Source organism: Gobio gobio (genome assembly GCF_949357685.1).
Source record: "Gobio gobio genome assembly, chromosome: 13".
In the NCBI taxonomy this organism is placed as follows: Eukaryota; Metazoa; Chordata; class Actinopteri; order Cypriniformes; family Gobionidae; genus Gobio; species Gobio gobio.
The window spans coordinates 7,835,877-7,980,055 of record NC_137106.1 but is presented as its reverse complement, the minus strand read 5'-3'; the positions used below and the strand labels follow the sequence as shown (position 1 = coordinate 7,980,055).

Below are 144,179 nucleotides of genomic sequence, written 5' to 3'. Positions count from 1 at the left end.
CAGAGCCTTTTCTGGATTCACGAGTCTCTCGTACTCTTCTGAGAGCTCCTTACTGACCTTCAGTCAAAGACGACGCTAGTCAGTTAGTGCCAAAGCAATGCCAGTAAAAGCTATATGTAGGTATTGAAGCTGGAGATATCTCACCTGCAGCATGTAGCTGTGGTAATCTTTAATGCGGACCTGCCAGAAGCGCTGGAGCGCTAGGACGCTGCCAATGCCCACTTCATGAAAGACCTGTTCCACCACATCAGGGAAGGGTGAAGAGCCCCGGCAGGCCTCCCTATCAACAGCCACACGCAGCAACTTGGTGAGCCGCAGGTAGTGTTCGTGAACCATATCGGTCAAAGTCTCCAATACACTCTCATTCGCAGACTCGAATCCAGCGTGAGCGAGCACTGTGGCGACCGACTGGTACAGAAGCTGACGGCAGGACAGCCAGCTCAACTCAGTGACCGGCTCACCTTTGCCTCTAAAGTTGGGAAAACAGGTGAAAGATAGAGAAGAAAAGACATCTAATTAGGAAGTGTTCACGATTTTTCAATACAAACTAGTTCGGAATTTTAATTCTTAGAAATGTTTGTTGTATTCATGTTGGTTTCCTATGCGTTTGGTAAACAGTAAAAAAAAAAAGTTTAATTTTTAGTCTAAAAATTCTCATTTTTAGTCTTGCCAAGTGATAAATGCGAGTAAAAAACGGTGTTGGCAAGTATATGAAGCGGTGTCACTCGCCAGTTGGCCGGTAACATTTATGAGTTCTAACAATGCATGAACGTGAACAAACGTGAACGATGCTCGGGAAAGTTGACGGGCAGACGCTGCATCGTTATGAAAGTTTAAGCCTTGACAAAATTCAAGATGACGCGAAAGGAAGCGTCTGAATACTAAACTGAGCTCTGTTTCATGTCTTCTTGCGCTTGAGCGGACAAATTCACACAAAATGATGTCTAGATATAGTGAATGTAAACAGTTGAGAAAGTAAATGCATGTGTATCAGTATATTGGATCCGTGCATTCACTCTTAAAGTGACAGCAGCCTAATAATCCTGATGCTGTCTGTTTTTAATGCTAATCAAACAACGAAGAAAAGATCACTCACTGCTCTTGACTGAACAACTTTTGTAACTTTAATAAGGAATGAACAAGGATGTTTTATTTACACAATGAAGACTTTATTAAACTTTATTCAATTCCTGTACCTGAAGATTACTGTCAGACCTACCTGAAAAACCTGAAAAGCACGGTTTATTTTATTTGTATCCATTTTGTTATATTGTATTCATTTGTGCTTTTGCTTGTTTTTATTTTATTACTGACCGTTTACTTGTCTTTAATGTTTTGAATTTATATTAGGTAGGCTAGTAGTTTAAGTTAGTTTTAGGCGTAACCATCAAGTACAACATAAAACATAACAATTAATCTGAATTAAGGGTGTGCAATATCACGATTGATGAATAATAAAAATCTGCTTTTGAAGAAATATTGCAGTATCATGCAACAGTGCACATTCATCAGCTGCGCCACAGTCCCAAAATCCTGTACAACTCCACATACACTCACATCACGTTTAGCAACGCAGTAGTATAAGGTTACGCTCCCATGACATCCAGCATCATGAACGTTAATTATTTTCATGTGTTTTTAAAGCCTTGCCGGTCAAACTTTTTATTCACACAGTTTGTTGTTTTTTCGTTTTTTTTGCGTGCGTGCCAGTAGCTAGATTCTCTTTTGCGTCTTATTGTGCTTAAATTGTCAAATTAGGGCTGGACGATTAATCAAAAGGTAATCGAAAACGAAATTCAGAACCTCTAACCAACGTAATTTTCCCATGTCGGTTATTTGGCATTTTCCCATGTCGGTCACGTGACTCCGCCCCGTCCAGTCACATCAGGTGCAGTTTGCAAGCACAGTTATCTTTGTTTATACAATCTAGATGCTCAGAATTACTATGGTAATTGCATGTTTTACAGTTTATACAGGTAAGTTAATCGCCGTTCTTATATGCGCTGATACACACACAGACGGCGCGCGCAAGACTTGAAGCCAGATAACTTTCACTTGCGTCCTCATGAAGTTTGTCAGTTAAATGCGTTTAAAGGCTTGCCAATTTGAACATTCAAGCGATTTTACACTATTCAAGAACAACATGGCAAACATCTCCGTTCAGTGCTCATGAGCTGTTTTCTGTAACACAGAGAGTCGAGTTGTGTCGTGTCTCTGACAGTGCGCGCCAGATCACTTTCACTTGCGTCCTCATGAAGTTTGTCAATTGTATGTGTTTTACGGCCTGCCTGTTTGAACACTGAAGCGATTTTAGACCATCAGATGTGTATTATTTTGAACTAATGCACTGATATATTGTGACACACGAACACTCAGACAGTAGCTCGCACATCACCTGAAGATTGCACGCAGAGAGCAGCGCAGAAACTCATTGTCAACGCTGTCCTGTGATTCATCACTACATTATCTTAGAAACTCAACCGTTAGATCTTAGATTTGTCTGACTTTGAAGTAACTACAAACCACAGCTTCATAATTAATAGAGACGGTATGAGTAATTCACACACACACACACACAATCATTCTCTCATTAATGCATTCATATAAATGTAATGTAGGCGTACTGTGTTAATTTATCTGTATCTTATGTACAACAAACAAAAATGTTACAAACCATAGACAATAACTGCTGAAAGTGAGCTGTTTCCTTTAAGTATTTTAAAATCTCAAAGAAATGCACTTTTTCATTAGAAAAAAAAACTCCCACCTTTAATAGTTGAGCATATTCATAGTACAAACCTTATCAGTGAACTATGAGGGCAAAAAAAGGAAAGCAAAAAAAAAGGGCAAAATAATCGTTCATTAATCGTAATCGAGGTAAAATGTTCAATTAATCGAGATTTAGATTTTAGGTCAAATTGTTCCAGCTCTATGTCAAATACATAGCCTGGATGCCAGCCGAATTCAGCCTCGCCCACAACATTTGAGGTCGGGAAGTTCGGTCTGGACTTAATCCGTTGTGGAGCAACTATGAGCTGTTCGGACCAATCAAGTCATCAGGACGGGCTTTATACGATGATGGACAGATGATCAACAGTAACGTCATCATCCACGTCACCAAAGAGCGCTTGGGTTGAACTCGTTCACTAAACGGAGAACTTGTTGGTTATGCATTCACCTTTACTATTTCTCTCAAACATGATGATGTTGTTGTTGGTAAGTACTCTGTGTATCCTTAAATTATTTTTACAACACCGGCAAAGATCGTTAACACTCATCTTCTTCTTCTTCTACTTCTTCCAGCGTTTAATATATATTATTTTTTATTGTATTTCTGTGAATTGCAAGCTAGTCTTAAAAAACCAACACACAAAATAATTGTGATAGAATTGTGACTTGTGATCCTGTCTGAAAAAAATATGATATATTGTGACATGATATGTTTTGCCATATCGCACAATATGCAAGGTAAAGGGTTTTTAACAACATTATGAATGACTATTTAACTCTAAATACATAGATTAATATACGTTTTTGGGGAGTTGCATCACATGGCATTTTGCAAGCTGAACTAACCTTCCCTTATCCTTAAAAGGTACAATTAACTGATATTTTAAGAGACTTATTGACCTGGACACTCTCAATGAAATCATTTTCTGTTTTGCTACAAATTTAGTTTTCTAATAAATAATAAAAGGTTCTCTTTTAATGAATTTCATTCTTTCAATGAGGCAATGACAGCTACATCACCATAACATGTTTACTTTTTCAATGAAATTTGAATGCATTATGCATTAATACACATTTTAATGCAGATGTGTTCACCCTAGAAGAGTTATTGTATGTATGAGTTTCAATTTAATGGACCTTTAACATATTTTCAGAACAAACAATGGCCGATATAGATGATGATCTACTGACGTACTTGTAGAAGTCGCTCTCTGGGTCACTGTGGCGTAGCTGGAACGGCTGTCGAGGAGCTTTACTATCCAGAGGAAGCAGATCATCAGGTACAGTGGGTGTGACGGGGCGGGGAGGTAGAGCATCCACATCCTCAGGTTTGAAGACACCCTGGGCATCTAATAACGTGGGCAGAGGCTGCTGGCCCTGCTGGGCGGCGGTGATGAGACTCCGGAGACGACGGGCATGCTGGCTCAGCTGCACGGTGTGGATAGTGAGGCTGCAGGGCTCTGAGGGGATGTCCAGCATGGTGGTGGGACGTGGACGCTGTGCAGAGGGCTGGTGCAGGGGAGGGTCCTGCATCTCCACCTGCCGGAACTCGCGCTGCAGAAGGTCAAAAGAACTACGGCCCGAGGGAGCCGAAGCCACTGGGAGCTCGCCCCAATAACGCATCATCTTCACACGGTGCTTCTTTGGGCAGTGGTACAACTCTTGAGGACAATCTGAAAACCATAAAGACATTTTTTTTTTCAAGTTGACATTATTATAAAAACATTTCACCTGATGCACATGTAGTAGTTATGGATGGTTACCTCCAATACCAAAAGAAAAAAAGTAGCGCTATCAAATCGATTAATCGCGAACACAAAAGGTGCTGTTTCCCATTTTTGAGCTGTCACCGCTGGCATATAATGCAACAAAGATTGCTAAAGTCAACAGATTTTACTAATAGACCAACCGATCTCTGTGTAAAAATAAAATAATGATGCTGCCATCGTTGATCTTTCTAAAGTCATTTGGCTTTAAATCGCAGGTGAAAACCTCCTCTACAAAAGTGAGTTACTTAGTTAATATACATCTATGACATTTCATATTTTGCCTTTCTTCTTCTTCATTTATGTATGTCTTTCACCAGAAAATAAATTATCAAAATATTTTTTTTTGCCAGTGACCTCTGGTTGAGTTGCACAAGGAATGACCCTATATTTGTTCTGAATAATCATACAGTAAAATAATAATAACAATATTACCAATATTACAATTTCAATGTTAAATATTACATTATTAATTTAGGTCAAATTAATTTTCATACACAAACAAATACAAAAAAAAACAACTACTTACTTACTGCTAAGATTGTTGCATTTACTAAAGCATAACTAGCCACTGTCAAATCAATTAGTCGCATATAACATAAACATTTTTGTTTACATAATATGTATCATTATTATATATATATATTTAAATATATATATAAATATATATATAAAAACATAATAATATATATACACATATATATTATGTAAGCAAAAACTTTTGTTAGATGCGCTTAATCAATTTGACTGACAGCATTAAAAATACATGTTTTTTAAACTTTCGATTCATATACAATACACCTTAATAATGTGTACACATAACATTATATACATTTAATATAATATACATTTATATATATATATATATATATATATATATATATATATATATATATATATATATATATATATTTAAGTTATTGATATCAAAATATGTTTACATCATTGTAGTGTTTGTTGCTCTGCCTTTCTTTTACGTTGTAAGTATATTGAAACCATCTATGTGTCTCGTTAGATTGTTAGACAATCACAAACAAACTCAAAAGTAAAACAACAAAAGAAATTTTTTTCCTAAATATATGTATATATATATATATATACATTTGGACATATTCTTGATGAGATTCCCTTTCAGTACTGAAGACTTCAGTAATTTCCAGGTAGAAACATACTGATATACTATAATATGCACATAAAGCGTTTAATTTTTGACATGCTTTCATGTATTAAAAGACTTAATTAAATCTATTAAATTGACACTAACTTGCACAACATTAGGCGCCCTGCAGACTCCAATGTTTAATGTAACAATTATAAAGCCTAACTTAATCATCGGAGAACAAATTACTTGTTTTACCTTTTATGAGCAACTGATCATAACGAAGAATAGCAAAGTAATACAATAAGTATCATTTATTGTCAGTTTCGACAAAACGACATATAAACGATGAGCGGTGGTCAGGTACAACACTAAAATATATCCGTGGAAAATGTAAATAGTTCCTACACATCGGAGATAAAATATAATAATTTAAGATATTAAATTGGCTCTATATGTCACAAATAATTATTATAAATACACAGTAAAATAATCTGATACATTTCGTGTTATGAACAAAATAAGATATCACAAATTCAAGAGTAACGTTACAGGAACGGAATCATTAAAGTGTTACACCAAACACACCATGTCGGTAACCGAACACACGATGGAGTCTGAACGCAGCGGGCAAAGGGAAAATAATAATCACACTGAAATGGAAACAGAGAAGAGCTCGGGTACTAAACAGGACACCAGCAGCACTAATGAAAACGCGGATGATCCTTTTAAGAAACCGGACATTTTCGTAGCTCCATCTCTCCCGGTGAGGAAACCAGGAGGATCAAACGCAGCCAAGAAACTCGCAGAAGAATTAAGCATCAGATCAGAGAATCACGACACAGATCTTGATACTAAACACCAGCCCACAGACACTCAAACAGAGCCATCCGACCATCCATCATCCGAGAGAGCAGAGGAGCACCAGCAGAAGGTGGGTTTTTGACAAATAAAGCTTCACAAAAGGGGTTTTTGCATGTACCTTTTAAGTCTTAAACAGTGTGTTTAAACAAGTTCCCGTTGTTAAATTACATTTTAAATAGTTTAAATTCATTTTCTGACTGTTTTTATGTCAGGCTTAGCAACCAAATAGCTGTATGTGTGTATATAACGTTACTGTAGTTGTACAACCTACCCATACTTGAAATTAGCAGTTTAAACTATATTTAAAAATAGCTAACGTTATATAAAACCAAATAGTTGTATGTTGTACACTGTACATTAAACAAAAGTTTAAAAAACATTACTATTGTTAATGTTTTTGAAAGAATGTCTCTTATCCTCATGAAGCCTGCATTTCATAACAGGCTTGATAAACATATAGAAAAATGATGATAAGAAAAAAAAATATTGTGAAATATTTTATATTTATATTACACAATAAAGTAATATTGCGAAATATTATTAGTGTGATTAAAATTCAAATATAATTTCTGCGAGGCAAAGCTGAATTTTCAGCATCATTACTCCAGTCTTCAGTGTCACATGATGAGTTATTATCAATGTTGGAAACAGTTGTCCTGCTTAATATTAATTGCATAACCTGTGGTCCTTTTTAAATGGATTCTTTGATGAACAACAAGTTTTAAAAGAAAAAAAGAACTGCATTTATTTAAAACAGAAATGTATTGTAACATTCAAATTGTGTTATTGTTATAACACAACATTCAACTGTAGCACTACCGTTCAAAAATGTGGGGTCAGTCATTTTTTTCTTTCTTTTTTGTTGAAATAAATTAATACTTGTATTCTGCAAGGATGTGTTAAATGGATAAAAAGTGATGATAAAGATTTATATTGGTTGAAAAAAAATCTATTTTGAATAAATGCTGTGCTTTTTAACTTTTTATTCATAAAAGTATCTAGAAAAACATATCACAAGTTCCAAAAAAATATTAAGCAGCAACTGTTTCCAACATTGATAATAACTCATCATATTAGAATGATTTCTGAAGGATCATGTGATACTGAAGACTGGAGTAATGATGCTGAAAATACAGCTTTGCCTCGCAGAAATAAATTATATTTTAAAGTATATTAAAAATTTACTAAATTTACAATTTTTTCTGTATTCTGTAAATAAATGTACTATATATTCTGTATTTTTGACATTTGAGTTTACGAATTGCTGGGCAACAGTTTTTCAATTATCTCAACAGCTTTAAAATGACTGATATTTATAACATTTCAAACCTAAAAAGATGCCATAATATTTCGTTTTTATTATTCAACGCCATTTTAAATCGTTTTCTTAGTCTGTTCATTTGTTCGGACAGTTGCAACTCCTGACAATTTGGGGGTTTACGATAAGAAAACATAAAATAATAATGGTAACACTTTAGTTTAGGGTTCAATAGCATGCACATTATTAGGATATTGGCTGTTTAATAAAATTATAAAGCACTTAGCACATATTAATGCCTTATTCTGCATGACCATATTCTACAGCCCTTAATCGTACCCAATAGACCCTTTTCACATTTCCGGGTTTCTCAGAGCAGAAGTCGTCATAGTTGGGTTAAATATTATAGCTGGGAATGAGAGAATACGTTAAATATTTTTTTTGTGTGCGCATTTGCTCAAATAGCAAAAGAAAAATGCCACAATAGTAATTTCACAACTTTCAAAAAGAGGGAAAAAATAGAGTGAAATTGATAACGGCTGTCAAAAGAGAGAAATATGTTAATTTGTACCATGTATGATGCTGTATTAGAAACGCCCTCACTGCAGTGGTAACTTGTTTTTTGTAATTTGATGCAAAAGTAATAGAATACAAAGTATTAGTGTTATAATCATCACAGTCTGTGAAAAGGGTCTATGCCTAAACTTAACAACTACTTTATTAACTATTAATAAGCAGTAAGAATTTGAAGCAAAAGTCGTAGTTTATAGTGAGAATTGGACCCTAAACTAAAGTGTGACCATATATGTATTATTTAAATGTACTAAAAATCAATTCAAACTAAATAGGTTTTATAGAATAAAGTGATAAATGGCATGAGTTTATGAAATAATTTTAAAGGGATAGTTCACTCAAAAATGAAAATTAGCCCATGATTTTTCTCAGCCTCAAGCCATCCTAGGTGTATATGACATTCATCTTTCAGATGAATACAATCAGAGTTATATTAATACATATCCTGGCTCTTCCAAGCTTTATAATGGCAGTGAATGGGAGTCCAAAATATGAAGCTCAAAAAAGTGCATCCATCCATCATAAAAGTACTCCTCACGGCTCCTGGGGGTTAATAAAGGCCTTCTGAAGCAAATCGATGGGTTTGTGTAAGGAAAAAATCCATATTTAACACGTTATAAAGTAAAATATCTAGCTTCCACCTTCAACTTACGGAAAAAGTGTATATGACGTCGGAAGTAGCGTAAGCGTTTTGACCTGTGAGAGGGGTTACACTTTCTTCATATGTTGAATTGGAAGCTAGATATTTTACTTTATAAAGTTTTAAATATGGATATTTTTCTTACAAAAACCCAGGACATATTTTAAAATAACTCTGATTGTGTTCGTCTGAAAGAAGAATGTCATATACACCTAGGACGGCTTGAGGGTGAGGAAATCATAGGGTCATTTTCATTTTTGGGTGAACTATCCCTTTAAAAGGAAATAATGCACTTAGACACAAAATTGTGCATGTCATTGACCCAGGTCCAGCCCAAACCAAAAGACACCAGACCCAGGATCCCAGCCAAACTACCTCCGGCGGGCAAGTTTCCTCCGCTCCCGTACACCGAGCCCCCGTGGGGATGCGTTCCTGACATCAGCTACTCATTTGAGCTGCTGAAGAACGGGGCGATACTAGACTCGGTCCCGCTGACCCAGAGGAGTTACTTCGTGGTGGGTCGGCTGCCGGTGTGTGACGTGTCTCTGGAGCATCCGTCCATCTCCCGCTATCACGCCGTGGTTCAGTACCGGGGTGCAGCCGAGCAGGACGGGGGCGTGGGAGAGGAGAAGGGCTTCTATGCCTATGACCTGGGCAGCACTCATGGGACTTTTGTGAATAAGAACAAAATACCCCCTAAAACTTACATAAGGCTCCGAGTGGGACATGTTATAAAGTTTGGAGGAAGCACGCGACTCTTTATTTTGCAGGTATGTATTTATTAAAGGGATAGTTCACCCAAAAATGACAATTGTCATCAATTACTCTCAAGTTATTCCAAAACTGTATGAGATTATTTCTTCTTCTGAACACAAAAGATGATATTTTGAAGAATGTTGATGGACTCTATTGACTTTCATAGTAGGACAAAAAATACTATGGAAGTCAATGGCTACTGTCAACTATCTGGTCACCAACACTCTTCAAAATATAATCTTTTGTGTTCAACAGAAGAGAGAATCTCATACAGTTTTGAAACCACTTGAGGGTGAGTAAATGATAACAGAATTGTCATTTTTGGGTGAACTGTCCCTTTAAGAGGTGCACACATACAACGCTGTGACTACCTGATAAAAATCACTCATGTTATTCCGTGTCAAATCAACCAAATTTCAGCAATTCAGTGTGCAATTGTTTTGCTAGAGGGAAACAAGACACATTTCTAGTTTCAGTATTATTTGTTCTTCAGATATTCTTCTTTAAACACATTAAGTATCAGCTGTTTGAAAAGGGACCCACGATTGGTCTTCAACCATTAAAAATGGGTAGGATTCAACAATTTGGACATTGAGTCGCATTAAGATCCCAATATCTCTGGGATTGAACCATCCATATAGAGCCTTACAAATGAAGATTACAAAAGAAAAAGTTTATTAAGAATGAGAATCTAGAAGGAATTTAAGATTTCTTTAATACTTCTAGGCCCGGTTTCACAGACAGGGCTTAGACTAAGCCAGGATTAGGCCTTAGTTCAATTAGGACATTTAAGTAACTTTTATAAACGTGCCCAAGAAAAAAACATTACTGGTGTGCATCTTGAGACAAAACAATGCCACTGACATATTTTAAGATTTGTCAGTGCAAGATTCTTTCAGTTAAAATAGCTCAAACATGCATTTTAGTCTAGGATTAGCTTAAGCATTGTCTGTGAAACCGGGGGCTAGAGTTACAGGCACACAAACTGGAAAAATAATATTTATGGATCTCAGACAGGAATGTTCTATGCAGTTGTGTTGAATGTAGATAGAAAAAACAAGATACATTTCTAGTTTCAACATTATTTGTTCTTCACAAATTATCAGCTGTATGTAAAGTGACCCACATTTGGGGGTTTTTGACCACTGAAAATGTGTACAATTTAACAATTTACCTGCGGAGCCATATAGCTCTGGAAATGAACCATATAGGACCTTAAAAATGAAGATCCAAAAAGAAACGTTAGAACCAAAACTCTAAAGGGATATTAAGAGACTTCTTACAGGCATGCAAAAAAACACAAAAGATGCCTTTTCCCATTTTTGAACCGTCACCGTTGGCAAATAATGCAACTAAGATTGCTAAAGTCAACAGATTTGACTAATAGACCAACCGATCTCTGTGTAAAAATAAAATAATGATGCTGCCATCTTTCTAAAGTCATTTTTATCCCCCTGTAATTTGGCTCCAAATCTCAAGTGAATATTGTCATTTTGACCCTCTACAAAACAGCGGATTACTCCATTAATATACATCCATGACATTCAATATTTTGGCTTTCCTCTACATTTATGAATGTCTTTTCACCAGAAAAGAAATAATCAAATTTTTAGCCAATGACCTCTGGTTGAGTTGCACACGGAATGACCCTCTATTTATATTTCTTTTTGAGAATCCTACAGATAGATATAAAATAGATATAATTTTAAAACTTTATTAATTCAGTACAAATTCATTGTCATAACACACAAATACAAAAAGTTACTAGTTACTGCCAAGATTGTTACAGTTACTACAATATAACTGCTTGGCCACCACTGATGTCAGAAAATGTTAAAAAGATTTTAAACGCTTCTTACACAGTTTAAAAGTGTTGTTGGTCTGCCTTAATCTATACTATGATACTGAATCATTCACCATGGTATTGACATCTTACATGTCCATAATAAATGGTATTTTTTTGTGGATTCACAATAGTGAAATAGCTGTGGTAACTAGGGTTTCTCCAGAAACTGTAGTTACCAATATTATGTAAAAAAATATATATTTTATTTGAATGTACATGAACTAACTAATGATTGCTTGACCTGATAATTATTATAATGTTTTATTTTTAGTTACCAATATTTTTAGCCATTTTTAGGATTCATAGATTTCGCAAATGGGTTTATCTCATGCTCATATGGCTTGAACGTGAACATTAATTACACCAGATCGTGTCTTTCCCCAGGGTCCAGAGTTTGACGAAGAAGCAGAATCTGAACTGACGGTGACAGAGCTCCGAGAACGTGCTAGAAAACAGAAAGAAGCGCTGGAGAAGAGGATGATGGGTGATGGCTCAGATGAGGACGATGAGGAGAAAGAGGAGAAGGACTCCAGTGCTACAAGGAGCTCCTCAGATGATACTGGCTGCTCTTGGGGAATGGGTAACAAAGAGAACAGATGATCATCAGTCCGTTAGAACTGTCTGTTTTTAGTGAATTTACACTTTGTCTTTGATATTTTTTAGATGAAGAGGCGGCGCCAGAAGAGGATGAGAATGAGGAGAATCCATTTGCCACAGAATTCCAGGAGGACCAGGAAGCTGCATACTTAAAAGATCCTAAAAAAGCCTTACAGGGCTTCTATGATAGAGAAGGTAAATATTAACCTGATTTGATTGATTGATTGATTGATTGATTGATACAATTTTACACATAAACATTATATCAATATAAAAGTCAGACTAAGGGGACGATTCCAGACATCATTTTCTTACTGAAAAGATAACTTTTTGGCCATTCATTTACAGGACAACCATGTTTTGGGGACCTGCAAACGCAATCTTTTGAACGTTTTTGAAAACCATACCGTTCTCTGTGCACACACAAATTCATCGGCCTGCCGATTTTTTGGCCAATATGAGTCTGTCGCAGATATATTGGCATCCTGCGTATATGCCGCCGAAATGCCACCAATATGAACGCGCGCCCACGCGTCTCACAGCGTGCGAATATTCACACAAAATGACTATTTATCGCCAGTCTTTTCGACTATCATCTCAAACACAGTTGGTTATGTCGCGTTTTTGGTCATTTTCACAAGTTTCATGGCCCACAGTAGCCTGACAAGCCAGACCCATATCAAGATGTTGGGTCTGGGAACTGTAATGGCAAAAATTAATTCGTCGACATCACTAATAAGAGACAAACCATATTCCAATTGTCTTTATAAAGATTTATTTTCCTTGCAAGGAAGAGCCACGGTCAAACGCAGCCGCTCGAGGCTACCTTGAGTGTGAACTGCTAAAACAAAAGAAAGCACAAACTTTTATACCCTCAACAACCCCCTCAGTAATTTTCCATACATCTGGCGAAACCCACTGAAGGTTTCGCCTTGAGCAAGAGGTGAGACAATACACAAATGGTCCCCCTCCTGTCTTGGATCTCATTTGAATTAAAAGCAAGAAACACAATGGTCCTTCATCTTCATCTAACAAAGCATGTTAGCCAGGAACTCAGATTCCAAGAGCAATAAAAGATAAAAGGGACAATGTATGGCTTCCACAGGTGAGGCCTCTTTGATCTGACTCATTTAAAACACAATAGAGAAAACAGGTCTGGAAGATTAAATCTTCTGTGATTAAATTTTTCCCCAACAATTTCCCCCTTTTATCATTCTTTGATAACTTTCAAAAAAGAAAAATTTTAAATGTGTATATAATAAAAATAGAAGTAGTAATAATAGTCACTCATCACATTCATTAAAGCTGGGTAACAGCAACCTGTCGAGTCTTTCTGTGGCATGAAATGGTTTCTGTCACCACAAACCCAAATTACAGCATGCGAAGTGTCACTTGGTTTGCTAAACGTACAGGTAAAACCTGTTGTGATACTGCCTATCACCGCTGTGCAGTTCCCTGTGGTCGAATTCTTGATGTCAATTCTGACTCTGCAGTCAGAACACCCTGCTTTCACGTTCAGCTTCAGTCTCGTGAGCACACGAACACATCTCCTTGAACATGCATCACTCTCAATTTTGTAATCAACATGTCTGTGTGGTTGTACCGCTGCGTTCTCTTTCGAGCAGACGTTGGATGTTTTGTTGGAATCTTCCCTTGCTCGATGTCCGCTGCAGCTCTAAGCACCACCTACTGGATTCTGTAGGCTTGAAATAGGGTTTAACTTGAAAACTGGTTGGCTCAGCACCACGTTGTGCCAGTGTCTCTGCTCCTGAGATGATAACGGCAAATGATGTTTATATATCTGCCCGCACAGACGTTTTCCTCCTGCTTCTCTCTCCTCTTGGCTCCTCCTCCCCGATCACTGTTGGGACCTTTCTGCAATGGCTCGCATGCACCCACGTCGCTCTCTCCGCTACTTTGACGGCAGTGTCGTCAGAAGCCTGACAAAAGGCCCTAGCCGCCTTTCCGCCTTCCAGCTTTTCGTACTCAGGTCCTGTTTTACCACGTGATCTCCTGGCTTGATGTTGTGCAAGGGAGTCTCAGCCGGTTTCCCCTGAGCAGTTTTCGCCTGCACACATACACCAGACAACAGAGAAGACATTTCTTTGCAATAATTCACAATTCTATTGATGCAAGCTATTGTTTACCCCCTTCCATTCCCATGAATGGTGGTCTTCCAAAAAATGTCTCAAACGGGCTCAGATTTACTAAAGGCCTTTTCTCGTTTTCATGTATTTCAATATGCATCAAAATGCGAAATTTTCAGCAAATATTGTAACCCCCTTATAAACTTCATTCATTTGAGTACCATTACCATTACCATTCCCCCTTTGGCTGCAGGCTCGCCCATGCAGCCATTTATCATAATCATTGAAAATATTGTTGAGGTAAACAAGGCTTGCCATCACTTCTTGTCTAGACGCCATTTTGCACATTCACACATCATTCATAAGTTTCCAGCCACGTCTCCACAGGTGCTTCTCCGCTGCTGTGGCAAATGCCTGCATACTCTGTAAGGAAATCAAAGCATTTGTGTTAGTTTCAGATAATAAAATGCATTCTGGTTCCTTTGACTGCTGTGCTGCCGTGGCCTTCGCAGCCGCATCTGCTCTCATGGTTTTCTGTTGAAATAAACTCTTTGTTGTTAGTTACGCTGCGCATTTAAGTCTTAACTTGAAAGTTTCCCATAAACATACTGAAAATATCCAATAAAATGAAAGACAAATCCGTATTTCATCTCTGTAAGCCGGGCTAAGTCAGTAATCACTGTCACTGCTCTCCCATCATGTTAGGGGTGTGTGATACCTACAAAATTCAAACATGCCAACTTTCTGCTATCAACCGTTTGACGACACACACATCCCTAGGCCAGACCCACAGTCACTCCTCAGAGACTAAACACTTTAGAAAACATATATGAAAAACCAACAATCAGTGGTTCTTTTGATTAATCAAAATCATAACAGACCTTTTTGGCATTCACTCAAACTCAAACTAAACAATACAAATAAGTAAGATAGATAATAATCCATCTTAGCGCCTTCAATCTCTGCATAAAACATCCTTCAGTTTACATTTTGTGCTTTGCCCACAGTTTCTCACTGTGCATCACATTCTTATCAACCTTCCTTCAGTCAGTCATTTCAACACAATTCTTCACAAACTGCCCTACTTACTATTTCCAACAGACCCATTTTCACTCATCATAGCCCACCTCATATTTAACCATTAACAAATATAAATCTAAATTTGTTAATGTTAAATATACTTCATCAAAATGACAAAATTATCAATTCGTATTACGTTCAATCAGCTCGTTCACTCATCTTTATCTCGTGACATCATACTTAATCATACTCAATACCCAATTCTTTATCAAAATCTTTTCAGCTCCTGTTATCAATAAACAAAATTAATTAATTAATCAATTAGGATTTCTTTTAAAGTACCCTTTTCTCCATGCCCTGTCCATTAAAACTCCTCTTACATCATGTAATTTGGCAGTGATTCTTATCATCAAACTTGCCACATCAATTTCTTTAACGCTGGTTAAAACCAATCTGTATTTTAAAAAGCATTCATATTTCAATATCCATTTTAGCCTAATTTGACTTTGATTGTTCACAATCCCTGTCAGAAATCCTAATTTTTATTTTTATTTTCTATTTATTTTTTTTTGTTTCCTGTATGAATCAAAATATGTCTAGAAGTTATCTAGATATTCTTTTAGAAGTTATCTTTTTGGTTCGCCCTCCGGCCTTTCATAAATATGAGTGAGTCTCTAGATCATTTGGATAGTGACTTCGGTTAAATTGTCACTTTGTCTCTTAATTAATCCGAAGATAAATTAAAATAGTCTTCATCCATGACAAATTTGGTCATAATTACTAGTGACAGACAGAGCTGGATGTCCAATCCACTTAAAGCTCGTCCCATGTTCTGATCATCTTTTCATCAGATTCACTCAGAATAATCAACTTCCTCTAAAGTTTTTTTGTTTTGTCAACCCATCTGTAATGATAAAGACACTAATTCCAGAGGTTATTGACACACTACACTCAATCATGACACATAAATATGAACTGCTCATTCTCAAGATGTGCTTTTACATGGTCTCTTAACCAGTTTCAAATATGTTCGTTCATTAGTTGTTTATTTTTAGAAAAGTCAGCTGGGTTGTTTTGTTCTGATATCATTGTTTTTGTGTAGTCTCAGCTTTAACTGAGCAATAACAGATATAGTACAATCCCTGTTTCCAGCCTCTCTCTCTCTCTCTCTCTCTCACCCAGATAATCTTTTCAACAGTCTTCTAAGACTTTAACTATAATGTTAAATTCATTAACCCTTAAATCATTAATCCTTCACAAAGTTTTAGAAATTTCATAGTGTAACTTATTGTTTCAAGTTATCTTTAGTTTAGATTTCTTTGTTATTCAGACCTTCTCTTTAAACTTCAAAAGCCGTCCTCATCTTAAAGCCATCACCATGTCTCCAAATTATCCTCTGCCATCCTAATGACCTGCAGGATTAAGACTATGATAGAGACATATTAGTTCAATATCATACAGTTTTACTAATCCAAATAAATTTTGTTCTGCTCCACAAAGTTATCAATCACAATCACAGCATGGTCTCAGCTGGCTCTTGAATGCCGATCTCATTCATAGCTCTTTTCCTTCAGGGTGTTTCCTGGCTCTCAATTTATGCGGTATTTGGTGAGCGGTATAGAGGGGCCAATATTAGGGCAGGGGCTGCTGTGTCCAGTCTTGACCTCGGCCCTTACGAAACACAGCTTCCCCCCCCAACAGAGATGCTGCTGGCCTCACAGACATCTGCCTCACCTCTCATACACACCTCACATAAAACCCCCTCCTCCTTTTTTTTTTTTTTTTTTTTTTTTTTTTTTTTTTTTTTTCTTTTTTTTTTGGTAGGGGGTCCAAGGCGACTTATCGTGATTCCCCTGGCTTGGGTTGCCCCCCGTCAGGCCGTAGGAAGTCTTACCCGTCATCGGGAACAACCACATCGTGCTCAACCTCGTCATCGCTTTGAGATCTTTGACCCTAAACAGGATCCGATATTTTCTAGAGCCTTTCGGAAAGTGCATTCAAGAGTCATCAGAGCCATCTGGTCTGCTTTCAAATTAGCAAAAACATGGAGACAGGTTAATTATAACACAACTTAATCACTAAAATCCAGCATACTTCTTCAAAGCTGCCCCATAGCAGTGCTTAGATTATTTTCAGTGAATTTAGCCAAAACACCTGTCCATTCATTTTAATGTTCTGCTACATCTGTGACCAAGGCCATCAGTTCTGTACATGGTGAAGGCTAAAAGCAGACAGAAGTTGCTGGTCATATCATACATTAGTCAAACATTTCAGTTCATTAAAAGTCTGTATTTTTAAAACATGTCTTATTGCCCTCTTGATGGCACCTTTTTCTATCTTAACAAATAACTGTCTATTATGTTCACATGATACCCTGTGCCTTTACTCATCAATATCTTCTATCATCTGTGGCACAGGCTCATATATCAGCTTTGAGCTGGTCTGGGATCAGAGAGAGACTTTGAGGCCTTCAGGGCTGGTACACTGCATTTTCATAAACTTCTCACTCTTCACACTAGCTCAGCGTAAGATCTGGCTTTGTTTTCAAATAAATGAGACATTTTCCTTTTAACTCTATCCTTAGACAGAAATCACATTTTCAAATGATCATAACTTTATATTTGTCTCTTGCCCCCAAAATTAATTCAGAAACTTTAATTTCCACTCAGATTGAGTCTCTGTTACTCAAATTAGGCCACGTGGTGGCCGGATTGAGATTACAAATGGTTTATTTCAGATCAGCACAATCTTATCTTTTGAAACCAAAACATCAATTTCTAGGGTTTTTCAACATTTTAACACCTATAGTTATTTCAACAACCCAATATTCAGTCAAATCATCATTATCAGAGTTTTGCAAAGGTGAGAAGAGCAAGAACATATTTATTATATCTTTTTCATTTAACTCGGTTAATCAGGATTTATATATTTTATATATATCTTTTACAACATGTTTTATCATCTTTAACTTTAATTTTAACTCATATTAAAATTATCTCAAATCCTTCCTTCAAAAATAATCACTAAAGAATTTATCAAGCTTATTATTTTCTCATTTTCTTAGTGTAAATCTGTTTTATTCTTTTTTTTTTTTTTTTTTTTTTTTTACTGATTTCATTTACAGAATTTAGTCTGGTGGCCTGATTTGCCACACTTTTTACACCTTATGGGTGTTCAGACACAGTTACGCGCAAAATCAATGGCCCAGCTGACCACAATTAAAACGCTCTCATCTTTAGCTTATGGAGCAACGTTCAGCAACCTGTGTGCTCCAAAAGTGGCAGTCTGTTTGAGAACAGAGCTCGCTCAAGGTCCAATAAAACAGACAATGGCTTGCAATTTATGGTGCTTTATCAAAGTTTATCTGCTTTTTCACCAACATTATTTTTAGTTACTCAAATTGTATATCTCCCTTCGGTTATGACACCTCCCCCATTTTATAAATTAATGAATACGCACAAACATCTACAAATTTGAATTCTCTTGTTCTCTCTTTGTTTGTAGCTAGTTAACTTCCAATTACAATAAAAACATTTCTGCCCATTATCTTCATCAGTCCAGCAAATTTCTTTGAAGTCAGGGTTTCAGAGCGGGGCTGCTTACAGCATTTGCTCTTGTTCATCTTACAATCTTTATACCGACTAATCAAATTACTGATCATATCACTCAAATTGTTAGCTAAAATTTAGTCAAAGTTCATACTCACCAGCGATCTTTAAACAGCTGTGGCATTTTAATTTCTCCGTTTCATTTCTCCACAGTCAATGCCTCTCACACCCAGCATTTCAGTGTCTGCTCACAGTTCTCACACGCGTTCTCACAACAGCCCATCGATTTATCCTTTTCCTTCAACTGACTCTTTCACAGCCCCAGTCCGGTCACTCAGCGGTGACACTCAAATCATGACATTTAATGAACTTCGTATACGTTGCATGCATTTCTGGCCATATAATTTTCTCATTTGATAAAATACCGGTGTCTCATATTCAGCTAGCTTGCTTTGGGATTTCCCCATATTGGCAGTCTGATTCTGTGGCTTTTCGCGCGCGCGCTATTAATCTGTTGGACGTCTCCGTACAGATCTGATCTCTTCACCCAAGATCAGCCGGGCGGACACTCGCAATAGTGCCCGATTTTGTGCCCTGGTTACCTGACCGCGGGCGGAACCAACCCAATCTAGGTAATATGGTTCCCAGACCAATCTAGGTCTTATTTATACCAATCTAGGTATTTAATCGCCCACGTGATTTCAGTTCTTTTTTCTACCTCGTAAAAAAACATCAATTCACGCTGCATTTGCCACAGAGTCAGACTCGCCTAATGGTTTATCCCTATCAATTCAATTTTCAATTTAACCAAATTCTATAAAATAAAAAATAAAACATTTCCCCCTGAATTTAAAAAGTTTGTCTCTTACCAGAAGCGCCCCGTTGCCATCGGATTCGTTTTCTCTGATTCCAGTGTCTGGACCCTCCGGACACCCCCAGAGCAGTCAGCCCTTCTCCCTCAATTCTTCGGGGTAAGGCTGTGACTCTAAGTCCAGGATGATCGGGTCACTGTCTGCTCTCGGGGTCCAGAAGGCACATCCAAGGAATCCCACTTCTGACACCAACTGTAATGGCAAAAATTAATTCGTCGACATCACTAATAAGAGACAAACCATATTCCAATTGTCTTTATAAAGATTTATTTTCCTTGCAAGGAAGAGCCACGGTCAAACGCAGCCGCTCGAGGCTACCTTGAGTGTGAACTGCTAAAACAAAAGAAAGCACAAACTTTTATACCCTCAACAACCCCCTCAGTAATTTTCCATACATCTGGCGAAACCCACTGAAGGTTTCGCCTTGAGCAAGAGGTGAGACAATACACAAATGGTCCCCCTCCTGTCTTGGATCTCATTTGAATTAAAAGCAAGAAACACAATGGTCCTTCATCTTCATCTAACAAAGCATGTTAGCCAGGAACTCAGATTCCAAGAGCAATAAAAGATAAAAGGGACAATGTATGGCTTCCACAGGTGAGGCCTCTTTGATCTGACTCATTTAAAACACAATAGAGAAAACAGGTCTGGAAGATTAAATCTTCTGTGATTAAATTTTTCCCCAACAGAACTCACCATTGGCAGGGCTCAATCCGAGAGGTGGGATAAACGGTTGTCTTTCAAATTCCCTCTGCACACAATAGGATAGCGCTACAACCAACCAGAGCGCTATCAGTGGTGAGAAAACAATCACAAGCGTGTTGTGGCTGAGTCCCATGTGTTTTCCCACCAGCGGAGCTAGTTTACATTTACATTTACATTTAGTCATTTAGCAGACGCTTTTATCCAAAGCGACTTACAAATGAGAGCAATAGAAGCAACTACAACAGTCAGAGGCTACAGTATGCAAGTGCTGTAACAAGTCTCAGTTAATCTAACACAGAACACACAGGATTTTTTTTTTTTTTTAAATAAATTAGACAGACAGAAAAATGAATAGAATGAATAGAATGTTAAGTGCTATTCTTGATTGGTCAGGTGCTGCTGGAAGAGATGCGTCTTTAGATGTTTTTTGAAAATGGCTACAGACTCGGCTGCTCGAATTGAGATAGGCAGGTCATTCCACCAGGTGGGGGCAGTCCAGGAAAAGGTCCGTGACAGTGATTTCATGCCTCTCTGGTATGGCACCACAAGGCGTCGTTCACTGGTAGAACGCAAACTCCTGGAGGGTGTGTATGTCTGAACAAGCGAGTTAAGGTAAATTGGTGCAGAGCCAGTGGTTGCTTTGAAGGCGAGTACCAGTGCCTTGAATTTGATGCGAGCGGCTATTGGTAGCCAGTGGAGTCTGATGAAGAGAGGCGTGACGTGCGCTCTCTTCGGCTCGTTAAAGATCACTCTCGCCGCTGCATTCTGGATCAGTTGCAAGGGTTTGATAGTGCATGCCGGAAGGCCTGCTAGAAGAGCATTACAGTAGTCCAGTCTGGAGAGAACAAGAGCTTGGACCAAGAGTTGTGTGGTCTGCTCAGATAGGAAGGCTCTAATCTTCCTAATGTTGTATAATGCAAATCTGCAGGACCGGGTTGTTGCAGTAATGTGGTCAGTGAATTTTAGCTGATCATCGATCACAACTCCAAGATTCCTGGCTGTCCTGGACGGAGTTATGGTTGATGATCCTAGCTGAATGGAGAGATTGTGATGAAGTGCTGGGTTGGCTGAGACCACAAGCAGTTCAGTCTTTGCAAGGTTGAGTTGCAGGTGATGTTCCTTCATCCAGGCAGAAATGTCTGTTAGGCAGGCCGCGATACGAACACCAACCGATGGATCATCTGGTTGAAATGAGAAGTAGAGTTGAGTGTCGTCTGCATAGCAGTGATAGGAAAAGCCATGTTTCTGAATGACCGATCCCAGTGATGACATGTAGATGGAGAAGAGAAGTGGTCCAAGCACTGAGCCCTGTGGAACTCCAGTGGCTAGATGATGTGACTTAGACACTTCACCTCTCCATGACACCCTGAAGGACCTACCTGAGAGGTAAGACTTGAACCACTGGAGAGCAGTTCCTGAGATGCCCATCTTCATGAGAGTTGACAGGAGGATCTGGTGGTTAACTGTGTCAAAAGCAGCAGACAAATCCAGTAAGATAAGTACCGTGGATCTGGAAGCCGCTCTTGCCTGCCTCAGTGCCTCCGTAACCGAGAGCAGGGCAGTCTCAGTTGAGTGGCCGCTTTTGAAGCCTGATTGGTTGATATCCAGGAGGTTGTTCTGTTCAAGAAACGTAGAGAGCTGGTTAAAAACAACTCGCTCGAGTGTCTTTGCAATGAAAGGCAGAAGGGATACCGGTCTGTAGTTTTCTAAAAGTGCTGGGTTCATAGAGTGTTTCTTAAGCAGTGGGGTTACCCGAGCCTGCTTAAATGCTGTGGGGAAAGTCCCGGTGTGAAGAGAGGTGTTGACAATGTGAGTGAGTGCAGGAGTAACAGAAGAAGAAATGGCCTGAAGGAGGTGAGTGGGGATAGGGTCAAGCGGACAGGTAGTGGGGTGGTTGGAAAGGATGAGTTTGGAGACTTCAGCTTCAGAGAGCATAGAAAAGGAGGGGAGTGTATGTGTTATGGTTGTTGAGATGTGCGTGTCGGTTTGTGGTGCGGAGAATTGGCTGCTGATGGAGGAGGTTTTTTGTGTGAAAAATGATGCAAAGTCATCAGCTGTAAGAGTTGATGAAGGAGGGGGGGGAGGAGGACAGAGGAGCGAAGAGAACGTTCTGAAGAGTGCACGAGAGTCAGAGCAGTTGTGTATTTTGTTGTGATAGTATGTAGTTTTAGCAGTGGAGACGTTACTAGAGAAAGAAGCGAGAATAGACTGATACAGGGTTAGGTCAGTAGTGTTTTTAGTTTTTCGCCACTTCCTCTCTGCCGCCCGGAGTCCAGAGCGATGTTCGCGGAGAACATCAGACAGCCAGGGGGCAGAGGGAGTGGTGCGGGCTGGCCTGGATGTAAGGGGACAGAGGTTGTCTAAGCAGGATGTTAGAGTGGAGCAAAGAGTGTCAGTAGCACTGTTAGTGTCCAGTGCTGAGAACTGAGCAGGTGGAGGGAGTGAGGAGGAAACCATAGTGGATAGACGGGAGGGAGAGAGTGAGCGTAGATTACGCCGAAAGGTAATCAGCGGAGGAGTGTGTGTTGTGTTAGGAGTTAGTAGGAGGTTAAGAGTGATGAGAAAGTGATCTGAGGTGTGTAAAGGAGTAACTAAAGTGACGTCTGTGGAGCAGTAGCGTGTGTAGATAAGATCAAGATGGTTACCTGATTTATGAGTAGCTGTAGTAGATACTCGCTTAAGATCAAATGAGGTCAGAAGAGTGGTGAAGTCTGCAGCCTGGGGTTTATCAAGGTGAATGTTGAAGTCACCGAGCAGTACCAGAGGAGTGCCATCCTCAGGGAAGTGAGAGAGTAACATATCCAATTCCTCCAGGAAGTTACCCAGTTGACCTGGAGGACGATAAATAACTACAACATGGATTTTAGCAGGGTGAGTGACAGTGATTGAGTGTGATTCAAATGAGCAGTTGCCAGATAGAGAAGGGATGGGCTCAAATTTCCAATCCTTTGAGATGAGCAGACCAGTACCTCCGCCCCTCCCAATCTGGCGAGAGGTGTGTGAAAAAGAGAAATTATTTGAGAGAGCTGCAGGAGTGACAGTGTCTTCTGGTTTGATCCAGGTTTCAGTTAGAGCCATGAGACTGAGATGTGAATGAGTGGAAATAGATGAAATAAAGTCTGCTTTGTTTACAGCAGACTGGCAATTCCAGAGACCAATTGGAATGGACATTAATGTAGCAGAGGAAATGGGTACACTACGCAGATTAGTAGGATTACGGCGTCTAGAATGTACAGAGCGTGATTTACGGGTGTGTGTGATAATAGTAGAGATTTGGAAGCACATTGTGAATACGGGTCAGAGAAATTAGCAGATGAAAACAAGCAAAAACACAAAAGTGGACAAAGTATATATATATATCTATACTCAAGTGCCTTGTCGGTGTCCTTGCTCGAGTGGAGTCGCGCAGAGTAGAGTCGATGGTCTTTACACTCTTCGGTCTTCACACGAGGAGGGCTTCACACGAGGGCTGCCGCTTCCGCTGCCGCGGAGTACTACTCAATTTATACTCGCATTAAATGTCGTTATTGAATACAGCTGGCTACTCCCAGTGAAACGCGTTAGTTCGCACGAGGTCAAACAATAACAAACCAGACTACAACAAACAGCCAACTACAGCAAACAGACAGCGTTCTAAAGAACAGCTGAACTACAGATCAAATGAGGAAAATGTAAACAGAACTCACACACTAGCTGTTTTCCCTGATGTTCGATGCTTCTCTCTGACTCAAAGTAAACAATGAACGCTCTATATAGCACGCTGGCTTATGGCCACGCCCAGTGAAACGCGTTAGTTCGCATGAGGTCAAACAATAACAAACCAGACTACAACAAACAGCCAACTACAGCAAACAGACAGCGTTCTAAAGAACAGCTGAACTACAGATCAAATGAGGAAAATGTAAACAGAACTCACACACTAGCTGTTTTCCCTGATGTTCGATGCTTCTCTCTGACTCAAAGTAAACAATGAACGCTCTATATAGCACGCTGGCTTATGGCCACGCCCAGTGAAACGCGTTAGTTCGCACGAGGTCAAACAATAACAAACCAGACTACAACAAACAGCCAACTACAGCAAACAGACAGCGTTCTAAAGAACAGCTGAACTACAGATCAAATGAGGAAAATGTAAACAGAACTCACACACTAGCTGTTTTCCCTGATGTTCGATGCTTCTCTCTCTAGTTGATAGATTAAAGGGTTAGTTCACCCAAAAATGAAAATTCTGTCATTAATTACTTCCCCTCATGTCGTTCGACACCCGTCAGACCTCCGTTCATCTTCGGAACACAAATTAAGATATTTTAGTTGAAATCCGATGGCTCAGAAAGGCCTCCATTGGCACAATGCACTTTACACTCTCAAGACCCTTAAAAGCTACTAAAGACGTCGTTACAAAGTCCATCTCACTACAGTGGTTCTACAATAACTTTATAAAGTGACGAGAATAGTTTTTGTGCGCAAAAAAACCCTAAATAACGACTTGTATAGTGATGACCGATTTCAAAACACGGCATCATGAAGCTTCGAAGCGTTATGAATCAGTGAGTCGATTCAGCAGTTTGAATCACCAAAGTCACGTGATTTCAGCAGTTTTGCGGTTTGACACGTGATCCGAATCATGATTCGACTCACTGATTCATAATGCTTTGAAGCTTCATGATGCATTATTTTGAAATCGGTCATCACTATATAAGTCGTTATTTAGGTTTTTTTTTGCGCACAAAAATATTCTCGTCGCTTCATAAAGTTATTGTAGAACCACTGTAGTGAGATGGACTTTGTAACGACGTCTTTAGTGCCTTTTAAGGGTCTTGAGAGTGTAACGTGGAGCCATCAGATTTCAACTAAAATATCTTAATTTGTGTTCTGAAGATGAACGGAGGTCTTACGGGTGTCAAACGACATGAGGGTAAGTCATTAATGACAGAATTTTCATTTTTGGGTGAACTAACCCTTTAAACTTTTTCCGTATCCGGTCGGCAAAACTCAGAACACATCTTCCTTTTTTAAGAAGGAATGCCGTAACGTTCTTTGTTAGAAGTAGCATGGATTTCACACGGAACTGCCACAACTCTGCCGTCATTATGTTGAGCCCGCCCACCGACTCTATACACGATGTGATTGGCCTGAACAGAGTTTGGTTTTTCAAGCTCGCAAGCCAACAGAGAGTTGCTAGACTACTCAGGCTACTATTTGCTGCCGCTAGGGGCGTCTAGATTTCTAGGCTTGGCCCACAGAATATCTTGTGTGAATATCTGAACATGCAGTATATCAAAAGAAAGAACAGAGCCTCTGTTTTATTCTAGATTCATGCATTCTTTTTTTATCAGCACTTGAACGTGGGTAAGTTTCATGAAAAAAAGCAACATTTTGAGAAAAAAGCTGATTTGCTGTTTGTTTTCATTTCAGGAGAAGAACTGGAGTTTGAATATGAAGAGCAAGGCCATGGCACTTGGCTCTGCAGAATTAAGTAATCACTTCATCTCTATTTGTAGCCAATTTGCACCATTTTTGGTTGTATAGCAATTTTAACTCTAGCTCAGTGTCCAATGGCTATGCAATTGTTGTCCACTTGTTAATAATTGATACTGGTGATTTTGGTGACATTTATAAGGAAGTTTGATTTCTGTGTCTTTTAGGCTGCCGGTGGATGATGCTTTGGGCAGACAGCTGGTGGCGGAGGTGACCCACACAGGGAAAAAGAAAGACGCGGCCATCCAGTGCTGCTTAGAGTCCTGCCGCATCCTGGAGGCCCGCGGCCTTCTGAGACAGGAGGCAGGTAGGCAGACAGACAACAAGCAGTCATACCGAAAACAGACAGATTCATGACACAGCTCAGACTCATGAAACTCTGTCAGTTGTGGCAAGCGGTAGTGTTGTAGTCAAGACCACCTAATCCCAAATTAATGTCTAGTGAGACCATAGACCAGGGGTCTTCAACTAAAATTGCTTGAGGTCCAGTAAATGAACCCGGCCGAGGTCCGGACAATTATATACCTAAAAACAATAATTAATGTTTATTGCCAGACTAAAGAAATTAGTGTAGATAGCATTTGTTCTTAATTGAACTAAATATAAAATGTTCTCATATGGACAAAACATGTCTGTTCATATTGTTAAAGCAAACATAGGTAGGCTAATCCTTCACAAAATTGATCTCATTTTGTTGTTGTTCTGTTATGTCCTTGATTATAATTGTTTTTTACAATAAATCCTTAGACCTTTCTTATGATTTTTAGTCATAGGCTGTCTGCACTAACAGGCAACCCATAATTTTTTGTTTTCTGTAAAATATAAATATTATTATTATTATACTGTTATATTTATTCTTAAATGCTCTATTTTAATTTTTAATAATGACATTATTGTAATAGTAATATTTCTTATTTTTATTTAGCAATAATAATAATCATAATTATTATTATTAGTCACATTAATATATAAACACAAAATGTTATATACACACACTTTTAATTTGTAAAAATTAATTAAATAATAATAATCGCATTTTAAAATCGCAATCGCAATTTTAACCAGAATAATCGCAATTTGATATTTTCCCCAAATCGTGCAGCCCTAGTACACACATAAAATGATGGTGTTTAATCCAGCACACAGCATTGTTTTGAATGTTCGGTAAGCAAGCTCGGTCGTCAAATATACATCATAAAAGCCAATCAGGTTGTGACCGTATCCCTATGCCTTTGGTTCGGTAACTTTAGGTTCGCTGTTAAAAGTGCCAGTGTGAACACTAAGCAGACCAGGACTATACGTTTTGTTTTTGTTTTTTGGTCGGACCAAACGAACCAAACTACAAGTGTGAACGCACCCTGAGACACACGCCAAGACTTCGAGGGGTTGAGACCAAGACCAGACCAGCACTCATTCAATTCATAAAGATCCACATTGCCGCCTAAGAAAAGACTTATTTTAATCAATAAATATAATTATAATGAGAACTGTTACCAATCAAATTAAATCATTAAAGGTGGGGTTAGTGGTGTTTCAAAACTGCTTTAAATAGTAAAAATGTTTTTCTCTGTGGTATCGAATATTGATATTTTTTAGAGTATCGTATAGAAATTAGAAATGACAGTATTGTGACCGCACTATACTAGCGGATTCCATGTAAAGGACCTCTAGGCCTGTGTTTCATGACTGAACTAGCTTTAAGAACCTGTAATAATGCTGACAGGTATAATATAATGTTTTTTTACCTCATGTTAACCCACTCACAAGCATTCTATCTTTGTCTCTTTGCAGTGTCCCGTAAACGCAAGAAGAAGAACTGGGAAGATGAAGATTTTTATGACAGTGATGATGACACATTCCTTGACCGGACCGGTGCGGTGGAGAAGAAGAGGAAGGAGCGCATGAAGAAGGCCGGAAAGATTCAGGAGCGTCCTGATACGTATGAATCGCTGGTAAGGAACATGCATCATATTATTTCTTTTGTGATTACCCATGCCCTGTGTGTCCTGTACCTGGCATTGATGTAATATGCATTCTTTCTTAGCTATCCAAACTGGCCAAGGTTGAAAATGAGCTGGCTGACACTGAGAAAAGGCTCAGTTCTTCTGGGAAAGGTGAGGTGGTGAAAGTCCGTGTCCTTATTCGTATTTTTCTCCATATTTCATCATGCATAAGGTTGCACTTCCTGTTTGTTGTCCTCCTTCAGGAGGCTCCAGTTCGTCCACAGAGGATTCCCTGGATGCATTCATGAGCGCGGTACGGAGCGAGGTGGCTCTGGATGGGGTGGAGAGAAAGAAGCTACATTTACATGTAGCTGAGTTGAAGAAGGAAGGTCAGAGACTGCGCAAGCTAGCAGAGCTGGCTAAACCTACCCAGCTGCCCTCATTACAGCCCGGCGGGTGAGCGCATTGTTCCCTCCAGATCTGCTGGCCATTCTAATATAATGCATTTAATTTAGGATGATTGATGTACTGAAGCAGTCACTGCGCGGCTCGCGAGCCTCCTGCGGCTCGCACCAGCCTAATCTGCGGCTCGCATGGCAGTACATAATACGGTGAAATTATCATGCAGTCAATACATATATTTCATAAAAACAAGCAGGGCTATAAACTAGGGCTGTCAAAAGATTAATCGTGATTAATCGCATCCAAAATAAAAGTTTGTGTTTACATAATATATGTGTGTGTACTCTGTTAATTATTATTTATATATAAATACACACACATTCATGTATATATTTAAGAAATATTTGCATGTATATACTGTATATACATTTATATAATCTATAATATATATAAATATAAATGTTTTATATATAAAAAATATTTTTTTCTTAAATATATACATGCTTGTGTGTGTATTTATATATATATAAATAATAATTAACAGAGTACACACATATATTATGTAAACACAAGCTTTTATTTTGGATGCGATTAATCGCGATTAATCTTTTGACAGCCCTACTATAAACATAACCCATTAAAAACTCAAAGTGTTTGCTCTATTACAAATAATTTCTATAAAAAAAATAGCCCAAAACAGCGGCATTACAAGATGGAAATAAAGACTAGATAGGATATTTAAAACAACTCACTGTGGAGTTGCCCGTTTTGGCTGTTTTTCCAGCTTTTAATGCAGAATGTGCTCTTATAGATCAACACGTTCTCATGAAATGCGCATCTATAACATAACTTGTATTTATTGTGTGATTTATACGCCAAAATGTGCATATGATGTGCATTGTCAGCTAGGATTAGTGGTGTGTTACGCGCCAGCATCATGAGTAGGGGTCAAGTCAACTTTATTTATATAGCGCTTTTAACAATGTAGATTGTTTCAAAGCAGCTTTACAGTGTTAAACAGGAAAATAATGCAACATAATTTTATTCAGCTGTATAGCCATTCTGGAAAAAACGCTGATGTCATCAGTTCATTTCAATTATCATACAGTGACAGTGTGGGCTTTAGATCAATAATTCGATCAGTAATTTAGTTTAAATGTTTAATTTAGTTTATTAATTAGATTTATTTCAATGTTTAGTTAAAAAATTGTGTGGAAATTAATCGTTTCTACGATGCGGACGAGGACGATTCGGTATCGGTTCAGTAATAGACCATAACCGATTATGATGTACTGATTCTTTTCTGCTGTCATTTGTCACGTGCATGCTTTGTCGCGGTTGCTTACAATGGCAGAGGGAGGCGAGTGCGAATAATTCAAATGCTCCAACTACTTTAAAAGTCGACATCTGGGCACATTTCGGCTTTTATGAAAAAACTGGTAAGCACGACCTGGAGAACACACGAGCTGTGTGTAAATCAAAGCTGATTTATCAAAATTATTTAATTTACACTTGGGCACATAAATGTATCTCCGCGAAACGGATATAAATCCGATCTTCATTTCCCGCACTATAGACGGTTTCAACGGCAACAACATAAACAAACGGTACTGCGCATGCACGCTTTTGTGGCCCAAACTTAACTTCCGGTAGACGTCCGCAAAGAATCAATAACAACAGAGGCTGCGTTATCTTTGTGCTATCATCTTTAATTTTTATGAGAGAGAAGAAGAGAAATATCTTAAAGGTCTCATGGCATGACATTTTCATTTTATGAGGTTTTTCAACATTAATATGAGTTCCCCTAGCCTGAATATTGTCCCCAAGTGGCTAGAAATTTTGATTGGTGTAAAACCGAGTTCTGGGTGTCTTTCTCTGCCTTTGAGAAAATGACAGGCCAGACGAGCTGATCTGGAATTGTCCTGTTATGAAGTCCTAACAGGAACGGTTTCCTCCCTTTCCTCCGCCCAGAGAATTTGGCACGCCCATGCGAGCACTATATTTGTTTGTCCTCGAGAGATCATGGCTTGTGAACGAGTGAATGCTGGCAGTTTCTCAGTGTTTGGATGTATAAATGAAAACAGAAGTCTTTTTTCAGTTCCTTCTGATCTGTGATCAGTGATTTCTGATGTGTAGCTAATTATTCAAGTTCACACAGAACTTTATTATCCGAGCACACGCTGCGGCTTCTCTCTCTCCCGACAGAACATGTTTTATATCTTGTGAGTCAGTGTTTTTGTACGTCCTCATCGCGTCTATCGGTTCTAAAACATTGCTGGGTCTAAATATCACATAATTGGGGTCGCTTCAACCCGCGGACATGGGAAAACATCCCACGGGAAAACCACGGACTTGACAACCCTGCTTGGGGCAGATAAATGGGAGGGGCGGGTGACATTCATTTTCGGTTTACATTTTCGACAGTTTTTTTTTTTTTCGGCCTGAAACCGATAATGCCATTTTCGGCCGAACATTTTCAGCGGCCGAAATTTCGGTGCACCCCTAATAACAAGATATCTATGAATTAGAGGTTGACTGATAGTGGATTTTACCGATACCGATAACTAGGTTGGACCTATAGTTTTTAAAATGGATACTGGATAAAAAAAACATAATTAAAACAGTGCTGAACTTTGAAAATGTGCAAAATTAAAAACCTATAAATATGAATATTAAAATGAGAAGTTCTAACATAACAAATTCTTCAGAACATAATTTAAACATTCAAATATTACAGGTCAAATTTGTTTCTTTACCTATAATCTAGAAACATGCATGTACATTTCATAGGTAACGCTAACGCTCTATTTCATAGAGACATCAGTATTAGTGTCAGTGAAACTGGCCTTCATTCATAAAAAGATGCCATTTAACAAATATTTAAAATATACTGTCTTTGTTTTTTCTACATTCATTTGGTGATTTACTGTGAAATTATCACATTTATAAAATATATTTGTCATATCAGTGTGGCTCTCCTGAAAAAAATAGTGAAGGCCACTGTACTAAAGGTTTAAAAACATGCTCAGTTGATAATGTTCAAAATATGGCAGTTCTAATGAACTCTTTTGTCTCTCGTGCACGTCTCTCCTGCGCTGCATGATTTGATTGTGCGGTCTGAAATTCAGATTTCTTGTCTTTTTTTTTATTGCATAAATCTGTAGGGAAATTAAATAATGCATTTTGTTCTTTGAGAATATATTCATATGATACATCCTTTTCTAAAAGTGTAGATTTAACTTAATGAAAATGTTGAAAGAAATATATTACTATTGTACAGCAGAATGTACTTCTCAAAGTAATAATAATAATGAAGTGAAGTGACGTGTAGCCAAGTATGGTGACCCATACTTGGAATTTGTGCTCTGCATTTAACCCATCCAAGTGCACACACACCATGAACACACACCCGGAGCAGTAGGTAGCCATATTGCTGCAGCGCCCGGGGAGCAGTTGGGGGTTCGGTGCCTTGCTCAAGGGTCTCACCTCAGTCGTGGTATTGGGTGGAGGAGAGCGCTGGTTATTCACCCCCCCCCCCCCCCCCCCATAGACAATTCCTGCTGGATCTACGACTCGAACCCGCAACCTACAAGTCCGACTCTCTAACCATTAGGCCAACGTTACAGAATCGTTTGTCCATGTTTTATTTTAAACAGTAAACCTGTTGTTCATCACTTCAAACTTAAATTCAAACATAACATTTTTAATAGCATAACAAAAAACGTGATTTGAGAAAAAAATTAAACTGATTTCATAGGGTCCTACATTTTATTTTATTTTTGTCCTAAATGTATTTTATTTAAATCGTAATACCCTAACCCTTCAGTAAGTAGTAAGTACATGTTGTTAATTAAAGTAAGTTAAAGTTAATGTATTTATGTGATTACCACTGTTTTTGTTAATAAATCTGTATTAAATCATAAAACAAAAGAATCCAGAAAAAAAATTAAAACAGGTAACAAAGAAAAAAATCAATAAAATGCATTTCAAAGGGCAGTATTATTGTTCATTATGATTGATTAGACATCCTTTTTTTAATGTACATATGTATATTTTATTTTATTTTAAACAGATCCAGTAGTCAGTCCACGGACGCTGAGAAACCTAAGAAGTTGTCTCTACCTTTGTTTGGAGCCATGAAAGGAGGAAATAAATTCAAACTGAAGACTGGAACAATAGGAGTGAGTCTGTCCAGATTGAAAAAATAAAAACAGCATTACCTTCAATGATTGAAGGGAGTTAAAACTCTCTCTCTCTCTCTCTCTCTCTCTCTCTCTCTCTCTCTCTCTCTCTCTCTCTCTCTCTCTCTCTCTCTCTCTCTCTCTCTCTCTCTCTCTCTCTCTCTCTCTCTCTCTCTCCTAAATGAGCAGGCGTTACCCCAAAAGCGAGCCAATCTGCCTCCTGAGCTCTTCAATATGAAGGAACTGCCTCCTAGTGGTGAGAAAGAGGAAGAAGAAGAAGAGGACGAGGAGGAGGAGGAAGAAACAAACCAAACGACTGAGGCTGGTGTTACAGATGGTGATATGGAGGTTATTCATGCAGAGACGGCCAGCTCAGAGCGCTCCAGTGCAGACAGCACCGAAACGCTGACACACCACCCTAATGGTTAGACAGAAAAAAATTGTATGGTGTAATATATGTCCCACCACAAGTAGGCAGTGTTGTGCTGCTGAACAAATGTGTTATTTGTTGTCCACTTTTGAGATTTGTTCACGGCATCTAACTCGACTAACACACTGGACAATTAGCCTGTAATCCATAGCTAATAGATATTTACTAAATCATTTCTATCTGTGTGTCTAGAGAACGCAGACCCTAAGGACCAGCCTGCTAAGAAAGTTACATTTCATGAAAAAGAGAAAAACAAGTCATCCCATCTTCAAAAAAACAAGAGTGACTCTCCTCAAAAAGGTAGAAAATCACATATTCTGTGGCGTAAATGTGACGTTTCTTCTACTGGTCCATTGATTGCGGTTACATTTGGTGCTTCTATCTTCACCTTATAACAATTGGCTGATGCATGCTGATTTTAATTATGATTCATATCCCAACAGAAGGAGTAGACAATGGTGTCTCAAATGTCCAGAGTCCAAAGACGAGTGCAAAGAAGAAAGTTATTGGCCCAAGCAAGGTAAGTGTTTATGTAAATGAGATGTGTATCCAAAGATTATTCAACTGGAGGGCTAAATAAACCATTTAAGGTTTGGACCTACAGTGGCCCCAAAATATCAAACCAAGTGGCATTTATTTCAAAGAAGAAGAACACTTTTCAAGTAAGACATTTCACATAAAAAGTTGTTAGATATTAACTTATAAAACGAAAAGTATTTGGACATTTTCTGGTTGTCAAGCGAGACGTTCATGATTAATTATGTGGTCACTATGCAAGCTAGAACAGCTTTTGAACTTTATATTCATTGAAGAATCCTGAAAAAAGAAATGTATCATGATTTCGATTAAAACAAGAAATGTTCCTTGAGCAGTAAATCAGCATATTAGAAAGATTTCTAAAAGATTATGGGCTCTTTAAGCGCCACGTTGTTTAAATAGCAAATGCGCTCGCGTCCATCTGTTCACCCATGGGCGTGCTGGTCTGAAAAACAGGTGTGTTCAGGCGCATTGTTGGCGTGTTGTTATTTTGAGGAACTGAAAACGACTGCACCATTGACCAACAAAAATCTGGTCTAAAGTCAATAGCGCAGTATTTTTTGTGTTATTTAAAGTGCGTGTTAGTAATATGAGCCTATAGGTCGGTGCACAACGTGCGTACACTCTGCTTATTACACACACAAGGACGCTCAGCGGCACACAAACATGCCAAATATTAAAAAATAAAAGGATTACAATGTAAAAGATTGTAAGTGTGGTTCGCCTCCAGTGGTTCAGGCTGCAGGGTTGCCGAATGACTAAAGAAATGTTATCAGCAAGATTGTAGAAAACTGTACATTTCTCGTCTGTCACCACCCACTGCAACTTATACCAACGACAGAAATAAGTGCAGTTACAATAGCAAAATATGTGACTATGTTGTATTGCAAATGCAATAGGGAGCACTTCAAAGTCAATACCGAATCAAAACTAGTTAGCACAGTATTTGTAATAGAAAGGACTTAATGACAAAATCTGGTTTTGTTACACTTAAAATAGTTACAAAATAGATGTGTGAGATGATAATAACTTATACCATTAATCGTACACAACATTAATAGAATGTTACCAGAGAGAGAGAGAGAGCGAGAGAGTGAGTGTGTAGAGAGAGACCGAGTGTAGAGAGAAATAGAGAGAGACAAAGAAAAGTGGAGGCAATGAAAGAGAAGAGCCAAAGACAGGCCCCAAGAAGAGAGAGCCAGAGCAACCGTTACAATCCTCTTTTATCCTTTCCTTGATCATGTGACTGAAACCCAAAACGTGAGACATTTAAACTGACCAATCAGATAACTACAACTTCCCCCACTGTACTAAAGGTGTGACACACATTTTCAACATTAGGGATGCACCGAAATGAAAATTCTTGGCCGAAGCCAAATACCGAACGTTTTTTCGATTTGTTTTTTTCCCCCCATTTATTTTGCCAATTTTTTCACAATTGCATAAATTAAATAGTAAAAATTTGCTTTTTACTATTTTGTCTTGCTTTTTTTAAAGATATATAAATTACAAAACTACAATAAAAAAAAAAAAATGTTTTGCATTCCAGCAGACATACAAACAACGCACAATATATCTTAAAATTAATTAAAAATAAATGTGTATATATATATATATATATATATATATATATATATATATATATGTGTGTATATAATTTTTTCATTTATTTATTTGGCCATCTTCTGCCATCTTATTTCAAAAATATATTGCAACAAATATTTTTCTATTAATCTATTAGTCTGCCTTTACATTGCTTTAATGCGTTACTATTTCACAATGTCACTTCCGAAACTTAGCACCGTGAAATTGGCCATTAATCCTTTTACCAGCATGAAAAACAATAGTTTTTATTCAATAGATTATATAGACTGTAGACTTAAAAGCGAGCCAAGACCGCTCCGTTTACGATCATTAAACGCTGTCGCCATGTCAGTTCATCGTGATCTCACAAAGTACAAAGTTCAATGAAGCTGCTAACTATGCACAATAAATATCTTGATTGCGTAGATTCGTGTCTACACTGTGTTTGTTTGTTCATGAGAGGTTTTGCAAGCCTGTCACCGCTGCAAAAAAACACGTTGTAAATGGATACATTTGACGTTCTGGACACAAACATTTGCCAATATACAGTATCAACCGAGGGTGATCTTGCTTGCATTTGAGGGTGCTAAGACAGTGTCTGCAAACGGCCATTTTTGCGTCTATCTCAGACACTTTAATGCTTCCACACTTCCGACATGTTCGCTGCATTTAGAAGCGTGCGCACCTCTCTCACACACGCTGGTTGCTATATTTGATCACATCATCAAAAACGTAATTGTTCGGTTCAATTTATTCTTTTCGCTATTTTCGGCCGAACAATCGGTGCATCCCTATTCAACATCTCTTTGTCTTTAGGAATTCCAAATGGCTCTTGGGGGGGTTGAAACATTAAAGCAAATGTCTTTGTTCATTTTCAAATACTTTTGATGGTTTTCAATCCTACAAGATTATCATTGTGTACATTAAAAAAAAAATGCCTACATGTGAAAATGATGTATCAGAGTGACCTATTTGCAGTAATGATGAATGAAATTAGCTACTTTTTTAACCAATCTTGGCAATACAAACATGTATTTAAACTGATTCGTCAGGTCGAGGGTGTCTATATTCCTCCACGTAAATATCGAATCCGCCATTGTGCGAGCGTAACTTGCGTTTAAAGCGAAAGGGAGGTGAGACTGGTTTATTACACGTTACGCCACAAAACACACCCATGACTCATTAAGAGACTAGGAACAACCCTTTTATAGACCATGCGCCTGACGCACCGACCATTTTCCCCGTTGTTAAACTAGCAAAAGTGGATTCGGACACTCCCATAAGTGCACCTGCGCCATGTGCTCGGATCGCTAAAATAGGGCCCTAAGTGATACTGCAGGAGTAATGATGCTGAAAATTCATCTCTGATCACAGGAATAAATTACGGTTTGAAATATATATATTGCAATAGAAAATAGTTGAGGTGGATACATCTTTTTTCCGATAAGAAGACATGCACTTAAACTACGATGAAAACATTTAAATAAAGAATAAATCACTCAATGTGCAACAAAAGCACAACAGTTGCCTCAACAGTGGATGTGATTGGATGACTGGACTAACCAGCGGACCAATGGCATCACAGCATCTCAAATGTTGGTTTGATCATTCTGAAACGCCTGAGCCAAAGTCTGTCATCAGAATGATTTGGTTTAATTCCCTCCCAGAAGAGTCTCACATGATCGCGTTCACAAACACCAGCATCAAGAGAACATGACAGCGTTTATTGTGTTTCATCTGCGCGCTCTGGCTTTTTCTTCCTCCATCATAAATGACTCACAGACATTTCAGAATGATCAAACCAACATTTGAGATGCTGTGATTGGTCCGCTGGTTCTTCCCCAATTGCAGCAACTCCATTTTGTATACAGATATTTTGTGACAATTTCCCAGGATGTGACAATTTTGTCCTCTTGAGAACACACGGGATGGAAACTTTTATTTCTCGCAAAAAATCGAGTAAAATCTATATTTATTACCCAGCCCTACTTCAGACACGCCTAAACGATCAAATAGCCTACACACAAATATGTCAAAATGCTGTTTTGGTAAGTATCCTCGTAAACACAGTCGGTTGCGTCTTAAGTGAATGTAAACACTGAGAAAGAGCGAGTGTGTATCAGTATATTGGATCCGTGCGTGAGCTCTTAAAGTGACAGCAGCCTAATAATCTGCAGTCAATAATGTCAATCAAACAACAAAAAGATAAAATCACACTGCTCTTGAATGAACTGCTTTATTCACAAATGTTTTATGTAATATTCCAATTTTGTCAAGTTACATTCATAACTTTGGAAGATTCTAGTAGTTGGTTTTCTTGTGCCCTGATATTAATATATTTCCACCCATATTTCTAGCCTCCTGTGACCCTGTCCAAGCAGTACCCAGAGGACGACCCTGACTACTGCGTTTGGGTTCCTCCATCAGGTAGAGCTCTTCTTCTTTATCGCTGTAGGCTGTGATATTATTGAGTCCCACCTGCACTGTTTTATGAACCTCTACATAGCTGCTTATTTCTCTGAGCAGTCAGAAATCAAGCATTCTTGGCACTTCACCCTTTAATCTCAATTCACAGGCCCTCGCTGAATACTAAACATTATCTTCAGTGATTATTCGCTTTTTTTGATCTTAGGATATTTCAAACACAGTTCTGACATTTCAGAGGATTAGTTGCATTATGGGAAAACGCATTAATACCAGGCCAGGGAATTTACTATAATAATTAAGTCGCAGGGTTATTACAAGATAAAGTTCTTTTTATTTCTGTAAAAAAAAATTATTTTTATTTCTTGTTATTTTATTCTGTTCATCAAAGAATCCTGAAAAAAAGAGCATTTCTTGTTGACAGACTGAGGAATATTTGAATTGTATTGAAATGTTCAGCTCATCTATTTATATTAAAAATATAAAACTGATATTTCTCCCATTTACATTATTAAAGGTGCACTATGTAACATATATGCTAAAGAGTTTTACTCGGCTGAATCCGAAATCGCCCCCTATACCCTCATATATGGCATTATTTGAGGGGACAGCCATTTGTAGTGGTGTCCGAAACCATATTGGACGTTATTGAGTGCACTCATTCAATCCCACAATGCACCTCAATAATGAGTGTACAGCGGATGTACATGCAACGGCTGTCCGAATTCACGCACTCGTTTTCATTCACTTCTTCAAGTGAACTGCATCAGTGGACTAATGTAGGGAATAGTGAATGAGGATTTTAGGAGGCGATTTCGGATTCAGTCCTTGTTTTGACTCTGATTAGTGGAATTTGCTGTACAGCATCATGGGTAATGTAGTTTTTCACCACAAATTCTGCTGTTAAAGGTGCATTATGTAAAATTTTTGCAGTAAAATATCCAAAAGCCACTAGGCCAGTGTTATATATTTTGTTCAGTCGAGTACTTACAATATCACAAATGTTTCCAACTATTTGTAAATGGTGAAAAAAATAGCTATTTTACCCAAGGAAACTGGACGTGTGAGGGAGTCGCCTGTCGATTGCGTCATATCTGCGTTATGGTTTTATTCTGCAGAAACGCTTTACTCTGACTGCAGTGTGAACAAGTGTCATAGCAGCCGCTGAGAGAACGCACAGAGTAACGTCATCACATCATTTTCAACACACTCAGATGTGTCTAATATGATCAACAGAGCTGCGTTACCTCATGCTCATGACCGGAAAACCGGAAGTGGCGCCGGCGACTGTGGCATAATAAAAGTCCCGCTGCTCGCGAGGCATGTGTTGAGTTCATCTTATTAACAATCACTCCAGCGGTTCCTCAGCTCCACAACACTCGCTCCTGCTCTGCTTCAGACTACAGTAACGTTAATAATCACATCCATCAACATGATTTCTGATATCCCGATTCTTTCCCACCGGCTGTGAGGTGGAGACCACATGTCCCAAGATTCTGCGCTCAAACTTGGCATCATCAAACTACGCCTTTGTTTTGAACAGGCGACCTCTAGCGGACGGAAAAGTTACAGAATGCACCTTTTAATGTCCTTAATGGATAAAAATAAAGTGTAACACTTTACAATAAGGTGTTAGTTAACGTTATTTAATTCATAAACTAACGTTAACTAACAACGAGCAATACATTTGTTACAGTATTTATTAATCTTTGATAATCTTAGTTAATAAATGTTACGAACAAATTAACCTTTTATTATAGTGTTACCAAATAAAGTCCTATCCTACATTAGTTTGCTTTAAATTATGCATTGCAAATGCTATTTCTTTAACCAGACATTTTAAGAGGGTGAAACAAAGACATGATTGTGTCCTGTGTGTGTTTTGAACAGGTCAGACTGGCGATGGTCGGACACATCTGAACGATAAGTACGGATACTAAATACAGAAAGTGAAGGAAGGCTTCCTCACTAAAATGGAGTCAGCCCAACCGTTCATCTTAGCCTTTGGGAGAGCACAGATTCTCTCTGAGTCATTTTTTTCCCCCAAACAACACGGAACGTTTTGAGATGTTTCTAGCACTTGGTAATGGAAAACGGCTTGTTCCTGTGACTGATTTTCACTTCCCAATTTTCATTAAAATGCAATCGTTTTCCACACCTGGTCTGGGACCAAGTTGCCAAGGATAGTTTCGAAGTGGAGACCGCTTAAGGTTCAGGGAAAGATCTGTTTTCATGGGCACTTACAGTCTGGTTCTTCTCCATGCGAGCGCAACAGTTTTAGTGGTCTAGAAAAAACGAGGTTTTCTTTTTCTGCCTAACCAATTGGAATATATTGTCTTTGACATTTCCTTTGCTTCAAATGCATCATGCCAGTGTCATGTCAGTCCACTTCGGTTTAAGCGCTGCTGTTGTTGACAAATCTCTACCCACATCTTGCTGTTCTGGGATCATTTTAACAGCCTAAGCGGGCTCGGTGAGCACTCAATCTGCTGTTGTGGGTCATTCTCTGAGCAGCGCGGCGGACTCCCTCCTCGGTTTGGCTCCGTATGGCGAGCGCTCCTGTTGGATGCGGTTCTGTTGACTGCTAACGATGCCTCCTCAGAGAGAGGCGGCTTTACCAGCCATCTGGACGCTTGCTTGGCATTCTAGGACTGGGAGCAAGCTGTTAATGAATCAGTGTGTGTGTGTGTGTGTGTGAGCTCAGTGTACATTATTTGTGTGTGTATTCGCTTCTCTTGATATTAATGAAGAGTGACTCAGTGTTGGTGATGTGCGAGGGAAGGATTAGGCCCCCCACATTCACTACTACGCACTGGTCTCTCCCTCTGTTTATCCAACTCTTTTAATGCTCTTGAATTCTCCATTGTTTGGAGAGCATGATTAGTCGCATAAAAAATGTGTATTTTGTTACGTATCTTTTGTAAAATAAACATTTTTTTCTGTGTCTCGTCAACATGGGGGCTTGTGTTGAGTGTTTGGGGTAACCCTTTAACCCTTCCATCATCTCAAGGCCTCTAGATGATCATCATGATCAAAACTTTGCTGAATGACCTGTTGTACACAATCTGTCGTCTGATTGAGTTTATACTTTTTTTTTTTTAATAAGTAAAAGCCCTTTTAGTATGATTCTAAACGCGTGGTACACATCTTTTTGGTGTGAAATCTTGTCACTCGCTGTCACACAGTGGTTTTCCAAAGTTACTTGCCACAATTTTGACATTGACACCATGGGAAAAAACTGCTGTAGAGATATTTTTAATATATCATAATTTGTCAGCTGTTATATTAGGCTGCTGTCACTTTAAGACCTGACGCACAGATCCATTATAATGTTACACATGCGTTTTCTTTCTCAACTGTTTGTTCACTTAAAACTGAACTGACTGTGTTTACATGAATACTGGCCAAGAACGGCATTTTGACGTTATTTTGTGTGTATTTGACTGTTTAAGCCCAATAAGCAGTGAAAAAGAACAACATTTTGTGCCGAGTGGCTTTATGTGTATGTGTATGTGTGTGTGTATATATATATATATATATATATATATATATATATATATATATATATATATATATATATATATATATATATATATATATATATATATATATATATATATATATATATATATATATATATATATATATATATATATATATATATATATATATATATATATATATATATATATATATATATATATATATATATATATATATATATATATATATATATATAGGCCTGTCACGATAACTACCTTTTGTTTCGTGATATATCTTCCCAAAAATAATTGCGATAAACGATATTATTGTCATTTTAAGAATATTTTATGCCACTAAATATATAATCCTAATATAACAGCGTAATAATGCAAGTAGACCTATACACAAATGACAAACTTTTAATTCTTTAGATCAAGGAAATTAAGGGAAAAAAATATAATATCCTAAATAAAAAAAATAACAAATGGAATAAATAGTAAATAAATATTTTCCCTTGTGAAACGGCTTTAACACTCGTCATTCTGCTTTGACATTTATATGTGCACCGGAACAGGGGATTGCGGCTTTGAAATCAAGTCCATTTGGGTTTATTCTTCCAAACTGTCCAGGTTTTCCAACTCTTCCAAAGTTGTCAGGAAAACACTGTAACGCCTCAAATGGCGCCTTTTTTTCACCTGTCGATAACTGTGTATGAAGGAACTGCCTGAGGACCACTTTCGCCTCCATCATGGAAAACATACAAGATGACAGCACAATCCAGTAAAATGTTGGGGACATTTATTAGCATGCAAACATAATGGGTGATTATATTGCATCACAAAAAATTGAGGTCATGTACATATATTGTGCGATAAATCGATATATTGATTATTGCGACAGGCCTATATATATATATAATTCACACACATTTGGTGTCTTGGTGGGTGTTAATGTCGAGCCCTGATTGTTAGTAATATTTCAAGATGAACACTTACTGGATGGAAGCAATTTAGGTTTACTTGATTATCCATTCAAATTATTTGACAAAAATCATGTTCAAATGTGAGCATCAAAGATAATACATCTTTTGATTATTTGTGCATTTTATCTTCGTTGTCTATAACATCTCATTGATTTACTTCACAAGATAATAGAATTACATCTTTTTGCCCATATGCATTTCAGCAACTGCACCAATTTGCATATGTTTGCTCAGTTTGGGCCTCTAAATAAAATGTTTGTTTTTTTCTATCCTCGTGTCTGAGCTCCATATTCTCATTATATCATTGACCACATTTTGAATAAGCATATATACTCTTTACTCCAATACATTTGTGTCACCTAATTATAAAAATTATAATTATATAAATACACCTGGCACCTAATTTTTTTCTTCAGCAGTTTATTTCTGCTGCAAAAGAGACGATATTGGCTATTTCATCATATTTTCAGTATGCGTAAAATACTTAAGAACTGTAAAATCAGATACACCAACCCCAAGGTTTAAGTGCATATTTGAGCTGTTTTAACTGAAAGCAACTTGCACTAACATATCTCGTATCTCGGTGGGTTTTTTCTTTTAGTGTAAAGACTACTATTTATATGTAGTACAAATATTGGCAGATACTGTTTGCACCTCGGTGTATTGTAATATTAGTATAGAACAGTATGTAATAATAATATATTCAGAGTATATGATCTATTAGTCTGTTATAGACGGTGTATATATTTATTAAAATCTTAAACGGATGCCGCTTTGTCATAATTATACCCATTAAACACTTTAGTCCCGCTATGAAATGGACATTAGGCTATTTATTTCCACTTTTTGCATATTTTCTTAATTATTATTAAAATGAAATATGTCTCCGAGCTGATATGCGATGATAAATGGGAAAAGGAGGAGTTCGGAGAGGCTGATTCAAACTCTTGTCAGTCGCAGACTCTCCACACCACTGCTGCTGTTATTAACGGTTTCTTTTATAACTTTGTCCGGCTCAATCAGACAATAGTGGGCGGAGTTGATGTAATTAGCCTTTGTCAACAAGATGGGCGATTTGCACTTGGTATAAATACAATCAATCAATAAAATAGATAACTTTTGACTCAACATTCTGGAGGGTGTAGAGCAGAAATATAATGTTAAAGCACTTCTGTACAAAAATGTGCACATTTTTCAACCAGATGAAAGTCCAGTTATCAATGTAATTGGTGTAGGTGCAGTTTGCACCATATTAACAGTGCTGTTTAGACATCCGACCCGTTTTCCGACAACAGCACTAATTAAAATCCGCACCCGACCCAACCTGCTTAAAATAGAACCGACAACCGACCTGCACCAAAATAAAATAAGTTTAGCGTATCACATGATAGACACACTTACAAAATGTTTATTGCCAGCATACTGAAGTTAGTACACGACCATTAAGTGCATCTATCCATCATAAAAGTGCATCATTAACAGAAGGACAACTTCAGCCGAAGCTGTCAAACATGTGTCCTTATCATCTCTACAAGGCACATTCAGTTCTTTCCCCTTTTGAAAAATACTGTTCGATAGAACTGCTTGTGCTTGGTTTGTTACCAGTTATCTGCGTGCTTCCTCAGCGATGAAGTTCAACATTTGCGGCTATCCAATATACAATTTTTTCTTCAACTCATCAGGATCCAGCTCGATGACTCCAGTGCAGGCAGATCGCGTGCGGTTGTGATTCTGCTGGGAGGGCGCGCGAGGGCAAAAATAAACTGATATGGATTTGAAATTATTTTATCAACTTGAAATACAGGCAAGGCATATTTTTGTAGATGTGTTCCTAAAAATATACATATATATTCGTTTGCACGTGACTGTTTTAAACCCGTGTTTCTCCCTTGTCCGACCCGATTCGCACCCGTGCAGGACTCTGGATGGGGGATTATGGGGTGGGGTTGTTTTTCAGGGGTTGGGCTTGGCCCCTTAGTTCCAGTGAAAGGAACTCTTAATGCTTCAGCATACTAAGACATTTAGCACAATTTCATGCTCCTAACTTTGTGGGAACAGTTTGGGGACGACCCCTTCCTGTTCCATCATGACTGCGCACCAGTGCACAAAGCAAGGCATATAAAGACATGGATGAGCGAGTTTGGTGTGGAGGAACTTGACTGACCTGCACAGAGTCCTGACCTCAACCCAATAGAACACCTTTGGGATGAATTAGAGCGGAGACTGCGAGCCAGGCCTTCTCGTCCAACATCAGTGTCAGATCTCACAAATGTGCTTCTAGAAGAATAGTCAAAAATTCCCATAAACACACTCCTAAACCTTGTGGAAAGCCTTCCCAGAAGAGTTGAAGCTGTTAGAGCTGCAAAGGGTGGACCAACTCCATATTAAACCCTACGGATTAAGAATGGGATGTCATTTAAGTTCATGTGCATGTAAAGGCAGGCGTCCCAAAACTTCCTTTTTTAATGTTTATCTGTGCAATTCCTCGCAACATAGACCTTCAAGTCATGATAGTGCCATACATTATTTCATTTTGACTCCTATTTTGTAAACTGTAACCAGAGTGTGTACACACTGCTTATCCTTCAGGAAACTGCAATTGATAGGCATCGGATTGAACCGTATTATTCTAGAGTATCTTCTGATCAGGCTGCACACACCCATCTTGATGTCTTCATTCCTGGCGTACTTCCTTCAGCCCCTGATCATAGCCGAGCGCTGACGTCACGCTCTGCTTCCCTGTACACAAACACACAGCTCATTGCTCTATTTGGGATCTGGCACAGATAGGCCTGTGAAATCAGCCCACGCTGGAATGAGAATACTCTTTAGGGTGGATATGGAACCTGCAATGTTGACAGACTCACTTAGCGCCCGACATGTACAAACACAGCAAAAATGACACAAACTACACACAAAAAAAAACCTTATTGTAGGCTAGAGCTTCGGCTCTGTGGATGAATATGGTCCGACCTGAGCTGTGTTTGAAATCGCCCCCTATACCCTCATTCACTATTCCCTACATTACTACACTAATATAGTCCACTTGAAGGCCTGAATGAAAATTAACGAGTAAATTCGGACACGGAGTGTGTATAACCCTTAAATAATCAATTAAAAAGGATTTTATACCTGTATGATATTACACTGTAGTTACATTTGACCGGTTTGGAAAATGGATGATTCAGCTGAGGCGCCATCTTCTGGTCAGATGCAAAGAATTGCTTTGACATGACTCTCAAAGTGCATTATGGGTATTTTATAGCCATTAATTGAGGGTACATCGGTTGTACCATAGATGTACATAATAAAGGCTAGATGTCACTAACGTCATCACCGGCGGCCATCTTGTCACAGGCAAGCTTTCTGGCGGGCTCTGTGGGACCTGATGTAAGAGGAGTGATCTGCACGAACACGAATACTCTCATCTCGCTGAAATCTTGACGGATTTACAAATGGTTTGGTTTCTTACAAACGTTATTAATGTCATAACTACATCTCTGACGTTTATAACAAACCAAACAGTTTGAAAATCAGTAGAAAATTTAGCAACTTATGGTTATTTAAAAAGTACATGCAGCATTAAAACACAATGTTACGAGTGAGCGAGCTGACTGTGACAAGATGGCCGCCAGGTGCGGACGTTGACCTCCATTGGCCAGCAGCGCAGACGAGACATCTAGCCTTTATTATGTATATCTATGGGTTGTACACTCGTTCTTGCGGTGCATTATGGGATTGAATGAGAGCATTCATAGGCCCTGTCCCAAATGGCACCCTAAACCCTCACGGTCTTCCTCTGAGTCTGCACTTTCACGACGTAATGCCGCTTTGACTGCCGGGAAGAAATCCGCTGCGTAGCTCGCACCAGTGCGGGCTCGGCAGAAGTGCGCATCGAGGGTGCATATCGACCTCAAAGGGGGCGCTCGCGAGCACCCTTCTGAGACCTAAAATGACAAATGGGACACTCTGCGGTCTCGTGGAGTTAACGGACACGCGCACGCAGCGGCCATTGTAAGTCCACAAGACTGAAAGTGCACATGAAGTGTGCCATTTGGGACAGGGCCATAGTGTCCACTATGGTTTCAGACACCACTACAAATGGCTGTCCTTTCCCATCAAATGGGGGCGATTTTGGACACAGCCATAGAAATTCAAAAATCCTGTCATCCAAGCATGCAAGTGCAATATTTTATGTTGTTGTTTTGACTAATTTGAAACACTGATATTTTTAAATTTGTGACATTACAAAACGGAGGGATTTGAAATGTTGTAAAAGCGACGCAGAGATGATGTTTTTATTACTCAACTTAACGAAGTGTAAAATACCTTCCAAAAATGGATTTCCATGGCTGTGTCCGAAATTACCTAGCCTGGATGCCAGCCGAACTTAGCCCCGCCCACAACATTTGAGGTCGGGCAGTTCGGTCTGGACTTGATCCGTAGAGGAGTAATTATGCCAGAACAGAAACTGTTCGGACCAATGAAATCATCAGGGCGGGCTTTAGACGATGATGGACAGATGATCAACAGTAACGTAATCATCCACGTCATCAAAGGCATCTACGTTAATCCTAAACGGAGAACTTGTTGGTATATGCATTCACCTTTACTATTTCTCTCAGAAATGATGATGGTGTTGGTTAGTACTCTGTGTATTCTTAAATTCTTTTTTTACAACACCGGCAAAGATCGTTTACACTCATCTTTTTCTTCTAACGTTACTTATTCCAGCGTGCGGGTAGACAGGGTTGCCAAGTTTTTACAACAAAACCCACCCAATTGCTACTCAAAACTAGCCAAAAACAAGGCCAATAGCTTTCCGGGGGGTTCTCCAGAAAAAAATGGCATTTGTGGGGTTGAAATATGTGTTATTTTGGCAGGGCTGCCTGCTAAAATTCGCATTCCTGGGTCTGTATATCACATAATTGGGGTCGCTGGACTTGGCAACACAGTGCAGTTGAGTTCTGTTGACATTTGACAACTAACGTTATGCGTCCCTCCGTTGCTCTGATTGGTTGTGGGTCTATCCAATTGAGGTCTTTCCTGGTTCGGTTGAAACACGCCTCATAATCACAGCCCAACGGAGCAGTATCAGACTCAAATTCTGACAAGAATTGAGTATGATGACGTCAGGCTAGAAATTACCCCCTATATCAGGGGTTCTCATAGTCTACATTCAAAGGTCCAAATCTGAATTTGCATCGATGTCAGAGGTCCGGTCATTACAAAACTTGTTTTTAATAAAAAATATATTTATAAAAAAAAGTGCAAAAGTGGCAAACCAATTAATTTAAGTGTCAGCATTTTTTTTATGAACAAAACACAAGAAGAGTTAGGCCAAAAGTAACATGGTGCAAAATACAGAGCAGCCAAAGTAACATGCTATACCCTTTAATAGGGCCCTATTTGATGGGACAGCCATTTGTACACTGTTAGAGAGCTAGTTCAATAATTAATCTTACACATCTGTCGAGTAATAAAAACACGGAAAAGTAATGGAAAAACACCATCATCTGCTTTTTATCTGCTTTTTCAAATCCCTCAGTTCTCACCATCTCCGAAAAGCAAAGCCAATGTTGATTCTTGTTTTATTACGAGCTCTGTCACGTTCTCTTTTTGCCAGCAGACTCTCCTCTGCCAGACATGGGGCAAAGTAACCAGAGCAAATTTACTCTATTTACAGATATGACGAGACATACGCATGTACTCGATTTCCCATGAAATCCATCCCAACATCCATCTCTGTAATATAAACCCTTATAATAGGCTTACCATAGTGAATCAGAAAAGTTCTGATTCAAAGAAGATTCATATACACCTATGCTGCGTCCCAATTCGCCTACTTATACTACGACCTAAAAGTATGTACTCTTTTGGTGAAGAAAAAGTACATACTTTTGAGTGTGTAGCAGAAGAGCATGCAAGCTTTGGGGCATGCAAGCTTTGGGACATACTACTTCGTCATCTTTAACGGACTCTGTCGCTTAGTTACGTGCATCCCGTCGCTGTTTAAACTGCCCAGTCAATCATCTTCACAGTTCAAATCCTCCACATTCAATTTAATTTCCTACAGTATCGGAGAGAAATGTAGATGCACGTTCATCTGCCATTCGTGGGTCTTTAATGCAGAGACTCCTCTCATGTGTTTGCAAAGTTAATGGCCAAACGTATCATTACAAAAGTTCACAATGCTGCTGCAGGTGAAATATAATGTAGCTAACATTGAATAAATATCTTTTCGTCAGGTTAAATACTGATAATTGATCACTTAAAGGGTTAGTTCACCCAAAAATGAAAATTCTGTCATTAATTACTCACCCTCATATCGTTCGACACCCGTAAGACCTCCGTTCATCTTCAGAACAGAAATGAAGATATTTTAGTTGAAAGCTGATGGCTGAGAAAGGCTTCAGATATGAACGGAGGTCTTACGGGTGTCCAACGACATGAGGGTGAGTAATTAATGACAGAATTTTCATTTTTGGGTGAACTAACCCTTTAAATCCCTTTATCGAACCCTCTCCACTTAACCGTCGGACTCGCATAACCGTCATGTTTGTAGTTTTTTAACACTTTTTATCTGTTTGTAGTTCTAATCGAATCCTCGTCCATATAGCAATGGGTTGTGGGCAATATCAGCCGTTAGAGTGTGCATCGATCTGCACTTCTAATTCTGACCGGAAATACTCTTTTCAACATACTACGATTTGGGACATACTAATTATTTTTTCGAATACTATTTAGTAAGGATAGTATGCAAATTGGGACGCATCGCTTGGTTGGCTTGAGGGTGAGTAAATCATGGGGTAATTTCATTTTTGGGTTATAGTATCCTAGAATCTCAAAAAGCTAAAGAATATGGCAACCACTGTTTCAACTCCTAAAGGGAACTCTGGGGGCACAGGGTGGGGAAATAACGCCAAAAAAGGGACTTTAAGAGCATCACCAATCATACTTTGCAATAAGATAAAAGCATTTGAAGTGAATTAACAAGACACAAACTGGGAAGAAACATTTATTCCCCTCATTTGAAGCATAGAGACAGAAAAGGACAACTTTTCACGTTGCAAGCATGTACTGTACTATATGTCCATATAGCTATAATTGAAAAAATATTGTATTTGTTTCACATAGATCCACGTCACACCTAGGTGAAACTTATGCAACAACTATGAATAATTGTCCTTATTGATCACCATCCGTTTGGCCTAGCTTATCGACCCTTACACGGGTTACAACTGCAGTTTACATTCAGTAAAAGTAGTAAAGTATGCTGCTAAGTACATTACATCAACAGTCAAAATCCTCAGGATTGTTTCTGAAATATACTGCATGGATAGGATTCCTGTCGTCCATATTTAAAGAGATAGTTCACCCAAACCTGTATGAATTTCTTTCTTCAGCTGAACACAAACAAAGATTATGGGTAACCAAACAGTTAATGGACCCCATTGATTTCCATAGTAGGAATAAAAGTGGGGTCCATCAACTGTTTGGTTACCAACAGTCAACAGTAAATGATTTTTGGGTGAACCATCCCTTTAAGATAATGTTCTACGCATCAGAATAACACATAGGCTATGTTCAGAATAGCATACTAGCATACACATTATTTCTGCCGTATACAGTATGCACATTTTCTGGAGAATACTACTGTATATCCCACAGTACACTTCATTTGACTTGACCTTTCTTTTCAGAAATTAATGCGAACAAACCTTCCAAAATAAACAACCTTTCGAAACGTTTATTGCAAATATAATGTATCCTGTTTCACATTCTACTTGAAAAAACAATAGTCAACAGTATACAGTGTGTACTGTGCAGTATGCTAGTATTTCATTCTGAACAGAACAACTGTGTGTAAGGGCTACGATTTAACCCCTGGTGTGTGTTCAAACAGTGTCAAAACATTCATAAACTAGATATTGATGGTATTTTAGGTACATAGTACTGAGTATGCTACATAGTAAGGCGCATGTTTAATATATAACGTCGAAAGACTCTTAGTATAGTGTTGTTCTTACGATTGAAGTACTTTGGGATAGACATCAGATAATCAGTGATTACTGACACATTGTTATGGTCAGACTGAAGCTGAACAATGGCTTGGGATATCTGGCCTGTGCTGTCATTATATCTGATTGTTAGTTTTCCGGCTTACCCTGGTTATAGAGCGAAAAGCTTCATTTGATTAAAAACCGGTTTTATTAATTAAGGCCCATTCTGGCATCAAACTGATTGTCTCTCGTCACCTTTCGCTGCCTAAACAACCAAATGGCTTAAACCTAAATATCCTTCCAGTTGACCTTCAACCCAATGGTCTCAACGTAACCGTGTGGCCCGATCGTCAGACGTTATCTACCAATCTCTGCTCAGAGATTGAACCAAACCGCTTGGTTGTGGTTATAGATAGCGCAGTGGTCATGGCCTTGTCATTATAATAAGTTCTAAGTGGGTTTCCTGAGAGATCGAGAGGATGAGACGGTTAAAGGCGAAAGGTTGCGTCTCCTCGTTCCTCTCATACATTCTGGCCCTGATCGCATTTCCTGTTTTGTCCACAGGCCTTAACACGGGGGCCTTTGTTCACACTAATATCCTGCAAAATAAAAGGCAATGCAAACATACATTGTCTTTATGTTGGGCATTTTTTTGGTCCACAAATATGTGATGTTTTGTCTCTGCGAGTCTTCAGTCCTTTCCCTCAAGCACACGGAGGTTCCTCGGCAGGGAGCAGGGGGCTGCAGGGCGGAGCGTTGCTCAGAGGGCGGAAAGCGAAGATGGATGGATCGTAGGAGTATCGGGGTGCGTGACGGCCGCCACTCAGGGTCTGTGAGGGAACCACACAAACAAAGAAAAAGATTTTACAATACAGATTGTTTTAAATTAGCTTTATTTTGTCCAATTACTGTGTGAAGCTTACCCATAATATGAAGCTTTACCCGTAAAAATATGAAGATACATTTCTAGCTCTGACTCATTTTAAATCATAATTTTGGCCACCCCTGAAATGGATCATACCATTAAGTGTTGAATTAAAAATGCTATGTAACCGTGCTCTTTCAGGGACGTGCATCTCTTGCATGGATGAAGAGCATAATCTGTTTTAAATACTCATAGCTCAACTCAAGTTCAGTTGAATGATAACATTTGCCGTCTTTAAAGGATTAGTTCACTTTTAAATAAACTTTTGCTGATCATTTACTCACCCCCAACTCATCCAAGATGCCTTTCTTTCTTCAGTCGAAAAGAAATGAAGGTTTTTGATGAAAACGTTCCAGGATTTTTCTCCATATAATGGACTTCAATGGGCTCCAAACGGTTCAAGGTCCAAATGACAGTTTCAGTGCAGCTTCAAAGGGCTTTAAGCGATACCAGACGATGAATAAGGGTCTTATCTAGTGAAACGATCGGTCATTAAAAAAAAAAGGAAACAAAAGTTACGTTTTAAAAGCACAAATGCTCGCCTTTTCTCGTCATCCAAGTGCAGCGCGAGCAACCACGGTTTCAATCGCTCAGGATTGTGTAGAGGAAATCTATGAAAAGTCAAATTTCTGTCCTGACGAAAATATTCTTTTAGGCTTTCTACGTTTAAATTTATGCATTTGGCAGATTATTTTATCCAAAGCGACTTAGCAACCTTCTGCTTATCAGTTCAGTGGTTTAACCCACTAGACCAACATCTCACAATACACACATATTTCTAATATTAAAACACCCAGGATACGCACACGAAATGGCCATTTTAAACGATAAACTGACACAAAGACATGTGAATATGTGTGTATGGTCCTCCTTCCGCACATTTGTAAACACTGACTCAGTACTTCCGCCTACATCAAACGTGACCTTTTCAACGTAATTGCGTATTACGTGACGTCACGAACGCGCATCACAGAACAGAGCAAGGCGAGCATTTGTGCTTATAAAACGTAAACTCTATTTTTTAAATGACCAATCTTTTCACTAGATAAGACCCTTATTCATCGTCTGGTATCGCTTAAAGCCCTTTGAAGCTGCACTGAAACTGTCATTTGGACCTTAAACCGTTTGGTGCCCATTAAAGTCCATTATATGGAGAAAAATCATGGAATGTTTTCATCAAAAACCTTCATTCCTTTTCGACTGAAGAAAGAAAGACATGGACATCTTGGATGACATAGGGGTGAGTAAATTATCAGCAAAAGTTTATTTAAAAGTGAACTAATCCTTTAATACTGTTAAACTGCATGTATGAAGCAAACTGTTCGTTGAAAATATCCACAACTTAACACTGAAATAGGAGCGTACAATTTATCTGTCAATTGTGTGTGAAAGTTGCGGTCATTACTATAATAGTATGCGTGTGTGGGCCTATATAGTGTATGTATATATGTATATATATATATACACTCACCTAAAGGATTATTAGGAACACATACTAATACTGTGTTTGACCCCCTTTCGCCTTCAGAACTGCCTTAATTCTACGTGGCATTGATTCAACAAGGTGCTGAAAGCATTCTTTAGAAATGTTGGCCCATATTGATAGGATTGCATCTTGCAGTTGATGGATATTTGTGGGATGCACATCCAGGGCACGAAGCTCCCGTTCCACCACATCCCAAAGATGCTCTATTGGGTTGAGATCTGGTGACTGTGGGGGCCATTTTAGTACAGTGAACTCATTGTCATGTTCAAGAAACCAATTTGAAATGATTCGAGCTTTGTGACGGTGCATTATCCTGCTGGAAGTAGCCATCAGAGGATGGGTACATGGTGGTCATAAAGGGATGGACATGATCAGAAACAATGCTCAGGTAGGCTGTGGCATTTAAACGATGCCCAATTGGCACTAAGAGGCCTAAAGTGTGCCAAGAAAACATCCCCCACACCATTACACCACCACCACCAGCCTGCACAGTGGTAACAAGGCATGATGGATGCATGTTCTCATTCTGTTTACGCCAAATTCTGACTCTACCATCTGAATGTCTCAACAGAAATCGAGACTCATCAGACCAGGCAACATTTTTCCAGTCTTCAACTGTCCAATTTTGGTGAGCTCGTGCAAATTTAGCCTCTTTTTCCTATTTGTAGTGGAGATGAGTGGTACCCGGTGGGGTCTTCTGCTGTTGTAGCCCATCCGCCTCAAGGTTGTGCGTGTTGTGGCTTCACAAATGCTTTGCTGCATACCTCGGTTGTAACGAGTGGTTATTTCAGTCAAAGTTGCTCTTCTATCAGCTTGAATCAGTCGGCCCATTCTCCCTCTGACCTCTAGCATCAACAAGGCATTTTCGCCCACAGGACTGCCGCATACTGAATGTTTTTACCTTTTCACACCATTCTTTGTAAACCCTAGAAATGGTTGTGCGTGAAAATCCCAGTAACTGAGCAGATTGTGAAATACTCAGACCGGCCCGTCTGGCACCAACAACCATGCCACGCTCAAAATTGCTTAAATCACCTTTCTTTCCCATTCTGACATTCAGTTTGGAGTTCAGGAGATTGTCTTGACCAGGACCACACCCCTAAATGCATTGAAGCAACTGCCATGTGATTGGTTGATTAGATAATTGCATTAATGAGAAATTGAACAGGTGTTCCTAATAATCCTGTTCACGGCACCTGTTAGTGGGTGGGATATATTAGGCAGCAAGTGAACGTTTTGTCCTCAAAGTTGATGTGTTAGAAGCAGGAGGCAACCTCACGCAGTTTCTCTTGAAGCCAATACGGAAGTGACTTAAGCTGCAATTCATCGACTGCCCCCTAGGGGCTCCAGAAGGGAGCAGAATCTCATTGAGCTCATGTTAAAATGCCCAACTTTACAGCAGATTAAAACATGTTTACAGTCTGGTACAAATTGTGGTTTTGGTCTATACGGCTAATTTTGCCCTTCATGACGACTGTGAGGGGGGTGAATTTTTGTATAACTCATTCGTTTACATTATATAAAGCCTTAAAGTTCTGCATAATTAAGGGCGTGGCCACTTTGAGTGACAGGTGGATAGCCGTTTATCTGCTGTCAGTCATCGCGTCACTTCAGCTCCGCCCACGTCCCGCCTCTTTTCACATTTTCTGTTATCCGGGAGTGACGCGCTGCCAAGATGGCAACGGCCAGCTCGTCCCTTCTTTACGCTTCAAAACTGCTCATCAGAATCCTATGGGTGATGTCACGGACACTACGTCCATATTTTTTTTACAGTCTATGGTTAGAATCAGGAAAAATGGGCAAGCGTAAGGATTCGAGTGAGTTTGACAAGGGCCAAATTGTGATGGCTGGACGACTGGGTCAGAGCATCTCTAAAACTGCAGCTCTTGTGGGGTGTTTCCGGTCTGCAGTGGTCAGTATCTATCAAAAGTGCTCCAAGGAAGGAACAGTGGAGAACCGGTGACAGGGTCATGGGCGGCCAAGGCTCATTGATGCATGAGGGGAGCGAAGGCTGACTCGTGTGGTCCGATCAAACAGACGAGCTACTGGAGCTCAAATTGCTCAAGAAGTTAATGCTGGTTCTGATAGAAAGATGTCAGAATACACAGAGCATCTCAGTTTGTTGAGTATGGGACGGCATAGCATCAAAAAAAAAAATCTGAAAAAATCTGAATCATGCAGTTGTGTTTTTGAAAAGTTTCACCTACAGAAGACAACAATGTCAAATGATCCCTGTTCATGGATTCGAGAAAACAACTAAAAATACGGTATTATTCATACCAGGCCATTAGTTGGCAATGTCACATTGTAGCACATAATACACATGCGCATGGCGTCACCGTTTTCACAAATTCTTGTTTTTGTAGTTTACAAGACGAGAACAGTATTGTTTTCAAAAACTTGCGCTTTGAAACCCATTTTCAGACCCCCAAAACGCTGCTGTTGTGTAAATGAACGGCCGAAACGCATACAAACGTTTTGAAAAAGATGTGTAAACGTCCCCCAAGACTATTTTCATTCAATCTTTGTCTGTCAAAATCTGTCCAACTTTAACTTTACGAGACACGCTACGGAAACACGCTGAACTTTGTCAAAAACGTTCCTCTAGTGTATGACCACTGGCTTACATGACCAAAATGATCTTTAAAACAAAACCTGAGTAAAACCAAATGAGCAAAAACCTGAAACCCCCAGAGAAAGGAGGGGTTCCTGTCCCGGGGAGTGAAAGAAGTACTTAATATGTTTCACATATGGTCAGCTAAATCTAGCCTGGCTTAAACTGTACAACTCACAAAGATATATATGCGTGTACCACAAGGTTAAGCTCTTTTCCTGTCAAATAGCCACTCTGTTTGAGGTTTTCAAACCCATCAAGGGGCCAGATCAACACTTCATCAAAATAAAAAGAGCAGGCCTCGGGGTTTCATCGGAGTGCTACACGATCCCATTTACTTTCTACAAGCAGCTGTTTTCCATGAATCTCCCTCCAGGAAGCAATGCTCTGAGTTGAATCATTTTAAACTGGTTTCATCCATGCATTCCTAACAGCAAATGACAAACTATCAAATATTGTTCTGTATTTTACATTTTTAAGAGCTCTACAGGCATGTAGACTGACAAATACCTGCAAATGATATTATGACGAGCACTTTTACGAACACAGAATGCTTTTAAAACATTACACTATACACAATATACTGCTTATACATGGGAACCAATTAACCCCTCAACCCCTAACATCTGTCTTGTCAACAAGTTTGGACCATCCAGGCGATCAGAGCTCTTCTTCTCTGGCTTCATTCACCGATGACTTTCTTTTTTTCCCCTCCTTCCTTCTTTGGTTTCATTTCTTTCTCGTTTCTGAGCCCTCATTCTCTCTGGTCCTGTCCCAGACCTCAAACCCCCATGATGATTTTCCCTCTTCCCTAACAGGCCCCCAGATAGCCACTTCCCCCTCCATCTCTAGCTTTCACCTGGAGCGTGGCCAGCAGAGACGGGGCTCGGAGATAAAACCAGGGGCCCAACCACACCATGAGCAGCTTGGGAAGGACAGAAGGGCAGAGTGAATGGGAGAAGCAGGGTTATATTTGGACAGATGATTTAAAAACATGTTCACAAACTGAAATAAATGAGAAACTATATGGCTTAGGGGTTTAAAAGAAAATTAATACTCAGTAATAGTATCCATTTAACAAAACTCAGACTGAATAGAGCTGGATAATGTAACCATCTTTGCAAAATCAACGCGGTTATTGAAACGAATTGAATCTGCATTGAGCTGAATAATGACAGTATTGTCTTCTGGAGAGCTGCTTTGAAATAATCTGTGTTGTATAAAGTACTATGGAAATAGCAAACAGATTTTCGTGTCACATGTATGGTTGCCGATACCAGAGCTGTGGACCAATTCCCCTACTTATACTACACTATAAAAGAAGTGTTGTAGTACAAGATCATCTGAGACCAAGACCAATGTGTGTTGAGACCAAGACCAAGACTTTGAGGAGTTGAGACCAAGACAAGACCAAGACTTTGATGGGTCGAGACCAAGACCAAGACTTTGATGGGTCGAGACCAAGACCAAGACTTTGATGGGTCGAGACCAAGACTTTGATGGGTCGAGACCAAGACCAAGACTTTGATGGGCCGAGACCAAGACAAGACCAAGACTTTGAGGGGTTGAGACTAAGAACAAGACTTTGAGGGGTTGAGACTAAGAACAAGACTTTGACAGGTTGAGACCAAGACTTTGATGGGCCAAGACCAAGACAAGACCAAGACTTTGAGGGGTTGAGACTAAGAACAAGACTTTGAGGGGTTGAGACTAAGAACAAGACTTTGAGGGGTTGAGACTAAGAACAAGACTTTGACGGGTTGAGACCAAGACTTTGATGGGCCGAGACCAAGACAAGACCAAGACTTTGAGGGGTTGAGACTAAGAACAAGACTTTGACGGGTTGAGACTAAGACTTTGATGGGCCGAGACCAAGACAAGACCAAGACTTTGAGGGGTTGACACTAAGAACAAGACTTTGACGGGTTGAGACCAAGACTTTGATGGGCCAAGACCAAGACAAGACCAAGACTTTGAGGGGTTGAGACCAAGACAAGACCAAGACTTTGAGGGGTTGAGACCAAGACCAGACCAAGACTTTGATGGGTCGAGACCAAGACCAAGACTTTGATGGGTCGAGACCAATACTTTGATAGGTTGAGACCAAGACCAAGACTTTGAGGGGTCGAGACCAAGACTTTGATGGGTTGAGACCAAGACCAAGACTTTGAGGGGTTGAGACCAAGACCAGACCAAGACTTTGATGGGTCGAGACCAAGACCAAGACTTTGATGGGTCGAGACCAAGACTTTGATAGGTTGAGATCAAGACCAAGACTTTGAGGGGTCGAGACCAAGACTTTGATGGGTTGAGACCAAGACTTTGATGGGCCAAGACCAAGACTTTGACGGGTTGAGACCAAGACTTTGATGGGCCGAGACCAAGACAAGACCAAGACTTTGAGGGGTTGAGACTAAGACCAAGACTTTGATGGGTTGAGACCAAGACTTTGATGGGCCAAGACAAGACCAAGACTTTGAGGGGTTGAGACTAAGAACAAGACTTTGACGGGTTGAGACCAAGACAAGACCAAGACTTTGAGGGGTTGAGACCAAGACCAGACCAAGACTTTGATGGGTTGAGACCAAGACTAAGACTTTGATGGGTCGAGACCAAGACTTTGATAGGTTGAGACCAAGACCAAGACTTTGAGGGGTCGAGACCAAGACTTTGATGGGTTGAGACCAAGACCAAGACTTTGAGAGGTTGAGACCAAGACTTTGAGAGGTTGAGACCAAGACTTTGATGGGCCAAGACCAAGACAAGACCAAGACTTTGACGGGTTGAGACCAAGACAAGACCAAGACTTTGAGGGGTTGAGACCAAGACCAGACCAAGACTTTGATGGTTCGAGACCAAGACTTTGATGGGTTGAGACCAAGACTTTTTTGGGTTGAGACCAAGACTTTAATGGGTTGAGACCAAGACCAGACCAAGACTTTGATGGTTCGAGACCAAGACTTTGATGGGTTGAGACCAAGACTTTAATGAGTTGAGACCAAGACAAGACCAAGACTTTGATGGGTTGAGACCAAGACAAGACCAAGACTTTGATGGGTCGAGACCAAGACAAGACTAGGACTTTGATGGGTTGAGACCAAGACAAGACCAAGACTTTGATGGGTTGAGACCAAGACAAGACCAAGACTTTGAGGGGTCGAGACCAAGACAAGACCAAGACTTTGAGGGGTCGAGACCAAGACCACATCCCCCATGTTTTCTGAGCCGAATCCTCCTCCAACGCACAATGGGTTGTGGGCAATATTAGCCTTTATAGAGTGCACGGATCCACACTTCGAAAATCTACCTGAAATAAGTAGACCATCCAGGGACTTTTGACATGCTCTTTTTTTAACATACTAGGATGGATATATCCATTTAGGGTGGATAGTATGGACATTGGGACGCAGGGTAGGTCTGCGTTTAAATTACATTTTTTATGCCCCTTGCTAACTTCCCTCAGTCTTGTTCATTCGGCTGTACGTCATTGCTTACGTTGCACGAGTGCCCACTACTGGCAGAACCCTTGAAATGTGTTTAAATGGAAAACCCTAATGGTGCGTTCACACCAGAAGCGAATGAAGCGTTAAGCGTGAGTGATTTGCATGTTAAGTCAATGCAAAGACGGGAATAGGCATTCTGTGACGCGATTTGCGCCATTCTATAAGTCTGTATGTATGCTTGGGACAAAAATAACAATTCAGAAAACTATAAGTGTGTAAAAAAAGGAAACTTAAGGTATTAAGTATTAAATGCAGTTAAATGTCAAAATAACTCCAATATCATACACTAGAGTTGTTGTAATAAAACAACAATATTTGTTAAAATATGTTAAAAATAAAATATGAGTCAACAATCAAGGACAAAAGGTAAAGGAAAAGAGAGTGGGAAAGCAAAGAGAGTGGGAAGAGTGAAAGGAAGTTGAAAACAACAACAAGGCGGAGGAGTGAACCGAAGAACATCTTTCTCTCTGACTGTAGATCCTGCAACAGCCGGCACTCTATAAATGGAAAATGACTTCATCCTAACACACACACACACACACACACACACACACACTCTTCTCCCTCTCCCTTTTCATCCCTTGCTCCTCTCCTCACCTCTTTCCATTAATCTAATAAAATGGTCATCCAATCTCCTGCAGATGAAATGGAGGTTTCTGGATGTTCATTGGAGAGAAAGACTATTACACAACAATTATTTTGCAGTCTGCAAGAGGTAAACCTGCATTTCTGGAAGCTAAAAGAAATGATAACATTTCAGCACTGCAAAATTTGGAGACTCAATATATATTGGACATTTTCTATAGAAAAATGTAAATGCTGCTTGTGTGTTTATGGCTTTTTTTAAATGTCGGACGCCAGTGTTTCATATGGCATGCGTTCGGCCAATCAGCGTACACTTACATCACTGGTAGTTCCTGTTGTGCTGGGTTGGACTCTACTCTAACCCAGCAAATTTAGTTCCCTCAAAAGGTGTTTGCGTAACTATGACATTCCCAGTTTCTGTTTTGTGCGAACACGCCAAAAGTTATAGGAACTATAAAAATGTTCGTCCAATGCGAAAACCACTTATATGGTTCAGGTCCCTCTTTTAATGCAAGTCAATGGGAATATTATGCCATTATATTCATATACTGTGGTATTAACCCTACAGAGCATACTGTATCATATTTGATACACACAAGGCCTCAAAATAATCAATATTGAGACTTTATATCTCACAATTCTGACTTTATATCTCACAATTCTGACTTTATATCTCACAATTCTGACTTTATATCTCACAATTCTGACTTTATAACTCACAATTCTGACTTTATAACTCACAATTCTGACTTTATAACTCACAATTCTGACTTTATATCTCACAATTCTGACTTTATATCACACAATTCTGACTTTATCACACAATTCTGACTTTATGTCTCACAATTCTGACTTTATATCACACAATTCTGACTTTATATCACAATTCTGACTTTATATCTCACAATTCTGACTTTATGTCTCACAATTCTGACTTTATGTCTCACAATTCTGACTTTATACCACACAATTCTGACTTTGTCTCACAATTCTGACTTTATATCACACAATTCTGACTTTATAACTCACAATTCTGACTTTATAACTCACAATTCTGACTTTATATCTCACAATTCTGACTTTGTCTCACAATTCTGACTTTATATCTCACAATTCTGACTTTATCACACAATTCTGACTTTATATCACACAATTCTGACTTTATATCACACAATTCTGACTTTATCACACAATTCTGACTTTATATCTCACAATTCTGACTTTATATCACACAATTCTGACTTTATATCACACAATTCTGACTTTATATCTCACAATTCTGACTTTATATCACACAATTCTGACTTTATATCACACAATTCTGACTTTATATCACACAATTCTGACTTTATATCACACAATTCTGAATTACGAGATGTAAACTCACAATTGTGAGATAAAAAAGGCGCAATTATCTTTTAAAATGTTTTCTTCTGTGGCAGAAACAAGTTTACATATAGATGTTACCGAAATGTATGCCAAAGAAAACAATGGTATTTATTTTGGTAAGGGGCCCCTGAGAGCTGATCCAGATTGTGTTTGTAATGCACGTCTCTGACTCCAGCAGCCTGGTCTGCAGCCAGTGTTTCCCATGAGTCTTCCAGTTCCTGTGCCGTGCAAGCAGGAGTCACTGTTCTGCAGTCCAAAAGGTGGCGAGCTCATAATGACGTCACACACTGGCATCATTCAGCTCGAACCTTCTGGCCCAGTGTGACGAGTGCCAAACAAACACCCGGGGTCCGCGGCCACGGCTATGAGGGTCAGCGGGTGCGCTTTGGTCAGGCTCCAGCGCAGCCGAAACCAGGCATGCTCACAGGTCAGGGTTTTATAAAGCAAGCCAGCCACTCTCATTCAAAGCATTCATGCTACTGTATTGACCAGAGAAATCTGATCCAAGACCAGCATTACAAAACATTTCTAAATAATTTACTATTTGCAGAAAAAAATGCCAGCAGCGAAACAATCCTTCGGCTTGCCAACAAATTGTGTAAACTGACCCCAGAAAGTATTATAGATAAAACACGTTTATAGATAAAAATATAAAACCTTCTTTTATTAGATGTATGATTAATGAGTAGAGTAGTTCAACACATTAACTATTTCCCTGTCAGTTTTAAAGAAAAAAAGCGTGAATATTTTATTGTATGAATATCTGAAGATTTTTTTATTTAAACAAACATTTTATTCTAGATTTGAGACACCTTTTTTACACAACATCTTTTTGCGAAATGCTATTCTTGAAAAGTGTGCTTTGTGCTATCATAGCTTTTGATATCTAATGCAATGCTATTCATATTTGGGTGTGGTTTAAGTGTCTGAATTCTTTTTTTGGGGCCACTGTATGAAAAACCTGTTTGTTTTTTCCTTTCGACACACTCACCCGAATCTTGATAGTCCTCGTTTTCCCTCCACAGTTCTTTTTTAGCAGCATTTTCTGAAAGAAAGAGCAGAAAGGAGAAAATATGGTTAAAAGGAATGACATAAACCTTCCATGTTGTCTATGCAAAGCCAACCTCCGCACAACAGCTGCAACACACACTGAGAAACAACTTTCCATATTGTCAGTGTAAACATTTACTGCTTTTTTGCCCTTGAGCTGTTCTGGAAGATCCCTGGAAGCTATGGGCCACTGTGGCTACCAAAACTAATGAGTCTTTTATGTAACGCAGCAAAACATCCTGTAGGCTGCCCTTTCAGGACAGGACTGCCGTGGAACTCTGTTTGCTTTCCTTACCCAGAAGCGTGACTCAGAGGTTAACTCGGATTCTTTACAGGACAAGCGGTTCATTACAGTGAAAACAATCAGTGCTCCTCAAAGATTACAATACATTTAAGATTTTAAAAAAATGACATGCAATGATAAAGGAATAATCTGCCCAAGATGAAAATTCTACATTATTCACCCTCATTTCAAACCATGTGACTTTATTTTTTGTGTGTGGAACAAAAAAAAAGGAGATGTTTAGCAAAATGTCCACACTGCACAGGAACCGAGGCTTCATAGAAGTTCATAAAAGTAGACTCATGCGCCATATTCCAGTCTTTAACTGGAGATGCACTAGTCGACCGGCCATTGATCGGAACAGGGCGATTTTTGCTCCAATTCTTTTGCTTTATTTTCGACGATCTCTGTTCCAGACTTCCACACAAAACTGCATTGCAATCATGGCAAATGTCATTTGTGTGGAATGTATCTCCAAGCATTTTCTTTTCCTCTTACCTCCATATAAAGTAGTGTTTTTATAAGCGTTTATAACCGTTGATTAAACGCCACCTACTGTCAAAGACAGAGTTTGCATTCTCTTTTAGTCTGTATGCTGTTTTTGTTTTGTGCACGTATGTTTTATGTAGCATGTAGTTGTATTTTAGTTTTATGTAGCAATTTCACAAAGCTAAAGTCAGACCATTCTACCTTTGCTTTAACCCTCTGGTGCGGAACATTTTCGGTTTTGAAATTCTAAAAATCACAGCTTCATCGGAATGATATGAAATGTAGTGACTTTATTGGCATTAGGTGTGTGAGGGCATGATTCGAGCATGCTAATTGGTCCTGACTTTATGTCCTTTCATTATCTTCGGTCACAAATGACCGACCATAGGAAATGAATGGGAAATCGGCAAAAATTCACCAAATATTTGTGTGCACAATCTACAAATCGGCCACAATGCTGAAATAAAGTCATCAAGAGTGTGATATTGACACATCCACTCACACACAGACACACACACACACACACACACACATATGAACCACTGTGTCTATAATACAGAGCAAAGTTTATGGAATGTGAAATCCATTCAATAATTCAGTCATAATGCAGAAAAAGCTCACAAAAGTGAAGGGGTGACACTCTAAATGTTCTCTCACACACACACACACACAAACTGTGCACTTGGAAGCTCAGGCTCGATCCTTTGCATCTTTCTGAGCATTTTTAAAAACTAAATACATAACTCGCATAAAGTGTTATAATTGAATGAATGTTTTGTTTTTTTATAAAAATTCTGGAGAAAAAAAAATGGGTAGTAAAATGCTTCCTTGCTTTCTCTTCCTAACACAATGATTAGGTTTGACTGTATACATAATAATAATTATTATTATTGTAATCATAATGCAAAAACTAACACTTTAAATCACTATTTTTTCTAACAAAAAGAATTATCTAAAACTTTTTAATAAATAGTCTTTGATATTGTTTAAATATATATTCAAATGATCTAAAAAAAATCATTAAATGTGTTCAAAAGAGAACTAGGGAATTCACAAGCCTCTCCATAGAGACCTCTAGTGGTTACACCATAGACCGTAAAAAAATATGGACGACGCGACTTCATTGACTTCCGCTGACCATAGTTGAAGCTTTCATAGGCCCGCTCACGGCGCTGACATCTGGGACCGAGTCTGCACAGTAGCGATCTCGGGACCGGAGTTGCACAGTCGAGAACAGGAAGTAGAGGCGCGATTATCAAAAGCCCGCCCACACTCTCGCAGATGTAGAACAATTCAATTGTGTTGGTGTGAAATAAACAATTATGGAAATGTAGAAATTAAAGCTAAAGCTCCAATCTCCTCCCAAAAATCCAGAAAAAAGTCCGTTAGTGCCTCAGTGACAAGTTCACTCAGAGAAGCCGTCAATCTCAGCTGTCAATCATGACGTCACACCCCCCGTTTTTATAGCATCAAATAACACACTAAAACTAAACTTATTTAAAAAACGAACACTTGAAATGAAATTATCGTAATAAAAACTGCCTAAAATGACAGAAACCATCTTTAGGAAACAATTATTTGAAGTGTAATTGAATTGTTTAGTGTGTCTCGTGTCCATTCAAATACATGGAGAGGCGGGGTTTAGGAGCTATACTGGGACCGACCACCGGGGGGCGATCGAGGCGCGGAAGCTTCAATTTCTGACAGGAGCGCTACAGGCTTGGGTTACACACATGGTTGCATAAATAATTCCAACAGAGGGCACTAATCTGCCTTCAAAAAAAACTATTTTAACCTGAAATACTGTTTTAAAAAAAAGGTGGAAAAAAGTATTATTTTCAATGGCAAAAATAGACCATAATAATTGCATAAATATTAATAAGTACCATCAATCATCTCAAAATACAAAAGAAAATAGAAAAAATATTATTGAAGAAAAATAAATTACATTGGTTTTACTGGGGTGGAGGAAGTTAAATTTTTTCGGTGTCCGGTCACTTATGACCGGGAAGAGAACTAAAGGAACCCCCAAATGAAGAACGACAGAGGGTTAAATCTTGAAATTATACAAAACAACTGCTCATGTTACATGTGTGTAGCACCTTTGCTTAGAGTGTGATTAAAAGCAGTGGTTGCCTCATCAAACGGCGACAGATTATTAATTTTTTTGTTCGATTAAGGCCAGTTTGGCTTGAAGTAGAGCAAATAAACAACAAATAAATGGCAACCGGTATTTGAGTCTGCGCAATTGCTTATAAAAACAAAATATAAACCGGCGACTGGGTCATGGGCGGCCAAGGCTCATTGATGCACGTCGAGAGTGAATGGATCCGATCCATGTAGGCCCCACCTCACAACGTACAGGACTTAAAGGATCTGCTGCTAACATCTTGGTGCCAGACACCACAACACACCTTCAGGGGTCTAGAGGAGTCCATGCCTCAACGGGTCAGGGCTGTTTTGGCAGCAAAAGGGGGACCAACACAACAATATTTGGTCATAATGTTATGCCTGATCGGTGTATACATATATATTATTTATTTATAACAATTAATTATAATTGGTGCATCTTTACGTCAATCGCGGAACATCTTGAACTTCAAATTTCATTCTATGCATCCAAAAGAGAAGCATGAACATGATGCAAAACATCTTTTCTCGGAAACAAATAAATAAATAAATAGCATACAAACACGTCATGCGTCTATAACGCATCATAAATGACAACAGAAATAACCCTCTAACTCAGAGAGCATTAAAAACATATTAAGGACATGGTTTTTTGTTACAGCAAAAACAACCAGCTTCAAAGTTTGCATGTTATAATAAATCCATGGCAAAAACCTATAGGCACTGACAGATTAATGCACGTATCAAGCAGTCTCTTTGTTCTACAAGGGAAACTCCCAGTAAAAAAACAACCCAGGAATTGTCAAATTTGTCCAGATCTGCGTGACTGGAAGGCAGCCATGGTTAAAGCCCAAGTGAAGTTTGAGCTCGGCCTCATTTCAAAGTTCCCAAAAAAGGAGATAATGTTTGTCAAGCTCGCTCAACCATGGAGGGCGGCATTTAGACATCTGTCAGACACGCCATTCATTCGGCTTGAACAATAGCTGGACCCCTGCGCTTGAGATATAAGTGACTGCATATGTGAGGGAATGGATTAGTTGGTAAGGATTAATAATGAAAAACTAACACGACTGTTGGCCAAATGTGCCTCAAGATATTAACATAACAGCTGTCGTATAGCATTAAATGTGTGATGCGTAGTGGGGTGAGGCTGGATTATTTCATGTTTAGTGCTAAAGACAATAATGATGACACTAATTTGTGTACGTTTTGGGTTAAAAATTGAAGTGAAAAATTGAAGAATTTGAAGCGCCAGTCAGAGGAAAATGGCTATCAACGCGTTTTGTCATGAATAATTAAGCGCGTGCTGTCATGAATTAAGCAATGTGTCTTCTCATAGGATAAGGACACGCAGACTCATGAATAATTATGAGACATCGATGAGTCATCGCTGTACTATAGTACGAGAAAACATCACAGCCTATGACGATGACATGAAGACGAATTTAACCCTGTGGTGCTCTTCGTTTAGGGGTTGTATCGGTTGTCTTTCCGGTCATAACTGACCCGACACCTAAAAATTAAACTTCCTCCACCCCAGTAAAACCATTGCCATTTATTTTTCTTCAATAATATATATATATATTATATAGAGAGGCTTGAGAATTCCCTTGTTCTCTTTTGAACACATTTAATGATTCTTTTTTTTTTATGGATTTGAATATATATTTAAAAAATCTCAAAGACTATTTATTAAAAAGTTTTAGATTTTTTTGTTTTTGTTAGAAATATAGATTTTTTCTGTGAATTTGTGTTTTTGCAGATTTCCCATTCATTTTCTATGGTGGTCAGTTTTGACCGAAGAGCACAAGTGGGAATATTTTTTTTACGACCACTTAGCATGCCCGAATCATGACCCCAATTTTTTTGTGTTGTTTACATACCTAATGCTAGAAAAGTCACAGTTTCATATCAATCCAATGAAGCTGTGATTTTTTAAAATTCTAAATGTGGTTCATAGGTGTGTGTGTGTGTGTGTGTGTGTGTGTGTGTGTGTGTGTGTGTGTGTGTGTGTGTGTGTGTGTGTGTGTGTGTGTGTGTGTGTGTGTGTGTGTGTGTGTGTGTGTGTGTGTGTGTGTGTGTGTGTGTGTGTGTGACACTGATGAGTCATCGCCATACTATAGTACGAGAAAACGTCACAGTCTATGACGATGACATGAAGACGAATTTAACCCTCTAGTGCTCTTCGTTTAGGGGTTGTATCGGTTGTCTTCCCGGTCATAAGTGACTGGACACCTAAAAATTAAACTTCCTCCACCCCAGTAAAACCATTGCCATTTATTTTTTTTTATAATATTTTTTCTTTTTAATTTTATATTTTGAGATGATTTGATGGTATTTTTTAATATTTATGCACTAATTATCGTCTATTTTTGCCATCTCTTTTGAACACATTTAATGATTTTTTGTTGTTGATGGATTTGAATATATATTTAAAAAATCTCAGACTATTTATTATAAAGTTTTAGATTTTTTTGTTGTTGTTAGAAATATGGATTTTTTTACGACCACTTAGCATGCTCAAATCATGCCCTCAATTTTTTTGTGTTAACATACCTAATGCTAGAAAAGTCACCAAGTTTCATATCATTTTGATGAAGCTGCGATTTAAAAAAAATTCCAAATGTGGTTCATAGGTTCAGTTTTTCATAGGTGTGTGTGTGTGTGTGTGTGTGTGTGTGTGTGTGTGTGTGTGTGTGTGTGTGTGTGTGCGTGCGTGCGTGCGTGCGTGCGTGCGTGCGTGCGTGCGTGCGTGCGTGCGTGCGTGCGTGTGTGTGTGTGAGTGGATGTGTCAATATCACACTCTTGATGTTTTAGAGTGTCACCCCTTTACTGCTGTGTACTTTTTTTCAACATTGTGGCCGATTTGTAGATTGTACACACAAATATTCAGAAAATGTTTGTGTTTTTGCCGATTTCCCATTCTTTTTCTATGGTCCGAAGACAATGAACGCTACTTTTTTTTAAATGACCAATTAGCATGCTCGAATCATGACCCCAATTTTTTTGTGTTTACATACCTAATGCTAGAAAAGTCACCAAGTTTCAGATCATTCCGATGAAGCAGTGATTTTTAAAATTTCAAAACAGAAAATTTTCCGGTCAGAAATGACCGAAGAGCACCAGAGGGTTAAACCAGGAAGTTGAAAATAGAGCAAAAAGGTTTAAAATGAACTAGTTTTCTCCCACATTCAAAACTTACAGATGGTAACATTGTTTTCCATGATGTTCAACATTCATCTGTTAAAATCTCAGAAAATTTGGTTTAGGGTTTCATGACCCTTTAAAATCAAGCAGCTTTACTGTATTAGCGGAAAGGATTTCCACGTGAAAGAAGGAGGAGCCTCCACGCACTCCTACCTATTACGCAATTGCCACGGACCAATGGGAGTAAGAAGCTAGAGTGAGCTTTTCCCGGAAAGTTCGCTTTGGCAAGCTGTTTAGAACTCACAAAACAAACTCCAAACGAAGTTCGCTTTGGCCTGATTTTATTCGAAATCACGCCACATCAGTTCGTTCTTCGATTACTCAAAGTATATTGGGGCCTTTAGGGAGACTTCAACTTTGAACGAACCGTTTTCAGACTCTTTGATGCAATGTATATAACGAGAAAGTGTATTTTGACCTTTGTCTGCATGTAAACCTACTGTAGGAGGAAATTAAATTAGGAACCTTTAAAATAGCATATTAATAGAGTTGCAGCAAAATGAGCTTTTAGCAGCTAACTTGAATAGTCTCCCACATTTTGTTTTTCCATCAACACCTCCCATTCCACTTGACCAAGCACACACACAGTACACTCCAAGAGTCATATGGTCCTCACAGCCCTCTTCTCTCTGCTCTCCACATCCCTTTTTTTTTTTACCTGGCACAATCTGGCCTGTATATTCGAACACCTGAAGACAAAACAAGTAGGTTAAAACTACTTTTTTCCCACTTTGCCATTTCATTCACTCACAGATTCACTCTATCGGGCTTTTGTTCAGAGCGAGGGAGGGGGGCTGACATCTGTCATCCTCTCTTTCTCTCAGGAGGTGGCGGGCACAAAGCCCTGGAGCACATGGACTTGTCTGAGTAAGTGTAGTTGTGAGCATTTGTCTTGCATTGTTTTCAAATTCAGCCATTGAGTTTGACAAGGACTGTTGGTCTGAAATGTAGCACACTGAAGAGATTTTACACCAGAAAGTAGTCCAAGAGGATCTTTAAAAAGGGAAATAAAGTACCTTTACTTTTCAGACTAAGGTTTTTTGGTGGCTATATAAAGTCAGCTCAGTTCCCCTCAAGTTTACACAGGTGTCCCAGCAAAGTAACCACAGTTTCCCGTACTTTTTGAGAACCAGAACGTTTCCAAATACTTTCGTCCTAATTTAACAATATCCATTGTTTTGTCATTTAAACCTAACCTTTTGTGAATGTTTTGCTTGATAAGTGAGCTTGCACAATTTTTCTTTGAAATACCGCTTGATCTAATACTTTTTTTCCTAATGCAATGATATTTATTTAAGTTTGAAAAATACTTTTTGTGGGCCACTGTATGAATTGCTGTGAGTACTAGAAATACTGTATTGATTCAGTGATGCATCGGATCTTGGACATTGGAGATTAATATTTGGAATGACATTGGGTGAGTAATAACTGACAGAATTTTCATTTTTGGGTGAACTAACCCTTTAAGGGTGTTAAAGTGGTCTGTGTAATTTGCCATCTGCTATAGGTCTCAAAGCAATCATGGTTTTTGGTAATACCCAAATCTCCTTCTCATTTTTGTACCATGATTGATAAGGCAAAATCACCCCATCCTTTTGTCTTTGTCCCCACTTATGATATAGTTCATCCATCTGTGCGCTAAGCATGTTGTCGCTCTGTTTGGTGAATTTGACACCCTTCCCATCCCCATGCTCTCCCCTCCTCCCACTTTTCCACATCCATTTCTTGAGTTTTTCTAAACTTGTCAATAGTGATAATGGCTGGTACTGAAATATGGGGTTTTACATCTACATGCGATTAACTATTACAAATTATTTGGAAAAGGCAAGTTCTTGTTGACTGTAGGGGTTGATGCGATTAAAGTTGACGTTGAGTAGTCGCTGATGCTGTCATTAAAGGGATAGTTCACCCAAAAATGAAAATTAGCCCATGATTTACTCACCCTCAAGTCATCCGAGGTGTACATGACATTGTTCTTTCAGACGAATAAAATCGGAGTTATATTACAAAAGTCCAGGCTAATCCAAGCATTAGAATAGCAGTAATAGTTGCTCTGTTTTTGAAGTCCATAAAAAGTGCATCTGCACGTCAAATAACGTGCTCCACGCGGCTCCGGGGGGTTTATAAAAGCTGAATAATCGTTCAAAATGTACTGATTAGTTGTTGATGTCAGTGACAATAATCGATGATTAGTCGATTAATCGTTCTAATTATCGCTAGCTTAATCGATTATTAAAATAATCGTTTGTTGCAGCCATACTCTGACCTTAAGGGAAGGTTCAGCATACGGTTAAGACTACATTTGTTGGATAGGATACGTTGTACAAGGAGCAACAAAAAATGCTGGCTAAGAAAGAACTTGAGTGAAAATGAGTGTCTCTTACCTGCTGCATTTTCTCCAGGTCTAGGCTGGGGCGACCAGGTTCTCCTGTGTAAGTGGGCCGGTGCCGCCAATAAGGCATGGAAGGTTGTTCAAAGTGGCTGAGAATGATGGGCCGGACAGGGAGGCGGGCCGGCGGGTGGGAAGGCTTGAGAGCTCGAGGAGGGGAGGAGCTGAAGAGAACAGGGCTGGGAGAGGTGGCGCTCAAGCGAGCCCCGGCCGACGGTTCATTTGGCCCACACAGGTCCTTTACCTCTTCGTCACTAGAGGCGCTGCTCATGTCTCCATGTCTGTGCCACTTCCTGCCCCCCTCAGCCCCTGGGGCTCCTGCGATGCGCTCCAGCTCCTCTTCAGAACTGTGGCGGTCCAGGGTAGGGTCCAGGAGTAAACGGAGGCGGCGTAAGTGAGCGGGTGAAAGAATGCCCTGATTGTGCTGCTGACTGGTGGCTAGAGGGGTCAAGGCACAATTCCGCCGGCGCTCTGTAGAGGGGCGAAATATAGCAGAAGGTTGTTTTTAGCAGAAGAATTAAGCTTCTTTTATGTATTTAATACAGGCACAATCCCATAGAGCATCTTGGGTTTACAGCTCATTCCTTAAGGGGTACACTATGTTTCCATCCAAAGTTGCAAAATTTAAATATCGTATAAAACATTTGCGAATAAAGCAGTGTTTCCATCCAATGAGTCGAAGAGAACAAAATCGTCACTTCCAGATAAACTGACACTAAATATCACTATGTAAAGTAGGAGAAGCCACTTTATATAATAATTTTCGTATATAATAAATGACTTGCGTCACAGGGCTCGCAGACGAAACGCAATAAACGCATTTTCTTGCTTTCGGAGGCTGATGTCGTGTAACGTGAAAGAGTTCTGGAAGGTATTGAACCACTTTGACGACAGTCTTTGCTCAGGCATTTCAGAACAACCAAAGCAGCATTTCAGATGCTGTGCAAAAAGATCAGTCCGCTGGTTAGTCCAGATATGCCGTACCCTCGCAAAGTCACGTCTTTTTTAATGCGCAACAAGGAATTTATTTGGTACATTTGTTTCCATCATTGACTACATTTACATGGACAGCAGTAATCTAATTATTGACCTTATTCTGAATAAGACCATATTCTGATTAAGGAGTTTACATGAGCTGCTTTTAGAATATTCCGTTCATATTCCTGTTTTACATGTTATAGAACATAGCTCGATTAATGGTACGTCATTACACCCCCATGCAACGCTACGCTGTCCGACGTCCAATCATAGCGCGACTTTCGTGGGTCTGTTATCAATGGGCTCAGGCAACCTGCTGTAACTTTACCTGCGGGTGTCGCTGTTGGACAGTGTGACTTTATAAAAACAAGTGACTTTTATACTTTTTAATGTTATAGCTATATATACGTTGTTTTATTTTTGTAATATTATATATTGTGTCTTTCAGGGTTTTTTTTAAGAGTCACTGCCCATCTTGCCTCCTTGACAGCCTACTTTTCGAGTAATAGCTTTGATTAATGATGATCAAAAGTGCCCCTCTCAACAAAGATCAATAATATTGTGACAAATATAACAGAATTTGAATTATAATTAATATAACAGCGCATACAAAACAGTAACAAAGCGCTCAAATGTCCCGTTTATCTTTTACGTATCTGTCAGTCTGAAATGTCGTTGCTATGGTGCGTGTCTTGCTTGACTGCTCATTCTGACACTGCCTCCTCTATATATTTTTTTCTTTCTGTTGTAATAATTCTGCTCATTGTAAAAGTAAAATACAATAAGTTTGTATCTGTAATCCCAGATTCATAATTGTCTACTTACAACAGCGGTCGGGAAACCTCTATAGGCTATAGGTCGCCTGTGACTCGACGGCATAAAAAAACAATCCAAACAATCACGATTTTGAAACCTTAATTTTCATCATTAATCAAAGCTATTATTCGAAATGTAGGCTGTCAAGAAGGAGGCAAGATGGGCAGTGTCTCTTCAAAAAAAAAAACCTGAAAGACACAATATATAATATAAAAAAAATATATTTATTTATTTATTTATTTACATTACATTACATTAAAAAGTATAAAAATCACTCATTTTTATAAAGTAACACTGTCCAGCAGCGACACCTGCAGGTAAAGTTACAGCGGGTTGCCTGAGCCCATTGATTTTAACAGACCCACGAAAGTCGCGCTATGATTGGACGTCAGACAGCGTAGCGTGGCATGTAAACACCTTAATCAGAATATTGTCTTATTCAGAATAAGGTCAATAATTAGATTACTGCAGTCCATGTAAACGTAGTCAGTGAGTGCGTTTACATGCACGTTCTTAAGCCGATTATGCTTAATAAGCCGACAATGAACATGGTCATGTAAACGCGGTATCTCGTTTTCTTTTATCGGAGTAAGGTCATAAACGGCTTAGGCATAAACCGGTTGGAACAGGTAGTTTTTTGCCTCTTATCCTCATTTCGCGCTGCATGTAAATGCATTAACCTGCTTTCTATCGGCTTAATGAAATGTGCATGTGTGAAGAAACGCATACTTAAAGCAGATTTAAACACATCTAGACAGAGCGAGTGTTTTGCATGAAAGAAAGAAGGAAATATATTACAGACTCTTTTAAGACCCCAAAAATGTGTTCTCATCTCTCGTGCAGTAGTGGTTCAGTCAAAACGCTGCATCTGTAACTGCATGAGAGAGTAATATATGAGCTGTACGTTTCCCGCTGACACATTGTACGATTTATTTAACATCACAACTGACATAACATATGGAATACTCAGAGTCAGATACGGAAATTATTATTTTTGACGTCACTACAAGGAAATAATCCGATTTATTAATAAAGACATGTAAACGCGGTTTACTTGCGTTGTCAGTTTACTGGTTTGCATGTAAACGGGGAAAACTGGTTATTTCAATAAGCTGATATTTGTGAGTTATCAGCTTACTGGTGTGCATGTAAATGTGCTCATAGTTTATGCGCATGTTTTCTTATCGGATAAAATATTTAACCGACTCAAGAGAGCACATTTTTAGAATTTATGCACATCTTGGCATTTCCATCCAGCAGTTTTTGATGTGATATCCCAACATGTGCATAAAAATCGGTGGATGGACAAACATAGCTGGGGGGGGGGGGGGGGGTCAAAATGCGATTTTTCTCTTAAAAATTGATTGCAAATTGTATTTTTTTCTGAATTATTTTTTTTCAGGTTTGCTGTGCTTGTTTGTAAGTGCTGCACAGTACTAAACATATAATAAGAAATAATAATATTGTAATATTTCACTGTAAATTTTATTTTAAAAAGTATAAGAAAAATAACACTATTAAATAATATAATAATAATAATTTTATTTTACATTACAACTAAAACTACAACACTAATATTTATGGCTATTTTCCATTTTTTAAACGTTGAACCATGAAACCATATTTTGATGGAAAACCGCAGGGAGCCCTTAAAGCTTGTCTTTTGATGATAAGCGCCTCTCATCACTAGTTTAAAGGCACAATATGTAATGTTTCAGCATTAAGAATATAAAAAATCACTATATCTATGTTATATATTTTTTAAAGTTGTGTGTTTACATTATCCCGACAGTTCCAATTAACTTCTAAATCCAGAGAAATTAATATTTTAATTTGAAGACACGGGCCGTGTCTTTATTTCCGTTATGTCGCCCGTCTAACACGTCATATCCGCGTTTGCGTCTTCCTTCGGAACTCGGCGGAACCGCCAAACTCAAAGAGGAACCATGACAGTATAAGGGGAACACCCGTATAAGAAAGTCTGTATGATAATGGATCATGACTACTCTTTGCCTGTACGTTCTGCCAGCTCAACAAAGCGCAAACGTACGGGTGAAAAAAATGACCCGAGAAGATTTTGGGACAGTAGAAGAAGCAAGAGACGTGTAAACCTTGGAGAAGCCTTTGAAAGATGGCGAAATCTTCGTGACAAGCTCGGACTGCAGAGAGATGCTGATCTCGCTTGCGTTTTAATAAACAGGTAAGTTAAGTTACCATTCAGCTAACATAATAATCATATAATCATAGTATGCTGTATGTTTGCATATTGCATAGCGATCTTGACCACATTGAGACGCGTTTTGCTGAATACGTATACATTTTGTATTGTATCGGCGTTTCAAACAGGCGGATCCTGTGTTTTTGGAGACTGAAACAGCTATTTTTTAAAAACTGATTCAAAAGTATATTTTTATATGTATATTTGGTGACACGATGATGTCATGTGTAAAACGCAGATGGACTAGCTATTATTGGGTTTATATGTAGCTGGAGAAAGTAACGTTAGCTTCATATGGTAATATGCCACTATCTTGGTCAATTAATGTAAGGTGACCGTCACTTTTATCATATGTTAATACTAGCTACATATAATAAAGATTTAATAATGATCTACTAATTCATATATCTCTGAGTTCCAAAATAATTTATTAGAATGAGTGATGAACGTGGGGAGCGACAGAGCGCGTGTTCCAATAAACAACGTATTGCTGGTTCTCTCACTCACTATGTATTATTGGTTGGTAATGATAAACTAAATTGAAATTTATTTCCTTATTGAACAGTTATGAAAAAGGAGGTCCATCCACATCAACTCCAAGCAAAAGACATGCAATGCCCTTTCAAACTCTCTCAACCATTCCACCATCTAGTGAGTCATCATCACATAGGTAAGGTATACACAAGTTTTATTATATTACTTTTCCAGTTCGATACATATGAAAGTATAACAAATATCTGTTTTTTGTTGATGTTATTTTAAAGAGAAAAATGCATTCTGGAGTCTGATATTGAAGAAATTCCTATTGCTGAAATAGAACAACAGGTGCTGGATGAAAGGTGATTTTAAAATATTTTATAGAAGTAATAAATTGTTACTTTATGTAAAATTCATAATCGGAAATTACTTAAAGTCCTTTCACATTCAATAATTTCTTTATGAACACAAATTACACAAATAGCAGTTGTGGTGCAGAATTTAGTTTGCAAAACTTCGAAATAGTTTGTAATAAAATGTTATAATTATTATTTTTTATTATAGTTTTTCTAAAATGAGTGTTCATGATGAGTCCACCATTACCCTGAAAGAAGACGCTAATGATCTTCAAAACACAGTGTAAGTATTATTATAATCCATTATTTGTATATTACTCTTGTTTTATACCCATGATGAAAGCTCTCAATATTTGAAACTGAATCCTCCTAATAAACTCACCCTTTGTGTAATTTTATGTTCGATTAATTTAATTGTTATGTATTGGTCTTTGTATTTTTTTTATTTTCAGGATTGACTGGAGAGATAAAGATGACGATGGTGCTTTGGAATCAGCAAGTGAAGATAGTAGTTTGGATGATGACTACATCCCATCTATTTGTATGAGGTTTGTTCATAGGTTTCACCTTAGTTTAAAACTCTTGTGTGACTGCGAATGTAAGTTGCTAGTCTTGGATCAATGGCAAACTATATACATAGACTGTATGTTATTCCTTCCAGTTGAATGGAAGAGAAGTGAAACAATTTGGCCTATATATTGTATATTTTAGTGTAATGATGTGTTTATAATAAGTTTATTTTTACTGATATCATAAAAAAAAAAAACAATTTTCCAAAAAGTAAACGCATGTTAATAATGCATAATGTAATAATTGTTTAACAATGACAGAACTGGTGGAGGAAAAAAAACATTGGAGATGATGGAAAAGCTTCCGTTCATCAGCCTGGAAGAAACGGTACTACTTTCCACTGAGAATGATGTACCGCCCCAAGAAGAAGATTTGGTCACGTCACCGTCTAGCTTACAGGTCTTGTGTGAGGATGATGTAATTGGACAGAAGGCATCTATAGTGTATCAATTGAACTTGAAACAGCTGGTTACGTGTCTAAAGCTGCCTCTTTTGAAATGCAATTTCAAAAACAAAGTGACAAATCAGGCTTGCCAGGCTTCAGCACCATTTGAAGTAAATCTGACTTCAAGAGGCACAGGAACAATCATTGAATGGGTGAGTCAAAAAGTATCTACATACCACAACAACCTATACATCTACATTATTTATTGAAATTTAATTTATACAGAAAAGTTGAGTTTGAGTTTGTCTAATTATAATATTGTTTTAATATTTTACAGATATGTTCCAATGGTCACAAAATATGGAAGTGGAACTCACAGCCCACACTAAAATATGGGATCCAGGCAGGGGACTTCATGATGGCTACAAATGTACTACTGTCTGGGAATAACTACTATAAAGTTTCCCACCTGTTCAAATACATGAACATGGGATTTGTTGGGAAGGACCTTTTCTTTAACATACAAGACACCTACTGTGTAGGAACAATCAGGGAATTTTGGGAAGTGAAGAGATCTACAGCGATCCAACGGCTGCAGGATAAAGACAGTGTTGTAGTGCTAGGTATGTCCCCTGGCTTCTTGAAAATAATTTCATTTCAAACTATATTTTTGTGTGTAATATCCTTAATTCATGATTTAGTTCAAATTTGTTGTTTTATATATATTTTTTTAAAGTACAAAGTATAAGTATATAAAGTATATAGTATATAAAGTATTTTTTCTAATCCATTTGGATCTGGTTTTTATTTTATCCTGTCTTGGACTATTTTCTAGTTTGTCATCGCATTTCTCATTTAGAAATCATTTTTGTTCTTGACTTTTACAGCAGATGGAAGAATGGACAGTCCAGGACACTGTGCACAGTACTGCACCTACACCACAATGGAGAATGAATCAAAGGAGATTATATCTGTTGTGACCATTGACAAAAGGCAGACCCAGCGAAACTCTGTAATTATGGAAAGAGAGGCTTTTGTAAGGACCATGGACAAGCTTCTAACTGAAATAAAGCTCACAGAAATTTGTACGGATGCTCACAATCAGATTTCTTCTCTTATGAGTAAGTACGGTAGTTATTATTTAATGAATAAATATATAATCTTTTGTTTAGTAGATGTGGATGTTTTTTTTTCTATTGCATATATTAGCTTCAAAATAACTTGTTTTTGTTTTGTTTCCAAGATCCTAACTCTGGTAGGTACAAGGACTCAGGAGTACTTCACTCATGGGATATGTGGCATGGTGCGAAGAATCTGGCCAAGAAGATCACAGCAGTGGGTTTTTATATTTTTAAAGTTTCAACTTGGACATGTGAACATATATTTATAACATATTCTAAATATGAATTTTTTTTTTTTTTTTTTTTTTTCATACTAAGGCAGGACAGCTGTCAGGGCAAAAAATACTTCTGAAGTGGACCAAAGACATTGTTAACCACTTTTGGTTCTGTTGTAAGACAGCAGAGACTGATGGCCATTTCAGGGTAAGTAATACATTTAAAATTTTATTCCAAATTCGTATAAATAAATACATAAATGATGTTTAGATTTACTCCAATATTGTTAACTTTTTTGAGGAGGCCTTTTAAAAACAAAGTTTAATCATATGGCTAGACTGACCATAAACTTACCTCACTGTCTCATCTAATCTGCAACTATTTCTTGTAGAAACTCTGGAGCAGTGTGCTTCATCATGTTACCAATGAACACACATGGTACCTTGGCAAATGCTTGCATGATTGTCTGGCAGAAAATAATGAGAAAGAATGGCTGGAGAGTGGGTCACAGGCTCACAAGGCACTAGAAAAGATTGTGCTTAACAAGAGATGGCTTAAAGATGTGCACAGATATCTACCTTTCAGGTAACTAGCTATAACCTCTAACCTCTTTATAACCTCTAGTCTGTGTTATAATTTTTCCGACATTATTTACACAGATCTACCTGTCAACTGGAGTCCTTTCACAACCATATACTTATGTACGCAAGCAAACGTTTCAGTTTCTCGCCATTGGTTTATGAGGCACGTACTCTCCTGGCAGCACTTGACTACAACCATCATAAAAACAGACCGCCAATTCTCAACAAAGAAGGCCAATTGATGTAAGATGACCAATAAATTATCAGTGCACACTATTCTTAAAAGCATATTTATCTGCAGTGTATAATTTGTGTAACATTTTAAATAATTTAATATATATATATATAACTTATTTTAAACTCAGGACTTTTTAAAGAATGCTAGATTTTTTTTATGTTTATTAGTGCATTCAAACTAATTACAACCTATATTGTAAATTTGTTTTATAGCTTACGTCGACAATACCAAAAAAAATCTGGGAGATGGACTGTCTACACCATGAAAGAAGAGAAGAACTACAGCTACATCCCTGATCTACAGGCAGCCATTTTGAGAAAAAGACTGGATTCTGACAGGGGCTGTCCAAGGCGGAGGATTCTACGTCCTGATGACCCTCGAACACTTGGACTACTTCCAAGTGTTCAACCTCCAGCTGTAGACACCATTGTTGAGTCCCACGTCAGTAGAGGCCTAGGTATGACCAGTGACCAGCTGAAAGTTTAAACTGTAAATACATTTCACTGAAACAAATTTGTCCTTAGACTGTAAAATAAGACTTGACCTATATTTTTACATGATGGGAAATTATACTTTTATTAGTATATTTAATATGTATATTTAAATAAAATTGTTTTCCTCTTATAGGGCCCGGCAATACACCTCAAGAGAACAACTGAGCAATTTGTTTTTTTAATAAAAACACTATTTTATTTTTTTTTTGGAGAGAAGACTCCAATTTTTTTCCGAAACATGACATGTAAATAAATATGACGCAAGTTTATTTGTTCAATTCCAACACAAGTTTTTATTTTTATTTCAAAAATTGAATTACTTGCAAATCAAAATCACCTTGTATGCTGCTCTAGATATTGATAAATAAATAAATAAACATCAAACACAAATGAAAACAACAACAGTAAGGTGTCTTTATGAACTAAAGTTTATAAAATTGTTTCTATGAACCCAGTGTATCTTCCAAATGGGTCTGGGTATTTATCCCGTATTCTGGACACACAACAGCTGGGGATGACAACACGGTTTCCCGCACCAAGGGCACCATAATTCCACAAAACAAAATTTCGGTAAGCGGCATAGCGGTATTCCCGGTTGTCCTCCCCAGGCAGCTGTGTGTCATGGAGAGCATAAATGTCATTTCTGAGACGCCGTGATAATCTCAGTACATGCTCATCTAAAATATACAATGACATGTGGGGTAATATACTGACGCAGTTGGCCTCGCTCTTGCCACAACATTTATTTTCCAAGTCGGATCCCATTTCCCTGCATCTTGAGCATCTGCACCATCCAGGCACACCTGGTAATGGAACTTCTGTTCCCTGAGCAGCTGGCTGGAGCACATCGAAGATAAGGCCAGGCTCTCTATCCATGACTCTGATCAAGAGTGAACGAGCGTCATCTGGATCCATATTCCGGATCTGCTCCTGAAAATAACAATGTTAAGAATTTAACAAATGTAACCCTGACTCTAAGAATAATCCAAAATAATTCTATTTTTCGCATTCTTGTCTCTAAATATATATATTTTTTAATTTCATTGATAAAAGGAAGTTTAATCTTATCCTGAGACTTGCAGTCTTCTCTAAGATACCTGTGTCTGGGACTTTCTTTCCTCTTGCAGCCTCTGCACCCTCACTCTGTCCACTTCAGAGATTCCAAGTGCTGCTCTAGTCCCTCTTCCTCTAGCTGCCTGTCTACCCCTGGTTGCACTGCTGTGTCCTGCAGTACTTTCCGCTCTTGTCGTCCCTCTCCTTCTACCTACAGTCCTTCCTCTTGGTGCTTCAATCCCTACAGCAGCTCCAATCACTCCTGCTTCACCGATGACTTCGACTGCTCCACTTGTTTCTGCTCCACTGCTTGCTGCTCTTCTGCCTGCTCTTGCCTTTCCCCTAACTACCGGTCTTCCTCTCCCACTCACTCCAGCTGCTCTACTTGCCCTTCCTGTCCCTTTCCTAAAGTCTTTCTTTCCATGCTGGGGACTCCACGTCTCATCGCTAATATCTAATGATGCAATTGAGGCATCCGGTGAGGAGCTATCTGTCTCTCCCTGCAATATATTCACATGTTGACAGGAAAAAAAACATTATTTTTAGATGTTAACTCATACCCCATACTTGAGTAAAAAAATTTAATTAATTGTTTTTTTGTCTATGTAAAATTTATAAATTATATTGTATTATATTTTTAATTTATTACTTGCTTCATATGGGTGTTTTTTACTATTCATTTATTATAAATACCTACATATTGTTTGTTCTTTGTCTTTGCTAAAAAGTTAGATTTAATATAATACTTTGTTTTTAATTGTCAAATATTACTACAAAAAAAAAAAGAGAGAGATAGAAGGGACATGATCAGTTCACCATAGGTCTTTTTTATTTATTTGATAATTACAAAATAAATGTTTAACATTATAATTCGATAAGTACAAAACCATAGCAATGTCTTATGGTCACATAAGATGCATGTGTATGAGATGTACATCTTATGTGATCATAAGACTTATTGCTATGGTTTTGTAATTATATAATTACAGTTTTCTTTACAACACGTTGTTGGCATAGCACAATATAATATAAGTGCTACCTAATTGTGAATTAATTTGACAGCGAGCTGAAGTCTCCAACCCTCGTTCTGGAGAGCAAACGTTACCATCCTGTACGTTAGGTTTTCAATCCAAACACACACAATGACACCTGATTCGGCTTATGAAACCTATAATTATTACAATTACATGTGATGAAACACGTTTTGTAGCGAAAAGAGTCTGGACAACATCTCTCCAGGACGAGGGTAGTAGATGTCTGATCTAAACGTTAGAAGCAGCGACTCAAGTTGATAGACAGAATGTTCGACGAGCGCGGATGCCATGTCAACATACCTATAATTTGAGTCACTCAAATTATGATGCGCGGTTAATATGTCAACATACCTATAATTTGAGTCACTCAAATTATGATGCGCGGTTAATATGTCAACATACCTATAAGTCACTCAACTTATAGGTATGTTGACATAGCGACCGCCCGCACAACATTCTGTCTCACACATTAGCTAACGTTACTGATAAGTTTGTTAACTAACGGTAGCTCGCTGCTATTTCATTACCCTGATAGCAATAGACTTGATTACATAAAGTTAAAAGCCATAACTAAACGTAACAACAATAGAGATGCAATATAACAATACATTACCTTGTCAGTGAACATGTTTTCTGCTGGAGATGCCAGATTCGCTGGTTGACAGTAACAATGACAACAACTCCCATGAGCCCACGCACTTTCCCGACGTCATCAAAGTACGTCTGTTGTTATTATTTTGAATGAGTGACCCCTAGTGGCCAAAAATTACATACTGCACGTTTAAGAAGATGGTTGGCGCATGGTGTTTCCCAAATACATGTAAAAGCAATGCAAACTCAAGAGATGGAGTTTTTGTAAAGCAGCATCTACTGCAATCCGACACTACAAACACAGGCAGATCATTTGATGTTCGTGTACATGAACACAGTGCCACGCTTCACACGGAAACATGTATATTAATGCAATTAAAATCACAGCCTTTGCGATTTAATAATCACACTAAGCCACACATCGGCATCAAGCAGCCCTACTGATAAAGATAAGATTGCTAGAAGTCGATTGCTACTGTACCGGACAGTATCGAACTTTATCATAAAGCTCCACTGTCTTCAATCCTATTGGTAGTCGCCATATTGAGTCACAGCTCATTTGCATAAAACTCAACTCTGCTCGACTGCGTTGCATCATTAATGGTCGCTGTTGCTCACATTGGCTCAACTCGACACGTCTCACTGAAAACTATTTGATGGGCCTTTAAGGGAAGCTACCATGTTAGATTAGGCCAAACCGTTTCTCATAGCTACTGTTATGACAGGAAGTACAGAATGCACAAGCAAGCAAGTGTGATTAAAATGCATATGTGGCCTAGATTTTAGACTCCAGATAAAGTTTACCATTTGAAGTTTGTAACCTAGCAGAACCAAGTGCATGCATGTGACTAGGCGCTCAACAAATAACTACTTTGATATTAGTTTATTCTGTAAATGTTTTCTTTCAGTGTTACATTTATCAGATATTTTCAGATACTTTCCTTCAAACAATGTGCAAGCTGAAAAGTAAGCTACACTCTAAAAAAAAAAAGGTTCTATATGGCACCAAAAATAGTTCTTGGCTCGTAATCATAGGGGAACCTTTTTTAGTGCTATATAGCACCATTTTTGGTGCTTCAGTGGTTCTTCAGCGGTTCTTCAGAGGTTCTTCACCGGTTCTTCAGAGGTTCTTCACCGGTTCTTTGACTAAGGTGCTATATAGCACCTCTGAAGAACCACTGAAGCACCAAAATTGGTGCTATATAGCACTAAAAAAGGTTCCCTTATGATTACGAGACTTTTTTTTTAGAGTGTATGCAATGAGTGCAAAAAGGTTAAAATCTCCTAAATTTTCAATATCAAGTAATTTTCACAGTTTGAAAGCAGCAGAACCAAATTTATGAAAGCGTAAAATGTTACACACATTCCCTACAGTAAACATAGTAATGATCTACTGCAATCATATTTTCATATAATGCCTAATGCCAATTGTACACTTACAGTAGATATAAAAACAGCACAGTTGCACTGCATATAGTGTTTTAATTTTGTTTAATTTAAAGACTAAATGTTATGTTTAACAACAAATGTGGCTCGTGCTGGCAAAAGGAGTTGGAATGCGCACGGGACAATTTCGAGCTACAGGCAAAACAAATGAAAAATGGCGATTTTGGTTTTCACAAAAATGAGTTAATGAAGCCCTTGTCTAGCGATTCCAATGCTCCAAATAGCAATTAAACATCTAGAAGTATCTTTAATTGTACGTTTTCAGAGACGAGTACCTTTCCTTTGTCCATGAAAACGATCTCACTCACGCTGACTGACAGATCCGACGCGTGCGCACAAAGACGCCTCTCACAGCGTGTGATCCCGATATACACACATACACAGAATTACAGCATCTCAAAATATCTGTCTGGGCGAGTATTCACGCAAACATCATCTGTCAGTAAATGTTTGGTTAACTGTTGTGGAAAAACATCTGATGTGTAACATTTTATTAGATCTGTGCGGTACAGTAGGTCTTAATATATAGGCTGTCTGTTTCATTAAAGGGATAGTTCACCCAAAAAACGAAACTTTGATGTTTATCTGCTTACCCCCAGGGCATCCAAGATGTAGCTGTCTTTGTTTCTTCAGTAGAACACAAATGAAAATTTTTAACTCCAACCGTTGCCGTCTGTCAGTCGTATAATGCATGTGAATGGGGTCAAATTCTATTATGACAAATGTCATCAACTCTCCAGACCGCCATAACTTCCTGTGAATAAGGTCAAAATACCTGCAAGATCATAGAAATGTATACGTAGATTCCTCATTCGACCGATTCCTCATTCCTCATCTTGCAGAAACTGATCGTTTCGTGTCTTAAGACATCAATGTGTCGTCACGAGCCGCAGGGTTTAATGTGAAGTTGTCTGTGCACGTTTTTTTTATTCTATAATACAATTTGACCCCATTGACAAGCATTATACGACTGACAGACGTCAATGGTTGGAGTTAAAAATCTTCATTTCCCTTTAATGTTGATCAAACAATTGTGGTATCATGGGAAAAAAAAATGTATTATATATTTTTGCTATAGATATTTGGTTTTGACTTGATGTGCCAAATTTGGTGTTATTTCATGGATTTTAAGGAATGGTTGCTAGGAGATTTTGTTTTGGAACCTTCAGAAAACTTTAATAAACTCAGTAACTAAGTAATCAAACAAATCATACATCATTTTAAAGGTTTTTTTAATAAAGAACGTGAAAATAACAATAACTCCTTTTTGATAATTTGCTCATTGCGACTCATTTTGCCAGCACAGGTCACACATACTTTTCTCTATTAAAGGGGTCATGAACTGGCTTTTTTATTTTTTTATTTATATATACTGTTGTCTGAGGTCAACTTATGACGTTTGCCTGGTTTTTACATTCAAAAACATCATAATGAATAAGTAATAGGCTATTTTCTGCCCTGGTTTTGAGGCTCTCTGAAAAACGGTCGGTTTTGATGGGCGTGCCGCACTGAAGGCCACGGCTAGGATTGGATAAGATTTGCCTATTTAATGAGCTTCAGCTCCCCTCAGTACACGTTAGGAATTGATTTGAAAGCGCGTGGGGAAACGCTCACAGGACTCTAAAAATATCGTTATCAAACAAACACAATGATTCATCTCTCATCCACCCGCGATTGATTGGAATGTTATTTTTGTATTACTTGGCCCGCCCGATCATCAGTGAATATAACCGCAAACCGTACACACACGCGCGCGCGCAAGCAAGAAAGTGCATTGTAGTGCATTTCACTACAGCCCGTCGGCAGGCCAGTGATAGCCCGTCTGAAAAACACATAGTTACAAGTTACAAGTCCGAGTCTGATCACGAATGAACCTTCTCCAGTCTGTGACCGTGTGCTAAGGTATGTAATCAATAGATATCAAATGATCTGTAACAATGCAATACTAACACATATAGTGTGTTGCACCGTTCCTGTCAGATCCAATATAGAAGGCACAGCATTGTGTTTTAATCTCAATATGTCTGCAAATCCAGGCTCGACCTGTGTGTTGTTTACAATCGATTCCGCGGTGAAATGAAGCAAACAAACGCGCAATGTCTTACGCACGTGAGCTGGAACCGGCATCGTTTAGCTCCACGAGTCGGTGGGCGGGCTTGAGGCGGTGCTTCTGCGTCCTATTACGTCAATGGTCAACATTATTCTGAGAGCTCTCGTTTTCCGGGCCTGGTGTCTATAAAAGCTTTTCTTTGACTAACAAGGAAGTTTTCAGCTCTGAAACTTACAGGATATCATGATGAACTTTTATATACCAAAGGCTCAAAGGAAAGTTGATTTCTCAATTCATCACCCCTTTAATTATTTGAATGGTAATAATGAACAATTCAACTTGTTTTCAAGACACAAGTTTGCAAAACTGAAAAGCTTGATATATGAGAACAAAAGAGTTACTTAAGTAAATGTATTTTTCTATGTAGTATCACCGATTTCAGCCCTGTATGCTATAGGCATATGCATGTGGCAAAAATGAAATAAAATTTTAAAACACACACCTCTGTCGATCTGTGCCAACTCTTGGTTTTCGCCTTCTGAGTCTTCACTCTCCCCCCCTTCCTCACTGCCATGGTAGGAAATCTGTTTCAAAAGCAAAGCAAAGGTCAGACAAACCTGAAACACCATGGTACAAACAAGTATACTCAGACTGACAGTCACGTCCCACAGCACACACAAAAACAAATGGAAGGGGTTATTCATACATCTGTATTCCAGTTTAGTGGAATGAAAGTATTGCTTATCATTTGCTATCACAACAAGAGCAGTGACTAACACTTGGGCAACGTCTTTGGAAACCAAAGGGTGATATCTGTTTACTAAGAAACTTCGAATAAAAAAGTGCGTGGTGATCACCCATGCAAAAGTTGCCTTCATTGTGCAAGGGTGTTGTGGGTTGCTATGTGGTATTATGGTATTATGGTTTGTTTTTAAGTTGTGCTTGCATGTTCTAAATGGCCCAAGTGATAAAATCCCAAATCTCCACGAGAATCTGTTCACTAAATGTTCAAGTCTATGGGACTTTTAGCCCATTTTGTCATCTGCCTGCTGATAAGACTGATTGTTTAAAGAAATAATAATCCTCAATAATCTGCATGATTCATGTCACACATGGCACAAATAATGTGAGATGTGTTTAATACCCTCTTCAAATCTCTAACCCTAAGTATGAGCAATATTTACAGAGATCGGCACTAACGATACACAGATCTACACCTCAACTGATATAAGAGAAGCTGGGATTAGACTAGAATGTGTGATAAAACGGGAAGAGATGTGCCCACTTGCCAAATAAAGCCATTTCAATTTAACTTCAGTTAATGTATTTCCTTGTTTGAGTAAAGATCCGAAAGTGTGAAAAGAAGAAACAGAGCGTGAGGTTAAGAGAAGTAAAAACAAGAGGCACACCCAATACCACAACACCAGTCCCTGTGAAACTTTAGCTATGTTCCAAGTAAGTTCATTTACACAAGATTATTTTAAGAGCAAACCTGTTTAGAAGTCTATCAGAGAAGGAAAGTATGGAAACCCAACAGATTGCACCAGTAAAGAGTTAAGTAACACAGTGCATGGTAATTACCTTGTCCAAGCCCAGCTAACCAGCTGCCATCTGTTCACAAGTACACACACACACACACACACAGCCCACTTCTCTTCTCATCTCTTTCGCCTTTCACTAAGCAAACAGTGAGAGAAACTGAATGACTCAAATGTGTCACTCTCTCACAGGCACTGGGATCTCACTGCAGCTCAGGGCCCCCAGAAGAGCCATTTCCACTCACTGAATCTCCCAGTCTCTCTCCAATCTCAAAGCCACCACAAATTACCATTCCTCACCACAAAACCCCTGCCAGACAGCGTCTCCGGTTGTACAAAGCCATAGGCAATTTTCATTTAACATTCTAATGTATTTGGAAACATTACATGATTCAAGATTTAGGGGTGATAGCCATACTTAAAGTTGCATTAAGTGATTTCTGAGGAACGCTGTTGAAAAGTGGATCGGACTGAGCAGCACAACACACTTGTAACCAATCAGCAGAGGGGGCGTGTCCACTCATGATGGGGAGGAGAGAGAGTGAGTCGATCAGCAGTAGGGGGCGTGTCCACTCATGATGGGGGAGGAGAGAGAGTGAGTCAATCAGCAGTAGGGGGCGTGTCCACTCATGATGGGGGAGGAGAGAGGGAGTCGATCAGCAGTAGGGGGCGTGTCCACTCATGATGGGGGAGGAGAGAGAGTGAGCCAATCAGCAGTAGGGGGCGTGTCCACTCATGATGGGGGAGGAGAGAGAGTGAGTCAATCAGCAGTAGGGGGCGTGTCCACTCATGATGGGGGAGGAGAGAGAGTGAGTCAATCAGCAGTAGGGGGCGTGTCCACTCATGATGGGGGAGGAGAGAGAGTGAGTCGATCAGCAGTAGGGGGCGTGTCCACTAATGATGGGGGAGGAGAGAGGGAGTCAATCAGCAGTAGGGGGCGTGTCCACTCATGATGGGGGAGGAGAGAGGGAGTCGATCAGCAGAGGGGGCGTGTCCACTCATGATGGGGGAGGAGAGAGAGTGAGTCAATCAGCAGTAGGGGGCGTGTCCACTCATGATGGGGGAGGAGAGAGGGAGTCGATCAGCAGTAGGGGGCGTGTCCACTCATGATGGGGGAGGAGAGAGTGAGTCAATCAGCAGTAGGGGGCGTGTCCACTCATGATGGGGGAGGAGAGAGGGAGTCAATCAGCAGTAGGGGGCGTATTCACTCATGATGGGGGAGGAGAGAGGGAGTCAATCAGCAGTAGGGGGCGTGTCCACTCATGATGGGGGAGGAGAGAGGGAGTCGATCAGCAGTGGGAGGCGTATTCACTCATGATGGGGAGGAGAGAGAGGGAGTCAATCAGCAGTAAGGGGCGTGTTCACTCATGATGGGGAGGAGAGAGAGGGAGTCAATCAGCAGTAAGGGGCGTGTTCACTCATGATGGGGGAGGAGAGAGAGTGAGTCGATCAGCAGTAAGGGGCGTGTTCACTCATGATGGGGGAGTAGAGAGAGTGAGTCGATCAGCAGTAGGGGGCGTGTTCACTCATGATGGGGGAGTAGAGAGTGAGTCGATCAGCAGTAGGGGGCGTGTCCACTCATGATGGGGGAGTAGAGAGTGAGTCGATCAGCAGTAGGGGGCGTGTCCACTCATGATGGGGGAGGAGAGAGAGTGAGTCAATCAGCAGTAGGGGGCGTGTTCACTCATGATGGGGGAGGAGAGAGAGTGAGTCGATCAGCAGTAGGGGGCGTGTTCACTCATGATGGGGGAGTAGAGAGAGTGAGTCGATCAGCAGTAGGGGGCGTGTCCACTCATGATGGGGGAGGAGAGAGAGTGAGTCAATCAGCAGTAGGGGGCGTGTCCACTCATGATGGGGGAGGAGAGAGAGTGAGTCGATCAGCAGTAGGGGGCGTGTTCACTCATGATGGGGAGGAGAGGGAGTCAATCAGCAGTAAGGGGCGTGTTCACTCATGATGGGGAGGAGAGAGAGGGAGTCAATCAGCAGTAAGGGGCGTGTTCACTCATGATGGGGGAGGAGAGAGAGTGAGTCGATCAGCAGTAAGGGGCGTGTTCACTCATGATGGGGGAGTAGAGAGTGAGTCGATCAGCAGTAGGGGGCGTGTTCACTCATGATGGGGGAGTAGAGAGAGTGAGTCGATCAGCAGTAGGGGGCGTGTCCACTCATGATGGGGGAGGAGAGAGAGTGAGTCAATCAGCAGTAGGGGGCGTGTCCACTCATGATGGGGGAGGAGAGAGAGTGAGTCAATCAGCAGTAGGGGGCGTGTCCACTCATGATGGGGGAGGAGAGAGAGTGAGTCAATCAGCAGTAGGGGGCGTGTCCACTCATGATGGGGGAGGAGAGAGAGTGAGGCAATCAGCAGTAGGGGGCGTGTCCACTCATGATGGGGGAGGAGAGAGAGAGTCAATCAGCAGTAGGGGGCGTGTCCACTCATGATGGGGGAGGAGAGAGAGAGTCAATCAGCAGTAGGGGGCGTGTCCACTCATGATGGGGGAGGAGAGAGAGTGAGTCAATCAGCAGTAGGGGGCGTGTCCACTCATGATGGGGGAGGAGAGAGAGTGAGTCAATCAGCAGTAGGGGGCGTGTCCCCTCGTGATGGGGGAGGAGAGAGAGTGAGTCAATCAGCAGTAGGGGGCGTGTCCACTCATGATGGGGGAGGAGAGAGAGAGTCAATCAGCAGTAGGGGGCGTGTCCACTCATGATGGGGGAGGAGAGAGAGTGAGTCAATCAGCAGTAGGGGGCGTGTCCACTCATGATGGGGGAGGAGAGAGGGAGTCAATCAGCAGTAGGGGGCGTGTCCACTCGTGATGGGGGAGGAGAGAGAGGGAGTCAATCAGCAGTAGGGGGCGTGTCCACTCATGATGGGGGAGGAGAGAGAGTGAGTCAATCAGCAGTAGGGGGCGTGTCCACTCGTGATGGGGGAGGAGAGAGAGTGAGTCCGAATAAGAAACAATTAAGCGAAGGATCATAATATATCTCCCTGCAGATTCTTACTCCTACTCCCACTGCAAGGTTTTATTGTGACAACAAAAGAGGAATCACTGGAAAGAAAATGCCAACCGGAAATGCTTGTATAGCATTATGCAATGTACATTCAACATGTAAATATAGAAAAATAAACCTTATGAAACCAATAAAACCGGCATTTACTTTCTGATATTGATCGACTGGTACAGTAATAAGTGTTTATCAACGGTTTGGTTATGTAAAGCCGTTTTACCACGCCAATAAAGAAAATATGACTACGGACATTACTGTACACACCGGCCCTCTTTGTGTCTTAGCTCTCTCAAGTAGGCAGAGGGTGAAACAATGCCAGCCCTAAACAACATTCTGGCAAGTGACCTTGACTTATTGGTGACAGCCAATCAATAGCCCCTCAGTGTCCTCCTTACACATCCAGCCTCGCTTCAACTCACTTCAGTGTTGAGAGAAAACATCACTGACACTAAGTCGACTTCTGCATGGTTCTTTGCCTGCACTGAAAAGCAAGCTGCTGAAAAAGGAAACAGCAGTTCCAGTAGTTCACAACAGGAAAAACAGGCTCTGTGTACGCTGATGGGCCAAAACATTATGACCGGTCACAGGTGAAGTGAATATCATTGATCTAACAAGGCCACGTTTTAAGCTCTGGGTAGATTAGAGGATAAGTCAACATTGTAATCGTGTTGATGCAGAAGAAACGGGCAGAAATCGGAGCGACTTTGACAAGTGCTAAATTGTTATGGCAAGGCAACTAAATCAGTTTAGGCTTGTGTATTGCTCCCAACAGTGTATGAGGAGGGACAAAACGGTGACAATGTGTTGGCCGCCCAAGGCTCATCGGTGCACAAGGATAACAAAGACTGTTTGGTCTGAGCCAACAGTAGGTCTACTGTGGCACAAGTCACAGAACATTTTAATGATGTTATGGGAGGAATGTGGACTCTGCTGCATATGGGACCCATCAGAGTGCCTAATGAACCCTGTCCACTGTCGAAAGCACCTACAACTGGAGCTTGGAGCAGTGGAAGGTGGTCACCTGTTTTCTTTTACAGGCGTGTATGTGTGTGCCGTTTACCTGTGAAAGTGACGACACCAGAATCCCTGTGGGACGATGACAAGCTGATAGAGGGAGTGTGATGCTCTGGGCAATGTTCTGCAGGGAAACCCTGGGTCCAGCCATTCATGTGGACGTAAATTTGACACGTATCACCAACCTAAACATTGTTTAAGTCCTGGTACACCCCTTCATGACACTAGTGTTCCCTGATGAAAGCAGGATAATGCACCCTGCCACACAGCACACATTGTTCAGGAATGGTTTGAGGATCATGATGAAGAGTTCAAGGTGTTGCCCTGGCCTCCAATTTCCCCAGATCTCAATCCAATCGAGCATCTGTGGGATGTGCTGGACCAGTCCATGCCTTGCCAGGTCAGTGCCATTTTGGAAGCACACAGAGCATATTAGGGCTGGTCTGTTCAACACTTCTTAATGACTTGTATGGTAAAAGACGATTGACTGATTATTTTGGCTAGTAATGCAACCCTACACACACACAAACTCACATGCACACAAACTGCTGAGTGACTGAACTTAATACTGCGGCACAGCATGAGGCCTGTTACCCAGGAAACCATCCCCAGATGGGATGACAACATCTTCACATGAGATTATTCGATGCATGTGTTTAAGTGAAGATATGTCGACAGAGCTATTGTCAAAATCATCAGCATCAGGGTCAAATTACCCATCAAGCTATTGACTATGGTTTTGGACCGAAATGAAAGCACAGCCTGTTTTTCCTCAAATAATTGTTTAGGCTGTACCTTTGCTTACGCCTAGTAAAAAATGTAGTTCAAAGCACGGCAGTGCTCACATCTTTGAAGATAGCAACATTTTCCTCATACTATGATAATATGTTTTTGAATACCTTTGCAAATCACAGTATGCTTTTGAATTTCAGATACAAAAGTAGGTTTCAATGAATCTCTCTCAAATTAAAACATTACAGAACTTTAACATAATAGCAATAGAAACTCTCTTAAAGTCGCTCTGTAAACAATAATCATCTTTTGATCACTAAAATTACATATTTAAAAGGGATTTTTTTTCCAGTGAAAAAAATATTCGTCATGCCTTAAAAAAAAAAAATTGTGTGTGTGGGGGGGGGGGGGGGGGGTGTCCAGACTGGGATTCCCATGCTAAACATGGACAAAGTTCCAAAAAAAAAGTTAGACATTTGATTGAGTATTTCTGTGCCAAGAATACTCCTTCCGGTTTCTCACAAGTTTCGGAAAGTTTTTTTTCGAGTATAATAATAATAAAAATAATAATTTATTACATTTATATAGCGCTTTTCTAGGCACTCACTCAAAGCGCTTTTACATAGAAGAGGGGAATCTCCTCAACCACCACCAATTTGCAGCATCCACCTGGATGATGCGACGGCAGCCATATTGCGCCAGTACGCCCACCACACACCAGCTGATTGGTGGAGAGGAGACTGAGGGATGATACCAATCGTATATATAAATGGGGATGATTAGGAGGCCATGATGGACAGGGGCCAGTGGGCAAATTTTGGGGAATTTGGGATTTTTAATGACCACAGAGAGTCAGGACCTCGGTTTAACGTCTCATCCGAAGGACGGAGTATGGGTCTATCTGACGTCAGCAAGGGCGGAATGTCCCAGAAGAGCTCACGCGACTAGAGCAAGAGAGCAAACGCTCGCCCATTAACACGCTGTGCTCGGCTTTAGGGAAGTCATCGGCTGCGCTGCAGTCACAGGACTTCACAAAATCAACAATGTAAAGTTAGCAAGTTAGCTAAAGCCGGCAAATTGAGCTTATTCTGCGTATTTTAAAACAATCCATTTCAGCCATTTCGCAACGAGACGGGCCGGCTGGCAGAAACTCCTTCCATGAAGGGAATTCGTGTCTGTCGTGAAGTGAATGTCACGCGCGAATGAAGCGAGTAAACTCAAAATGTTCAAGCGTCCAACTACACGCGATTTATTCACGCAAGTCGCATCTGGTGTGAACGCACAGTTACACTCTTGCTTCATTTAATATACGTGAACACATGAATATGCAAATTAGCCCCGCCTCCACTCACTCACACCAGCTCAGGGATTCACTCGCTCAACTTTACTGTAGTAAACGCTGCACAATGGCAAGTGGAAATACTGGCTTAATTCAGCCTTATATGTTTGAACTATAAACTGATTCGGAAGAAAAAGTGGAAAAAGAAAAAGAGTCGTTAGATTACGATGTATCAGCCTGGTAATGCGTTTTATGTATCGCTCTCTACAACGGTGATTCATATGATTAGCCTTTTGCTTGACTATGTTATCAAACAGCTAATAATCAGACAGATGCCCTCTAACAATCAGTATCCTTAGAAACATTTTGAACATACATACATATATATATATATATATACATAATTCACCCACTATATTGCTAAATGTACCCGATTTTTCATTTCAACAGAAAAATACACCGGGATAACTTGATATCATAACTTGATGATATTTTTAAGGAAGCACTTAAAAGATTTCAGAGGTCTGCAAAAACAGCTAAATCTAAGTTATTTGTTGAGCTACTAGAAAACAATGCTAATAATCCTAAGACATTGTTTAATATTATAAAAATACAGTAGTAAACCCTCCTATATTAAATGTAGATTCATCCCCATCAACATGTGAGAATTTTCTTAATTCATTTAAAACAAAGATTGAGAATCTTAGAAGGACGATCCCGCAAATGAGTTGTTACTTTTTAGGTTCTGTTACACAGACCGCTGTTTTTAATCCATTTGAATTTATTACATTTCAGCAGTTACGAGAAATTGGAAGTGGATTGAACATTACAACATTGAACATCTAACATGCTAAAACAGGCCTTTGTGCAACCTGTACTTAAAAAACCCCACAAATTGACAAATTTTGCACCAGTTTCATCTTTTTTGTCAAAAATGTTAGAAAAAGTGGGGTTTAGTCAGCTTCAAGATTGGTGAACTTTACCAGTCCGGCTTCAGAAAGTATCATTCCATGGAGACAGCCCTTGTAAAAGTTTGCAATGATTTATTGGTGAATGCGGATACTGGTGATTCAGCAGTGTTAGTTTTATTAGACCTAACTGCAGCCTTTGATACAGTAGATCATATGGTGCTGCTTTCACGACTAGAAGAGTACGTAGGGTTTGCAGGGTAAGGCCCTAAATTGGTTCAAATCATACTTGACTGACAGAAGCATGGCAGTGCGATTTGGACCATATACGTCGAGAGTGACATCGCTTATATGTGGTGTGCCTCAAGGCTCCATCCTGGCCCCCACGCTTTTTTCACTTTACATGCTCCCATTGGGAGATATTTTTAGAAAACACAATATAGCATTTCACTCCTATGCGGCTGATTTACAAACATATATACCGTTAACTAATAGAAATAATCTAGAACCTTTAATGTCCTGCCTCTCTGATATTAAAGCATGGCTGGCTTCTAATTTCTTATAACTTAACGAAAACAAGACGGAGGTTGTAGTGTTCGGCCCCAGAGGAGCTAAGGGCGCAGCAGAGTTTAATTTTGGCCCACTGTCAATGAACGTCAAGGAATGTGTTAAAAACTTGGGCGTTTTTATTGATAGCTCTCTAAAGTTGAACACACAGATAAATCATGTTGTAAAGTCCAGCTTTTTTCATCTGAGAAATCTGGCCAAGAGTCTCGAAATCGCAATTCATGCTCTCATATCATCAAGACTGGACTACTGTAATTCTTTATATGAAGGAATTAGTCAAGCCTCTATCTTACGGCTGCAGAAGGTTCAAAATGCTGCTGCGATATTAATGAATATTAAAAAACATGAACACATCACTCCGTCCCTGGTCTCCCCACATTGGCTTCCAGTACAGTACAGGATTGATTTTACGATAGAAGAACACTGCGATCAACAACTCAAAATTTACTTAAAATTCCAAGGACCAAGTCAAGCCGGATAGAGGATCGTGCATTTGCGGCAGTAGCGCCTAGACTTTGGAATAGCTTACCCATGTATGTCAGGGATGCTGATTCCGTACACGTTTTTAAAATACAACTTAAGACACACTTGTTTTCCATGGCGTATCGCTCTTATTGAAGTATTTCTGTATTATTATTGTTAATGTGTGTATTGTTATTTTTTTTTATATACCTAGATGTTGTAAAGCACTTTGGTCAACATGTGTTGTTTGAATAGTGCTATACAAATAAATCTGACATTGACATAACCTGGCTTCTTATGAGACTCCCCTGCTTCGCAGCAGTTAATGATATGCTAAAACCTGCCCACGTGTTGACGTGATTGGTTACAACATATTTGTGACTTTTAGAGAACAGTCTTTTTTTCACTGCCGTTTTAAGAAGAAAATACTCAGCAATGGTTTGTCATAAAAAATATTAAAAACACCACATAGACATATAAACTACATTAAAAACGTGATTTTTACCATAGAAAATTTTAACAAGTTCATGTACCATCAGAATTTACAAGATATTCTTAACAGTATGTCCAAACATATTGTTAGTGATAGGGTTAGGCTCAATCCGAGAGGCGGGATAAACGGTTGTCCCTCTGCACACAATAGGAAAGCGCTACAACCAACCAACCAACCAGAGCAACAAAGAAGGTGAAGCAGAGCTAGTTGATGGATTAAACTTTCGCCGTATCCGGTCGGCAAAACTCTGAACACATCTTCGTTTCTTAAGAATGACTTCAGTGCCGTTCTTTGTTCTTTTCTCAAAGAAAAGCTCAACTCCAAGTCTTCCAGAGTCGCGACCAAAGCCGTTTCGAAAGACCGCTGTTCGCCAGCTTCTTTGTTTACGAGTTAGCACGCGGAACGGCCGCAATTCTGCCGTCATTATGTTAAGCCCGCCAACCGACTCGATGTGATTGGCCTGACCAGAGTTTGGTTTTTCCAGCTCGCAAGCCAACGGAGAGTTGCTAGACGACCCTGGCTGCAAATTAGATTTGCTGCCGCTAGTGTGCGTCTAGTTTTCTAGGCTACCCAAAACCTTCTTTACGGCCTTTTAAAGAAAATGAAAAGCTGGTCTTCACTGGATGAGGAAGTGTCCGGGTTTTCTCAGCTGTTGCCGCAAATGTTTTAGAATGTTGGAGCTCTGAAACACAGACGTCGCAAATTCGCATCGCGGCTGATGTGAACAGTTTTGACGCAAACTATTTGCACGCGAAATATTCACTTTTCCTTTACGCGTCCAGTGTGAAAGAGCCTTAATACAGATTTCAACTGATGTGGGGTCATATATTTTTATTGAAAGTGACAGTAGCACTTTATTTTACAGAGCAATAACTAGGTAATTACCCTGAACCTATTCCCCTAAACCTAACCTTAACCCATGTAGTTACCTCATATTACCAGTACTTCCTTTGGCAAGTACACTGTAAGTTCATGTACTTTAAAATAAAGTGCAACCAAAGTGACTAACAAATGTGAGTGATACAAGCAGCTGTGTGTATATTAACTACAGTATTTTAATATCCAATAAGATATTAGAGCTGTATCTATCAATTAAGTACTATGCTATTTTCCAAATTTATGGATGTAAAGCATACTAACAGTATCCATTTATTAAAAACAGTCACTATTTAACTTTGCCCTAGCATGACTGAATTGCATTACTTAAATTCAACAGGCAGCACATTCATTCAGAAACCGATTATTCATCTGAATAACTGACATACAAATTTAGTAGGTCAGGTGAGCAACACAGGAATGCGGCTGTGCTTCTGTGTTTCTCTTTGTAACTGTACATGATAAGAGACGCATTTTTGTTTGAGGTGTGCATGAGGTCAGTAAGCATGCATTTGTAGAAGTTCTAATGTTGAAACATAATCATAAGGTTAAATCAAACCATCATAAACAGCACTGCTTATGAACATGACTGCTTGGCTTTCTGCAGGGGAGCTGTACTCATGTAGGTGTGAATCACACTGTTTATAGCCCAGCCCGTTCCCTCTGCATTTGCATGTCTTAAGCAGTGGACCTGAACTGATTTGCTTACACATGCATTACATCGTTCCTTCATATTGGGGAATACATCATTTTCAATCAATATGAAGTGCAATCCAGGGGAAAACAACCCGTTACGAATAATTATTATGGCAGTTATGGTATCAGATATTAGAAGGAAAGATCTAATCCATGGTGCTGTATTCATGGTACTGAATGAATACCATGGACCATACTTCAAATAATGCCATGATATTACTACGGTACCATGTCCCAAAAAATCAGACAAAACTTTTTGTCAGTGATTATCAACTTTCGGATTATGAAGCTTCGAAACGTTATGAATCAGTGAGTCGATTCACCGGTTTGGATCGCCAAAGTCACGTGATTTCAGCAGTTTGACACGCGATCCGAATCATGATTCGACTCACTGATTCATAACGCTTCGAAGCTTCATGATGCTGTGTTTTGAAATCGGTCATCACTATACAAGTCGATATTTAGGGTTTTTTGCATACAAAAACTATTCTCGTCGCTTCATAAAGTTATTGTAGAACCACTGTAGTGAGATGGACTTTGTAACGACGTCTTTAGTAGCTTTTAAGGGTCTTGAGAGTGAACCGTGCCATTGTGCCAATGGAGGCCTTTCTGAGCCATCGGATTTCAACTAAAATATCTTCATTTGTGTTCCGAAGATGAACAGAGGTCGACATGACAAGAAACACCATGAGGGTAAGTCATTAATGACAGAATTTTCATTTTTGGGTGAACTAACCCTTTAATTATTTTCAAATAGATCTATTCAAATCATCTAGTGAAATTGTTTTTATATCGCAATATACATCGCAGAAAAAAGTTTTTTCCAATATCGTGCAGCCCTACCATAATGCTAACTTGTTTCAGTCAACACAATCGGAGTTACATTAAACAAATCCAAGCTTTATAATGGGAGTGAATGGTACCTTACATTTTGAAGCCCAAAAAAGCACATCCATCCACTCTTCCGCCGGAACTCGACTCGTGTACGGCCGTTACCGGAAGCCAGTGATTATAGTTTATAAAGTTATAAATATGGATCTTTTTCTTACAACGCATGGCTTTATTCAGAGCCGTGTGGAGTACTTTCATGAGTTACTATTAAGTTACTATTCACTCCCATTTTAAAGCTTGGAAGAGCCAGGATATTTTTGAATTTGGTTGATTATGATTTCACTTTTTAAACTTTAGTTAGTGTGTAATGTTGCTATTTGAGCATAAAGAACTTCTGCAAAGTTACGACGCTCAAAGTTCAAAGCAAAGGGAGATATTTTCTTTTAAAGAAATCTCTTTTTAAGGACTACAACAAACGGCTGGTAGGGACTACACAAGTTTCCTCCCGGGTTAGTGACATCACTAACCCTGACATTTAAATAAACCCCGCCCCCGGGAACACACAACAAAGGGGGTGAGATGATCATGACAGAATATGCTAATCAATGACTTGAAGATAGTTAACTCCACATCAGCTGCATTAATTCATCAACTAACCGTTCAGGAAAGTCTTGTGTCATTCTACATGTTGTCACTTCTTCTTGAGTCTCTCCATCATTGTCCGACTCCAGTGTGAACGTAAAAAGCTGAACAGTTTAATTGCGTGTCTGCATGAGGTAATCAGAGCTTGAAGCTCCGCCCCATGAGCAGCAGCTCATTTGCTTTTAAAGGGACACACAAAAACGGCGACAATTTTAACATGCTATAAAAAATGATCTGTGGGGTATTTTGAGCTAGAACTTCACATACACACTCTGGGGACATCAGAGACTTATTTTACATCTTGAAAAAAGGGGCAATCAACCACCCCTTTAAAAAAACTCAGATTATGTTCGGCTGAAAGAAGAAAGTCATATACACCGAGGATGGCTTGAGGGTGAGTAAATCATGGGGTGATTTTCATTTTTGGGTGAACTAACCCTTTAAATGTAAAGAAGTCTAGGATTTAAAATGGTGAGTATAATATAAAAGGTGTTGTTGGTAACCCCGACAGCCAATGCCGGAGTTTATCCGGTTTAAAACCGATCCCAGATGTTTCCCACGGCATAAACTCGCTCAACCCATTTGCATTAACATATGCAACAAAACAGCATTTGCATGGGAGTCTGATGCTGACTACAGTGCACTGCTCTTGCAGGTCGAGCTGTTTGCATAGCTTATGGTTTACTCTCTGTGTCCTCCAGCCTTGTTTGAGCTCGTAAATTGTAGGGTTGTCAATGTGTTTGTATATGTAACATAATCAGCCGCCCTGTAGCTTCAGGGTCTACAGTGCCATCCTGCAAAGCACTCTGGGAATGAGAGAGGCAGGGAGGTGCCACTGCTGTCACGGCCTGCTGGATTAGCAGTGGGTGAATGTGTGGGGTAGATTAGGGTCAGTGATGACGGTCATGGATTACAGGCTTTGGAGAGGGTGTGTGTGTGTGTGAATATGATATCAGCTCAGAAAGCTATTGGCACACAAATGAGTTGTTAGTGTGATAATGCTCAAAGGTCAATCACGTGACAGTCTTAACGTTATTATGAGGGCAGCTTATGTCCTAAAACAGATGAAACAAACACAATAATATTTAACTGTAGCAGTGCTCTGATTGGTCCTCTAACACGTCAATAGGTCCTGATTTTGCAGTGGCCTGTAATGAGAAGTAATTGGATTGGTTACTATTGACCTTTATTATAGGTGAAATGTGTCATTTCTGATCAAATACTTTGGTAACACCTTATTTTGATTGTGCACTTTAGATATTAGGTAGGAATTAGGAATAAGCCAACCCTTGGCTACCGAACATTTGACCGAAAACAGCTATTCTCTGTTTTGGGCCGAAATTGTCTTGGAGGGCCGAAATCAGTGACCGAAACAGACGTGCAGATTTTGACGTGCACACAACGTGGATAAGCTACAACAGTTAAATGTGTCAGCTGTGTGGACACTAGCTCTGGATTGACAATATAAATTTCTCGATTTTAAATCGGCAATGACATATGTCCGAATATAATTTTTTGAGCTTCGAAGCTTCGGTAGTAATCAACATCGAATATTCGAAGCTTCGGAGGGAAGGAGCTGAACATATTCCTCTCTCTAATAAAGGCAGGAATCTGGAGAAGCGGCGCGCCTCACGCGAGCAGGGCGTATATGCTCAGAGAACGGACACTGCACTAGTAGGGGTGCACCGATCCGATATTAGGATCGGATATCGGCCGCGATACTGACAAAATAGCTGGATCGGGGATCGGAAAAATTAACAGATCCACAAGCCGATCCAGGTGTTTTTTTCCGTCGCAGCAGAACCGACGTCATTCGTCAGCTTCACGTGTGTCGCATGCTAGAAGAGACTCGGCTGTGTGGAGGAGATATTTCACGCTTGCCACGCGAACTAGTTTGCAATGTCTGCAAAGTAACTTAAATGTTTCGAGGGGAGGTGGTATTACTGCAAAGTCAGGGTTTTTCCTGCATTGAACATTTTTTGACGGCCGCCAAAGCCTAATTTGATGAGTTATTGTGATTTACGAGCGATGTAGAACAGATGCTGCGCTTGTGACTGAGTGACAGAGAGACCGATCAGAGAATTCCTCCCCCGCGCACACTCTCTGGGTCTTCAAAATAATCAGCGTTAGTTCTCTCATATTTCACATATTAATCCAAATCAAAAGGTCGGAAGACCGAAACCATGTTGCACGTGACACATTCGGACAAATTTGTCCTTGAAATATCGCTGGTTGTGAATTGCGCTCAAAAAACATTGCCTCTTCTCTTACCAGCTGACATAAAGCATACTTTCAATAAACGGGAGACAAATTTTATTCAGTTATGAAGTGTTTTCTTTGTGTTGACATCTTTTGCGATGTTCTTACAGACGGGATTCACACACAACGTGTCTGCTAATGTCCGATTCGTGACCTGATGACTCATTTGAACAGAATCATTTTAACGACTGGTTAGAACAACTGATCTGTCCAACACTGAACTCATGAATCAGTTTATTAATTTACTCAGAACGCATCTGAAATGAGAACACAAGTGCTTACCCAATTAAGCAAGAGTGGGTAGTAAGAATTATTTTTAATTATCAACAGTATTTCAGCTTATTTCTGTTGACAATGTGTAGTAAAATAAATAGGCCTAGCCTACAATCATTTAGACAGGAGTGAGGTGAAACCAGAACAAAGTTGTTATTAGCTAGCTGATCATTTTTATTAAATTGCATATGGCAGAAAATTAAGACTATTTGTTAATTTGTAATGCTACTTTTTAATATTGATATGATTATATACCAAAACAATGATCTGTAGTGTAAAAAATGTTTGGTAACTGTCAGATTACTATTGTATGTTTGACCAATAGGCCTACACTGTTTTTTGTTTCCACTGCTACATTTTATTTATTTAAAGAAGTTTGATTACATTCTATTTTAGATTTGAAAGCACAATTGTTTTTTAAATAAATAAGAATTCAACACTTTACATTCATCTGTTATTTTGTCTTAGTTATGTTTAGTTAGTAAAGTCTGGTGCCTTTAGTCTCTTCAAGGAAGGTATAAGGTGGAAGATATACAGTTTATTATTAATTCAACAATAGTATCGGATCGGTATCGGGTATCGACAGATACACAAAGCCCAGGCATCGGTATCGGTATCGGGACTGAAAAAGTCGGATCGGTGCACCCCTATGCACTGGTAGTTATACAAAACACACACGTCCCAGTTTTGATATATTATAGTAGCAAAAATCATTTTGTTCAGTTAGAGAACAGATTAACTACAATTCAAAAGTGTGAAACCGAATGAGAGTCAGATTTCATTCATCACGAGAGTGAGGAGCTGACAGACCAGATGATCGCGGAAAGCGAAACGTAAAAGCGCCTATTTAAGTGAGTTTGTCATCGTACTGTTTGGTTGTGTTTTTCATTAAGAATAATGAACCCACCATTCAAGCAACTTGCCCCCGAATTGGCAAACCGAAAATAAACTGCGCATGGCTGCATTCGTTGACAGCCGCACTGCAATGTGACGGTGAAGGAACATTTTCTCACCGTCACATCCCTAACAGGTAAAACAGCTAATACATTTTGATTCTGTTATTCTATTTTCCACAATGTCAAACCAACAACGTCCACAATGTTAACCCAAAATGCAAGCTCAGGCATGCGCTTCTTCCATATAAGCTCATGCAATGTTACCAGCTGGTGGAACGATCTTCCCACCGCCATCCAAAACGCAGAACCATTGACAACATCCACAAGTCAACTAAAAACTCCTCTTTCTTCCCTCTTTCCCTCCCTACTCTAGCCTGTGCTACACTGAGAAATGTACACAGACTCAGTATTTCAGGCACTTGTTGCGCTTACTCGACTCTTCATGACCAATCGCTTCCTGTACTCCCAAGTTGTAAGTCGCTTTGGATAAAAGCGTCTGCTAAATGCATAAATGTAAATGTAATGCAGTTGTGCACTCTAGACAGAGAATAGTCCGTTGCAGGGAACGCTGAGAAGCAAATATATTTATTAAGTATAATGAGGTTAGATTCCTATTCAACAGTCCATCATATTAAAAAGTGCTCGGCTATAAGATAATTGTAAAAAAATAACAATAAGAGTAATGTATTTTGCCAGATTTTATAGTGTAAACAAATGCAAGCGCGAGGCGTTTCGAGGGGGATGCCAGGTGTGCGCAAAAAAATTAAAATAAATAAATATTCGAATCCCAAACTTGAAAATCGAATACCAACCCATCGAACGAATCTTCGAATATTCTGGTCCAGCCCTAATTTGTAGCGCACCCGCCATCCAATAATTGCAAAAAGCTTTGTTACTTAATATGAAGCAAAGTCTCAACTTTAAAATTCGGTTGATTTTATTACAAAATAAGCAATAATTGTTTTTGCGCTCTTTAACATGGCGTGACAGATGAAGTGGCTCAAGCGCATGTGAACCGATCTTCTCATCTCCTCTTTACTACTAGTTACAGCACAAAATAAACACGGGTGAACATCAGAAGGCATGTTGAAAGATACATTACAACCTAAATGAATCCTAATCGCTCAGTGGGAAAACTTCAATAAAACAGCTTATAGGCTGTACTTAACATTACATTGATATCAGAAAAGCTATAATGTCCATCAAAATAACTGCATTGTGCTAAATATATACACTGTATAACATATTCATTATATTATTACTTAACCTGTTAAGTCTTCATTATTAAATAATGTCTTCATATTTAATGTTTGTTTGAATACATCTGTCATGATGAAAACAAGTAATTGCACTTTACTGTCGTTTAAATGTTTATATTTCACCAATAAGCTGGACTATAAACAATTCTGTAATTAAAAAGTTGATTCAAAAACTGCCTTATGTTCAATTTTAAATGTTTGTCGGTTTCAGTTTTTAGCCAATCCTGAATGTTCGGTTTCAGCCCAGGATTTATATTCCGGTGCATAAGTCTACCTTTACTAATACTAAGTAACTTTGCAACTACGCGTCAACTAACTCTCGTTAGTATTAGTAGATTGTCTGCTTAATATCCACTAACACTTTATTTTGATGCTCCTCAACAGACATTACTGACTATAAGTAACTTTGCAACTGCATGTCAACTTATTGTACTAACCTAACCCCTAACAGTCTACTAATACTCTAATGATAATAACACAAAAGAATATATTTTGAAGAATGTCGGTATTTTTTTCCCTATACTATGGAAGTCAATGGTGTCCATCAACTATTTTAGTAAACAACATTCTTCAAATTATTCCTTTGTGTTCAACAGAAGAAAGAATGTCACACTGGTTTGCAACAACTTGAGGGTGAGTAAATGCCTTTAAGTCACAAAAGAATGCACTGCGGCATCAAAGTTGGTGCTCACGAGCACCCTTCTGAATAAGACAAATTGGAAACCCTGGAGATGTAAAAGTGTTATCCCAAGTGCGCCATTTGGCACAGGCCCCAAGTCTCTCAATACGCGGCAAAAGAGTTAAAACCATGAAATAATGTTGATGGCTAAATTAATGGATTAAAAAGGTCCTAACCCACTTTCCAGCTGCAGCCCTCAGAGAGAGTCCCTCTAAGAGTTTTAATGGTGTCTGTGATGTCAAAGCAGTATTGCTGTGTAGTGGGCGGTAGGTGAGAGTTGCATACTGGGCGTCAACACGTGTGTCACAGCCATGAGTTCTAGCTACGCCATCTGCTCAACAGTTTAGGATCCTGTAATCATGGCCGCTCTGCGTGTGTAGATCATGTGTGTTCCACAGACAGCAAATGACTAAGTGTGAGCACTGTAACATGCCACCCTGCTCTTTCCATACCCTCTCAAATGAAACACTTATATGCTTGCACGCAAACACACCAGTCTCATAAATCAATAGACATGTTTCAGATGGAAGATCCCAATTCACATACTTATAAAAATCACAGTAAAAATGTACTACGGTTCCACATACTACAACAGAGACCATAAAAAATGTCAAAACTTGACATAACTTTATACATAAATTAATCACTTTTAACTTGATGACCTTAAAAAGATGAAAGTGAAACGACAAAACTCAAATGTTTACCTCCTCAAGGGGTTGTGGACAATATATGCAGGTGTGTGAAAATCTACTGAAAATATTATAGCTTACTATCCACGCACCTTTGACCTCTTTTAATGTATAAAGTCTTGAAACCCATTTATAATCTTGTTATTTAATAGTAAAATTATATAAAAGGGAATAAGCTACTGTATATTTTTGAGTTAATGTTTTTAGAGCAGAAAATGCCTGTTTTGTTCAATGCCATATGAAACATTTCTGCTTGTCCTCATTTGATTCACAAGCAATTACTTAAAGCAGGGGTCTCAAACTTGAGGCCCGCAGGATGATATTTTGTGGCCCCCTACTTCACATCAAAGTTTAGTGTTAGTGCGGCCTGCGCGTTGTTCTGAAAAGCACCTTTTTGCGGAGTCGTTGCGTGTGCAGTGCTTGCTGCCTCCTTTGTGTGTGTGAGAGAGAGAGTTGGCTTGCCCCTCCCACATTCAGTATAATTGGTTGACACCGCGTGATTGACAGGAACAGACGAACAAAGCTGATCAGACAGTTGAAACGAATGTGGTCTAACCATAGACTGTAAAAAATCGAACAGCGCTCGTCAATGTCAAAATGATTGAGAAGGCCAATCAAATCAAAGTAGGCGGGGTTTACGTTCTCTTTTTGCTTCACACACAGACGAGCGCGTCAATCTATCACTTAATGCCGTTGCTGAGAGAGATTCTTTCCGGTGAAATTGCAAAACAAAATGCACACAAACATGTCCATGCTCTTAATATACAATCATTGATGAACATCTTTGATTTTAATGAAGAAAAACTATGAGAGCGGATTAGAACCCGGAACCTTTGACACGGTTGACAAAAGTTCTACCGCCAGACCACTAGAGAAATCAAAAGTTCATCGCGGATCTATGTATTTATTCACTCACTCATGCGAAGAATACTGGGACTAATAATATATTTGACGCAAATTAATGCAAATATTGTTTACAAATAGTCCCAAAAAGATTATTTCCCAACTAGAATTAGACCTAGAACTTTGTTTACTGTTCTGTTTGACCTGGTTACGGCCTTGCTGTGAATTAGTCTATTATTTAAAATAAAACTAAAATCATTCATTATTTCATATTACATTATATCATTTCTATGGGCAATATTTAAAAAAATAGAGTAGGCAAGATAAGCCTGTGTTCTGAAAAACCGTTCATGTTCAGAAGGAAAGTTCAAATTCAGAGGAACAGTTCATGTTCAGAAGAAACATTCATGTTGAAGAACTGTTAATAATAAAGATTGAGACGATTGAATCGGTTGTGCTACTTTTTTTGGAATACTTGAAACACTTTTTATGTGTAATACTTGATGCGGCCCAGCCTGACCCAGAGTCTACCTCCAGCGGCCCCCAGGTAAAATGAGTTTGAGACCCCTGACTTAAAGGGTTACTTCAGCGATTAGCATTTAGCTTTGTATCAGAAGAAACCCGGTTAGTTATATATTCGAAAGACCGTGCTTCTCTCCCTCACGTCCCCCTGAGAGATTTCTGTATTTTTTGTCTGGAAAAAAAACCTCAGACGACGCAAAAAAAAAAATCTTCATTTAGGGTCATTGGAGGCTTTTTTGGCCAGAGGCTAGAGAATACAGCCAGTAGTAGGAGCTAGTTCCGCGTGTTTTCAACCCGCTCATACTGAGCACGGCCGCTCGGGCATTCATAACGGAGTGGTGCAAAGAGTGTTTTCAATGAATTCCTATGAAGGTTAAGCTTTCATAGGCATGAACTGAAAATGCGTCAGACTGGACACGCACAGTGAATGACTGTGAGGTCGTGAATGAATGACAATGCGGCCGTGCTCATTTTAGTTTCGGTTTAGAATTAGTGCCAATTCGGGGGCGGGTTGCTTGATTTGTGGGTTCATTAGCCTATTATTCTTAATGAAAAACACAACAACAAAAATGACAAACTCACTTAAATAGGCGCCTTTACATTTTGCTTTGAAACCAAATCTTCCGCGATCATCTGAGTCATCACTCTCAGTGTTTCCCGTACCATTGTTTTTTTTTGGGGGGGGGCGGCCCGCCCTCCCTCCCAAAACGCCCCCCCGCCCCTCCTTAATGAATGACAAAGAATATTTGTCATTACGGTCGACAATAAGAATTGCCCGATGGTTCTCAGTGCCAGCGTGAAAGACACTCAGGCCAGAGCTGCATCTTCACGGAAACTGATCATTTGCGCATTTTTAAGCCTTAGACGTGAAAGTGTCTCTCAGTTTGCTACTCGCGAAGCGCAACAACAACACACATAAGCACGGCCACGCGTCTCACAGCGCGCGAATATTCACACAAAATTATATCAAAATGACTGTCTTGTTGAGTATCATCGTAAACATAGTCGGTTAGGTCTTTTAACTGAACATAAATATGAAATTTGCCAGTCACCGCCAGCCTTTATGGTCATTTTCACAGGTTTTAATGAACCACAGAATATCTAAACATGCAATATATCAAAAGAAAGAACAGACCCACTGTTTTATTCCAACATTTTTAATCAACACTTGAATGTTGCAAGTTTCATGAAAAAGCAACATTTTGAGCATAAAGCTGAGAAAATCATGTTTTGGTAAAAAACTAACGTTACGTCCGAGCGATGAACAAAACACAGATGTTGTAGATGGAGTCCATCAACACCCCAAAGCTTCACAGTCCTATAGCTCGTCCTGGGTTGACATTTCATTCAATAACATTAGGCAGTTGTGATTTATATGCTGTTTAATGTTGATAATCGCGTTATTTTACATATGCATTTGCTTACACATGATATCGCACATTGCTGCTTCTTCGGCTGTGCAGGAAATGCGTTACAGCGCCCCCTACCATATAACAGTGAACACATGGAAAGCCGGAAAATATCGTCATTGGCTATTTAAAATATTGAGATAACAAAAGACAACAACAAAAAAATCACTCACTGCTCTTGACTGAATAACTTTTAATAAGGGTTAATCTATATTTATATGCAGTGACATATAATTTTATGCAGACTATGCAGTGATATTTTACATTTGATTACTATTTTTGTACCTGACAATCTAGTTCAGACCTACATGAAAATAACTGTTTATTTCATTTGTGTATGTTTGTTCTGCTGTATTTATTTGTGCTTTTGCTCGTAATTTGATTATTTGTTCTTATTTTATTACTGACTGTCTCTGACAATATAAAAAAATTATATGAGTTAGGATAATAGTTTTTAGAGTCATAACCTTATCTATTAAGCTTACATGGCTCAAAAACAATACTAGGCCTATTTTATTTTATTTATCAGTTTTTTTGTGGTGGGGCCAGTAAAGATTTTAACCCCTGAAAAAAATCCTTAGCAATGAGCCCTGAAATATATTCCCAAAAAATATATATATATCTCGTTGGGCTCACGCTGTATTGAGCAGACACGTTCAGTTTTTAAATGTAGTGTCTGTTCTCTAACTGAACTAAATTATTTTATTACTATAAAAATCTAAACGACGGTGGGGCGGTGCCGCGGTGGGCAAGTGATGTAACCGGTAGCCGTGGCTTGGGAGTGGCCTCATAGGGCAGCGAAGCAAGTGCATTCTGGGAGTTCATTTTCTGGCTTTTCTCAGTCTAGAAGGCACCAACTTCTAAAATTATTTCCCATTTCTACTACATAAATGACCCAATTTAAGTACACATTCATCTTTCCCTCTTTAAAAAGATAGTCCACCTATAAATTCCTTAATGCTTTTCTAATTACAATGACTTGCGTTCTTAATAGCATACCTACAGTAAGCTGCCAATTATGTCAAAGGCCTATCAAACCTAGTGCAGCCCAAAAAGCACATTAGTATTTCTGTCTGTAGCTAGCCTCTTGGCTTACTTCCATTGTGTTCAATGCAAGATGAAACATTTATGCTTGTCCTCAATTGATTCACAAGCAATTACTTAAAGAGAGAGTCCACCTAAAAATTAAAACCAATCATTTACCTACCCTCATGTCGTTCCAAACCTGTATAACTTTAGTAGATATTTTGAACAATTCTGGGTACCACCTACAGGACTTTCAATATATGGACAAAAAAACACGGTGACATTTCTAAAAAAAAAACATCTTCTATGTTCCACGGAAGAAAGAATGCCTTTTTGAACCGCATGAGGGTAACTAAATGACTCATGTAAATGATTCATTTTTGGCTAAACTACCACTTTAAAAGACATCTTCTGTTAAGAACATATACCTTCTCAAACAAGCAGTTTTTATGTGCTTTCAGCTATAACACTTAGTGAGGGTTTCACAGTCTCAGCATTCACTGATGATATTTATGACCAACCCCAGCTGAATGCCGACCAACTTGCTAACAATGTCCAGCAGAAAGTGCCTAATCACTACCAGCCACAACCCTGCGTGTTTCACATTCTCACCTAGTGCAATAGCAGAACTGTGTTAAAAGACGTGCTGTTGCAATGAGAACAGGAATCAATGAGACGATTATACCAATCACTTGACAAAAATATCTGATAATGCTTTTCTAATTACAATGACTTAGTAGCAGACCTACAGTAAGCTGCCAATTATGTCAAAGGCCTATAAAATCTACTGCAGCCCAAAAAGCCAAAGTACATTAGTATTTCTGTCTTTAGCTAACCTCTTGGCTTACTTCTTGGTATTGCCAAATACTTTTTTCTATCACGCTTGCCGACTAAAACCATTATGCGTATCCAACTTTCTGTAGACTGGCTGCTAGATGAAATGCTTGGACAACATGTAAATGACATTGGGCTAGAATTTCCAGTATATTCCCCTCTGGCTTACGGAAACACAAACATTCGACAAACAGTTCATGGTTTGGCAGCAGTTTCATTACATTTTACATAAAGCCTGCAAAACTGACACAAAGTCAATGACCGTTTTGGCTAGTGTGTAAACATAAAACAAAGTTTATGTAGGAAGGCTAATGTGTGGATGGCAAATGAATGACTAAAAGAATCTGATGTACTTTCCAAGTCTTGCGAGACCAGGTACTTTTGTAACATGGAGCAGACTGCTAACCATGGGAGTGTTTAGGCTAAGTCCTCTGCGGTCCATTTAAGATCACACGAAGAAGAGAAAAAAAACAAGCCAAACACTCACAGCTGCGTTTTTCGATTTCTACACCAGTGCACAAAAACAATCCCGTCAAAAGGGGATCAAGTAAAAGGCAACGACACACTATTAAACTCAAACACAGGAAAGACACACAATAAACAGTTTCAAGACTCAAACAAACATGCCAGCCCACAGGGGCCATGATGTGTGTGTGTGTGTGTGTGTGTGTGTGTGTGTGTGTGTGTGTGTGTGTGTGTGTGTGTGTGTGTGTGTGTGTGTGTGTGTGTGTGTGTGTGTGTGTGTGTGTGTGTGTGTTCATGCATGAAGGAGACTTCTGGATGACTCTATCTTCAGGGTTAGCATAGGTCTGTTTATGTCATCCTTGAACAATGATGGTTCATTGTTGATGCACCCTAACTTGCATTTGAATACTAGTATTTCTGTATTTCTCATCTAATAAGGCTCTTCCACATGACTTGTGTCAAAATTCCCCAATGCGCAAGACTATATCGCTCTATTGAGCAGAGCAACACTACAGACAGCAAGTTGTGTGCAGGTCAAAAGTTGCAACACAACTCAAAGTTCATTGTCAACATGCACTATTAAAGGCATGGTGTGACATTTAGTGGATAGTTATTATATTTTATACATTGCATGTCCTATGCAAATTAAAGGTAGGGTAGGCAATTTCGTAGAGGCTAGCAATAGCAAGCATTATACCCCACCCTCCCTTCAGAGCGTCTCCAAAGCCACGCCTCCTTCAAAACACATGACCGCTCACAGCCAGAGCAGAGTCTGCAAAGCGTCACAAGACGGGAGACACCGTTAAATTACCTGCTGCAGATTCATTTCAGCGTTGATAGTGTTGACATAGAAACACATAAATCTGACGACGTGAACAGGGTTAAAAGTCACGCGTTGCCATCTCTCAATTACGGTTACGACATGGGGGTTCGGTGCCTTGCTCACGGGTCTCACCTGAGTCATGGTATTGAGGATAGAGGAGAGTGTCTGGTTATTCACTCCCCCCACCGACAATTCCTGCCGGACCTGAGACTCGAACCCACAACCTTCCGGTTACAAGTCCGACTCTCTAACCATTAGGCCACAACTGCCCCAAAATTCAAAACTTCTAACCGACGTATTTTTCCCAGGTTATTTCGGTTTTAGTCACGTGACTCCGCCCCGTCAGTCACATCAAGTGCAGTTTGCAGGCACACAGAGAGATGTAGGAGCAGTTATGTTTGTTTATAGATGTCCAGAATCACTATAGTAACTGCATGTTTTACACAGTTTAGGTCAGTTAATTGCCATTCTTATAGCCTATGCGCTGCCACACACATACACACACACAGATGGCGCGCGCAACCCCCGAAGCCAGATCGCTTTCACTTTCATCCTCATTAAGTTTGTCAAGTAAATGTGTTTAAAGGCTTGAACATTTAAAGCGATTGTGCACTATTCAAAAACAACAATACGGAAAACTTCTCCGTTCAGTGCTCAGCTTTTTTCTGTGACACAGAGCCGTGTCGCGTCTCTGACAACACGCGCGCACCCTGAAGGCAGACCTCTATCACCTGCGTCCTCACAAAGCTTTGTCATTTGTATGTTTTAAGGCCTGCCAGTTTGAATATTAAAGCGATTTTAGACCATCAGACATGTATTATGTTGAACTAATGCATGATATTTTGTGACAAACGAACACTCAGACAGAAACACGTCAAGTGAAGATCGCGCAGAGAGCAGCGCAGAAACACAGTGTCAACGCTGTCCTGTGTGTCCACTCTCTCATTAATGCATTCAAATAAATGTAATGTAGGCCTATGTGCTAATTTATCTGATGTACAACAAGCAGAAATCTGCCCCATAGACAATAACTGCTGAAATCACAAAGAAATGCACTTTCATTAGAAAAAAAATTCCACCTTTAATAGTAGAAAATATTTACAGTAAAAACCTTATCAGGAACTTACTCAAAAACCTTATGAGGGCAAAAAATGAAAAAATAAAACAAAATTAATAATCGTTCATTAATCGTAATCGAGGTAAAATGTTCAATTAAACGAGGTTTTTATTTTTGGTCAAATCGTTACATCCATAATTTGGACCGAATGCAATGATAGGACAAAAATGTTTTGGTCCCGAGACAAAATCCATGTTTTAAAGGGATCCTATAATGGTAAATGGACTGCATTTATATAGCGCTTTCAACAGACCCATGGCCATCCAAAGCGCTTTACATTTTGCCTCAAATTCACCCATTCACACACCGACGGCGGTGTCGGCCATGCAAGGCGCCATCCAGCTCGTCGGGAGCAGCTGGGGTTAGGGGTCTTGCTCATGGACACCTCGACATTTGGTCAGGTGGAACCGGGGACTGAACCACCAACCTTCCGGTTTTGTAGACAAACTACATGAACCACTGAGCCACTGCCGCCCATGATGTAATAATAATGCCCTTTTCACAAGATGTAATATACAGTAAGTCTCAGGTGTCCCCAGAATGTATCTGTGAAATTTCGGCAAAAAAATACACCACAGATTATTTATCATAGGACGTTTTGAAAGCCCCTATATGGGTGTCAGCAAAAGCGCGCTGTTTTCATGCGTGTCTCTTTAAATGCAAATGAGCTGCTGCTCCCCGCCCCCTTTTCAGAATAGGGCGGAGCCTTTACAGCTCATGCTAGTTTGGATTAACGTCAACAACAACCGGAGTGTGGAGAACCTCACACATCGAGTAGAATTCGCAAAGATGGATAAATACCAACTGTTTGACCAACTTCATTTTCAGAACATGCAAGTACTGCATGCTCTATTTTGTGAATATACACAAATTGCCTTTGTGAATGTGCTTGTTAGGATGCTATACGGCGGCTTGAGTTACCATTGTCTCACAGAGATCAGAGCTATGTCATTAGTTTTATTTTTAAGGAGTAATAAAAGTGCAGTTCTGTATTGTACAGGTGGTGAGCATTTCCGGGTTCAAAATAATATGCTCTGGTCTCTGTGAATACAGGATGCGACAATAGTAGCTTTAGCCACATTAGCACATTCAGAAAGGCCATTTGCAAACACACACATTATAAAGTGCAGTGCTTGCGTGTTCTGGATATGAAGTTGGATTTGATCCATCTTTTGAGAAACAACTATTGTGCAAATCCCGCGTTTACTGTGATTACAGTGATTCACACAAACTTTGGATGAATTTGACTCATTTCTTGGGCACATTCCCCTTCACAAATAAAATGAATCCACTGTATCCTCAGTGGCTCAGATGCCAGGAGAACAGTTGTAATGTTTAAATAGATGAGACATCTTATGACTAGCTGCTCTAGTCTACTTTTGAACTTTAGAACTGGTAGGCCTACACCATTATCGCTTGCGAAAACAAAATGGCGGTGTCGTGGGTGGAAACGTGTAGATTAAGGGGCGGTAAAATAATAAGATCCCCTTCCTACGTCATTAGGGTAGCGAAATCTGAGCAGCTCGTTTTCTCTCATGCTTGCAGAGAAAGGCTTACCAAAACAAAGTTACTGGGTTGTTCTTGTTCACGTTTTCTGGGTTGGTAGATACACCGGGGACCCGATTATAGCACTTAAACACGGAAAAAGTCAGATTTTCAAGATATCTCCCCTTTAATATTTAGACCAATTCTATTATTAGTTGCTTTCAGGATGTGAAGAGTTTCAACCAGTGTAACAAAAAGTGTTTATAAAAGAAATTCCCTACCCTACCTTTAATACATTGTAAAATCATCCTTCTGTGGCTCTATCTGCAATGTTTTGGAGGTCAAAGCTGTGCATGATACTTGTGTGGAGAGGTGCATTTAAGCCCTGATGCTCGTCATGTGAAAGGGCCGTTGCTCATCATTTTTCTTCTGGCGTGTGTCTGTGGAACATTCTCACAAGGAACTTCTTCCAAAGCTTCTCAGTGGTCTACTAAATCTACTCAAACATGGCACACACAGACACTTATAAACACACACAGCTCTTGTCAGCAACCCAGCAGTCTCAAAAGACGCTTCTGGCAGAAGGCAGCGCTCCAACCACCGTAATTGTATTTATTAGTGTAAGCCACAGGGTCAAGCTGAGATCAGGACATGTGTCCACTGGTACAGGAATAACAGTCTTTGGCAATGAGTAGCCACTAACGTGACTTCCATACTTTGAACATCTCTAGATGTTAAAGGGTTAGTCCACCCAAAAATGAAAATTCTGTCACTAATCATGTCGTTGGACAACCGTAAGACCTCCGTTCATCTTCAGAACACAAATTAATATATTTTAGTGTAAATCCGATTGCTCAGAAAGGCCTCCATTGGCACAATGCACTTTTCACTCTCAAGACCCTTAAAAGGTACTAAAGACGTCGTTACAAAGTCCATCTCACTACAGTGGTTCTACAATAACTTTATGAAGCGACGAGAATAGTTTTTGTGTGCAAAAAAAACCTAAATAACGACTTATATAGTGATGACCGATTTGATGACTGAACAATGGAAGCAGAACAGTCAAATATATACGCGCAGCTCAGGAAAAAGAAAGCAACAAAAAAGTGCGGCGCACACACCTTTCACTCAGACAGATCGGGACGCCAGTTTCGCGGATTATTGGCTTTGAATGTTAAAAAATATGTAAAAATGCACGTCCTGGCAAGTATTCAGGTAAACGCAGTCGGACATGTCTTTAGTGAACGTATACAGAGTTGAATGAGAAATCGGGTGTTCCAATGAATTTGGTCCGTGCAGTTCTTAAAGGGCCGGACCTAATATTCTGTGTGAAGCAGGGCAGGAACATGCTGGCCAAGTGAGTTTTTAAGGGTTTTTTAACCCTAAAACAATGATAAAACAATGAATAGTAAGTTCTGTCATATTATTCAATTACTTTTACAGTTTTTTTGCCATGGTATCGATCGGTATTGAGGTATTTTAGTCTGGTATCATATTAGGGCTGCCACTAACGACTATTTTTATATCGATTAATCTATCGACTAATTTATTGCAATAATTTTCAACAATTTTACTTAAAAACATATCATTTAACTTTGTAAACATTTTAACAATGTTAACTTCAACATTGGCCTTCAGTAGTGTGCTATAAAAAATGTAAACAAGCCCTTGACAAAACGTAAAACTAAAAGAGTAAAAATTTAAAAAGGTACACATTTAAACCAACATAACAAAAAAAGAGAATATCAGCAAATACTTTTTATATAGAATTGTGTTACGAAAACAAAATTATGACTTTGATACGATACCAGACTAAAATACCTCAATACCGATACTGAATCGATACCATGGCATAATTTTGGTTTCGTGACAACACTATTCTATATAAAAAGTATTTGCTGATATTCTCTTTTTTTGTTATGTTGTTTTACAAATTTGTAAATTTTTACTCTTTTAGTTTTACATTTTGTCAAGGGCTTGTTTACATTTATACTTTTTTATAGTACACTACTGAAGGCCAACATTGCAAGTTAAATTAAATGTTTTTAAGTAAAATTGTTGAAAATTATTGTGATAAGCGATTAATCGATAAATTAGTCGATAGATTAATCGATATAAAAATAGTCGTTACTGGCAGCCCGAACTTACTCCACAAGCTAACTTCACCGACAACACTGGTAAACAGCGATAGATGGACCCACTCCAAAGCACTTCTCAACTTTTACGTTAAGATGTTGATGTTGTTGAATGCCACCGTTGGCTGGCTCTTCAAAGCGCCTACTGGCGGTGTGAATGCAACCAGGAAAATAGCCATAGGGAAACATTTAATTCTCGGGGGACAGCCCTGGTTGACTAGTTCCTATAACTGAGTTCCTGTAACTACCAGGTGTGAAAGTCCCTAGCGTGGACATGGCAAGCAACTTCTGGAAAGGCTTGAAAATACTAGTGTGGACAGAGAGTATTGTTACTAAAATGACTGAAACTCCAGTTTCAGATATGTCCGGATTAATGTGCGCATAGCCTAAGAATTAGTTCCCTTCTAAAACACCGAAACCCACTTTTCTCGTTGTATCCCAATGGTAACTCCTCTTTTTCTAATATGTCCTTATTATTGCCTTAATCTTTATTACATTGACATAAGTAAGCATAAAATTAACTATTGGCTGCATTACCTACTACAGTAATCTAGAATTATGCCTAAACAGCTCTTTGTCAACTGGTTAACAAATAGACCAAACACATGTGGCCTAAATGACACCAACCAAAAAGAAACTCATTTCAGAGGCAGAGCAAGTTATTTTTTCTTTGAAATCTCGATAATGAAACTTGCATACTAAGACCAGAATCATGTATTAAAGGGATAGCTCACACACACACACACACACACACACACACAAAGAAAGTTCTGACATAATTTACTAAGAAATGAAGTAATTCAGGTTTGGAACTATATGCGGTATACATTGCATTCTGTGTGTGTACTGCTTTATAAATATATTTCCCCCATCTTGTTCTTTCTTCCTCATAACCAAGACAGGCACATAGTCACATCTTTAACAGTGGCCTCTCCAATTTCATTCATTACTCATCAGTTTTACAGTAGCTTTCCATTCTGCCATTTCCACAGACAGTGCCTCCCTCTGAGGAGATAACAACTCCTCACCAGGAAAGAGCTCAAACATGTGGCTGAAGGGCACACCTCACATGACAAATAACGAAACTGGAACAAGCAGATGGTCACCTCAATCAACTTTGGCCCGGTTTACACCTGGTTAAGATGCGTTTTGGTCGATCGGATCCCAAGTAGACTGTGCTAAATACAGGTGTAAACAGGGTCTAAAACGTTTTGAGATTGTCCACTTTCAAAGGTAGTCAAAAATCCATTCGACCAGACTGAATGTGTTCAAACAGCCACTAAAGACCGTCTACTGACCTAATGAGTAAACATTATGGGATGTGCGCTAGCCAGACGGGGTTTAAACTTTGTCGGCTGGAGACCCAAGTTTGGTTTGAAGATGAAAAACGTACCAAGCACAATGTTCTCTCACCATTCCTGATTTCTGACACACTATCAGAACAGAAACAAAAGCTGATGCTCTCAGTCTCTTTTCCCGTCGTCTTATGGTGCTTTCACACCGGACGCGAAGTTGGTCGCTAGAACATTTTGAGTTAACTCGCTTCATTCGTGTGTGACATTCACTTCACAACAGACGCGAATTTGCGCTATGGGCGGGGCTTCTGCCAGCCGGCTCGTCTCGTTGAGAAATGGCTGACATGGGCTGTGTTTACACGTCTTTTTTGTTTAAATACTACTGTTAATCTGTGACAAAACGTAGTTTTAAGACTTTTTCAGGCGATAATGTAGTTGTTCAAAGCTCAAATCTGTGGTTTATTTATAAAAAGAGTGCCTATATGAACAGTTTATCTAGCGTTTTCGGAGTTGTGAGATCCAGTGGATCAGCGGGTGCTCAGCGCTCATTAACCCCAGTGAGAGCAGCCTTTCCTCGGCTAGTCCTTCTGCCGTCTGCCGCTGGCTCTGATGTCTCTGTGGTGTCTCCAGCTATAATTCCTCTAGTGTATATGTAACGGGCGATCTTTGGTCTCATAGATCTATAATTTGTTCCCTGGCAAATCGTTTAGGCTGAGGACAAAATGAAACTTCCCTACTTTTTTATTTTTAGGCTATTCAATTTTACGTTACCGTTGTAGCCGACTAGCACAGACTTTGTATGATTGACTGAATTGTTTGCTTTATTTCATGTATAGCTTATTATACCTTTTACTTATACTTTTGTATTATTGATCATACATACACTTGCATTAAACAAAAAGAGACTGGGTTGTGTTTCATGTCATTTAATGTTATCACAGTGATAATCATATGCACACTTGTCTGAACCAGATGTTAATATATGATTGATATAAACCAGATTTTCTCCTCATCGTTGGCACTACTGGAGCAGGCTCCTGATTGGTTAACGATGTGCGAATATCCGCCAAAATTCAGATTTTTCAACTCGGGCGTCATTCGCGGCGCCTCATTTGCGCATTGTATTGACTTAACATGTAAATCATTCGCGTCCGGTGTGAACGCACCATAATAAGTAAATTGCGCAAGTTTATTTTGTCCATTAGATCGAAAGATCAGAGAAAAAAAAACACCATAGACCCTCCCCTCAAAGAAATCAGGACAGAAGTGGTCGAAAGTGGACAAAAGAGACGGATTAAAACACCAGGTGTAAATGGGAATGTGTCTCCCTCGTCTACTTGTGATCCGATCGACCAAAACGCATCTTAATACCAGGTGTAAACCGGGCCTAAAAGTCTAATAGGGACATTTTGCAAACGTTTCTCAGGCTACATCTTTGTTGGAACATCAAACCATGTGCTCAAACAATAGGCATACCCTCCAATGCCTTCAAGAAAAGTTGGTGTGGTGCATTTATGAACAATTTAGACTTTATAACATTCTCAAGCATTTATGGATTCCAGAAAGGTGTTGCATTACTTCAGGACAGTTCTTCAAGATGGCGTGAGCCAGATCATGATACTCCTGCTAAAACTTTTAACTCACAAGTTCATCTGGTTCTTTGGTGTATTCCTTAGAATAAAGGTTTTCATTTCACTTAGCCTCTGAGGGCATCTTTTCATGTTGTTTGTGAACTTCCAGTATCAAGTGTGTGTGTGTGTGTGTGTGTGTGTGTGTGTGTGTGTGTGTGTGTGTGTGTGTGTGTGTGTGTGTGTGTGTGTGTGTGTGTGTGTGATCACTTGAGTAAATATGCACAGGAGTCTGAATGATTTAAAGCTAGTCCTAGTAACAAATCCTCCTTGGGCTTGTGTGGTACACTGGGATATGAGCATGATAAATAGGAAGCTTCTGTATTCAAGTGAACAAAGTCATAAGACAAAGTGTGTTATGGCAACACTGCATTACATTGTTGTTACTAGAAATTACAATCAGTTCATTATTTCAGTAGTATTACTCAGTGTTTGTTTATGTACAGTAACACTGTATTGTATGACCAGCTATTTGAAATCTACTATATTTGCATAAGAATGTACTGTAAGTGTAATCTTGGTCTATATAAGGGTACTTATACCCCCACATGCACTTTTTTATTTATTTAACATAGTTATCCACTGACTTACCTTTAGTTGAAATGGATGGATCTCATTTAGAGAGTGTCTTCTGAGTTTTTTAGTGAGGGTCTTCAGCATTCTGCCCTTCCTTTGTTTGTTCCCAGCTTAGTTTAAGAGATCACTTCTTCAAATGACAGATTCCTATCTGATACATAATTGGACCGATCAGCTCTTTCTGCGAACAGTCAACGAGTGTATTGAGAGATGTTCAGCTCCATGCAAACAAACTCACGCTGAAACACAAATAAACACCGATCATGAGTTCCCGGAGGCAGAACAACAGCAGATCTCCGTGCAGGAGGAACCCGGTCTGTTTCTAAAGTTAAGTCTCATAACTTGGTCTAAACATCCATCACTCTTGATGAAGGGAAATGCATTAGATCGAATTGTTTAAGTCCTGTGCTGGTGTTGAATTGATCAGCGACAGTGACATTCGTCGTCAAAAACGCTTTTAAAATCCACAAGGGTAAAAACAATGTTAATCTTACTCCAAACGACAGATGGACGATGAAGCTAATGTGTGTCTAATTAAAAAAAAAAAGTCTCCTTAGAATCTCAATCGCACTCATACACGCACACACACTCACACATACACACACACACACGTATGCGCACTACACATACTACTCGCTCTAGCTCATGCTGGTCGCGCTCTCTCATTGGTTGTTTAAACCGATGATGTCATTGCGTCCTAAAAGGAGGCGGGACAGTAATATCTTAAAGGGATATGAAGAGCTTGCAGGGTCTGGTTTCTTTAGGAACAAGTGGAGCACTCCTAAATAGTAGTGAGGGAACTTGCACGCTGCATTGACTGATAGTTAATTTTCATATAGACCTAGTGATGTCTAAAAATGTTATGATGTTTTAGAAATGTCATCACTTTGCACACATACACCCCTCCAAATCATTGAATTCAGGTGTTCAATCACTTCCATGGCCACAGGTGTATAAATCAAGCACTAGGCATGCAGACGCTTCTACAAACATTTGTGAAAGAATGGGTCTCTCTCAGGAGCTCATGAACTCAAGCGTGGTGCCGGGATCGGTTGACGCCTAGGGGTGTAACGGCACATAAAACTGACGGTTTGATACGTACCTCGGTTTTCAAGTAACGGTTCGGTACGGGTTCGGTACAGCAGTTTTAAAAAATGGCTTTTTATTTATTTTTTATTAAACAGTGGTTTACTGATAAAATTGTGTCTGTCCTTAAATGAATTAAATTTTAACTAAAAGTTTCTTAAAGATAATGCTGTAAACTATATAGGGAGCCCTTACTTGCACATTATTACTATAATATTAAAGGTTAACAACAGAGCCCAAACTATTAGCCTATATTCAGCTGATATTCATGTTTAGATATAATAATCAACACTCAAATAACACATTGTGTGCAAACATGTAAACTTCACTTAAGGCGGTTTTTGCATTAACTCCTAAATCTAATTATAAAATAGTTTTTTCTCCAATTCGTTGTTGAAATATAGCACACGTACATCTCGGAGACGTCTATTCGATGTGCGTGTTTACATCTGGAAGACGTATTTTTTAGAGTGTTTGCTCATCTGCAATACGTCTATTGGACGTTTCCTGTCAGATGTCAAATAGACGTTTAAACAATGTCTTTAAGATGTTTATGATTTAGAATGTATGAAAAACTGACATCTTAAAGACGTCTATCAGATGTTTGTAAACAGCAGATGCTTTCCAGATTAAGTGATCTTTAACAGACACCTTGCAGACGTACGTGTGCTATCTTAGTGTCTGTCATTTTCATAACAGATTTATCTAAACATAGCATTAAATAATCAAGACATCAGGTTAAGTATATACATATAGGCTAATATAGTGCATATATTTAGTGAAAGAGTTGATTTCTCTAGTGAATTAACAGCTGTGGACTGAATGACTTCTGAGGTAAAGGATGCTGTGACATTGTTTACATTGTTTACAAACAGGTTAACCTGTTTGACGTCTTTCCGCGATTGAAACACTGATTGAGCGATTACACGACATATGATACGTTTCAGTAAGTGTTATCCTCAACATTCATGTTTATACTTCTGGAAGAGATGATCGCGTTCACTCGCGCGCCGCGGCCGCTTGAATTGACGCGCGGTCACATTAAAGAGCGTCAAAACGGCATTTATCGTTTGAATTTCGTGATAAAATGGACTGAATTCTTAATATGTTCGAGTGGGAACTAGGATTGAAGTGTGTTCCGCGCTTAAAACAAGCCAACTGTAAACAGTTCAAGATTGCATTCGGAACCGTTCGGTACACACGCGCACCGAACCGACAGCCCTGTCCCCGAAACGGTTCGGTACGAATACGTGTACTGTTACACCCCTAGTTGACACCTGTGCAATAAGTCCATTCGTGACATTTCCTCACTACTAAATATTCCACGCTCAACTGTTAGTGGTGTTATAACAAAAGTGAAATCACAGAACGGGGTCAGCGCATGCTGAGGGTCACAGAAGTCGCCAACTTTCTGTCGAGCCAATACCTCCAAACTTCATGTGGCCTTCAGATTAGCTCAAGAACAGTGTGTAGGGCTTCATGGAATGGGTTTTCCATGGCCGAGCAGCTCATCCAAGCCATGCAAAGCGTGGGATGCAGTGGGGTAAAGCGCGCCGCCACTGGACTCTAGAGCAGTGGAGACGTGTTCTCTGGAGTGACCAATCGCGCTTCTCTGTCTGGCAATCCCATGGTTTGGCGATTGCCAGGAGAACGGTACTTGCCTGACAGATAGATATAAATGATAGATAGCAAACCAATGAAAAAAGTACACGATTCAATAAAAATATATTTTTAAGAAAACAATGTCGTTTCTTGCAGTGTGGTTTTATTGAAGATATGCCATTTAACATCTCTTTAGCAGGCCTACACTTATTTAGGGTGATTGGGAATAGAGAAGAGGAAAATGTAGGAACACAATATGACCACTAGAGGGCACTGTCTTTTAAAAAATGAATATGTTGCCTGTGGCCTTTTTTTTTTTTTTTTGGTCTGTCCTAAACTTAAGATGAAGCTGATTTTGGCCAAGGAATTAGCTCTGTTTGATATCAGATGTGTACTGAAATGCATGTTATGAGTCAGGATAGCTATGCCGATTAGCATTTGACTTGTTCTGACTTGGAATTTGTACCATAGACCTATAGTATTATAGCTTGACGTTGACATACTCAGATTCTAGTCAGAATATGAGTCTGATGCTGCTCCATTGGGCTGTGATTATGAGGCGTGTTTCAACCGAACCAGGAAAGAAAATGCCCTCAATTTGATAGACCTACAACCAATCAGAGCAACGGAGTAAGTGACGTATGTTGAGCGACGCAACAGAACTCAACTGCACGCGCTGGAAGAAGCAGAAGAAGAAGATGAGTGTAAACGATCTTTGCCGGTTTTTTAAAGAGAATTTAAGGAGACACAGAGTACTCACCAACACCATCATCATTTCTGAGAGAAATAGTAAAGGTGAATGTACAACCAACAAGTTCTCCGTTTAGTGAACAAATTCAACCCAAGCGCTCTTTGGTGACGTGGATGAGGACATTACTGTTGATCATCTGTCCATCATCGTATAAAGCCCGTCCTGATGATTTGATTGGTCCGAACAGCTCATAGTTGCTCCACAACGGATCAAGTCCAGATCGAACTTCCCGACCTCAAATGTTGTGGGCGAGGCTAAGTTCGGCTGGCATTCAGGCTAATAGTATTGTGCTGCCCTCTGAGTTTTCTTCTCCCCACTTCTGAAGTCGTGATTACGTTCTCATCGCATTCAAGTTTTGACTTGAGAGGGCGTTTATGTCCAATTTTATAACTATAAAACTATTTCAAATACATAATAGGCAGCTTAAAGGGATAGTTGATAGCTTAAACCCACAAGCTGTTCCAAACGAGTTTTTTTCTTCTGCTGAACACAAAAGCAGATATTTTGAAGATTAAGGGTAACCAAACAGTTGATGGACCCCATTGACTTCCATAGTAGTAAAAAAATAAATACTATGGAAGTCAATGGGGACCATCAACTGTTCGGTTACTGACATTCTTCAAAATATCTGCTTTTGCGTTCAGCAGAAGAAAGAAACTTATACAGGTTTGGAACAGCTTGTGGGTGAGTAAATTATGACAGAATTTTCATTTTTGGGTGAACTGTCCCTTTAAGAGACATCATAGGTAGGGAAATGATGGGAGATTTGACACGGATCTGTCCAGTGAGGACACAGGCATGAACTGCATTATTCTTATTTACATTAATATGGTGTTAAAATTTCTCCAAATTAACTGCGAAACTCTGACAGAAGTAAACACTTTTAAAAATGTAAAGTAGTATTATTATGATGATCTCAATTCCGTGGTTGGTCAATAGGAGGCGCTGTATGATCGATCACTGGTGAAGAGCTCCAGCAAAAGCAACAGGAAGTTTATCTGCCTATGTATGCATGTTCTGAATGTATGAGAGTATGAGGGTTTGGGTTTAGGGGATACAGTGTGTGCCGTTTAAAAAGCGTTATGTCCATGGAAAGTCCCCATAAAACATGAAAATTGTGTGTGTGTGTGTGTGTGTGTGTGTGTGTGTGTGTGTGTGTGTGTGTGTGTGTGTGTGTGTGTGTGTGTGTGTGTGTGTGTGTGTGTGTGTGTGTGTGTGTGTGTGTGTGTGTGTGTGTGTGTGTGTGTGTGTTCAGCAGGGAAATATTGATCAATGATGCAAACAGAATTCAATTCTGCTAAAGCAGCTCTAAAACGACAATAGTGTCTCATTTCAGTTTAGTGTTGATTCAGTCCAATAACTGTGTAAAGTTCATCAATTATGAAGAGTTCAATAGCTCTGGAGAAGACGTCCTCATCCAGCTCAGTTCAGTTCTCATACAGTAGTGTCAATGCAGTTATCAGATCAATAATAGGCCTATTGCTGAATATTAAGTGTCCATATTAACAAAAGGTTGAGTTAGTTGATGTTAGTTAATGTTTTGATGAACTAGCAATGAATAATACAGCATGCCAATGTTAATTTGTACATATTACTAACATTGCACTGCAAAAAAAAATGCTTTTCTTACTTCGTACTTTTGACTTGTTTCCAGTCTAAATATCAAAAAAAAAAAATTAATTTTTCTTACATCAAGATGATTTTAATAATCTTGTCTCTGGGACAGAAACAAGAATTAAATCAGAAACAAGATTATTTTTCTTACCCCATTGGCAGATCATTTTGCTTGTTTTAAGCAAAAACTCACTTCATTTTGATTTTATTTTCCAGAAAACAATGTAAATTTTACTTATCTAATACATGCATCTTGATTTAAAGGGAAAACGAAAATGTGATGTTTTTCTGCTCACCCCCCGGGCATCCAAGATGTAGCTGTCTTTGTTTCTTCAGTAGAACACAAATGAAGATTTTTAACTCCAACCGTTGCCGTCTGTCAGTCGTATAATGCATGTGAATGGGGTCAAATTCTATTAGAGTAAAAAAAACATGCACAGACAACTTCAAATGAAACCCTGCGGCTCGTGGCGACACATTGATGTCTTAAGACACGAAATGACCGGTTTCTGCGAGAAACTGAACGGTATTTATGCTATTATTTCACCTCATATCAGACGAATGTCATCAGCTCTCCAGACCGCCATAACTTCCTGCGAATAAGGTCAAAATACCAGTGCGATCATAGAAATATATATGTAGATTCCTCATTCGACCGATCCGTGCAGGCACTAATGAGGCATCTATGTATATATTTCTATGATCTCGCAGGTATTTTGACCTTATTCGCAGGAAGTTATGGCATAAATACCGTTCAGTTTCGCGCAGAAACCGGTCATTTCGTGTCTTAAGACATCAATGTGTCGCCACGAGCCGCAGGGTTTCATTTGAGTGTCTGTGCATGTTTTTTTTTACTCTAATAGAATTTGACCCCATTCACATGCATTATACGACTGACAGACGCCAACGGTTGGAGTTAAAAATCTTCATTTGTGTTCTACTGAAGAAACAAAGACACCTACATCTTGGATGCCTCTGGGGTTAGCAGAAAAACATAAATTTTTCGTTTTTGGGTGAACTATCCCTTTAAGAATTTTTAGATATTTGGACTTGAGAAAAACCTTTTTGCGGTGATTCAAATATGAGTTATGAATGAACATGAATTAACAAATGTACACACACTGTAGCCTGTGTGTGTGTGTGTGGATTGAAGAAAAAATGATACATTTCACATGTGATGAGAACATTTCACTTTTAGCCTGCTTATTAGTCATCGTGCCCAATAAATGGCAACAACATCAAACAAATCTGTTGCATCCACGTCAGTGTTTTTTCTTTGGCCTCCCTTTGTGCCAAGCAGAACTAAAAACAAACTGATGACATGTGGAGCGTTGTGACCTTCACACCCTTGTTGCAGCACACAAACGCTCTCAGCCTACTTGTCCTGAACGACACTGACTTTCCAGGTGCGCGCAGCCCACACCGCCCACCGCTCTCTGGACCAGTTCAGCCCGTCTCTTCCTCCCCTGTGACTCTCACCCACTGACCCACTGGCGGAAAGCGTGGGCACCGTGTGTCCAAGAGTCCGCTTTTAGAATGCCAGATGGCTATTTTCTTCCCCGAGCACTCTAAAAAAGGACAGAGTTACGTAAAACCAGCACTGCTAAGAACGCTGGTCCTGGAGAGAACAAAGGAAGCGTGTCTGTATCAAACAAGAAGTTCAATCAAATAACACAAGCGAATGTGTGAATATAAAGCAGAGATGAGTCACTTTAAAAAAGATATTGTTCACTTTGAACACATTGTCATGTGGATCTAATGGCATGTGATTCAAACAACAAAACATTAGGTCACTTTTTCCATTTTAACACAGAATGCCATTGATATTTATAGCACAAATCATGACTTGCACATGCAGATTAGTTATAAGTAGTTCTATGACTTTTGCTGTGCCATTTCTGGTGGTGACAGGAAATGACCATACCCTCTTGGAGAACGCGTGGGTGTGCATATCAGCATATCTGAAAAAATAAAGCAATGTCAGCTTTTGTGGTTAAAAGTGACGTGCGAGTTTAGTGTCAAAGTGCATACCACAAAATAGAGTCCTGTTTTGCAAAATGTAAACTTGTAAAAATGGAGATATATGACATTAAACTGACCTTCTGCTGAAGTGATTCAGATCCAAACTGTGGATTTCAACACGTTCCAGTGATCTCAGAGCTGGTTTATATATGCACTGTATTATTTAACCAATGTCAAGAATAGATTGTTTATCTAGCAGATTGGAGAACATGATTTCACCAAGTACAACATGTTCCTGGATCAATATCATTGTTTATCCTGGAACAACATTTCAATCAACCAATCAGTTTTGAGGGACAAGATTACGGTTTATGTCAAGTTTAGGCTTACAGCCGGGGTTAGGTGCTTCTACATCAGTGTTATTCATCGTTTCCCTCTGATTTTAGGGATAACTAATGGGTAGGGTTAGGTTTAGGGGTAGTGGTTGGGTTAGGACTACATTTTGAGAAATATATTGATCCAGCAACATGTCTTGCTTGGCACAATCATAGTAGATTGGTGGTGTCTGTCAACAGATCTGGTCCTCCTTACAAAGCCATCTCTACTATGAATTCTAAAGCCCAACTTCGGCCCGGCGCACTGTCCGTATTACCTAATTTGTGTCCGCGTGCTGCCCAATGGCTGTATCCAAAATCACCTCACAAGGCTATATAGTAGGCAAAAAACAGTAGGCTATGTGACAAAAGAAGTATGTCCGAATTCACAGTACTCATAAAAGAGTAGGCAAAAAGTACCCGGATAACCTGCTACTTCTGGTTTGAAATCGAGTCCCCCCAGGAATCGGGTCTCCTTTTGGACCCCAAGTGATCCCATTCATAGATATACATAATAAAGGCTATAGATGTCTAACGGCGGAGTCTCTAACGTCATCACCAGCGGCCATCTTGTCACAGGCAAGCTTTCTGGCAGGCTCTGTGGTACCTGATGAAAGGAGTGATCTGCACGAACACGAATACTCTTATCTCGCTGAAATCTTGACGGTTTTACAAATGGTTTGGTTTCTTATAAACGTTCTTAACGTGGCTATAATTCTGGATGCTTGAACAAATTATGAATAATTATTCAAAAGTATGCAGTGTCATAACTACAGCTCTGACGTTTATAACACACCAAACAGTTTGAAAATCTGTAGAAAATTTTGCAAGTTATGGTTATTTAAAAAGTACACGCACCATTAAAACACAATGTTACGAGTGAGCGAGCTGACTGTGACAAGATGGCCACCAGGTGTGGACGTCGACCTCCATTGGCCAGCAGCGCAGACGAGACATCTAGCTTTTATTATGTATATCTATGATCCCATTGGTTTATCTGACTTTTAATGGGTAGTATTTTTAGTGCCTGATTACAATTCCTGATAAAAATGACTTATATTGTTTAAAATGCGTTATGATGACCATTAATGTCTTTTAAATGATATGGTTCATATACTAACTGAAGCTATACACTCTAAAAAAAGGTTCTATATGGCACCAAAAATGGTTCTTGGCTCGTAATCATTGGGGAACCTTTTTAAGTGCTATATAGCACCAATTATGGTGCTTCAGTGGTTCTTCAGAGGTTCTTCACCGGTACTTTGACTAAGGTGCTAAATAGCACCGCTGAAGAACCACTGAAGCACCAAAATTGGTGCTACATGGCACTAAAAAATGTTCCCCTATGATTACGAGCCAAGAACCATTTTTGGTGCCATATAGAACCCTTTTTTTTAGAGTGTAGGTTGTGAAATCAAGCAATTCTCGTTCTTACCAGTGGCGGCTGGTGATAATTATTTTTGGGGGGACGTTTTTTTCCCAATAAATACAAAGCAGTATAAAGATGCATGTTGACTAAATTCAAGCATTTTAGAGAAAACAGTGTCTTCACTCTTATCTTTGTACACATTCATTTCCCACATATAATTGAATGAGGAAAGGAAAAACAAAAGAAAACAGCAACAACAGACTAGCATGTTGACTACTTGAACATACATTTTGCTCTCCTTTCTTTCTGGCCAGCAAATTTCTCAATGACTCTCTGATTAAAGTTAGTCATCTCAGTAGTGTCCTGACGTTTGCATTAATGTCAGATGTTCAGTCAGATATTTGAGGTCTCTTACCCCCGTTGCTGTCCACAAAACTTCAGGACCGACACTTTGAAAAAAAAGACAGGGAAAGCAATAAAGGGCATTGCTAACAACACATCCAGCCAACCACCTACGTTTCTCATAGCAAGCGCGTGAAGATCCGAGTGTAGCTTCATCCTCTGTCACTGGCCTGCTGCTGCATTTGTAAATCGCGTTGGTCCGGTTCGGGATCCTTTATCCTTTTTGGATGGTTGCTAAGGCATGGATAAGGTGTTCTGGGTGGTTGCTTACAGTTTTAAAAGGAATAGTTTACCCCAAAATGAGATTGAAATGAACAGATGTAATGGTTATGTTCTGGTTATGCTTCCTTTGGTTCCTTCCTGTGTTTAACTGTTCCTGTAGCTAGTTAGGGCCCGAGCACCGATGGTGTGAGGACCCTATTGGAATTGCTCTGTTTATTTGTTTATACTGTATAGCTACTCATTAGTTATGTTCACCTGTGTCTTGTTTGGTCATTTTGCTATGTAATTTAAGACCTCAGTTTGGTTCTTCCCTTTGTCCTGTAGTGTCTTTGCATAAATGAAGTTGTTCCAGTGATTCTTGCCTTCTGGATTGCAGTTTTTGTAAATAAAGTAAATCAGCTGCAATTTAGACCCTCTTCCTTTGACTGCACTGGTTTTCTCAACAAAACACACCCAACTGCTACTCAAAACCTAAATGCGGGTTCCCCTTCTAAAATATCGCATTCCTGGAGCTAAATGGTGGAATGAAGCCTCATTTCCTGAAATCACATGCTTTGGCACTTTATGTTTGGCAGTTTGATTTGAAATAAATTATTCACAAAGGTTTCAAAGCTTCACAAAGCGCGCTTCAAAAGTGCAACAGAATTAACGGACAGAATAAATTGCCTCAATCATCAATTACTCTCAAGTTGTCCGAAATCTGTATGATTTGAACAAAAAGTCAATTGGATTTTCCACTGGCTTTTAGATTATTGCTGAAAATATGATAATCTGAATGATAATCTTCACAAATTAACACAATGTTTAACTTAAATACAATCGGCAGAATAAAAAAGCTATAGGTTATAAACTAACTACACCACTGTCGCATGACTTCAACATCACCACCATTACGTTTCTGACAGCTCTTTCAATCTTGATTTTTTTTTTTTAAAACCTTCCCTGAAAATGTCTGCGTTAGAATAGTTTGCAAGAATGCAATTATAAATACAACAGGGCTGTGAAAGTGACAAGTGAGTAGATGAGTGCGACTGGTGACAACCTACATGGTCCCATTTAGCACAAGTCATTTTTCAAGACAGGCATTCAACAAAAAAAACCATTTAAAACCCTTAACGGGGGGTTAATAAAGGCCTTCTGAAGTGAAGTGGCGCATTTGTGTAAGAAAAATATCCATATTTAAAACTTAATATCCATATTTAAAACTTAATAGACTAAAATAACTTGTCAGCGGTACGCAAGTCGACTTGCGCTAAAAAAGTAACCCTTGACCCTTGACACATGCGTATTGACGAACGCAGAAGCATAGAGGATAGAGCAAAACAAAACACTGGTCATGAATTAGAGTCTAAAATGCGAATTCTTAAAGAGAAATTTTCGATACAAGAGAAGAGGGGCTTGAGTTTGTTGCCCAGCCCTATCCACGAGAGGCGTCAAAGCGTGGGATGCTCCTGTACATCACGTCAGGGGTCACTCTTTTAGCGCAAGTCGACTTCGCTTCAGAAGGCCTTTATTAACTCCCCGGAGCCGTGTGGAGCAGTTATATGATGGATAGATGCACTTTTATGGACTTCAAAATGACACAACCATTCACAGCCATTATAAAGCTTGGAAGAGCCAGGAAATTCGTCTGAAAGCAGAATGTCATATACACCTAGGATGACTTGAGTGAGTAAATCATGGGCTAATTTTAATTTTTGGGTGAACTATCCCTTTAAAAGCTGCATATTTTGAGGTATCATTTACGTCTGTAGCACAAACTAGCAGGATGATAGCCTGAATGCCAGCCGAACTTAGCCCCGCCCACAACATTTGAGGTCGGGAAGTTCGGTCTGGACTTGATCCGTTGTGGAGCAACTATGAGCTGTTCGGACCAATCAAATCATCAGGGCGGGCTTTATACGATGATGGACAGATGATCAACAGTAACGTCATCATCCACGTTACCAAAGAGCGCTTGGGTTGAATTCGTTCACTAAACGGAGAACTTGTTGGTTATGCATTCACCTTTACTATTTCTCTCAAAAATTATGAAAGTGTTGGTAAGTACTCCGTGTTTCCTTAAATTATTTTTAAAACACTGGCAAAGATCGTTTACACTCATCTTCTTCTTCTTCTACTTCTTCCAGCGCGTGCAGTTGAGTTCTGTTGACGACTATGTGTCGCTCAACATGTCAATTACTCCATTGCTCTGATTATTTGTAGGTCTATCCAATTGAGTTCAGAGGCATTTTCGCCTCATAATCACAGCCAAATGGAGCAGTATCAGGCTCATATTCTGACAAGAATCTGAGTATGACAACATCAGCCTAGCAGGATGAGTATGCCTGTGTTTACGCCTGTCTTTATTTAGTGGTTTGTTCCAATCCATGAAAATATATGAATAATAGTAATTGTGATACTCTCCTAAGACTCATGCAGTCACATCCCAGCAGCTCACTTCATATTTAACTCCTAGGACAGACAATTTGAGCATATTCTTTGTTAGCGTAGTGCTTAAAGCAATATAGTGCAACAGTGCCTGGCAACTTGTTCCTGTGCCGCTGGTGTTGTGTCGAATTCTGACCCCCCTGCTAGATTATTACCCCCCTAGTATTGATAGGTTTCAATAGGTTTAGGAGTAGGTGTGGGGGAGGGGTTAGGATTAGACAATCAGGTAGCAACTTTAACAAGGGGTAATAATTAAGACAAGGGGTTCAAATTCGGCAAATTTTTTCCTTTCATTTCTCCCAAAGGGATTTCAAAAAAGTATTTTTTTAAAGCGATATAAGCCATGAACCAAACCAACCAGCTACGAGGAGAATCACGACATTACACACTTTCATTTAAAGCAAAAAAGTATTTGAAAATTCTGAAAATCAAGACTGTGTACTTAACGGCTTTATAAGAGAAAGAACTACACTCCCATGAAGCATTGCGAAAACATAAACTAATAAAAAAAAAAAACGATGGAAAAATGAAAAATTAACTATATAAAATTAATAAAACAAATCTCATTAATCTCATTAATTTTATTCATATATATCATTACATTTATGACATTATATATGTCATGTAAACAATATATTTTATTGACAAATATGCATATATATATATATATATAAATATAGCCTAGAAATCTAGACACACCCCTAATCTAATTTGCCGCAAATGTAGTCTAGCCACTTTCAGTAGACCTGTGAGCCGGAAAAAACAAACTCTGGTCAGGCCAATCACATCGTGTATAGAGTCGGTGGGCGGTCTTAACATAATGACGGCAGAGTTGCTGCGGTTCTGCGTGCTACTCGTAAACAAAGCAGCTGACGAACAACGGTCTGTCGAATCGGCTTTGGCCACGACTCTGGAAGACTTGGAGTTAAGCTTTTCTTTCAGGAAAGAACAAACAACGGCACTGAAGTCATTCTTAAGAAAGGAAGATGTGTTCGGAGTTTTGCCGACCGGATACGGTAAAAGTTTAATCTATCAACTAGCTCCGCTTCACCTTCTGCGTTGCTCTGGTTGGTTGTAGCGCTATCCTATTGCGTGCAGAGGGAATTTGAAAGACAACCGTTTATCCCGCCCCTCGGATTGAGCCCTGCCAATGGTGAGTTCCCAGACCCAACATCTTGATGTGGGTCTGGCTTGTCAGGCTAGCATATATATATAGTGTATAGGGAGACCGACTCGATTATGCATTTGCAGTGCTTCATGGGAGTGGGCGGAGCTAAAGAGTTTTACTTGGCTAAATACGAAATCTCCCCCTATAACCTCATATAGGGCATTATTTTAAGGGACAGCCATTTGTAGTGGTCAAGTCAAGTCAAGTCAACTTTATTTATATAGCGCTATTAACAATGCAGATTGTTTCAAAGCAGCTTTACAGAGTTAAACAGGAAAATAATGCAGCATAATTTTATTCAGCCGTCTAGCCGTTCCGGAGAAAACGTTGATGTCATCAGTTCATTTCAATTATCATACTGTGAAAATGTGGGCTTTAGATCAGTAATTAGATCAGTAATTTAGTTTATATGGTTAATTTATTTTAATAATTAGATTTATTTGGATATTTAGTAGAAAAATGTAGTGTCCGAAACCATAGTGGACGTTATTGAGTGCACTCATTCAATCCCACAATGCACCTCAATAACGAGTGTACAGCAGATGTACATGCAACGGCTGTCCGAATTCACGCACTCGTTTTCATTCACTTCTTCAAGTGAACTGCATCAGTGGACTAATGTAGGGAATAGCGAATGAGGATTTTAGGAGGCGATTTCGGATTCAGTCCTTGTTTTGACTCTTATTAGTGGAATTTGCTGTACAGCATCATGGATAATGTAGTTTTTCACTTACAATTTTTTTACTTACAATATCCCAAATGTTTCCGACTATTTGTAAATCGTGAGAAAATTGCTATTTTAACCAAGGAACCGGGACGTGTGAGGGAGTTGCCTGTCGATTGCATCAGATCTGTGTTACTCTCGGTTTCCGGCTTTATTCTGCAGAAACGTTTTACTCTCACTGTGGCCCTCATTTATCAATCTAGCGTAGAAACGGGCGTATATGGTGGCGTAAGATTATGCTTACACTCCACTCCTGATTTAAGAAGCTGTGTGCACCTCTGAAATTCAGGTGTACGCAATACCTGCCCTTGATAAATGCCGCGGCTAAAAACGATCGTCATTAGAATAACACGCCCCTATATATTCAAGTCTCTGCCTCCCCCACGCCCTCATTTTACACCATGGACACACGGAAGACGGCATTTTCGCACTAACTCAAAACGTGCGTACACCACCTCCTGAGCTGCCGTAGGATTTGAGCGTGCCGTACGCCAACGTCCATATTGAAAAATCTCAAAGTCACCGTGGTTTTGGGTGTACGCCAGGTGTACGCTGGAAATTTGGTGTACGCACTTTTGATAAATGAGGGCCAGTGTGAGCAAGTGTCATAGCAGCCGCCGAGCGAACACACAGAGTAACGTCAGAACCAGTGTTGGGGAAAGTTACTTTGAAAAGTAATGCATTACAATATTGCGTTACTCCCTTAAAAAGTAACTAATTGAGTTACTTAGTAACTTTTTAAGAAAAGTAATGCGTTACGTTCATGGGCGTGGGAAGCAAGAAAAATGTGGGTGGGTCCTCTCGGAAAATTTTTACTGGAATAAATGCCATTTACATAAAGTACAAATATATCGCCTTGTTTGCTAAACATCTGGTTGAACAAGACAAATTTACGGAAATCACCACATTTTTGACAGTGGCTATAGTGTAGGAGTAAGATGCATGGCATCAAGTTTTGACGCAAATCGACCCGCGGTTCGAATCCGCCTTAGGCCGAAATAACTCTACTCCCTTTTCCAATCACATATCAGATCGGAAAGGCATTTATTTTCAATAAAAATGAAGAAAATATTAGAAAAGTGAAAATAAAGGGTCTAACATGTGTTTAATAATAAATGTTATTGGTTAGGGGTAGGTAAACAGACATGTGCTGGATTAGAGACGATAAAAGTGAGTGGGTCCAATATCATAGATCGTAAAAAGTGGGTTCGTAAAACAATGGTTCTGACGCCCATGGTTACGTTACTTTTGCGTTACTTTTTCTCACCTGGGCCGGGGATGTTTTTGTTTTTGTTTATAACAAAAAAGTTATATTTTTGTGCAACGGTAAAAACCTCTTCATACCAAAATTGAAATAATAAGCCCCAGGCTGAGGTAAAAATGCAAATTCACACATGAACAGAAGAGGGCGCAGCTCTGATGTGCTGTCATTCTGGATAATGGTAGAATAGGATGCAGGAGAAAAACGTTTTACCAATAAAAACAAAAAATCTAGTAATTTTCATCATCAAAGGTCAGCAGCAAGACATTGGTAAATTAAATTTAAAGGTAGATTATGCATAAAAATAGTAGTTTTATTTAACATTTAATTATTGGAGGTTTGCATAGTACTCTGATTTTGCATTTGACTGATTTTATTCATTTTGAGGAGGACAGAATCTTTATTGTGCAAGTGAGATAAATAAATGCACACATTTAGTCGGGAACTACAATAGCCATCATGTTTACACACAACGCCTCTGCACTTATTTTTCTCAACATGGGGACAGGAGAGCTGTCAGTCAAATTAATGTGAAAAAGTAACTCAGATATTTTGTTGTAAATTTGAAAAGTAATGTGTTACTTTACTAGTTACTTGGAAAAAGTAATATTATTACGTACCTCAAGTTACTTGCAATGTGTTACCCCCCATCACTGGTCATAACATCATTTTACACACTCAGATGTGTCTAATATGATAAAGTCAACTTTCTCATATTAGACACATCTGAGTGTGTTAAATGATATTATAAAATGTATATAAACAGAGCTGTGTTACCTCATACTCATGACCGGAAAAGCGGAGATGGCGCCTGCGACTGTTTCATAATAAAAGTCCCGCTGCTTGCGAGGCGTGTGTTGTGTTCATCTTATTAACAATCGCTCCAGCGGTTCCTCAGCTCCACAACACTCGGCCCTGCTCTACTTCATACTACAGTGATGTTAATAATCCATGAACATGATTTCTGCCCGAGTCCTATCCCGATTCTTTCCCACCGGCTGTGAGGTGAAGACCACATGTCCCAAGATTCTGCGCTTAAACGTGCCGTCATCAAACTACGCCTTTGTTTTGAACAGGCGACCTCTAGCGGACGGACAAGTTACATAGTGCACCTTTAAACAATTAAAGTTGAAATAATGCAGGCTGACATCTTCAACAGAAGCAAATACCATCGATTAACAACCTCGCTGTCTTTAAAGGTTTATAAGTTATCGTTAAAAATCACTAAATCGATTTTTACTTCTGGAATCCGACTGTTGCACTCTATTGTCTTGTACCTTCAGTCTTAATGACGGATGAAAGGAGTATTAAACTCTTCAGTGCACTGCATGTAAATGATTCGAACGCCGTCGAATCATTCTCAGTGGGAAGTGATACTTTCACAAAGTCAGGCCCTACGAGACATGGAGAGCGGAAGCAATACAATCAGAAGTGTTCCAGTGACTAATCTACGGCTGGGTTAATAAAGGCTCGGATGTGTTCGGGGTGCTACTTCCTGCGTAACCTTGGCATCAGTTGCTAGGTGATGGATGGAGCAGAGATAGGAGGTGTCACATTTTACCTCAGAACATGATTTCGCTTGTATTTCCTAAAAAAAAAAAAGATTTTTGTTAAAGATAGAACCATTTAGTTTAGTTAATACTAGACAATTCAGAGCTACTATGCAGCTTGAAATGATGAAAAGAACAGGATGTGCAATGATTAGAATCTGAACTCGAGTTGTTCACTTTATTACCAGCGTTCGCAGCTTTTCCAGAAGAATTTGAGTTTCCTGCAGCAAGTGAACTGATCTTGTTTTGCCCTCCCTCTTTCTTTCATTCATTCATCTTTTCTCTCTGCCTCCTCTTTCTCCTCATGGCAGATGTCAGCGGCCTCAGTGGGAACAGGAGGGAACACTCCCACTCTCGCTTGCGTCACGGAAAGGAGAGAGGCTTCCGAAAGTGGAAGACAGATGGGAGAGGCATCCATTGATGAGAACCGAATCCACACAGACTGCGAGTGAGGCGTTTGGCACTCTTGTACTAATGCATTAATGAGTGGTAATGTGAGAGTTAATGTGTGCATAAGATGCAGATGAGTAATGCAAGAAGAACATGGATTTATTTGGTTAGATCCAGTGGGTTATTCTTGACCTCTTAAGCTCTGGGACCATTTTTGGGATCTTTGTCTGGATTTGGCCTACCCAAATGGAAAAGCTTCACATACAGTGTAATTTTTGTCTGGCTCATGTATGCAATTATTATTTTTGATATTTGATATTTTTATTTTATATTTGATATTTACAGCTGTTTGGGGATTATTTTATGGCGGCTAAATTTTTTTTTTACTTTGACTGTAATGTAATTTTACAGTCTACTTCTAATTTATTACTTTGTGACACCCTAAATACACAATTTTGGTGTCATTTTACATTTACAAAGCAACTTACCCTTACAAAGTGCCCTTAATACAGGGACAATCCCCCTGGAGCAACATGGTGTAAAGTGCCTTGTCCCTCAAGGACACACTGGTGGTGACCGCTAGGATCAAACCAGCAACATTCTGCATATCAGTTCCATGCTTTAACCCACTGGACCACCATCTCACATTTTAAAGGAAACCCTTTGACGTTTTCATGACGTAATAACCCCCCCAAAAAAGAGACGCTTTTTGATTTTTTGGTTATAAATTGCATACATGAGCCAGACAAAAATCATTTTCCCAGTATTTTCAGGGGCCAGTTGTTCAAAGGTAAACTTATCGGATTTTGGTTACCGGATTGGATCAAATCTTGAAAATGGGTTGTTCAAAAGGGAAAGAAGGAATCTGAAATCAGATTAGATCACGGAATCCAATCCTAATTTTAATCTGGATCAAACCTTCAGTTTGTGTTGCTCAAAACTTGTCAGTAGGATTTGATCCAAAAATGAGTTCAAAACATTTAATCTGGATCAAAATTATCTGGATTTGGAAATCCCCTGTTTTGCTATCCAGGATCAGGTAATCCATCTTACTTTTGTGCCGGTTTTTCAAAGCAAAATTGGATTGGATCACCCTGATCCAGATACGGAGCCCTTAAAGGGACTTAGTGATGAAAAAAATATGAGTTGGGTAAAAAAATATTTTGAAATGTTTTTGCGTTCTCTCAGAAAAGTTTTGCGTAGCGTTCACTCGAGAAACCTTGCGTCCGCTCGCGAAGAATTTTTGACTGGTTCATCTCTTATAATTGATAAGAAGTGAAAAGTCTTATAAGGGATAAAAAACACTTTAAATTTAATATAATATTTTTGTTTGATATTTACAGCTGTTTGGGGATTATTTTATGGCGGCTAAAAATGTTTACTTTGACTGTAGGCTACCAAAAGGCTTAATGGGTAGCCTAATGTCTACTTCTAATTTATTACTTTAACAATTAGCCTAACTAATCAAGAGCAAAATGAAATAATATGTGTTTTTGTATTATAGGATATAAATGTTGTATTTTTTAGAGTTTTACTACATTTTCTTCCTGGAATCTACCTTGAAATCCTACCCCCTGTTGGGATCAGGATAATCCTGTTTTTTGGATCAAAGTTGTTCAAATCCTACTGACAAGTTTTGAGCAACACAAACTGAAGGTTTGATCCAGATTAAGACTAGGATTGGATTCCGTGATCTGATCTGATTTCAGATTCCTTCTTTCCCTTTTGAACAACCCATTTTCAAGATTTGATCCAGTCCGATAACCAAAATCCTATAAGTTTACCTTTGAACAACTGCCCCTTGAATTTAGAGTGGGTATGGGAAGCTTTTCAATTTGGGTAGGCCTAATCCAGATGGAAATGGTACCATTTAGTGTAAATAAGTTACTTTGTGTAAAACAAATGCCAAAGTGATGCATATCTCCAGAAAGTAGAGACTCTAAACTTTCAAATGGTACCACATATGAGGTCAGAGCTCCTCCACAGACGTTTACAATTGAAAGTAGATACTTAATGATGTTATTCCGGACCCTGTACAGGTTCTGCAGAGTTTAAGTGGTACAATTAATCTTAGTTTTTTTTTCTTTTTCTAACCTGCCGCCTGAGAAAATACATTAGTATCAGTGCTTCATTTAACTGTCAGCTGAAGGCAGTGCTTTCTGCTATAAAACTGCTGTTCTTTTTTTTCCCTTTGCAGAAGTATTCTTAAAAATGATTTCCTGAAATGCTTTTGTTCTAATTCAGAAACCTGTTACATGTGGAAGACTCAATGAGAGGGTACAATATCATCTGGTTCTCTGAATTGCCATCGCCATGGCAACCTGATGCACATCCGTATATGACATCACAGCCCACTCAGTCAAACTAGCAGGGACAGAATGTGATTTGAGAGAAAACTCTGTGTGAGCACCTGCAGCCTACAAGAGCCTTTGACCACTTAATTGTTTTTTTTTCTAAATTAAATATATAGTCAGAATTTTCTTTTTTTTTTTAAAGGGATAGATCACCCAAAAATGAAAATTAGCCCATGATTTACTCTCCCTCAAGCCATCCTAGGTGTATATGACATTCTTCTTTCAGACAAATATACAATCAGAGTTATATTAAAACATATCCTGGCTCTTCCAAGCTTTATAATGGCAGTGGATGGCTGTTTTTGTTTTGAAGTGCATTTATCCATCATAAAAATTCTTTACATAAAAAAAACTTCTAATCTCTAACGTCTGCTAACTGTTGTACTCACGTTCACTACAGACATTATAACAACACAAAGCTGATTGAAAATTGACAAAGTTACTACCCATTAACTGTCACGGCGCTCTTTTTTTATTGCCTTTTTCGCCCTCATCACATATTTTAGTAATCGTCATAAATTAGGTATCATTCAAAAGATTAAAAACTCAAAATTCATCCTGTGAATTGAAATCAAACATTGCGTTACCATGGAAACGGTACTTTAAATTATTTTTAGCAGGCTCCTCCCCCTAGTGGGGATTTGTAAAATTTCATATTACAAAATATTTTAAAATCAGCAAGGGAGTGAGCCCATTGACTGATACCCTGATCAGTGCCCTGACTACTGAACTAGGGAGCTAATTGAGACCCACCCTCTGTGTCTGAATTCACTCACTTGTTTTCATTCGTGTGATTTTTTTTCCCCCCTAAAACCAGTTCAGTGGCAATCCTACCCTGAAGCCGATTCTTAAGATTTTATTGGTCATGTCAATCAATGATTGCCTACACCAAACACTGATCCCTAAACCTACCTATCACTGTAGCCTTAAAGGAACACACCGACTTTTTCGGACTTTAGCTTATTCACCGTATCCCCCAGAGTTAGATAAGTCCATACATACCATTCTCATCTCCATGCGTGCCATAACTCTGTCTGATGACCACCGCTAGCCTAGCTTAGCACAAAGACTGGAGATAAATGGCTCCAGCTAGCCGACTGCTCAATAAGTGACAAAATAACGCCAACATTTTCCTATTTACATGTTGTGATGTGTGTAGTTACATTGTGTACTAAGACGGAAAATTAAAATCTGCGATACTCTCATTTCTGCGTAATGATCAAGGAACTTTGTGCCGTCCCATGAGTGCAGTGGCGCAATGATATTACACAGCGCCTGAAAATAGTCCCCAGCACACTCTCTGTGTAAGCAGGTTGTCACGTTGGTTATATTGATGGAAGTTAGCCTATTTTCAGATGCTGTGTAATATCATTGCACCGCTGCACTCATGGTACGCCATAACTGGCCTAGAAAATCACAACTTTTCATTTTCCGTCTTTGTACACGATGTAACTACACACATCACAACATGTAAATAGGAAAATGTTGGCATTATTTTGTCTCTTATTGAGCAGTCGGCTAGCTGGAGTCGTTTACCTCCAGTCTTTGTGCTAAGCTAGGCTAGCGGTGGGTGCGTCAGACAGAGTCACTCACGGAGATGAGAATGGTATGTGTGGACTTCTCTAACTCTGGGGGATACGGTGAATAAGCTAAAGTCCCAAAAAGTCGGCGTGTTCCTTTAACCAATTAAATCAGCTGCAAGGGCGTGATTTCTGCTGAACTGGGGTTTTTTTTTTGGGGGGGGGGGGGGGTCACGCTTTTCATTCACTCCTTCAAGTGGACTATATTAGTGGAGTAATGTAGTGAATAGTGAATGAGGGTATAGGGGGCAATTTCAAACAAAGCCATTGTTTCTATGGTTGCTGATTATGTTCTTCACCTGTGTCTTGTTTGGTTGCTCGTCTGCTCTGGTATATATTGCCCTGTGTTTCCATCTTTAGTTGTGGGATAGCAAAGTCGACGGTTCTTTCGGATTTAGACAAAGGTTGCATTTGACGGTCTTCTTTTCCTTATCTCTGACAAACTCGAAGTAATGAGCATACGTCCATCTCGCAAATGTACAGTCATGTTCTGCCATCTTCATCCATTAAGCCTTGTTTATACTATCGTTTGGCTCTGCAGCACGAGCCTCCGCTGACTGCGTGCGCCTTGTCCGTTTGCGGAGGTGTTTATAATCGATGCGCTCGCCGGCGTCATGCTATTCTTTGAAACGACAGAGCCTTTAAAGGGTTAGTTTACCCCAAATGTCGTTGGACACCCGTAAGACCTCCGTTCATCTTCGGAACACAAATGAAGATATTTTAGTTGAAATCTGATGGCTCAGAAAGGCCTCCATTGGCACAATGCACTTTACACTCTCAAGACCCTTAAAAGGTACTAAAGACGTCGTTACAAAGTCCATCTCACTGAAACGGCGTAAGCTGTCAGCAGGTCCTCCCCTTTTTTGAAACAGCCAATGGCGTTTCGTTAATATCACAGTTTGACTAGAGCCTAAATAGTAAATGTGTGAACAGCTGACAGATTTCAGCCGCTGCTTCAGCGTCTATTTATAATGCAGGGGGCGGGGCTTCAGATTCTAGAGACCATTTGATTGGACAGAAGATTTGATGAGAAGGTGAAGTCTGCGATGATGTCATCAAAATCTGTGATCCTTTGAATGCTTATATCTCCTAAATGCGAATTTTGTCATTGTTTTGGAACACATCAGCTTATTCATAAACTTAAAGCTAACATAGCCATACTAAAAGCTAAAAAACTTCCATTTTTTATTTCAGGGGGCCTTTAACTATTTTTCAATCAAATAAATGTTCTATATTTTAGTTCGATAAATACATGCATTTATTGAATATTTTGAGGAGGTCTTTTGGTACTAAATACTATTTGTGCCACTTAAAATATTTTTCTTCTAATAATTTTTATTACAATTACAATTAGTGTAGTAATTAAGGTTAAAATAGAGAATTCCAATGCAAAGAGGCAAATTAGAGTCATGTATCTAGTCTGGTTGCTCAAAAAAGTATTGCAGATCGTAACTTCTTACTTATTTTTAGGTTTTACATTTGAATAAATATTTAGACATGGTCAAACTCTAGATTTCTTTAAATGTGACGTTTTAAAACATGAATAACTTGCATCCTAATATTTTTAATGAGACTTATACAACCCCAAATCAGAAAAAGTTGGGACAGTATGGAAAACGAAAAAAAAGAAAAGAAAAAAGAAGTGATTTCTAAATTTACTTTGACTTGAATTTCATTGCCGACAATATGAACACAAAATATTTCATGTTTTGTCTGGTCAACTTCATGTCATAATGTAAAATGTAAATGTAATGTAAATATGCATCCTTTCCTGTCATTCAGACCTGCAACACATTTAAAAAAAAGTTGGGACAGGAGCAATTTAGGGCTAGTAATGAGGTAAAATCGTTAAATAATGATGTGATTTGAAACAGGTGATGTCAACAGGTGATTGTAATTATGATTTGGTACAAAAGCAGCATCCAAGAAAGGTCTAATCCTTTAGAAGCAAAGATGGGCCGAGGATCGCCAGTTTGCCAACAAATACGTGAGAAAATTATTGAAATGTTTAAAAACAATGTTCCTCAAAGAAAGATAGGAAGAGACTTGGATATTTCACATTCAACAGTGCATAACATAATTAAAAGATTCAAGGAATCAAGTACCACAATACGTAGTTACATCCACAAATGCCAGTTAAAACTGTACTGTGCCAAAAGGAAGCCCTATGTTAACAGTGTCCAGAAGCGCCGTCGACTTCTCTGGGCTCGGAGGCATCTGGGATGGACCATCACACAGTGGAAACGTGTACTGTGGTCAGATGAATCAGTATTTGAGGTATTTTTTGGGAGGAATGGACGCCGTGTGCTCCGGACCAAACAGAAAAGGATCATCCAGACTGTTACCAGCAACAAGTCCAAAAGCCAGGGTCTGTCATGGTATGGGGTTGTGTCAGTGCCCTTGGAAAAGGTAACTTGCACTTCTGTGAAGGCACCATTAATGCTGAAAAGTACATAGAGATTTTGGAGCATAATATGCTGCCTTCAAGAAGACATCTTTTCCAGGGACATCCATGCATATTTCAACAAGACAATGCAAAACCACATTCTGCACACATTACAAAGTCCTGGCTGCAGAGGAAGAGGGTACGGGCACTTGACTGGCCTGCCTGCAGTCCCGACCTGTCTCCAATAGAGAATGTGTGGCGCATTTTGAAGTGCAAAATGCGACAATGAAGACCCAGTACTGTTGCCCACCATAAGACTTGTTTGCAGGAAGAATGGGACACAATTACACCTGAAACACTTCATCACTTGGTGTTTTCAGTCCCTAAACGTCTTTTAAGTGTTGTGAAAAGGAATGGCAACATTACAAAGTGGTAAATGCTTTACTGTCCCAACTTTTTTTTAAATGTGTTGCAGGTCTGAATGACAGGAAAGGATGCATATTTACAAATGACATGAAGTTGACAAGACAAAACATGAAATATTTTTTGTTCATATTGTCTGCAATGAAATACAAGTCAGTAAATTTAGAAATCACTTCTTTTTTTATTTATTTGCGTTTTCCATACTGTCCCAATCTTTTCTGATTTGGGGTTGTATAAGCACACACATATAATCAAGCACATATAATTTAACCCAAGAAAAGTTTAAAATAGTGCTAAGGCAAACTTATTTTTCTTATATGTACAGTGGGATATATTCATATGAATTGATACTGAATCAAGATCGAAAGCGATATTCGTGCCAATCACAGTTTCATTTGTTAAAATTCAAAACTGTCAATCAAACAACAGAAGGCATGCAGTGTACAGCAGATCATTTGCAGCCTTCTGGTCAGGATTCGTTTGGCACAACCGTCACAGTGCATTATGGGTATTCTGATATACTTTTCAAATATAGGACATTTGCATATCAAATATAGTAGGCTTTATAGGATTAAATATTGTAAAATATTTTCACTATGTGAAACTGTATTTCAAACGTATCTCAAAAAAAAAAAAAAAAAGACAAGTGTTTAGGAAAGACTATTTTGTAATTGTGGAATATTTGATCAAACTCTGCATCTTCTCTCTTGCACACATGTGTGTAGTGACGACGACATGCTTCTTGTAAGCTGAGTGTTTCATCAATGAAATCTGGGAAGATGTGAGCTCTTTTAGCAGCCTGAATGAAATGCGTCTCTCCACAGAACCATCATCTCGTGACGCAGGCAATTTCACACACATCCTGCCAGCTGGTAGCAGCGCGGCCCATCCAACAATTCATTTCCTGAACCCTGTGACGGTCTTCCTCTTGGCAGTTTCGTTTCCCCTCCACCACTCGTCTCTTCTGCAAGAGAATCTGCCTCCCACACTGATCAATCTCGAGTGTGTGCTGCTGGTCAGCGAGTCGAGCGCGCCGTCAGGACGTCGTACACACACTGGGTTTATTTAAATGCACCACTGAATCCCCCAAATGTACAGAACAGGACTGTGGCCACCTCGATATCTCAGCACAGAATGCAGGAGTTCCTCCAAAATATGAATTTTCCTTTGGCAGATCCACCGCTCTTTTTGAGCATAGATGTGAAAATGCACTATTCAAACTAAAATGGTTGTAATTCATGTAATGTCATGTTTGAATACAGACTTAAAGGGTTAGTTCACCCAAAAATGAAAATTCTGTCATTAATTACTCACCCTCATATCGTTCGACACCCGTAAGACCTCCGTTCATATTCGGAACACAAATGAAGATATTTTAGTGTAAAGCTGATGGCTGAGAAAGGCTTCAGACAGGCCTCCATTGGCATTCAGTACATTCACACTCCCAAAACCCATAAAAGGCACTTAAAACGTCGTTACAAAGTCCATCTCACCACAGTGACTCTACAATATATCCACCCATCCCTCCATCCACCCATCCCTCCATCCATCCCTCAATCCATCCATCCCTCAATCCATCCATCCCTCAATCCATCCATCCCTCAATCCATCCATCCCTCAATCCATCCATCCCTCTATCCATCCATCCCTCTATCCACCCATCCCTCTATCATCCATCCATCCGTCCCTCAATCCACCATCCATCCATCCCTCATCCATCATCCAACCATCCATCCATCCCTCATCCCTCTATCTATCTATCTATCAATCCATCCATCCATCCATCCCTCTATCCATCCATCCCTCTATCCATCTATCCACCCATCCCTCAATCATCCATCCATCCCTCATCCATCATCCAACCATCCCTCTATCTATCCATCCCTCTATCCATCTATCCACACATCTCTCATCCATCATCCAACCATCCATCCATCCATCCATCCATCCATCCCTCTATCTATCTATCCATCCATCCATCCCTCTATCCATCTATCCACCCATCCATCATCCAACCATCCATCCATCCCTCTATCTATCTATCCATCCATCCATCCCTCTATCCATCTATCCACCCATCCCTCATCCATCATCCAACCATCCATCCATCCCTCTATCTATCCATCCATCCATCCCTCTATCCATCTATCCACCCATCTCTTATCCATCATCCAACCATCCATCCATCCCTCTATCTATCCATCCATCCACCCCTCTATCCATCTATCCACCCATCCCTCATCCATCATCCAACCATCCATCCATCCCTCATCCCTCTATCTATCCTTCCATCCATCCATCCATCCCTCTATCCACCCATCCCTCTATCATCCATCCATCATCCCTCAATCCACAATCCATACATCCCTCTATCCATCCATCCCTCTATCCAACCATCCCCCAATCCATTATCCCTCTATCCATCCATCCCTCTATCTATCCATCCATCCCTCTATCCCTCTATCTATCCATCCATCCCTCTATCCCTCTATCTATCCATCCATCCCTCTATCCACCCATCCCTCAATCCATCCATCCCTCTATCCATCCATCCATCCATCCATCCCTCAATCCATCCATCCCTCTATCATCCATCCATCTGTCCCTCAATCCACCATCCATCCATCCCTCTATCCATCTATCCACCCATCCCCCAATCCATTATCCCTCTATCCATCCATCCATCCATCCATCCCTCTATCTATCCATCCATCCATCCCTCTATCTATCCATCCATCCATCCCTCTATCCACCCATCCATCCCTCTATCCACCCATCCATCCATCCCTCAATCCATC

At 39.3% G+C, this 144,179-nt stretch overlaps 4 protein-coding genes across 9 annotated transcripts in view; 2 read left to right on the top strand and 2 right to left on the bottom strand.

The window, feature by feature from the left end:
• The window catches only part of supt7l (SPT7 like, STAGA complex subunit gamma), a 16,179-nt gene extending 10,200 nt beyond the window's left edge, over positions 1 to 5,979 (bottom strand). Inside the window, exons 1-4 of the mRNA XM_079832262.1 lie at positions 5,854 to 5,979; positions 3,926 to 4,403; positions 145 to 469; positions 1 to 57 (exon numbers count right to left, since the gene is read on the bottom strand). The exon at positions 1 to 57 is cut by the window's left edge and continues 181 nt beyond it. Of these exons, the coding sequence (XP_079688388.1) occupies positions 1 to 57; positions 145 to 469; positions 3,926 to 4,356 (813 nt within the window). The 5' untranslated portion in view covers positions 4,357 to 4,403; positions 5,854 to 5,979. The remainder of the gene's footprint in view (positions 58 to 144; positions 470 to 3,925; positions 4,404 to 5,853) is intronic.
• A 172-nt stretch (positions 5,980 to 6,151) lies between these two features.
• On the top strand, positions 6,152 to 40,806 carry slc4a1ap (solute carrier family 4 member 1 adaptor protein). Of its 2 annotated transcripts, XM_079833915.1 has the most exons (15): positions 6,152 to 6,529; positions 9,257 to 9,700; positions 11,917 to 12,112; positions 12,196 to 12,324; positions 25,777 to 25,837; positions 26,007 to 26,146; positions 27,631 to 27,791; positions 27,884 to 27,953; positions 28,046 to 28,238; positions 32,257 to 32,365; positions 32,555 to 32,789; positions 32,988 to 33,095; positions 33,239 to 33,315; positions 37,274 to 37,343; positions 39,231 to 40,806. In XM_079833915.1, exons 1-15 carry the CDS (start codon positions 6,185 to 6,187, stop codon positions 39,278 to 39,280), a joined length of 2,388 nt encoding a protein of 795 aa, XP_079690041.1. In that variant the 5' UTR covers positions 6,152 to 6,184; the 3' UTR covers positions 39,281 to 40,806. The 2 variants fall into 2 exon arrangements, with proteins under 2 accessions (XP_079690041.1, XP_079690042.1); XM_079833916.1 differs by lacking the exon at positions 9,257 to 9,700 and having other exon boundaries at positions 6,177 to 6,529; positions 39,231 to 40,465.
• Positions 40,807 to 48,810: 8,004 nt separating this feature from the next.
• On the bottom strand, positions 48,811 to 118,373 carry LOC307135802 (uncharacterized protein). 5 transcript variants are annotated; one of them, XR_013817717.1, is made up of 7 exons: positions 118,228 to 118,352; positions 117,749 to 117,972; positions 84,985 to 85,066; positions 69,854 to 70,329; positions 61,302 to 61,355; positions 49,367 to 50,638; positions 48,811 to 49,189 (listed from the first exon to the last, which is right to left on the bottom strand). XR_013817717.1 is itself a non-coding variant. In XM_079832481.1 (6 exons), exons 2-6 carry the CDS (start codon positions 117,815 to 117,817, stop codon positions 50,513 to 50,515), a joined length of 807 nt encoding a protein of 268 aa, XP_079688607.1. In that variant the 5' UTR covers positions 117,818 to 117,884; positions 117,972 to 118,373; the 3' UTR covers positions 48,811 to 50,512. The 5 variants fall into 5 exon arrangements, 2 of the variants coding, with proteins under 2 accessions (XP_079688607.1, XP_079688606.1); XR_013817718.1 differs by having other exon boundaries at positions 49,710 to 50,638; XR_013817719.1 differs by having other exon boundaries at positions 117,749 to 117,880; positions 117,972 to 118,348.
• On the top strand, positions 73,429 to 79,374 carry LOC307135801 (uncharacterized protein). The gene is made up of 14 exons (XM_079832479.1): positions 73,429 to 73,852; positions 74,436 to 74,540; positions 74,635 to 74,709; positions 74,912 to 74,986; positions 75,156 to 75,251; positions 75,534 to 75,870; positions 75,996 to 76,281; positions 76,546 to 76,779; positions 76,902 to 76,993; positions 77,098 to 77,202; positions 77,387 to 77,580; positions 77,655 to 77,819; positions 78,027 to 78,271; positions 78,442 to 79,374. Exons 1-14 carry the CDS (start codon positions 73,638 to 73,640, stop codon positions 78,471 to 78,473), a joined length of 2,256 nt encoding a protein of 751 aa, XP_079688605.1. The 5' UTR covers positions 73,429 to 73,637; the 3' UTR covers positions 78,474 to 79,374.
• Positions 118,374 to 144,179: the final 25,806 nt, after the last annotated feature.

Coding starts and splice junctions, on each gene's coding strand:
- slc4a1ap (XM_079833915.1), top strand. CDS start 6,185: ATGTCGGTAACCGAACACACGATGGAGTCTGAACGCAGCGGGCAAAGG. Junction 27,792..27,883: donor CTGATACGTATGAATCGCTG/GTAAGGAACATG, acceptor ATTCTTTCTTAG/CTATCCAAACTGGCCAAGGT. Junction 33,316..37,273: donor AAGTTATTGGCCCAAGCAAG/GTAAGTGTTTAT, acceptor CCATATTTCTAG/CCTCCTGTGACCCTGTCCAA.
- LOC307135801 (XM_079832479.1), top strand. CDS start 73,638: ATGATAATGGATCATGACTACTCTTTGCCTGTACGTTCTGCCAGCTCA. Junction 74,710..74,911: donor CAACAGGTGCTGGATGAAAG/GTGATTTTAAAA, acceptor TTTTTATTATAG/TTTTTCTAAAATGAGTGTTC. Junction 77,820..78,026: donor AACAAAGAAGGCCAATTGAT/GTAAGATGACCA, acceptor TTTGTTTTATAG/CTTACGTCGACAATACCAAA.
- LOC307135802 (XM_079832481.1), bottom strand. CDS start 117,817: ATGCTGAAGACCCTCACTAAAAAACTCAGAAGACACTCTCTAAATGAG. Junction 85,067..117,748: donor TCCATCCATTTCAACTAAAG/GTAAGTCAGTGG, acceptor CTTTTGAAACAG/ATTTCCTACCATGGCAGTGA. Junction 61,356..69,853: donor ACCTGGAGAAAATGCAGCAG/GTAAGAGACACT, acceptor TCTTTCTTTCAG/AAAATGCTGCTAAAAAAGAA.